The following is a 119,006-nucleotide window of genomic DNA, read 5'->3' as shown; positions in this document are numbered from 1 at the left end:
TCCTTTCCGCTTACTTAATGCCATTGTACAACAGTAATTGAATGTGGCTCCCCTTACTGATCCGCATCATGTCCATTGTCACATCTCGAAACAGTTTCTGGTTTTACAGTTTCTAGGACTGGAAGGAGTACCAAGATAATGAAATTTTTTCAATTTTTTTTTGTCTTAGGAAGTAATTTTGCCCTAGTGCCAAAGTAAAATATTTAAATTCCTATTTTGAGGTCTGCAAATCAGAAAGTAGGACAGTACTTTATTAGGTTAGGATGTTAACGCTGTGTTTGTGTTGAATGCAGAGCTTTAGAGTTGGGGTTTCTTAATATGAATTGTGAAACAGTTTCTGCACATTTTTACCCTTCCATAAAAACAAAACAAAATATTTTCAGAGGTAGTGAGGAACAGGACCAGAAGAGTTAGCAGTCAAACAGTACAGCTTCTGGAGAACTTTAAACTTGTCCTTTAAAAACTCAGCACAGTTGTAGCCTACAATTTCAGTTTAAATTTTTGTATGATGCTATGAAGTGTTTACAAGACTTTGCAGTGTTTTTCACCAAGTCTGGAAAAAATACATTAAAGTTCTTTCCAAAAGTGTTGATTATCTGGATGTAGCTCTCACGTAAGTGCCTTGAGCTTATCCCTAATAAATAATGTTTTTTAAGACAGGGGTGGCATAGATCTCTACCCACAAATGCTAGATTTTCTGCATAATTTCTGTATACTGTAGTCTGTCAGGAAAACTGTTAATAGAACTAGAGAATGTTTCTTTTTCTGCAGAGACACCTCCATTCTGGGGCAAGATTCTGTTTATCTGATTATGTACATAGAAAATATTAAATTCAATGCCTTGTGTCTTCAAATAGTTTATTGAATCAGGCTGGTATTACTTAGAGTCATTTGCTGAACCTGGGTGCTAAATTATGCAAGTCCTTGGAAGCAAGACTCATGTTCAACTACTCACTTGTTCAGGTATGTCACTAAATTATGCCTCAAAACAGGGCTGTACTGAACCTTTATAATATTTTTGTACATTTAAAAAATTTTTAAATATCTACATACAGTATCTGAATTTGATTTCAAAGGATTTGTCTGAGAAAGACAAACTGGAATGTTATTCCATTGGTTTTAGTTCTTTTTCAGAACCCATTTGAGCACTTAGAGAAGAATTTTCTATTTAATGCTACTTTTAGTAGTATTCTTCTCAGATTTTAGTACTCTTCTCATATATTCTTTCTTTGGAAAGAATATTAAAGATGGATTTGCTCTTTTCATCTTGTTTCTTCTTTTCCTCTTTACTACATTCTTACACTACAGTGTATATAATGATAAATATGAGAGTAATGCCTGGTGATTTTGACTCACTTTGGATGATAAATATGAGCAAACACTAATGATTTTGACTCACTTGTGATTTTCTTTTAGGGCTTTCTCCTTTTATTTTCAGGCTTAATCACGGCTATTTAAAAAATATTTGCTGTCTTCACAGAAGTTCCCAAAGGATTTTTGACTATGACTTGGGTGTGTCCTGTTATTCTTACATATATAATTGATCCACATATACATGTTGGTAATTAACTGCCAGTTAAATACAAATCTCCTTATTTTTTTCCAAATATAAAATACACTCTTTTCCTATCATGCTGTGCCACACTTCAAACAGTGTTTGAGGAATTAACCCCATCTTTATTTAGATGTGCTCATCCTGGTAAAAATAAAAAAATATTTTGGTAGCTAAACTTAATAGGCTTTTAATTGTTCTACTTTTACTAGATTTAGTATCACAATTTCGTGCAAGAATATAATTTTTTTTCCTGAGGTGCCCAAGATTGTCATGTTTCCAGACTGAAAGTACTTAGAAGTCCAGACTTATTTCAGCAATTTTCTGTACTCTGAATCTAGAGTGAATATTCTGTTTCCACTTTCAAATGTGAAGAAATAGTTTCTTTTTTCTTTTAAAAGTCTTTGTTTTATTTATTCCTAACAGAATATTTACTTAATCACTGGTATTTACTATGACTACTCAATAGTGTGTGTGCTTCTGCAAATTTTGCAGAAGTTGTAAGTCACTTATTTGCAGAGTAGGGGCTTACCATTAGTCTGGTTATCTTACAATTTTCTGATAATAAATGTGAGAAAAAAGTTTTTTCTGAACTGAAATTGTGGCCATTTATAACTTACTTTTGACCCATTCTAGTGTAGAAAGCAAGAAAATTTGTTTCCAATTTTTCACATATCTCATTTTCAGTTTGATTTATATTTTTCACAATTATTTTCATATGCTGTTTTCTTTTAACTGAGTTGTATTATTGCCATTTACAATATCAACCCACAAAAGAGTGAGGGATAGAGAACAGAAAGAAAAAGTAAGAATAAACAACTTATAATAATTCTTAATTAGCTGCTGCTTTAGATCCTTTAAACATGGTGATAATTAATGTGGAAAGCTCTGGAAGCCTTCATAAGCTAGCTTGATCATCTGAAGAATGCCGGTACATATTAGGGAAAGTTCATGATTCATATACAAGGATTAAGCCAAGAGAATCTTGTGACCTAAGCAGCCTGGCTCTCCAGTGGTAAAAATCGGATTTTCTTATCTTATGAAAAACAGTAATTGTGACAGACAGCAGGGATGGAAGCAGACAGGACACGTTTGGTTTTGGAGCGAGCAACACGTGGGGTGTGGGGACATCGCTGTTTTGGCACATTGCTGGTACCATGATAGAAATACACTTAAACTGCAGCACACAAAGTGTTCCACAGGGATGAATCAGAACATTCCTGAGAAATGGTAGTGAGGACAATTGTAACATGAAATGTGAGGGAGTTTTATGTTCAACATCTGAGTTATCCTTAAGAAATTTTTAGTCATTTGCCTGATTGCTCTTCCCTGGGTGCTAAGCACTTAAACCCAAACACATGAATATGTGTCACAGTGTGGTAGGTGGACAATACTGGATGTAAGATTTGGAGGGATGACATGAAATCTAATCCTATTTCTAATAGTAAATATTGACTTGACAGAGTCAGTCAGCTTCAATACTTCAATTTCCACAACTGCGTTAATAATTAAACTTTTGATCTGTATGTTTAGAGCCTTGAAAAGAAAAGGCATTTGAGATATGAACAATAAGGGATGCACAGCATAAGTGAGCATTGCAAACCAACTCCCTGAGAGAGTCACATAAACACACTATCCTTTTGCAGAGCTCATTGATATAAACAATCTTGGTTATATTTAGATGCCTTGCCACCTCTATTCTTCCCTCCTTTCTTTAGTGCTCTATCTCACTGTATTTGAAAAATTGGAGGGGAAAATGAAAGTACAAAAGCTGTAACCATCATCACTTTTTAACAGGAATCTGCATTCACAAGCATGAGAGAAGTAAAACACATATTGCTTTCATTTCCTTCTAAGAGTGGATGAATATCAGCAGGCAAAAATGTAACCACTGTATATAACTGATGATCCTCTTGGCTTCTTTAAAAGCCATGCTGGCAAATTCCTTAGCCTTCCCAATGCTGAGATTTCTGGTAGGCATTGAGGGTTTCAGTGGTAGCTTTTTTGGGAACTGCAGAGGTGGGGTCACAGCAAACTCCTTTTTGTACAGTCTTGTATCGTACAAAGCAGTTATAAGGAATGATGCTGTAAGGGACATACACAGGCAAGCCACTCACTTTAATATTACATCGGGGGTTGGTTTGAGTTCTGTGGAGGAAATACATTTAAAGCTTCTTGCAAAGAGATGATTTCTAGGAAAAATTTCCCATCATTACACTCTTGTGCTTTGTCGTGACCCCTCACATTTATGTGTATTCACACCTTCCTTTGCCATCCTGTTGAGTTGTGGTTGAAATAAAAAAGTCATACAATGAAAAAGTATAATCCATAGCAGTACATACAGTAAATTCCATTACTACTATAAATGATATCTTTGCTACTATTAGCTAGAGATGTCTTATTTACTAGCATTTTTTTCCTATAATCATTGTATGTGTGAGAAGGTGTCTGCCACAGACAAAAGTGGGCCCTAGGGCATTTGTGAGGATTATATAGTCTTTCAAAAATCTATACAGTTTTTATTGGGAAAAGTATTTCGTTCATGTTTTATTCTCATTCCAAAGTTATGCTCATTGTGAATATCTAAATATACATAATATACATGATCTCACACTTGCACGGACACAAATTACCTCAGTTTTCAACATAGCTTTAAATAACAGAATATTTTTCCCTTAGGAAAGGAATAAGCAAAACAAGGATTATGACAAAATTTAGATATTTTCATTTTCCCATAAACATTGTAAAACAAAAGCAAAATATACTTTTATTTATTTTCTGTTGAGTCAAAAGAATAAAAATTCTTCAGTTCTCCATGGCATTGCATCCAAGCAGTCCGGTTCCTCTGTGGAGTTCCATCATTGAATTATATTCGGTGAAGATTACAGAGCTTCTTGCAAAAGCAGAGCTTGCCCAGGGAAGAATATCGCATTTATATATCACAAATAAAAAACTACTGCTAGAATGTTATAAAGATTTAGGATTTAGATTTTGGAGCCAAAGACACGTCTATACTTATTGTCTTCTTCTTTATGACTATTGCCACTATCCATAATTCAAAATTATAAAGGATTTCTTCATAATAGGAAATGGGCTGAACAACTCAATTTTAGAAATACCTGGAAAACAGAGATTATTGGAAAAACAATGCTGCATTTTGCTGAGTTTTAACTTGCAGTATTTATTTTGACAACCTTTAAGAATTTCATGTAAGTAACAGAAACTCAGTCTTTTCAACATTTTCAGAATATGGTGTATGGACTCTGTAAATTCCACCAATGCCCTTAAATTCCACAAACAGAGTGGGGCTCCCCACAGAGTGCTCTGCAGCAAGCTTGTATCAGAGAACAGCTATTTGCTAAATCTTTCTAAAAATAAGTAACTTGGGCATTTTTGTTAACAGTAGTTAATTTGAACAACCTCATTGTAATGTGTCTTAATTAAGAGATACCTGTTTTTCCCAACTATAAGCCATTTTTAGATATCAAACCAATCCAGGTTTACAAAGCTCTGATGTAAGGCTGAAATGCATTTTTTCAAATGGAGCAGATTTCATTACTAAATCAAACCTTCCCACAAACAGAACAGATAGCAGAAACTCTAATAACACATCCATAAGTCTTTCATTAAAAGCTGACATAGATATAGCAAAGATAACTAAAGTCATGTGGTTATTTAAATAGATTTTTCAGAGTATAAATATTTTTCACAGTGAAATTATAGTAAAGTCTCTCAGAAAATTGTTGCAAAGCTGATTTTCTTGTAAAAGTGAGAGAGATTTCTGCAGTATTTATATACTCCTACACATGATAAATGGTGTCAGTGCTGTCTTTTTTATTAGCATGTCTTTCCTACAGTATTTATGACTTAAGAGGATTAATAGTATTGGCTGCAGTCAAATTGAGTGCAGAGAGCACTGTGAAGGCTTCTCCTATGTATTTTAGCTAAACTATTGCATTTTAGGAGAAACTCTTAGGCTAACAACAGAGTTTGCCTTTTCCAGTAAATCCTTAAAAGATTTTCTATTGCAATTTTTCCATGCTTCAAATGTGCTTTTTACATTATTCACTATAGTCAAGCACTTGCTTTGAGGATAAACCTTATGCTACATTCTACGATGGGGAGTAAGAGTTACATTAATAATGGGTGTTAAGAAGAGTGTAAATATTGAGTGAAAATGTATATGTGTATAATTGAAATATGGAATCAATTATTTGTTGTGCAAAGTGTGAAATAACACCTACAAGCAATACATCTGAACATAAGTTTTAAGGACAAAATGTAGTTTTCCTAGATGATTTCTGGATTATGCTCCTCATTTGATAGTGGTCTGCAGCTCAAAGCAAGTACCTGAGATGTGTCTCATCATCACAACAGCTCTTTATTTGGTGTAACTACTGGAACAATGTAAAATAACATAGTTATCAGGCAACATGCTTTTTTATAACAAAGTCAAGCAGTCTCCTTCTTGCCTGAGGTCACAGCCCGGCCCAGACAGTGTTTGGTGTGAAGGGACGTACAGATACACAGCCGTGGGACACTTCGCCCTCACACACACAAATTCTCATTACAGTGGCAACTCCCACTGCAGAAAGGAGCCTGTTTAGATGCAGAATTAAGTGTAGGATTTATGGTTAATTTGTTGTGCCCTCTCCTGCTAAACCAACAGGAGTATTCCAGAGGAATGAGTACAAAGAAATTGCCAATAGTAATATCTAGAAGGTCATCGTCCTTATTTATTCAGTGTGTTAATCCAGCTATCAGTCTATGTTCCATGGAGAACCTCCTCTGGGACAGGCACCAGCCGTTTTTAACAACCAGCATTTACAGTCTCCAATATTTTATCACTCTGCATTTAATAGGAGAGGGAACCTTCCTTGTTCAGCACAGTTTTACAAATTGGGATCTTAGTTTTATAAATACAGCAAAAACTTTTCACTTTGGTAAATAATTAGGCATGAAAATTTTAGCATGGATAATTCCTTCACTTTTGTACTGGTTTCACATACTTCAGACTTACTAATTCTCCAGATTCCAAATGAATCACGGCCAAAATCTCTCAAGTTTCATGTTATTACCTGTCACCAGTACTATTTGCTGTGTTGAAATGAAACCAAAATCAGCTCAGGCACACTGAATGTGTTAAAGGGAATTTGATCCAGGTTTCTAGTTGATTTAAAAGCAAAACAGCCTGTTCAAATCAAGACTCTTCATAAAGTGAGATTTGGTTTTCAACTCACACCAATCTATGTAACATTCATAATTTATAAAAGTGATTTTTAGGGTGAAATATAGAAACAGGGACTTAGAATAAAATGTTCTGTCAAAAGAATGTTTTGACGTATTTCATTAGAAGCAAAATGGTTTTTTACAAATCTATTTATTTGAAGGTATGCTAAACTTATGGTTGTGCAGATCAGCTTCTGATTTCAAAGCCTTGTAGAGATGTCAGGTAATAGAGACACCTGTTTCTGCTGTTCTTGATTTTCAGTAGGGATTCTCTAATTAAAGAAATTTGATAGTTTCATTATAATTTATACCACAGGGATTTTTACAACAAAATGTTTAGTGTACACTCTTATACTGTAGAAAGTTTTATCAATATGACAATAATGACATAAAAATCTTACTGCCAGTAATTTTACAGAGGCAATTACTAACTGTTTTGTCATTTAGACTTTATCTTTGATCATGTAACTTCTTGTGAGTCAAATGTCTAGTTGCTTTATTTATTATGTGATATTAGCCTTGTCTAGTACAATTTAGAATGTGTTTACAGGTGGAAATTATTTCTGCATGATAAACACATTATATTTTCTATATTCATGCTCAATTTTCTGTTGTCATATAGAGTATCTGTAGGTTGCAGGAATAGATTTGTGCAGTTTTTAAGTTGGTGTCATAAATAGAGTAGGCAGCAACAATGACACAATAATAGAATACTCCATTTTTTTCAGGATTTCTTCTGATCTTGTATGTAAGAAAAATAATATGCTGACGTTTCATTTTTTAATCCTCTAAGGAACATAGTGACTTTAAGGATAATTAATCCCTCCTTACTTTGGGTGTCTAAAATCTAGGGACCATGATGAACAAGAAGACTGTTTATCAGTGAAGAGTAATGAATACTGTCAAAGAGTGATTCATCCTCTCACATGATAAGCATCTAAGGTAGGTAGGACTCAAAGAGGAATTTGCTGAGTTTTGAGAGATTCTACTCTGAATCTGGATTTACCTACAAAACCAGACACCATCTTTAGGGGGGTTAAGCTGTTAGGTAACCCTACAATCATTGAAATGTGGGTTTTATAGAAAGGGGGTATTTCCTTTCCATCTACTAAAGCAAACCATAAGTGTGTATATATAGCTATATATATCTAAATATGTACTGGTTAGGTCTTGCTCCTTAAATGATCATTTTAATCACTTAAATTTGACCTTGGCTAAAAACAATCAATATGGCTGTAAATCTAAAAAGTAAGTAGAAATAGATACTTCATTTATAGGAGTACAGATAAGGTATTTCCCATATTATCAAAAATCATTTAATAAAGATTTATTAAATTTTTAAATTTTGTTACTTCACTAAGAACTAAACTAGTCATGCTCTGTAGGAATACTTTCTAATACTGTACTCAGTTTATACTCCTCTGTAAAGACCTTACCATTCAGCTCTGTAGTATTTTTTTTTCTATAGAGGAGGACTATAGTCTTTCAATTCCCTTCATCTTGACATTCCATTTGCTGCTTTACTAGGATTAACAAAGCATTCCAAGTATTTTAACAGGAAAGTAATACATTCACAAAAATTCTCATTAAATCCTTATCTTCAAGTTACAAAAGACTGCACTTTTTAATGATTAAAAACCACATACTGAAGCAGCACATACTTAGAGAATGATTCTGACAGTACTTTGGTTGGACAGATTTGGGAAGATCCCTCTCTTCGCTACCACATTCTTGTGTCTTGGAGTTCTTTTACTGCCGCAATAAAGACTGAATTATTACTCAGGGATATAATATGTGTTTATCAAAGCCTAATGAACACATCTGTTATTAAAACAATTCCAATATGGAAATGTGCAGTTTTAAATTTAGAGGATCAAATGATATTTGTGTTTGTACGAGGTAAGGCTACAAATACAGCTAAATAGCACCTTTGCATCAAAGGTTTATTGCCTTGCAAGATTTATGTCTGTTTCATTAAAATCTGTAAGGATTCTTAATTCATACTATATTATTTTTAAAATTCAGAAGAAACTCTATGTAATTCTAATCAGTACTGGAATACATGATGTAAGAGCAGACAAGGTGCATTATCTGAGCAGAGATAAACACCAGAACTTGTTGGGATGAATTCCTGTGCAGTACTCCTGGTGCACCACCTCAGAGCCATTACTTCAGAACAGTTTCTTTACCTCCAAATAAACAGAATTCCCTACAACACATTCTGAAATGAGGAGTTTCAGAATCAGGGCCTGCTCACAATATGTATCCTCCAAAAAAACCACCAAAAAACTGCTGGCCTATTGTTTTAGATGAAGGGGCCCTTGAAGTGCCTTTGTAGATTACTTTTGCAATGATGTGTGACACCCAACCTAACCTAATAAAACCTGATTTTAAAAGTTTAAAAAATCTGTTTTAGGCAAGAAGAAGAGTCTAAAGTGCTACATCAGTGATCTTTTATGATATATGAGCTTTATTTTACCTTAAACATTAAATCTGTCAGACCCAATTTAAGACAATATTATCAAACAATATTCTCTTCCATTTTATCTTAGTTTTGTTAGCTCCTTACAGCACAAACTGTGCAAAATATTCTTAAACCTCAGAAGACAAATGCTATCTGTCTGTTTTCTGTGCTCGCCATATGTGATCTATTCATCTTAGGAAATACCCTCAGCTAAGTTGTTGGTGTGAATTTGAAAGACAGTTGATTCTTTAAGCAGTGTGATGCTCCTGTAGGCAGCCAGTCAGTTCATCTGGGACATTTCTCGTTGTTCCTGCATTCTCACAGGTTACTATTTATGATACGAGCTTGCATAAATTCCCTTGATCCACTGGTAAAAAGCCAATGGAATGATGATCCATTAGTATCCTGCTTTCTTCATGCCACAGGGAAGGTACAGTAGTTTCATAAGATGTGCTACCTGCTGATTATCACAATATAGACTATGACAAAACAGATATCTGCTGATTATCACAATACAAAGGCCTGCTGCTGTGAAATACCACACAGCTGGGAGGAATTTCATTGCACTGCAAGAAGATTTTAACTTCACATAAGGCTTAAATTGAAATGTACACCTTAGAGACCATCCTCCCAGACTGCTCCCATTCTGAATCTTTTAGAGCTACTCTTAGCACCAGTTGCTTAATAGTGGAACTGTCTCCTGTATCAAGAGACCTCTAATTTTAGTGTCCTTTTTCATGAAGGCTGTATCCCACACCTGAATTTACACATACATGTCACTGTCTGGTCTGATGTCTAATTTTTAATATTCTGGATTGGATAATCAGAAGAATCCAGAATAAGCAACTAAATATGTGAATTTAATAAATAACTGATTGAAAAATAATCTAATAAATTATTGAACTTATTTAATTAATTGAAAATATCTAGCATACCAATAGCAATACTTCTGTGCAATTAGCCTCAGAGCAGTTCAATTTAAAAAAATAATAACCCCTAGTTGACTAATATTAATATGGTGAATAAATATGCTACCAAGAAAACTGTTTATCCTTTCAAGGAAGCCAAGAATCTGCACACAAACAATTTCTGTCTTGTAGAAGAATGTGTCTGAAAATACAGAGGAAAAAAAGCCCGTGCTCTTTCTCCTTCAAAACAGACAGGAGTGTGTTTATTTTCACCAAATATACACGCGTGACACTCTTATGAGTATTCAGTTGCTGTAAGAGCAAAACTTTTTTATTCTTTTCCATAAACATCCTGCACATGCATCTCCCATGACTGTGCCCTCAATAAAGGAGGCAGGAAGTCATGACTGTCAGTGTATTCAGTTGCGAGCTCGCAGTGGGAAGCCAAGGCAAAGGACACAATTCTTACACAATGGGCAAAGGTACCTACATTCCACAGTGCCAAGCAACCATCAGTTCCAGAAGTTCCTAGTCCTTACCCTTGCCTTACTTCGGGCATCTGGGAATCATTGAAATCTTGCAAATAACTGAAAGAATTACCTGACTTGTCACTGACCACATCTTGCTAAAGTGTACATTTGATCTTATCCTAATTTTCTTCTCCCTTTTACCCCATATTGTGAGACAGGATACTAAAATAAGCTCTTCTTATGCCTTTGACAAAGTGTAACAACATTTGCCAGACAAAATGTTGGAATTTTCTCCTAAATGTGTTATTATTATTTCTCTAGAGCCATAAAAATTGGCATACCACAAATGACAGGGGTGCCTTAAAGTCTGTCTTAGTGGGGGAAAGGGATTATAGAATAGTATGGTTACTTTTGTAAGGAAAAAAAAAAATTTCTAAAATAATTGTTCAATAAAATAAATGATACAAAAAAAGTCATTACAGTGTAGGATATGTCTCTTCCTGCAATCTAGGAAGACCTTTTTCCTTATGTTTTTATCATCTGTGATTAATATACTCACATCCAGGTTTTGCCAGTAAACTCTGATCCTACATCACTGCCTTATCTCTTTGTTTTTCCTTGTTTATATTATACTGCACAGCCTTACAAAAAGGAAACTAAAAGTGACATTTGGGATGTATGGCAGGATTTTTAATATTTACTTTGGCAGATCTTGGTTAAAATACAGATTTGGTGACAATATCAAGAGTCAAACACTATCAATGTAAGGCATGTAGGCCTTACAGAAAAATAATCAGGCAAAAATTTAATTAGGCAAGTGCTAAATCAAGGGATACTTAAATGCACCATATTTAGTTTTCAATAACTACAACAGACAAAACCATGAAAACAAGATCTCAACATCTACAGCAGAACAGTTTTTGGCATTGACCAGTTATTTTTCATTTTTCAGCAGCACATCAGAACTTTCTACCACATTTATCTCTTGCTCAAATGAACTAATAAACTCCTGATACAACTCTTAATACCCCTTATCAACTTGTCACGCATGGCAGTGTTTGTTAACTTGCAACAAGTAAATGTTTATCTTTTTGCTACAGTCAAAGCAAGCAGCAGAACTGAAAGTTGATGTAAGAAGCAGCTGGTAAGTGGCTGCAGTCTGGAGACTTTGCTTTACTCTTCTACTTCTTGTTCCCATGCCTTTTCTCAGCCCAAATTTTTCTGTATTCCTGATGCTGAAGATTGGCATTAATGATTTACAGCCTAAAAAATATTCCAAAATCAGGTACAGCACCTTGAATTTATTATTTTTTCTTTCCAACCTCTTAACACCTGAGTGTTAAACACATACATCAGGACTGGGAGATGCAGAATCATCACACAGAACAGAAACAAAGTCCCTGTCTCCCAAATATGTTTAAAACTCCACGTTTCTGCTGTAACACTGCCATAGTCTGGTGCGTTAACATAAAATACTGAATTATTTTTAAATGTTCTGTCGGTAGAATAGGAAAACACATTTTTCTGTTCTCTGTAAAAAGATGAAAAAATATAAAAATGTCAATACCACCCCATATTGTGCTTCATTAGAAATGTTACATTTTTTTTGTGCAATGAGATAAACTTGCTGTTAGAGGAATTGTAATATACTCTGCAGATTTGCTGTTCGAGGGTACTGCTCTGCTCGTATTCCTAGTGAAATCAGTTAAAACTGTTGCTAAAGCCTGACTGTTTTGTTTGCCAACCAGAGTTGTAGGCAGCTTTTCAGTTCCATTATTAACAGTGATAAAGGAAATTGTCTGAGGGAGCTGGGTGAGATGAAACTCAAGATGCAGCAGTTCACCATCTCTTGCTATCTTGTGGGTGACATCTGAGAAAAAGTCAGTGAAACCATAAAATAGCAATAATAAAAGTGCAGTGGGCTGTGCTTGCTGAGCAGCCGCAGCTGCAGCACAAAGGACAGAGGCACAGGGCGCCCTGCAGGAGGGAATGGTGTCCCCCAAGTCCCGCCAGGTGCCGGGGGGGCTGCCAGGCACGGCTCCAGCCCCGCCACCGTCTCTTGGGGTGTGGTGGGACAGCCTGGCAAAGGTGGCCTTTGGGACACTGCCTCCACACCTGGCACGGCCAGGTCCTGCTTTACACGAAAACCCAGAGGCTTGAGTTGCCTAATTGGTGTAATTTTTCCACTCACACAACCCCCTCCGGGATGTTTGCAAGAGGTGTTATCAGGAAATTGCAGCTGTGGCTCCGTCTTTACTTCCTGGCAGGAGGAGTTACCTTTGGCTTTGGGTGGGTTTCTTTGACTTCTTGGAACTTTCTGTTTATTAACTGGATAATCTGGAAAGGAGGAGGTAGGAATGGAGCTGGTACAGAAAGATACTGTGTTTAAGGCCAGAGCTGACTATTCCAGATCAAAACTCATTCTGGAATGAGGTCACAGCTGTATTTGCTCCCTCTGACAGGTGAAGTGCTGGCACATGCACCACCTGAGGTCACTTAGGTTCTGGTCAGGACATCTGGCACTCCCCCCTCACTGGCCAAAGGACAAATCAGGGCCTAGACGTCGAATCCAGAACCTCCTGCTGCAACATCCATCTCCTGATGCTCAGACTGGAACCAGAACTCTATAGCTTTCACTTCAGATATGTTCTAAGAAGAGGGGTTGTTTCCTTTAGTTTTTAAGGCCCAGAGTCTTAAAAGAATAAAACTGTGACATTCCAGCATAAGTTAGAATAACTATAAGATGATTTTATACAAATTATCAAGGTACCAAATCTAGATTATTTGAATATGAGCTCAGATTATATCACAAAGTCTATGTTTGATTCAGACTACAGTCTGGGGACTTTGTGGGCTCACTCAGTTCTCCATATTGCCAACTGCCGTCATGGGATAATTTTGTTATGGATTAGTTCAGCACTCCAAAAATGACTAGCACAGATTCCCTGGCTTCATACAGGAATATCTTATTGCTTCCTCTGAATCAAAATTAACCTGCTGCAATTCTGTTTGGTATTTACTCTGTTCTCACAGCTGAGATCTCCAAAAGCCTCAGACAGCAGTCATAGCAAGGCTGTAGATTTTGCTTTTAAAGGAATATACAAAATACAATTTATCTGTGGAAAAGCGAGGAAAATTTTGAAGTAGATTTTCCTTAAAAAAAAAACCAAACCAACAACCCAAGCCCCAGTAGCCAACAACAAAAAATAATTTTAGTTAAGAATTCCAGTTTCTCAGTTGATTATTTATTGGGTAATATCACCTGTTAAGTCTAACTACTGAATAAATTAATCATCTTCAAATATTTCAGCTCCTATTTTAATTTCTGAAATATAAAATAGGTCATCTTGATGAAAGCTGATTATAAAATATGTGGTTTCTTTTAATGATTTTTATTCACTTTCATTGATTCCTTGTATTGCTACAGTGTATGCACACAGTTTACTTCCAGCTATAGCCGAAATTATGTCAGCCATGGACTTCATAACTGACATTTGTACTTGTTGATAATACAATGATAAAGATCCACTTTAGTCAGAACCTTGGTACTAATGATTTAAAAATGGGAATAAAATTGTTTGCATACATTCAAAAGTTAACGAAAAATAAAACCATTTACACATCTTTAATCAGCTGTAAATGGCAACAAATTAACAAAATCTGAAACAGTTTAATATAATTGAGAAATGTAGTAGTGGCCATTTATTGATGGAGTCTATGTTTGCATTCACTTCTGCTCCCATAAGTAAGCATTCAGTGAAAAGATCCATTGCAGGCTGTGATGAATCCTTCCTTCACCTTTCCTCCTGGCCACATTCTGGTGCTTTATTCTATAGACTTATTTACAGCATCTGGTTTCTCTCTTGCAGTTGCTACTCCTCTTGCTTTAGCTCTTTTCCACCTCTTTCTCTAGGCCAGTATGGAATTATTTGAGCTTTCCTGAGCAGCCTCCTTGTGCCACAGCCCAGTGCTGCTGCCTGTGCTCAAAGCCTGGCTCTGGAGTCACCTCCCTACAGATAACAGCACAGGAGCTGCACAAGGACCCCTCAGAATGGGCTGGAGCAGAATTGACAGTCTCTTAATTCAGAAAGAAACTGGATCTAACATACTGGAAGTGAAATAATATAGCAAGTAAATAAATAAACACTATTAAAATGGATCAGCCAAGTTCTGTGTTCTGAATAACATTTTAAATAGTGTACACACAGTTGAGGCAGTGTTCAAAACTTGAGATAAAAATGGGCTTATTCAATACATAAATGAGATTAGTGTCTCTTATTCAGCCTATTTAATAACTGCATGACTTTTCTTCTATTTTTGTTTATCTAATATGAGACTGTTGGTAATGACAAGAATTTAATATATCAGAAAAAACTAAAATGCTGTTAATGCTCTTCCATTTTGTAAAAGAATCACAGAATTCTCATATTACTCATTTCTTGGCACATAAAAAATATTTAATATCTTTTCCACTGTAGAAATTCTACTTGAAAAATTACCTAGTTGCTACTGTTCTAACTTTTAGAGCAATTTGTTGATTCATGTTAATGTCTCTCGGCCCTATAATTAAAAGAAATCAAAATCCCTAAGAAGAGGCCAATAGAGATCTGTGCTTTGCTCATATTTAAGAAAACAATCAGAGAGAAAAAAAAAATCTTTTACAAAATGTTTGATACTGAAATCTACTCACAGCCATTCCCAGAGTGCTGTTAGCTTCAGTGGACAGTTTTACAGATGAGTTTTGCAGTTTTTCCTCTTGGGCTGTATCAGAGCCAAAGATTTTTGTGACATACTATTTCATACCAAAATTATTTGAAGACTTAAACAATTTGAAGCAAGTATTTGAATTCAGAAGTTTAAGCATGCATCTCAAACCATGTGCTTGACCCTCATTTTCTAATGCTTATTCTTCAGTGATAAAAATGTGTAAAAAAGATGACAGTTGTATGTCAGGTGATTCCTAGTAGATATAAAAGGGACTGGAATATCATGTTACTTGTTTTGATCCTGTTCCTTGAATTTAATCTCGGGGTTGCTGGCTGTAAACATATATTTTTCTTGAAAGTAGTGTCCTACAATAAATGTATTCTTACATACTTACAGAGCACACATTCAGAAGGAATCTAACTTTTGCTACAACCTCTATATATATAAGCAGGTATATATGCAAGAATGAGCTCTTCAATCAACAAGTTATTCATGCAAGAAATTATATGAATGATTGCTTACGCTAGGAAAAAAAATAATTCTGATATCCTTGAAAGATTAAATATAAAATGGTAACATAGGACAAATAGAAAATTAGATCAGTTGTAATGCTCAAATCTATTACAGTATTCTTTACATAGTACTGTGACTAGCATAGCCTTCAAAAGACTTTTATGGAAATCTCCACTCTGATCATATTAAGTCTTCTGCATAAAGGTGATATAATTTGTAGTTCACTGGTCCTTAATACTGCAGAACTCCAGAGAATATTTGCTGTTGCATGCTTTTTCTTCTAAGCATTTTCAATTAGATGCAGAGTCTTTACCTAGGAGTGTCACTTGGAAATAAAAAGAATGCTGAACATACACCTTGGCATGTTTAGAATAAAAACATGCAAAAAACCTTTATGAATAATATTAATAGCTCAATTAATTTCATACCTTGTAAGTAACTGTAATTATAAGGCAGCTGGATAAGCCTCAAGCCAGTCTGTGTTATACCTTCCATTTATGTCAGAAGTTACTAGGGATCATCTTGTGATCAGTAGTCCAAATAGGAACACTGAAATATTGATATGAATATTTCAAATTAATGTAATGACTGTGTTTTCTACTCTCTGTCTATACATGAATTTGAAATGCTGTTGCATGTTGCAGTGTTTTGTGTTGAAGGACATATGCCAGCATGTTTTGACCTGTGAATACAATATTGTTCAACACTGCTCATTCTGTCCTTCTAGAAAGGAATTTTCTTGTTACTGTCGTATTTCTCTGGCAGCAAAAGTTCTGAGCCTCAGTCGTATCAGCAAGCCTACTTTGTGACCTGTAGGACGTGGCTTGACCTGTAAGATTTTTGCTGCATGAAAAATGAAACACACTCCTATAGCAGAATGAAGAAGAACATCTCTCTGGAGATTAAACTTAAATATAAAAGTGGTTTGGTGAATCCACCCAGTTAGTTTCTTTCCTAGGTCACCAAATATTTTGAAGGCTATTTAAAGATATTAGTAGACACTGTCAGAGGGACCATGCGACACCATCTATAATTCCTTTTAAGCGAGTCAGTGAAATCAAGAGTACATTTAACACAAAGCAGTGACAGTACTGTGTGTGTCCCACACTCAGCTACTGAAATAAATGTTACCAGCACTGCACATGTCAAACTGATGATGTATTGCTCTGCAAGACCGAGACAACAAACCATGTTTACATGTGTATTTTCTGCCTTCTCCTTCCAGAACTGGAAGACTGCAGGCTCCAGGGGAACCTGCCACCTAGCAGGAATAAACTGTGCCTGCGAGATCCCTGGCCATCTCTCCCATCATGGGAGGAGCCATAGAGCAAGACTGCATTCCCAATGGACTGTGCCATCCTGCCTTCCTCAGAAGCCTCAGCAAGAGGTATGGCCACACATAGACCTTTTGAGTTGAGTAAGCATAGTATAGCTGACAACCCACAATATCTTCTTCAAGTTTAATCATAATTTTATTTTGAGACTGTATAAAAACAAGATTTGAATATTTTGGTGCATTCAATTTAAATAAATGTACTGGAGAGATATGTGCCTTTGATAAATGGCCTGATGTGTATTTCCAAAAGCAGTAAATATTCTATGTGAAGCTCACTACGGGAGTCAATCAAGTTAGCTTGCAAAACATCTGTCATATTTTCAGAGACATAAATGCTAAATTCTTATGTAAAAAAATCAAGTTAATTGCACCAAAAAATGAAACTGTCTTAAGCCAAAACAGATCCCTCTTCATAATCCCATGTAGTTATCAGCATGTCCCTTGGATTTATGACTTATGACATTTATTTACCAACAGGTGGTTGTGTATCTTGCCATTTATATTTTAAGCAACAGTAAACACAACTAAAAATAATGTAAGACAAACAAATAAAACTCAGTGGTGTTTTTAAAGTGTTTTTAGAGAAAAGCTGTATTTATAAGCTAGGTCTTCAAGTAGTTCTCACCACGCCCAGCAACACAGAAGAATACTGCAAGAGCAATAAGGATTTTTAGGGGCATTATGATAGTGTAATGGAAACACATCTGCCCCCAAAAGTCCCTCATTTTCCCTGCTGTTAAGAGCCATGCAGGAAGTGGTGAATGCTGTGGAACATCAAGAATGAAACTATAAAGAAAAGATTTTTAAGTTAGAACAACTTTCCAACAGTACTTCAGCATTTCATAATTTTCTGTTAGTCCACTGGACAGGAAAACTGTAGTTTTTCAAGGATCCTCTAATTCATTTGCTTTGGATGTATGAAATGGTTCTGTCCATGCAATAAAGTGAATTCTGAGGCAGCTACCTTAGAAATACTATTAATATTGGGAAGCAAAAAACATTTTGCATGAAGCCCAGACAATACAGGACAATTTTTCTTCTTTCAGCTCTCAAAAAAACCCCCACCAAAAGCCACAAAAAAATCAAAACAGAAAAACAGGATAATCATCATTAACTGTTGACCTGCATTTCTCATTTTTAAGGATGCTTCAGTGATAGAGTGAACATTAGTTTATAGAAGAAAATTATACATAATAGAATTATAGAACATTTTTCATTTTAAAGAATTTTAAAATGTTTTCCAGTGAACTGTCTGGGCAGTTTTCCATACATACAGAAGGACCAGACAGAGTAAAAATACAAAAAGAATCCAAATTTTGTAGGCTGAATTATCCATACTTATAAACATCCTTAGTAAAACAAGTAGCACATTTGAACTTTAAGTTATGCCCATTCAATTGACATGCCAATCAAAAGTCACTATTTTAAAATAATCCACACTGAATAGCACTTAACAGGCATATTCTTCACAGATTCTTGTAGCACAAAGCATAAAATATAATAATATTGTTGAAAAAAAGCAATGCTCAATTCCTCACGTGAATTAATATTAGATTCTGTGTAATACATTTGCCCTTTGTTCGTGTTAAAATATAAAAAATTAACTCAATTATTTTCTCAGATTCCAGAAATTTTAACATGATCTCACTTCCATTTTTTATGGATGTAGGTCCAGTGAATTCAGTGGACATACTTCAGTCTTATACCAGCATCCAGGCACCTTCTGACAGAGGTGTGTGTGCTTTGTGTGATTTGAAATAACACTTTGATTACAAAAGAAAGCTTTAATACAAACAGCAGCAGCATCAAAGCAGAAACCAAGATTTTGCTGACCATATAGAAATTTTTAACAGCAGCAATGTATAACAACTAGAAATGCCCCTTCAGTAAAATTACTGCATTCACTTATTTCTCCTGACGCATGCGGGCCAGTTCTGAAACATTCTGAAATGATTTTTCTCACCTTGTCCTACAACCCTTTATATGTGTCTTGTTGTGGATGATAGAACACATTTTATATTTTTTTCGTGTGTGTGTGTGTTTTGTTTTAATTCTTGTCCTGACCTACAAAAAATTGAAAAGCTTTACTTAAAAATTAATGTCTAGATACTCTTTTTTATTGGTTCATTTAGAAAGGCCATGATTGCAGTAAAAGGATTTGGATTATCTGACTGAAGCTGAGAAACTTAAAATAGCAAAAATGCATCAATACTACTGTTGAACTGTAGTCTCCCCCATTAACAGCTAAATTAAAATTAACAGTATTAACTGAAAAGATCAAAATAGTTTTGTTTAAACGTTTTTCATGTATATCAACAATTTAAGTATTCAGTATATTAGGAAATCAGATAGGACTCATTTTTAAGACTTCTTTTGGGCTCAGCTAGGAGCAGGTATGCTCCAAACAAGAAAAGAAAAAAACCCTGGAGCCTATCTGTAGAGAATTATGATTCCAATATAAAAAAAAAAAAAAAAAAAGTTGGTAATTAAAGAGCCTTATATCCAACAGGGAGTCAGAGATCAGGGGTAACCTTCTGAAACCAGCTGCTAACGTGTAGTCCTGTCAGCTACCTCACAAAACCAGTTACCTCAGCAATGTGTGGGGCTTTATTTCTGTTGGTATTATCTTTATTTACTCTGTAGGTGTTATAAGAAAGGTCCTGAAAAAAATTCACAAGCTGAATAAGGCCTATCCATTCACACTTGAATACAGAATTATTGCCCTTGCACCCAAACCTTGTAAACAGGAATTATTTGGGCATTTTCACAGCAGGCAAAACCCCCTGATTCTTTGTTTCTTTTTCCCATGTTTATACCTTTACCAAATTCTCTACATGTTTGCACTGTTTGACTGAGAAAAGCATATGGCATTGCAGCAAGAGATTAGTGTAGTTATTAACTGATGTGCACTGTGAACTGGGCAAATGAGGCTTTAAATTCATTAATTTTACCAGAAGCTTCATAGTCTCAAGCCACATGGTCTGAACCACTTTTCTACCACATCTTCCATTACAGGTGCAGCTTCCAGGCGATAGCAGTGTTTTTCCACTAATATTTTAAATCCATTTTAAAAAATCCACTTCTTTGTTTTGTTTTTGCTTCCTACACTTCTAAATACAATTTTCAAGGCAGGTAAAATGATCTTTTGAGTGATGTCTTTTAAAAATATGCCCGAACATACTGGTTTGTGTTTGCATAGACTTTCCTTGTGGCATGAGGTCCAGGTTTTACACAGGGAAGCAGTGCTGGTGTGTAACACTGCAACAGGGAGCAAAAAAAAAGGCACAGTTTAAAAATCAGACCTTGGGTGTCTGTGTTCTTGCCCTGGAAAAACTCTGGATAGCTTCCTAGGAAAGGACAACTGATTCTGTAGCCTTTAGTAAGGCAAAATTTTCAGTTGTTCCAGGTCATGAGTTTCCAAACTTGAGGTCGTTACCTCTCTCTCTCTTATTCTATGGCTGGATCAGAGGGGAGTCACTAAACTTTTCTGTTCCAACATGGGGTCAGGAAGTGTCAAAGGTTGAGGCCTTGCTTTAGAAAATGCAGGCCCCAGACCAATCTCCAAACCATGCTACAGAATTCTGGTGGAGATCCTAATCTTTTCACTGCTTTCAATAAAATTTGAAAAGTAAACAGATTAGGCCATTTGATAATTCTCCGCTGATTCAGTGTGTTCATAAGCTGTTTTTTTAAAGGTTTGCTTAAAAATGCAGAAAAGTAATTCTAAAAATGTAGTTTTAAATTTATTCTAAATAGAAAGATAGCTAGTGGGACTTTCCATTTTATAAATTATAAATGCAATAAATAATTGGGGTTGATATTTCTAAATATTATTTTTTAAATAATTAATGACATTTTTTATCTGAAGAAAAATTACTTTTTATTACAAACATACCACCTACTTTTTATCTTCTGTAAATGCCTTTTTTCATATCAAATAGCAAGATAGACTGATCCCAGGTATTTAATTATTAATGCTCTGGATACACAGTGCACTTCAGGAGTCTCAGCTCTGAGGCCAGCACCCCAAGCTGCACGCAAACCTGCTGGGAAAACCAGTGTGAAGGAAAGAGATCAAATTTTTATAACACAGATGTTTAGGAAATCTATCACTGTTTTGTCTAATCATTAATTTAAGTAACACATACAAAATGAACACATTTACACTTTAAAATATGTGGATGATATCTATAGCAGCAGAAAACTGTCTGTTCTACTGCACGCCAGAGACAAACAGGAGCTCTTTTTGTAAGCTTATTAATGGGAAAATATGTGAATAAAAATATTGTATGAGGAAAACCTACAGAAGTGTAACTGTGTTCATTTAAATAGTGTATCAATTCTATAGCTAGGTTATTGGTGCTAGAAGGAATGCAAGTGAATTTTATATCTCTTCAATAGAGAGTCAGATAGAATCTATTTTAAAAGATAATCTGAAAATGGCTGATTAACAAAGCGTGATACGTAAAGCACATCTTACTGGAAGGAGCTGTACAAAATTACATTTTAATTTAAGAGCTTTAAAGTAACAGTTGGTAAGAAGCTACTGTGGTATTTCAGCAGAGCAGAGCTGATCTTCACTGCTGTTTGGATATAAGTGTTTCTCTTTCCCCTTAAAGCAAGATCCTCACATTCATGCACTTCCTAATCTCTGATTCCCTGCTCTTACATTCTCAGAATACTAGAGAAGAAACCACAGGAGTTAAACCAATCCAAATCTGACAACTAGGAAGATTGGACAGGTCTGGAATGTATTCACAAATACACAAAAAAAGTACTATAATTCAAAACCAAAAAATTTCTGCAGTTAAGTTTTTAACTTAATTGGTTTATGACAATTTAACCTTTCATAAATGCTGCTTCTGAACAGCATTATTTCACGGAAAATAGTAGCTAAAAGGCATATTAGTATCACAGTTCTGACCTAAGCTCCTCCAAATCAGATTTCAGTCTTAAAGAAGTGAGGAATTTGTTGCACTGAGGTTTGAATATGTCCTATTTCACTTGTGTTGCGATTATATTGCTGTAAAATGTCAGAATTCTATAGAAAACTCTTGATAATTCATCCTGGTATTCACTTGCATAAATGTATAGATCCTGCATATAGTCACATGATAAATCACATACCAACAAGTTTGCTTTAACAGTGTATCACTGTCTCACTTCAGCTGAATTTCCAGGCCTTTTTGAAATACTCAAATTGATTCAGTCTGTGTAGGTCGACATTTAAATTAACCTGACTGCAATGACAATGTGACCACAATGTGAATGTCTGGATGTTTATGTGTAGCTTAAGCAGGCGATTAGCTGGCATTAAATGTCAAAACTATGACAGATACGTTTACACCAACTGAGAGAATGCTCCTGCATGTATGCTGTGTGAATATGCTGTATATATGAAACATTCTATAAATTACATTGCGTGAGTATCATGTGTTCATTCAGTGTTAAATATCTGTGCAGTGTATTTGGAACCACGAGAAAGTTCAGTGCATCTAGCAGCGTTTTCAACACTTTCTAGAATCCCATGAGGAAAATACAGCTATGTAACTTTTAAGTAAAAATAGTACTTCCATTCTTTAGGATATTGATACCAAAATGTAAATAGTAACATGAACTTAAACTGCTCTACCAAGCTCAGGTTTACACTGCCTTACTCATAAAAATATATTCTACAACTTTTACCAGTACACAAATTAGCAGTCTTTAAACTGAATCATGGAATCAACTGAATACAGACCGTACACATGTAGACACACACACAGACACTCATGAAGGAGCAGCTCGTTCAAGAGATACATTGCAACTGAATACTTCATGAGCAAAAAAAATGAGGGGGGGATTGACAATACAAATGCTACCCGTGTTTTAAAGATTTTTTCAAGGTTTAAACTGTCTCTCTTTTCTAGTTACTGTCCTTTCTCCCAAATCACCTATATTGAGTAACCACCCTTTGAAAGGTGACTTTTTCTTCAGCTTTTGCTGGCTTTTTAACAGAAAACCACCACCAACAGTTAGAAAACTTTTATGTTTAACTTTCAGAATTACTGTATTTTCTATCCACTTTTTATTGCTGAAGAAAACATTAAAGTTAGAACATGATTATTATAAAGTGTATAGTAGCCCTTTACTAAGTGCAGCAGTAGTTTACTACTAAGTTTACTGTCCAATGTAAGAGCCATAATGTGCTGTTTTCTTTTGCAGAACAAAGTGACCACCAAAAGCGGGACTTTGTGGGCCAGTTGGATAAAACATAAGCTCATCTCGCCCCCAAAACCCCGACTCTGGAACCACAGCCTTCCAAGATTCAATTTGTAAGTAAAAAGTATCTTTGTAAGATATGCCGAATCAACTGAGAGTGGGTAATTTCCAGACTAATCAAAAGAGAATCTTATAGCCCAGTTGCAATACACCCTCCTTCACTTTCTGGACAGCAGGAATTGCTAACAGATAGTAATTGGTTTTACTCATATTTTATGATCTATTTATCAAGCAGGTAAGAAGTACCTTTTCTAAGAGTCTATAAAATGACACAGAATAACAGTTATTAGACCCAGCACTCCAAATATCTATTAAGATTTCTTCTCAAAGTATGTAACAAGTTCTTTATCTATTCTACTGTATTTCAGACTAAAATTGACACATTATAGAGAAATGTCTGTAATTATTCTAAAATTGTTATTTGTACAATAAACTAGAAATAATTTTCACTTTACTTGAAAATAGGTCTCTCCTTACTAACAATGATAGTCTCAAGTATTCAGCTGTACGTCATCATCTTAACTACCCTCAATATTATGTTTCGTAAGAACTTATTTCAAAGACGAAAGGACAAGTAAAAATTCACGGACAAAAGGAACATATAGTCTAAATCTTCACTTTATAATTCCAAAAGACCTTCTAAATAAAATCCAAGTTTAAAAGCATTATAGTTTACACTTGGATGGCTGAAGTAGGTTAATGCTGTCAGTTACTTTAAAAGAAACTAATTACTCTGCTTGAAAAGCCACTGTTACATTCATTCTGCTTTTGACAATCAAAATGCAGAGCCAAAGAATGCTGTCCTAGCTGAACTGCTTTATAATCATCAAATACATCCTGAAAGGAAAATACAGAGGAGTTGATAGAAATTCTGGCTAAGTGGAAATGTTTAAATAATTCCTCTTCCTACAGACCATACATTTTAAATGATTTATTTATGGCTGTGATGATTTAAGAGATTTTTCTGGCCATGCTTTCACACGAGCTGATCAGACGGTGCGTATCGACACCCCTCCGCACGCGCATTTGTAGTTATTTGTGCCTGGCGAAAGTCGCCGCAGAAGACATGCGGAGGCAGCGGGACGGGACCGGTGGCCGGACGCCGTGGGGAGCGGACACCGTGGGGAGCGGACACCTGTAGCTCCCGAGGGTGCTGGCACGGCGGCGATCCGCCCCTTCCCCGCGGGGCGCGGCGGGCCCGGCCCCTCGCCCGGCGCGCCCCCTCCGCGGCCTGCGGCAGGTGGGCGCGGGGCTGCGCCGGGAGCCGCCCGGGGCCGCGCGCCCGGCGATGCGCGGCCCCGCGGCGCCGCCGCTCCCGGGGCGCCTTTCCGCGGCCGCGCTGCCTCGGCCGCGCCCGCACGCCCGGGTGCCCGCCCGCCGCGGAGCCGCCCCATCCCCGCGCAGGGCGCGGCCCCGGCTGCCCGCAGAAGGGGGCGCGGGGCGGCGGCCGCACCTGCGGCCTCGGCGGGGACGTCGCGGGGCCGCGCTGCTCCCCGCGGGCGGGCGGGCGTGCGGCGCGGAGCGGAGCGGGGGCGCGGAGGGAGATCACAACTCACCACTTGTCAGTGCCCCCGGCGATGCCCCCGCGAGCCGGGAACGGATCAGCGCCCGCAGCGAGCGGGGATCCCGAGCACAGGGAGCCGCTCGCCGGCCAGGTCCCCGTTCTTGAAAGGAGACAGCCCTCCGATCCTCGCTCCGAGCCGGCTCCTTCCGTTGGCAAAATCCTGACTCATTACATAAAAAGATCACCCTGCCAGGCGCCCTGAAACATTTCTTCATCACGGTCACGCCACAAGCTAAACAAGAGGCCACATCAAGGGGAGGGGGAGAGGGGGAAGCGGAGAGAAAAAAAAAAAAATACAGAGGTTTTTTTTTTTTCATTAAGATCCTCTTCCTTGAAAAGGTGGGGGGGAAAAAGTGCAGGGAGAAAAAAAAAAAAAAAAAGAGCAGCCACTAGGAAAAAAACTAGAGAAGATTCACTCATTGTTGCCACAAAGACACCTCTCCCCTTCCCACTCCTTCTCCATGCTCATTCCTCCAACAGTGCTACAAAGACGTGCAGTCTGCGCCGGGAGTTGTGAGCCCGAGCCGTGAGCTCCTCAACTCCGCGGGGGCCGTGCCAGGAGACCCGGGGCGCACAGTCCTCCGAGAGGAGGTGTGGTGAGTCCAAGACCGTCCGAAAATTATTTTTTTTCCTAGAAACTACCACCAAATATAGTAACAGGGAAGGGGTATTCCTAGAAATTCGGGAGACGTCAGAAAGGGAAGATTTGTGAAATTCAGCTTCACTTCCTGCAGAGGGCTCCTAGCACAGGGATAAAAAAAAAAAGGCAATAAAGTGCTTTTCATGCTTCTCTGATCACATAATGGTTAAAAAAAAGAATGGTAAAACACTTAACTCACATTTCTCCGATACAATCTAGTAGTTTCATAAGGGAAGAATGCTAATCAGTAACCTCCTTTCCTCATTTTCTACTAATGTTTATTAGATGTCTATCTCCTGTATTTATTTTCCCCACATCCTCATATCAGACCTATGCATGCAGCAAATAAAAGGAATATGCATATGAGGGAAAAATGGGCCAAATGATAACCCTCCTACATATCACAGAAACACTGAGTGTTTGTGTGTTATTTTAAACAGGCTTTGCCGTTTGCATCTTTCGTGCTACACTGATGTGAATAATTCATGTCCCCACTGTAGATGTGTGCAATATTGTTACTCGCATGAATGGGAATTTGTAGGTTGCCTTTTATTTAAGGGCTTCAACACTGAGTACTACTGAGCACTGTCAGTCCCCATGGACTTAATGGTATCTTAGGCTCTTAATTAATTCAGTTCAGCAATTCACAGGATCAGGCCCTGACCGACAAACGCAGACCCGCACGCTGTCAGGAGCCACATTATTCCTCATGTGTCTCCTAAATCTGTGTTTGCTTTGTGCTAGTGTCTAACACCCAACCTTTCCTGACTCACATCTTCTTAAAAAACACTGATACCTTCCATAGGAAGCAGAATTGAATGTTTGCAAAGCAGAGACGAATGAAGATGTTATTATAGGCTGTTAATTATATAGAGATGTCAGTGCATTTGTAATAAAGCATTATTTATCCAGGAACAGCAAAGCTTCCTGTAAAAACCACAAAGCCAGCTTTTGGGGGAAGATAATAGATTTCAATGTATGCAACTCTTGCAGGTTAATTGGATTTCCTTAATGAAATTCCCCTCAGCCACATGAAATCCTTGGGTTTGTTCTTTGAATTTCATTATGACTTGCAGAGTCTTCTCTGCCCCCAAATCAAATGCAATAAAAACACTGGAGCTGGCTTCACTTCCGTGTTTTGTGAACACTCATATTTAATCAAAACTTGGTTACAGACACCTTGTCTGTCTGCAGTTTTGAAGGGGAATTAGCAGAGTTCACCTGACACTCCTGAGTGTGCTTTGACTCCTAAGTGTGTTTAACTGTTACTGCAGTGCTCAGTAAACAATTGCATCAAAATACAGACCCAGGTTTCAGAGAGGTGCACCCACAGTGTTTCATTAGCAATAATGCCTGGTTAGAAGTAGATTTACTTTAAGTAATCTCCTGGAATTCAAAACAGCTCTAGTTAATTGCGAAAAGGCCTTTTTAATCTGTCTGGCTTACTTACGGCACACTGCTCCACTCTGCCTGTCACTCTCATTTCCTGAGTGAAAAAGTGAATGGCAGCTTCAAGCTCAGGATCTTTTAATCATTAAAAGAAATGGATGTGCTGTCCTCTGTTGGTCATACTGGTTGTCACAAGTGAAATTCAATTAAAAAGGCAGCAAGAGCCTGTTATAGTGACAAAAAAAAAAAGAATATGAAACTAAACTACATTTGCTTCACCTTCTGCTTTCACCAATAACACTGCACAGTGGAAGGGGTTGTTTTTTTTTGGTTTTTTGTTTTGTTTTTTTTTTTTTTTAATGATGCAATGATAGAAACTGGATTATGGAGAGGACTCGACTGTAGTACAGATTCTGCCTTGGGATTCCCCGGACCCTGGCTGCTGGTTTACCCTCTGTCCCTGGCATGTGGGTGCCACAGGGAGCTGCAGGCACCCTCCGGAGCCAGGGCTGCAGGGGGCTGCAGTGCTGCCAGCCACGTGGTGAGAGAGGAAGTTTCGGGTTTAAATTTCACATCACACGGTCTGGTCTGGGGACAGGGCTGTGTGTGCCAGTTGGTGCTCAGTGTAGTGACCCGTGTAGTGTGGTGCCATGGCAGATGGGCAGCCTCTCGGGGCGATGGCAGCCCGGCCTGTGCTGGGGGTGTGTAACGCAAATTCCCACTTGGCCTCTCCCGGGGTCCTTCCATGAGCCCTGATGTGCGGAAATGCCCTGCTCTGCAGAAATGCCCTACTCTGCACTCTGCTGCTAAGCAGTGGTGTGGCCTTGCTGGGTGCTCAGTTCAAGAATATGTAGCATCTGGAGAGGATCTGGAGAATTATAGCAAGGATGATTAGAGGTGTAGAAAACCTGGCCTAAAATGAGAGATTTTAAAATTTGGGCCTTTTGTTGTCTAGAAAAAGAAAGCTGAAGGCAAATAGAGCAACACTTTCAAAAAAGGTTTAACATCATGTAAATGAATCTGTTGTGGCAGTAGACCCATGTGATATGTTAATTATTTCTACCTCTTAACTGCTGCTAGAGTTACCATTTCTGGGCTGCACTACTTTCTCCTGTGAGTACACAGATAGTTTTCTAATTACAAAATTAATTTCAAGTAAATAACCACAAGACATATCTTAAAATGTTACTTAGCAATATTGTGATCATGCTAATAGATTAGCAATGTTATTAAACAAAATATAAGTTCTGTCTGCAAACTGTGGTAAAACAGGCTCTGTGTTATCTGATGTCTGTGTTACCTAACAGACTCACAGGCCTCGAACCATTGTTAAGAGGGTGAGACAGCCATAGCACTTGTGCATACCTGGCTTTGTCCTATAAATACATTATTTCTAAAAGACAAGCAAGAATTTATGAAAGTTTTACTCATCAGTGGCAAGGTGGCTCATCTCCACCCTCCCCGTGAGGATTATCCCTGTGGCTGTAGTAAGCAGAAAGAAGTATTTATCAGTTATATGTTTTGTCCTTGAGTTTGATTTTTGCATTTAGTTTTTACAACCCTCCTATGAAAGTAGTTTCAGGGATATGGATGTACCTCATTGTCCTTTGTATCTATAAGTAAAAATATCTAAGAATATTTACAAAATCCAGTGTAAATAGTTAAGGACGTTTATTTCTGTCTAAACAACAAATGCACAATTTATATTCTTGACTACAGTGGTGCAGAATATGAGGGGTAGATTTGTCAGGAAGATAACAAAGTTGATTGTGTGGACAGAATGGTCAGTAAAATTTCAAATGGTAAGTAAATATGAAACATGAATCAATAAAGATTTCCTTCAATTAGTAATGCTGTTACTATTTACACTGTTAGGATAGCTTTAAGTGCTGTCCAAGCCTTAATTGTGTGTGTGGGTTTGGTGCCTGGTCCCATCAGTGTCACTGAGTTGGACCTCCTGGCTACTTGTGGTCCTGTTGGGTCAGCTGTGTCCGAAGCGCCCAGTGTTGTTTCACCTGGAGAAGGGGAGCACTGCTCCGCTCCAGTGAGCGTAACCACCGCACCCCTTCCTTACCCGTTTTCAGTGTCACAGGGAGTTTTTGCTATTAAAAAATAGAAAATGTAAAGTACACACTAATCAGATTGCAAATAATCTAAGTGGTTAGTGATACAGATGAAGAAACCTCATGGTTCACTAATCAGAAGACAGAACCAAATTAATAAATACTTAATTATATGGTGGCAGGGTGGGGGTGAACCAGTGAAGGGGACCTGGGGGATTATAGGATGGTCTTGGTAACCGCAGCCTGTGGAGAAGGCTCTCTTCAAACAAGAGTTTGAAGCAGCTGCAGGCTGTCTTCAAACAACACTCCGCAGAGGCTCCACTTGGTCCTCCCAGGAATGACTCAATGTCGAGGTGGGCACCAGCATTTGCCTCAAGGGTGATGTGTAGAAAAGGGGTGTGACACGACTTCCACTCAGCCTCAGCAGTCACCTTGGCCTTACACATTTCAAAGTACTTTTTGTTTCTTCAGGATGAGCTCAGGGTCTCTTGAAAACAAGATCAGTCTCCAAGAAAAAACGAAGAAAAAAGTTTCTCTTGCTGCAGATGTGAGGAGGGAGGGCGTGCAGCCGCTGAGGGATGCAGCAGGAGTGACCAAGGTCAAGGCAGGAGTGGCAGGATATTCACCAGAACCCCTTGTTGGGGCCGGAAGAGCCGCTGCCGCCGGTGCGAGACCCTCCGCTGCGTACCTGCTCTCGGAGGCCAAGCAGGGACCCGCCCCGGGGGATCGGCTCTGCCGTCGTCGGGTGCGCTCCGGATTTCTGCGGGCCTCGGGGGCACCATCCCCGCTACCAGGCGGGTCGGGGGCTCCGCGGAGGGTCTCAGCTGCGGTCGCCGGGACGGGGCGGAGCTCCGCCTTCCCCTAAAAAGGAGGGGGACAGCTCCCGCCAGCGCGCACCCACCGAGGCACGGACGGGGTTCGAACCCGTGATCTTCGGTTTACGAGACCGACGCCTTACCACTTGGCCACCGCGCCTGCGTTAAGGCCGTCTCCTGACGCCCTTCTATCGCTGGCGCCACTCCCGCGTGCCCGCCCACATCCCGCCCTCGCAGGCGCCTGCGCCGCCACCTGCCGGGGGCGCGCGGTGCTGGGGCACTGAGGGCGCGGGGGGGGCTGAAGGGGCGGAACGGGAGGGAGGGGCGGGGACTGCTGCCGGTCCCCCTCCTCGTCTCGTTTCGGCTCTCGCTGCCGCTGCCCGCTCTCGCTCTCTCTTCGTCTCCCGCTCTTGGAGCTGCCAGGAGGTTCCCCTCCAGCTGCGGCGGCGTCCTGAGGGCAGCGCCTTCTGCCCGCGTCGGGCCCAGGTCTGTGAGGGTGCGGTGCCCGGCGATGGCACTCGAAGCGCTGCTTCACACCGGCAGAACGGCTTAGAGAGGGGGGAAAAAAGCGGGATTAAAACTTTACTCCTCCGAGAAGAGAAGCAGAAATGCAAAACGTTGGGATAATTAAATGGTAAATACTAAATTAAACACGCTTGCTGCCTGGTAGCTGTTCCCTCAAAACACTCAACTGTTGTTAAACGCAGAAAAGATACTAAAATATGTATTATTTTCCAGACTGGGTCTCCTAGATTTTTACAAGTGTGACCTGAAAATAAAGCTTTTAGTTTTTCATTTAATGTGCGTTGTGGAGGTCTGTTTAAATTCTCCAAGAAACTGCTGCTGGACACCCAAGTTCTATGTTCCTTTTGGTTTGGTTTTGGTTTCCTTGTGGAAGAAGCATGTGAACATACTAGAGGTACATTTGTAAAGGCTGAGATCAGAGTTACTGATTTGGTAGTGCTGTAATGCAGGTGCATTAAAAAGTTGATACAGAACGAAAATAGCTTGGCTTGGAAGAGACCTTCAAAAGTTATCTAGTTGAAGCACCCTGCTACGAGCTGGGAAATAATTATGTATTGTTTTGGGATATTCTTTGAACTCTCATTATGGAAAGTCATGCTTGATGGCTTGACTGTATGAAAAAAAATTTTAGTTCTTTAAAAGTTATGATTTGTTAGTTTGTGTGTGATAACTCTATGCCTGCCTGTGTTTAAACAGAATGATCTGAATTAGCTTGACCTGCAGTGGAAAGTGTGTAATTTAAATTACCTTACTGGATAGTCAGCCCTTGCTAAGTGTGTTTGCTGCTACCTTGGAAAAGCTGCCCCAAAGATGATCTGATTTTCCACTCCCTGTGGGCATAACTGATGGCCTGGCCAACCCGAATGCTTGCTGGAATTTATGTGCTAGTCTTGTTCATCATATGCCCTCATCTGGGCTATGGAAAGCTGGGCAGTGAGAATAGCACTGTTGTATTCTGCTTTTGTCTTGTCAGTGTAATCACTGCAGCATTTCAAAGTATGATGATATGTAGGAGTGGAAGCCACCTCCCTCAGCTCTCACACCTGTAATGTTTATGAAAGGTGTGACCTCAGAGGGCCACTTAGCTCCCCTGGCAGAAGGAGTTACTCTTAGTATTGCCAAGCTGGCAGCTGGAAGGAGTTCAATTTTAATCAGTCATGTTTGATGATATGCCATTTCTGGCCTACTTGCCTATTACAAAATATGCTCTTTTATGTGCCATACTTGCCAGTTTTAACTTGTCATCACAGTTCCTGTGCAGCTTACATCTGTGTTTATTAATGTTTTTGGATCCTTGTGAGCTGAGAGGTAATTTTGTGGTGAGAGAGAGGGCTGTTTGAATTGTTGGTGGAATTCATATGAGTTTTATGTCTTCAAATATGTTACATTTTAATAAATGTATTTGCTTGGCATCAGGAATAGTATTTAATGGCATATCAACTTCTATTGATCAAGTTCTTCCTTAACTGTATGGGGAGATGGAAACTTCAATTTGAATTCATAAAGATCTTCTAACTAGATTAAGAAGAAATATTTGATTTGGTTTAAAAAATTTGTCTACTCTAACTTCCTCAGTGTGTCTGGAAAAACTGCTTCTGTCTAAACAAAGCGCTGTTTAATGGTGAACTGATTTATCATGATAGTTTTTATAACTAAAAATGTAAACTTGATTTTAAAAAGTGTAATTGCCCTTTTGGTGTCTGGGTACTTTTGTTTGGGAGTGTCTTTTATGCTGGCCCTTACCCTTGTTTGAGCTCCATGTGAAAGCCCTTCCTCTTCACGCTGAATCCTCCTCGTGCACTGTTCTCTTCTGACACAAGCTTCTTTTAAACACAACGTGGCTTTTCTAAAGGGAAGTCTTTAGAGGACTCCATTGCTGAAAAGATATTGTTGGAGATTTTGTTGGATGGATAAATAATCACCAGTTGGTTTTTTTTTTTTTCTTTCTTTCATTAGCCTCACACATATGAGATGGAGGTGTTGCTTTAGGAGAGGCTTTGGTGTCTCTTTTCATGTGCAAAACCAGGCCTTTCAACTTTCCCTGACTTTTCTGAGATACAGGGGAGCAATCATATATATGCAGATTTGGTGCAACAGAGTTTTATAAAGACTTGCTGTGGGGTAGCTGGAATGCTCCTCATTTGCAGTTATTTGAGCTTTGACTTTGTCTTGGCTGTATGAAAGAATGTTTCTGTTCACTATTTTAACTTCTAATCCACAGCACTTGTCTTGGGGGGGGTTCAAGAATGATGCAGTGGATGGCAGAGTGGCCCTGTAGTCCTTTTTCTGCAGAGAAGACTGGAGACTCAACTTCGGGTAATTTTTTTACATGAAAGGAAGTATTTATCTTAGAGTTACTCGTTACATTTATGGATAAACACGTGAAGGAAAAAATGCCAAGCCCTGGCTGTTGGGTCTCAGAAGCTTTAATTCATTACTTTGATTTTGCGTTAGGAATGTCTTGGTAAGGTTGCAGACTATACTTCAGGGTGTGGGGAAATCCATGCAACTTCTTTGCCATCAAAGAAATATCTCCTGCTTGAGACTGTACAAATATTCTAAGAAATAATGTTTCTCGCAACATCTGTACAATATACAACAAGCCAATAAGCAGGAGCAAATGGCATTGAATGTGCTACAGAGTAAAGACAAATGTGCTCGTGGCCATCTGTAGAACATGTTTGAATAAACTGAGGTTTTATTGAAAATCAGGGTTTAGCCTGTGGAAAAAGTTCACTCAGCGTAATCTCAAATTTTATCAAGCCTTGTTTTGTGTTTACATCATAATAGTAATATGAACATAGCTTGTGAGGGAGGGTTATGTGTTTATGTTCTTTGTAATTGTAAAACAATCAAACCCCCAGATTGCCAGTTGGTACCAAAACAAGTGCTTTATCTCTGTTATACTCCAGCTGTAATTCCTGTAATGCACAAGTACATGGTCAAAAAGTGCTGCACTTATTTTGCAATATTTGTGTGTGGTGTGTAATAGCTGAAGGTAAGTTTGTGGCACATATAGCCTACAAACTTTTACAATGGTTAAAGTTCACAGAGAAGAGGAATTTTATGAAATTTAGAGTGTTTATTAGTAATTTTTAATTTGTTCAGTTTTACTTAATTGCTACCTACTACTTTATGGGGTTTTTAATATTTGGCCAAGTTCTGATGTCATCAGTGTAGAACAGACTTTAATGAGGAAACGGTGGGTGATTAGTACAGGTCTGCCTTCACAAGGGGAAGTGTAACACTAAGTATTTAAATGAACAGCTTCATCCTTAAAAGAAGCTTGTGCAAACAGCTCATAGCTCATTCTCCTGAAGAAATGCATTCTTCAGGTGTTCTAGCAGCTGAGCAGAATGCAAATTGCAAATACAAAATCTCACAACCCAACACATCTTGAAAACCTTGGAAGAATTTGGGAAAGTCATGTATTAAAGTGCATTACAAGAGGTATGTAGTAAGAGGACAAGGGGGAACAGATTAAAAATGAAATTGGGTATTATTAGGAGGAAGTTCTTCACTGTGAGGGTGGTGAGATACTGGAGTGAGTCACCCAGAGAAGCTGTGGCTGCCCCATCCCTGGCCATGTCCAACGCCACGTTGGAAGGGGCTTGGAGCAACCTGGGATAGTGGAAGGTGCCCCTGCCCATAGCAGGGAACAAGACAAGCTTTAAGGTCCCTTTCAACCCAGGCCATTCTATGAGTAAATGACTCTCTACAAAAAAATTGCTTAAAAAAATTAAAGTCCAAACCTAAACTCTGAGGGTTCAGGAAATCTCTCTTCTTACAGATTTTGGCCCCGATTTTGATGACAAATCATTATTGTTTTGGAGTTTGTCTAAGTGCAGATTCATTCTTACTCCTTTTCGTGAGAAAGGTACCTAGAACATAGGCCAAATGTTTCAGACTCATAAAGGTCAAAATGATATTTTTCACTTTTAAGTAGTAACCACGGACAAATGAACACAGTTTTCCTTTTTTATTTGAGACACTTAGCAAAAATGCTGAATATCAAACATTTCCTCAGTAGCTACAATATTGCCACTATGTACAAAATATTTGATAAATGTAGTACACATATAAAAATACAGTATGCATTACATATATACAGTACAATGTGCAAAACATATGGCATTCAAACATACGGAATTGATTTTAGGGGTGCAAACAGCAAATACAAAGGCATCATGGTTTCTTCTAGAAAGGCAATACATAAACTGACGCCCTGATTGCCATAATTTGCATTTAGTAAAGTAGTGCTTAAATGAAGAGGGCCCCAGAGATAGGTGTTTATCTTCCTCTTTTCACAAAATGAGATGCTAAGACATAATTATGACTATGAAAATAAGAAGAGAAACACCTACTAGGGTTAGCGTTATTTCTACTGCAAGCAGTACTGTGAAGAAAATCCTATCTGGAAAAAAAGCCTGTGCTATTACTTACTACAAATTTCTCAAACAACAAAAAACAAATCTGTACTGTTAAACATCAAAAACAGCTTTGAAAATATCTACATCCTTAATTTTAAAAAAGTATGGATAACACTTCTGGGGACTTAATTTCCTATGTTTTAAAATACAAAGTGCCTCCTTTGGCAATATAAATGGCAATGCTTTGGTTCCTATTTAAATTTTTATATTATTATAATTTATTTTAGGCTGTCTTTTGAATATCTGAGCTGTATATTTTTATAAAAATAGTGTGATTATATAGTTATTAACCATTCCCTGCTTTTTTTGAGAATTTGCTCTCATAGCTAGAATGGCTTTTTTTGGCTAGATTTCTACAAATACATTTATGCACTTTTAACTTAAAAAGACTTTCTATTCAGTATTGGACACTACAGAATGATGTAGGTGTCACTTTTTTGCACTTTATTCCTAGCAAACTGGTATAAAAGGAATATTTAAGATTATTTCAGGTTTTAATGGATGCTCTTTATTGGCCATGTATACTATATGTAACTCAATTCCACGGATCTCACATAAAATACCTTCTGGAGGATGGTCTAGAAGTCACTGAAAGGTGATTTCATAGACCACAATACAAAGAGTTTAAACAGAACACTTACTAGAGATAAGTGGAAGATTTTTTTTCCAGTTTTAATAGAGTTTGCTTTAAGTTTATAATATACTTAAGATGCCATCCAAATAATAATTGTTTACATCAGTGAGCTCTCCTGTGTTTTGATTACATAATGCCCTTCCAGTTCAATGTATTCTGTAATTGCATTTTCTCTGCCTTGAAAATAGTTCAGCAGCTTGTGCTTGGGTTCCAATTATGGTGCCTACACTTTTGAGGCATCTGAGTGTTTGAGATTATGTAACAGAAAAGTTTAATATTGACACTTCTGTTTTGACCACCATCTTCTCTGAACATGACTCCTGCTGGTGAATTCAGAAATACCTGGGAAATAAATGTCACTATTAAGTAGTCATTATTTCTAAAAGCCGTGGCCTCAGCTTTTTAAAGAGGTCTGATTCTGCAAGCGCACATTGCTGGATTACACTTAAAATTTCTGTGGAAAACAACTGCCATAAATTAATTTTATTCTCAGAGAGTATGACTATGCTTTTTAACTATTTCTAATGTTAAACAAAATTTTGCCTGTAAACTTCCTTGCTGTAACTGATGCTGAATGGCACTAAAAGTGCACAAAAAATTCCATTTCTCTACTGAACACAGGATGTGACTCCTCTTGAGTAATATGAGCCTTGTAAAACTTGTCTGAGCTCTCTCTGTGTCTAGATGTGTAAACAACCAACTTTTGATTTTCACACTGATTAAAAGGTATTCTTAATTACTTTGAAGGACCTACTAACACCACATTTGATAGGATGCATTCTGTTAGTATGCTGCAGCCATTAAATGGCAAATTTAGTGCCGGTGCATTCCTTTGCAACTGTTCTCTTAATGAGAAAGATTCAGTTCTGTGCAGTCAAACTGCACAGTCATCATTAAAATTCTAAGATGTATTGTATTTGTGCTACAAAAATTTTCACGTAAAACATGCACACACAGAAGTCTAAGCAAAACCTGTTTCTGCCATAAACAGGCATATACAACTATGGCAAACATATCACATTTCAGAACAAAGTCTAAAGCAAACCATTTTATATAAGGTTTAATACACAATTCTGAAATGTACAAAAAAGTAATCACACATTCCCTACACTAGAATATTTGTACTTCAGAAACTAAAATGATCCCTTAATTTTTTTTTTTTTTTCAAATAGACGTTCAGAGTAGAAAGCTATACTGTACTGATAACAAGACATCTCAACTGTTTGGGTTTATTTCTGCACATTGATTCCTATGGGTTAATTAACATTCTACACTGCCAATAAGGATAATTTTGTAGCAAGATGACTTTGCCAGTTTCAAGCTCTATTTACATGCACATCAAAAATGACAGTACAGTTGCTCTAGGTTAATTTGTCCTCTAACAATTAATTTACTTGCCTCTCATTTAATCAGGAGGCAGGGTCAAAAGGGATAACTCTAATCACACATATGTTGTATGATGTCTGGTGTATCACACATAATAAACCAACAGTACTGCAGAACACTAAATTTCATTCAGTCATTCTTATCAGACCAAGACTCCTTAATTCTTATTCTCGTAACAGCCGAGGGCACTTAGTATCTCAGAGTATTAGCTCCCAAGATAGAATGATGAACAGGAATGCAAAAAGTTGAATGTAAGTGTTCAGTGTTATTGAAAAATCCTATACCATCAAAGCTTAAGGCAGACAGTCCACATGTAATATTGTACTCAAGTATTGTAGGCACAGCAAGAAGGAGTAAGGAATTGTGTCTTTCAACTGTGTGTAACGAAAATCTCCAAAGATTGTTTTCTTGCACTTAGTTTCATATTACAGTAATTCTTGGCCAGTAAAACTAGTGAAGATACATAATGATTTAAAGCGCTATAATTGATATGATGCTAACATATGGTATCAGTTTAAACCCTGAATCAATGATGTAATCCATTATTTTATCTGAAGCCAATGGAGTTCTGTAGTATCAGTAAACCAGACTGCATTATATGTGGAGATGCAAATTTGCAGTTAATTCCATAACATTTTCTGACAGAAGTATTTGTTTGGTGTTAACATGATTGTGTTGTGTTTTCCTTTTTGAAGAATGTGGTAAAGGTTGCTAAGTGGTTAACAGCTATTCACTGTTTTCAGTATTTCTTTGATACATATAGTAGGCAAAAGCTTCGGGGCATTTTTTCATTCATTCCTACAAAACTTTATTTTTGAAACTTTTTGGTGAGGAAAGAATAGTTTTCATACTAGAAAACATACCACGTTTCCCTGTTTCAGGAAATGGGGGACTGTTTCCTTTTATCTTAATTTAGGAATTCCCTAAAAGGAAATTCCAGTTTTGTGTTTGATTATCAGCCTCCATCATCTATGGCAACATTTAACAGCTATTACCTGAGAGACAACCATAGAATGTCAAAATACATTAATTCTACTTGAATTTTTTGTTTTTCTAACTGCTTTCATAATAGACTCTGAAAACAACAACTAAGGGTTTTAAAACAAAAAAAATATTCACATGCTGTGCTGTGAGGTAAGAGTGTAATTTTTGCTATTATGTTTCAGATATGCAATATACCTTCTTATCACAAAACAGTACATTCTGATACTGGTGTTTAGGATTCTCACTGAGCAGCTTCTCTGTTGGCTTCCCTGATGTTATGTAGTGGTAGACAAAGCTGTTCAATAGACAAAGTATTCATTAAGAAATGATGGCTGTCCTGTCAGTACTGTCCCCTGCAACTTGATCTCATCCTACAAACATCATGAGAGCACTGGGACTATTCTTGCATAGATGCTTGCAGGATTGTAGTGTACAACACTATTAATTAAACTTTTCTACTCCCTCAAACTGTTCTAATATGCTGAGATACTGGAGTCAATGATCTAACAAATGTCCTCAAACACAAAGCAAAATAGGGTATTTACTTCCATTATAGTAATCTCTTGTTTGAAGACCACTGTGTTCCCCTCTGTTCACAAAAATAAGCTATATAAAGTTAAAAGAGTATACAAATAACTGTCTGATATACACATTAAAACCTAGCTATTAAATCCAGAGCATTGCTATAGAAAATTCAGTGTTCTCAATATTACCTGGCATAGCTACAGTGGATTTCTTGCAGTTACACTTAATATCCCTTTGGATGCAGTTAAATTCCTCCCTCATGATTAAAGAATGGGGGAAGTGTTTTAAAATCCACAAAAGCAAAATATAAAAACAACTTGAACAAATTAAGAGCCTAGATATATGAAATTTCACTGAACCAGCCAGTGCTTCTACTTGCCTTTGCCCTCACAATTAGTTCTGAACCTGGCTCAGGCTTTCCACAGGAACAATGAAGTGCAGTGATACCTCCCCTCCCCCAGACATTTGCTCACTGGGTCAATACAGAGAACTGACATCTCACTCTAAGTTTAGTCACGTGTTGCTCATTTAAGCATTACAAAGTCAGAGACATAACTTCTTTCTTAAATATTTTTGATACATTTACCTTGGGGTACTTTTAATCACTAAGTACAATCATCCTTTCTTGATTTGTGAAATACAGCTTTCAGAGGGCCCTGATCTGCATTACTGATAGGTGCATAAAGTGATTGATTCACTGTTGTAAACTTGAAAATCAATAAGGAATTAGCTTCAAGCATTTGTTCTTCCAAACATTACTGTCTTAATTTATGTTAACTGCAATCAGAATGGTGTAATAATGGACCTCTGCTGTAAAAAGACTTGCAGGTCATGTTCTCATTGGCTATAGCTTAATCCCAGTGCAACTGTAGATCTTGTGGATCTAGAAAGTCAGTGGAAAACACGCTCGGGGCAGCAGAACTGAGAGGGGTGAGTCCAGATGAGGAGCTGGGCATTGTAATGTCCAGCCATTCCATATTGTCCAAATTTGTATCAGGAAGGTCAAGAGACAGACAAGAATTATTAGTAGTAAACTGTGGGTCAGATGTTTCCATGGGTGAATGAGAGTGATCTAAAATGCTGGAGTGATTAAGCAGATCATTCTGGAGGTCTTCAATTAAAGAAAATGACTCTCTGTCCTCATTACTGCTTGTCAGTTGAGGAATTTCATTACCTGATGGTAAAGTTCCATCCAAGAGGGCTTCAAGTTGGTTTTCCAAACTTATAGACAAGCTGGTTGTTGGTTCTAAGGACACAGAAGGAGGGGCCATTTGGATCTGTGGAGGTGGACGGGATATCACTGTATTCACTGGCATTGTAGTGATGTTGGCTGTTACTGGTCTCATTTTAGATATGGGAGATGGTTCTTCTTTTATTGGAAGGGAAATCTCTGTAATAAAAAAACCCCACTGTTGAATTCAAAAAGATAATGACATAATATCCTCACGCTTAGAACTTCCAGCCCTTCTTTGCCCACTCTGAGATCCATCCACAGTGAATTCAGTGGAGTAACAGTCACTTTGCTGCTCTACTCACACACTTGCATACATCAGACTCTGGCAAGGCCTCCATGAACAACGAAGTATTTTAAAACAAGTTCCAGAGTTCTGCTTTCAGTGATAGTTCAGCCAAGTACTATGAGTATTGATGAAAAAAGGAGCATATTTCTAGACGTTAGCTTTACCTCCTTCATGTTTATAGGTCTTCTCAGTAACTAGAGTAATTATGGAACCAACACACTTCCTTGTCTAGAGAAGAGTACCCAAACGAATTTTCAGTTTCATCCCTGTTTAGTACTGCCCATATTGGTTAATTAAGAGTCCATGAGATGAACTGATGTGATTAAGAAGCATTTATTCCCAATTCTAGAATCTAAAACTACACTTCTGTCAAGAAGTTCCATATAAGATATTGGCAGTAACAATAAAGGGAACTAAAGCCTAACTTCCAATTTATTCTTAGATGTGAATGAAGCCCAAAAATAAGACAGACAAATATGCAAATAAATCCTCTACCACAAGTGATGTTCCTACCAGCAAAAATATACCCAACAACATATTTTGTGCTCGTTTTCCAAGCAAAAACCCACATCCTTCTCACTCTCCTGAAGTACATTAGTAAACTAAACATTTTTCAGCACAGAGCTTACTTACATTAAGTGCAAGAGCTCTGAACGCTTTACTTTGTTTTTTTTCATAAAGATGATCATTAATTTAGCTTGAGTTCTTGACTACACCAGTTACTTATCTCAGATTGTCACTGTCTACTCACATTTTCTGCAGCTGACCTTGCAATTTGCTTTGAGAAAGGAAAAAATACTCTGATGTATAGAATAAGGCTAAAGTCTTCCAGCAGCCTACAACCAGTCACTTCTGCACTGGCATTCACTACTGTCAAGATCCTTATATGACAGTAGTTACAAACCATTCTGTTAATTGAATTGCTTGGCACCAGAACCTTTCCCAGTATTGTAATGGCTTCTTAGTCTACTAAGCCTCATTATGCCTGAAAGCCTCCTTCTTTTACTGCTGAGCTACTCTGTGTATTACTTTAGTTATTTCAGTGCCTTTCTGATAGCTCCCTTATTTTAGCTGACATAAAGTTGTTATTCATTAATGTCTCTATGTAGCTCATACATACTTTTCCCAGTAATGTATCTTTGATGTTTATGGTTGATAACACATGGTTATATTTAATGAAACTTTAGTATCAACATGCTTTAACTCTTACCTTATTATGTTCTTTGTATAATTTCAATAAACATTATATGGACTTGCTCAACTTTTCCAATTTCGATAAAGTATGTCTGTGCTAACCTAAGGTGTTATTTTAATCATTTGAATGCTGTAGAGATTATTGCAAAGGTCTGCCTGAGCTAATTTGCAAGCAGTGAAGTTCCACAGCAGGTTGACTGTATGTGTTTTTGGTAAATATTTTCTTTAATAAGGAACTATGCAAACTTTCAGATATTTAGCTTCATTCAGGCTGGATAGCTTCTAACTGTTCCTAAAAGAATTCTCATTTGATTATAGCAGTGAGTTTTTATTACCAGGTTTTAAATCTCTACATCACACAGCTGTCAATGAGCTTACCTCCACTCTTGATGAGAATATCAAAAAGATCATCCATCTGCTGACTGTGTGCGCTGGAAATCTGTAGTGCAGGAGAACAGGGTTATTCTCTTTCATGTAGTATTTTTTCCTATGCTCATTGTTTCTAATTTCTCTCAACGGTATGTACTAACCTATGATCAAGATTAAAATGCTTAATATGAAATAGTCTATCTATAAAACAGATACTCTGGAGAGACATTTGCAATCCCTGTGGTTGTTTTCAGTACAAAGGAATAGGGAGAAAGCATGACAAAGATTTCATGGAGGTAACCTAGGAGAGAGGTGCAGAAAGCTTGGGATCAGAAGGGGAGTTACTGGCCCCGTTTTGTATGGGTAATAGTAACTGCAGCACTTCGGTGGTTGCAAACCCTGCTCTACTTTCTCTCAGAGATAGCCTGTGAATGGCCATCATGTAAGATGCATTTTATTAGGTATCTTTGGCGTTTTTTCCCAATTTGTAGATTGATGTTCTTTTATTTTTTAAAGGGGGTAAGCTTTCAGGAACTGTTTGTCTCTGTTTTAAATGGCCATCCCCTAAATATCTGAACCTTAAGCAAAAGGTAACACCCCCCCCCCCCCAACCTACTCATTCAAAAACAAGTCTAGAAAAAGTGGAGACTTTCATGAAGGTCTCAAGAAGTGTTTTAAACCATCGCTTATACTCCAGAGATGGGAAGTGATTTTTCATCAGGAGATCTAATGGGGAGCCCCTGTCTAACTGGTAGTGATAGAGTGACCTAAGACAAATCTGTGTGCCTTCACTGTGGGGATGTCCCACACACGCCAAGAACACGGGAAATGGCATCAGACAGCCATAGCTCTGCCTGAGATCTGCCACCACAAAAACCCAACCAACACTAGGGGCTATAAGGTTTTATCTTTTGGGATAGTTCTGAAGTGCATGAAGTTAGGGATACTCATTAGTTTTGTTTACAAATTTCTTCCGATACAAAGAACTTTTACCCTTACCAAGGTAAACTGGCAAAGCACTACACAGGATTACTCACCAAGATCACTAAATACAGATTCTTTTCAAGCAAGCACCTATGCTCATGTTTCCCAGCGTGTATAAACACGTTCACACACATTCTCCTCAAGTTTACTCACTTTGGAATATATAAACATATTTCCTCTCTTAAGTGTGAGGTTTGGGTATCACACATCCTCAAAACAAGTCAGCTGAAGGCTAGTTATGGTTAAGTAGCAATGGCAGCATTATTGCAATTATATGTATCACCAACTGGGAATTTTAAGACTTATTTACATATATGCTGCTTTAATAAAAGAATAATGAAACAGGAGTCCTGTAGTTAAACACAATTATGAAGCTAGTAACAGGGTATGTTAGAAAATCTTGACACCAAACAAAAAAAAAGCCTAAAAAAAGCAATGGTTTTGGTAATTGCAGAGAAAAGCTCTCTTCTTAACAGACTAAAGAAGAAAAAACAACTACCTCATGGTGTGATGGCTGAATATTGCGGGTCTGTTTTATGGCCTCTTCGTAACGAGGAGGATCTTTTGTCTTGGACACTGTGTTGTTGAAGAGGGGTTGCTGAACAATGTAAGGCTGGGCTTGAGATGGAGACCCAGGCTGTGTGAAATAGCAAAATAATTACTAAATAATGCGATTTAGTGAATTCAAGATGTATCAAGCTCTACAGATTCTATTTTGTCCCATCAATCTATGTATTAGTGTAATCAGAGGGATAAAATAAGTTTCTTTCTCCCCTTCTCACACATATGCATATGCAAGCATCATTAAAATCTACAAAACATTCTTCCTTGAGTGAACTGCCGTATATAAATAGTCACATGTTATATAAGAATAATAATATAAACCTGAACTTTATGGAACATTGTTGGGCTATCCTTACCTTGTTGGGAGCAGCAGGTCCATTCTGCACAGAGGGGACCTGACTACCACCAGGGTGAATGTTAGAGTTTGATGTTTTATTAATAAAAGATTGTGAAGGTGTTGTAACTGGTGCAGTCTGATAGGAAAATACTGCATTTGATGTGGCAGGTGGAAAAACCTGTAAAGGATTAACAGATCGGTCTTAGATTGTGGGTTTTTTATTTAAAAAAAAAAAAAAAAAGGTAACATTGGGTAAATTACATTAATAAAACTGAAGACTTTTTTCCTAAAATACTTGCTTAAATTCCCTATTAAGTGAATGTTATTTATACTGATTTTTCCTTTCAGTGGAATAATTTGTAAATCCAGAACAGTTAGTCTCTGAAAGAAACTTTGTGCTCTGACATGCTTTCATTCATCACTCATTACTAAAAACATTTTCCTGCAATTTTCCAGGAAGCGTAAGGAAAGTGTACTGAACAGTTCAATAGCATATCCATGATTTCCCCACCTAGCGGACAGTTAATAACATGAACTGATTTCTGACTTGATACAAACTGTACCTATATTCACACTTGCCCTCTCCTGCCGTTTTTAAGACAGAACGGTTTGGTCTATGCCATATAATTCTAATTTCTTTTGGAAAGTAACTACAGGTATCTATGAGGACTGAGGGAGAGGCAAAAGATAAAACTGATGAACACGGGTATCAACTATAAATTTGGTTACTGGTATTTAAACTTTTTATTTCTTCAACTGATAGTCCACATACTCATTGCAAATGATTCCTAGCAGTATCCTACTTCTCATACTTTTGAGTTAAAGGGAGATGAAGAGAAGGGCATAAGGCTGTTCTTTTAAATTCAGTATCACTCCCAGATATCTTTACGACAAAGGTACAAATCTTAGGCCATGGATGGAGAGAGGTAGATCTAATGCTGAATGTATGAGGGGTGTCCTGATCTGTTATATCACATCAGTATTTTCATTTTGATGTAAAAACCAGTGCAGTTATGCTGCCCTGTTTCCTCTGTAAAAGAGGGCAAGAAAGCTGGGAGAAAACCAGCTGGGATAGGCAGGCTGCAAACTGTGCTGGGAACTGTGTGGTCTTCATGACATCTGATCTGAATAGTGGGAAGGACAGGAGGTACAGATCTTGGTTACGTCCTGCAGACATTTCAAGGAACTTGTAGGCAGCAATGGCAGCAATCTGCCAGTCTCTGGCACAAGTACATGCCTCAGAATGACTAGAAAATTTCTCTATAGGACCTGTTGAATTAACAAGGTAAGATTAGCCCCTCACCAAATCCCAGAGAACCTGCATAAAATCTGCTTTTGGACCTGTGTCAGTTTTAACTTCTGGAGGATAACCTCAATGTCCATGAAATTAAACAGATTGAAGAAGCAGTCTAAAGAGTATGGATGCTCCTTTAGCTGTGTTCCTCTTTATTAGCCAGCTCGCTAGAGAATGGCAAGGCACAATCATACATCTTCTAAGGTAAGTTCTCATCTGGAACAAGAGCCCCAGCAGAGCAGATTAGGTGATACTGCTCAGGTACAATCCCCAAATCCCAACAGAACATGGGGTTCATGATGCACTTTAGTAAACTGAAATAAGAACTTTGAAGGTTGAGATATTTTATAACAGTTACATAATATACTGTAAAAATTACCCTCTTCATCTTGGAATTTCAGGTGTTTCTGAATCATCTGTCCCTAGGGGCAGGCTGAAAAACCTTGCTGTCCTAAATAATAGGAGGCCTACAGTCAATAGCACTGATAAGGAAGCAATAAAGGTCCAAAACTAATCGCCAGGTTCCTGATAATAGAGGTCAGTCTGGAAGAGGCTCAGAGGAGGAGAAAACCTTTTCTTTTGTGATGACTGGTGTTGATGGGTTGATATCAGTTCCCATATGAACATGACTAGATTGGCAGTCACAACTGTACATCCAGTGCTGATGAACATCTGTTGGAATAGGACATTACAGACCTGATTGTTTTTGGTAGAGAGGAAGATAAGGATCTCTCTCTGAATCATACCCTGCATTCCTTAGGAAGAGGTATGGTAGGGTTTTGACTCATTGGAATTACCATCCTCAGGGTCTGAGTCCATAGCTTTCTTCATAAGGAGGGATGAAATCAACACGGGAAGTAAGAAAACCAAAATTAACTTCTATAAAAGAATAAATCTCTGAAGTCATAGGTAAAAACTTTCTCTTAAGAACTGCCTACAACAATCTTCCATTTCGAGTCAGTGGCAAACAAGAGAAACTGACTGGAATACACTTGGTACACACCACTTGTGCCAAGTGTGAGGAAGGATGTAGTAAGAGTCATGCCCCATCATTAAGATAGAAAGTCTTTAGACAAAGTATTTATTTACAACTGAAAACTAAAGTCCTGCACAGACTAAAATTTTGGAAAAAGAAGGAGTTACAAGCCCATTGTATCACACAGAAAAACATGGTACAGATGTTAGGTGACTTGATAATTTATATATAACAAAGATGACACATAAAAGATTCTAAAAGGACTGCCTAGAACTAGATTATACAACTATTTATCTTAATGTTTATTGCTATCCACAAACCTTTCTGATTTGTTGGGTCTGACCAAGTGCATGCTGCGTGATGGTATTTTGTTTTGATTGTGGAGTATGCATCTGAGGTGCTGTTTGCACCAGGCCAGAGGAAGAAATAGGAGCAGGTATTTGTGATGGGGTCTGTATTCCAGCTTGTGATTGAGCCTAAAGGATGAAGATAAAATATTTGCATTATTTGTATCTCAAGGTAAGTTACATCATGTAAAAACCTATTGCACACCTTATGCAGAATAGCAGTAACGTATTCTGGGAGGGATGAGTGTGAGCGGTACAGGAAACCAAACTGTTACTGTGTTTGGTATTGGGGAATTCCCAGCTAAAAGGTGATGGTTCTTCTGCCAACAAAGTTTAAGAAAAAGACAAACTGGAGAGAGCCCAGTAGATACTGATGAAAATAACAGGGCACAGAGAGAGCACAAATCAGTAAGAAAGGACTGTAAGAACTGGTTTGAGTAACCAGAAAACAAAACTGATGATGCAAGAAAGAGGTTGCTTTTAAGACCATGGTAGTTTTTAAGGGCCAGTGCAGAGCAAGAAGTGTGTCCAACCTCATGAAAAGCAATTTCACATAGTAGTGGAAAACTTTCTGGAGTATCGGTGAAGTAAAATACCAGGACAAACTGCTGTTACAGAATTCTAGCAGGGTTTTAGAACAATTCAGGTGGAGATCTGGGTGTATAGCTCCTAGGAATAGTTCTTGCACTGCAGACTAGGGCCCATCCTCAACAGAATTTTCCACCCTTCATAAGGATTGCTAAATGTACTGCCGCACAGGCTTGCAGCAAGCCTAGGCCCACAGCATGCACAACAGCCAAGGACACACTACAGCTGGAAGAATACTTTGCTGCCATGATAGGGGGCAGGAGATGTTCCAACAATGCCACTGGAAAGTGCATTACTGCTTAATTCTACCTCAGACCAACAGGTTACACTGATTCAGCTTGGTCAGATTACTCTTATACCGCTGCATTTATAGCCTGTCTTGGTTTATGCTGTATTTATTCACTGTGATACTAGCTATAATCAGGCTAGAAATAGTATTTGCATAACCATGGTTTATTTTTCTAAGTCCACAGGAAAGTTCTACCACCAGGCATTCACATTTTTAAATATAATGAGACACCGCCACACAAGAAAGTTCATGTCTTGCAAACAGGGCTATCTCAAAATAAAGTACTGAGACTGTAGCTCTCTATTACTGTTTGCAGTTAACAAAATGGTGATATATGCTAGTATTAATCAAATTGTGCATGGAGGCAGCACATGGTGAGACAATTGCTTTTCAGGAAAGAGTATCTGGGAACAAAAGTTGCAAAGAAACAAGTATTAGAAGCAGGTATTATGAGATTGGCTCTTAAGCTTTTCTACTGTTTCCCTTAAGCAAAAACAGGCTAAGCCTGATTTTTAAATTAATCTTACAAGCAGCACATTTACCTATTTACAATAAGTTATGAAATACTGCCATGCAGTTTACACGATAAAAAAATAGAAACAACCTTACCTGCAACTTGATATTTCCGACTGGTAACTGCACTGCAGTAGCAGCATTCGGTCCCTGGATAGACAGTGGGAGGAGCAGCTGGGCAGTTCCTTGGGTAGTTAATAAAGCTTGAGGCTGGGCAACAACTGCAGTTTGTGGCTGCCTCTGTGGACTAACATAAAACTGAGAAATGGCATTCTGAGGTTCAGCTTTGGCCACGGGTATCTCCTGCTTGATAACAACTGCCTTTTTGGCAACTGGATTCTGGCCACTGGTGTACACTGACTGTCCTAAGGAATGGCTGGCTACAGGTACAGGTTGACTTGTACTTGAGCAGTCAGCAGGAGCAGTTTCATCTTTGACAGCAGCACTGAATTGCTTCTGTTCCAAAGCAGCTGAGTTACCAAAAGTCTGAGACTGTTGCTGTTGTCCCCTTTTTTCAACCTCAAGCTGCATTTTCAATACTTCCACAAGTTTTTGCTCTTGTTCCAGTTTTCTTTTGAGCTCTTCAATCTGCTTTTCTTTTTCTTGAAGCTTGCGGTCCTTTTCTGCTACATCAAACTCCATGGTTGAGATGCTTCCACTGCTGCGATTCTGATTATCCTCGTTTGTGTTTGCTCTCAGTGGTGAAGTACTTAGGAACTGGGACGGTGACATCATGGTCATTTCTGGGAAAGTATCTGCCATACTCGTATCATCTGTGCTTAGACTTGACTGTTCAGAAGGAGAGGGAGATATAGGCAAAGGAGAGCTAATATTTTCAGTATTTACTGCTTTGCTGCCAGGTCCAGTAGATGTTTTTTCTGGAGGGAAGCTGGATATTGTATTAACCACTGGTTTATTGAGTGTTGCAACAGGAAATGCCACAGTCACTTCCCCAGTGTTACCTGTGGCCCCACTAGAAGTGGTCACTGTCACACAGGTACTTGTAGCAACCCCATTGTTGTTAAGATCTTGATATGTTTTCAGACGCTCGATAAGATCTGTTTTTGTTCCAGACACTGGTAATCCCCTCAGTTTCAACTCCATTTTAAGTTCTGCTACCTGAAATAAAATAAAATAAAATACTATAATAAAAAAGGAAAATTTAAAACTTACTGGTATACATTCTTATTACATCTTAAAAATTATTTGCATTAGCATATTTGCTAGTTATTACACCTCTGGGTTCTGATAGCATGATGATCCATTAACATATTTCCATGACCTCCTACTTACTTCAGTGCTTAAGTGGCCAAAACCTTAGTAGTTTTCAGTTGTACAGTGAATAGTAGCAAACTGATGATGTTTGATCATAAATATTCAACATGGAAAAATGCACCTACAGCTCCAGTTCTGAGCTAAAATCCTCTGAAGCAAACCAGCAGACAATGGCAGCAGTGAAGATAAAAGCAGTGAACAGCAGCACCCTGAACCCCTTTGTTACACCATCAGGACAGACAGATCTGTTTCTGAGAAACTTTATCAGGTCAGTTGATGATTCAATAGACTCATCAAACAAAAAAGCCTCTCTTGCTAATTAGCAACCAAACAGTTACTCTATGTGCCATCTGGGTTTCTTTTACATAGACAGTAAAAGCAGTCAAAATTACTTTCTAACAGAAAAATGTTCTCAGTTTTTTCCAATAAGCTTACAAAGTAAAGAGCAAATGTGTTGAGTGTAAATTAATTCTCTGCTTCAAAATATCAGTTAAAGAAAAACAGTCACGAAGAATGGCTTATGTTTATCATAAACATGCACCACAGCTAACTGCACAGTTTGGGCTCTATGCATGTTAGATCTACCTCTAACAGAACAAAAGGTAGTGACCTCAGTAGCATTTCAGTACTCAGCCAGTCTAGAATTTAAGTTGGAGGTCTTTGTGATTTGGAAATGATGAAAAGTCACAGCAATACATTTTACATCTCTAAAAACCACAGCAATTTTATGTTAAATAACTCCCTAGCCAATACCAGACTTTCCCCCAGTCTGGTACCCTCTACACTTGAGAGCGTGTTCTAATTCTTCTGGTTTTTAACAATTCATTTCTGAACTCTTAATCAGAACTGATTTAGCTGATTCAGTGGTAAAACCACCACCACCAGGTCTGCAAGGAAGGCTGATGTTAGTGTTGCCACACCAGCAGGAATACCAATAAATTGTGCAGAAATAGGTACGTGAATCGCTTTAATCGCTGCAAAGCACAATTTCAGGTAATAACTTAAATATCTTTAGAAGGTTTTAGTTAAAAATTTAAAGATTGAAAAACTTATTTCAAATGCTGTTGTTTGAATTGCATTTTATAGACTTATTTCATATGAAAAAGATTGGCTTTACTTAGGACAATACATTACTGTCTTGAGAATCTGATCTTCCAAAATGTCTTCTTTTTATCCCTTCAAGTTTAAAAAAATCCTCCCTCCCAGCCCTCACAAACCTTGGTAAAGGCAGAGAGAAAGGAATGAATTGCCCACTAGATGTCCCTACCCTGCTGCTCAGGTTTGGCACATTCCTGCAGCTACTGAATCCTAAACCCCCACAAGCTCCTTCAGATTTGTAATTAGGTCCCTCAGTCTTTATTCCTGCTAATGTATTGCAGAAGGAAGAAGATCCTATGCAATGCCCTCATAGTGCAACCTGAACAGTCTACACAGTTAATTATAACTTCAGGAAACTTCTACAAAATTTGGTGCTCATTTTCAGATTATGTGTTGAACTCTGGTAAGATCTTTTCTGTTCTCTTTTTACAGTCTTAAACTTTCTGTTTCTATTTATGCCAGCGACCTCTGATTATGTTTTTATTAGGGCATCTTTTACTTTATATTACTTAACTAAACCTCTTCACTGATACACTGAAATTGTGATGAGGAAATACTGCTCCAGTGTTTAAATCTACTGAGCTGAAATTTCACATGAAGTGAACCTCACAGTTTACCAAGGTGTCATAGTGAGGGACCTATAAAATGTGTCTGAAATTCTTCCTCTTCTAATTCTTTGAGAAAGAAATGTTATTTCTGGAACATATGCATATGAGGAGTCAAATATTTCAGTCCAGAGGAGTTGTGTATGAAAACTTTGACAATCTTATTCTAACCAATTAGGAGGAAAGTACAGTTTTCATTGGTATAAATTACCAGGCATATTCTTGACAGTAACAGTCCACATGCTATGAATTACAGTAGTGCACAGGAATGGACAAATCCCTCTTATGTTTTACCTTCAAGTCATCCAAGCTTGAAGGTAGAGGTCCTGGTTTCCTGCTAGGAACATTACTGTTCTGTCTTGGTGAGCTGGCAGCTGATGTTGGTGTACTGTTGTTCAAAGTATTCAGTGGTGAATTCCCATTGTTGCTCTGTTTGTCATTCAGTGGCCTTCACGTAATAGGAAAAAGGGACAAGAATGTCAATGCTAAATGTAGTACGTTTTCAATCAAGAGGCTGTGATTCTGAATCTCGTGTCTGTGAAGCTAATGAACAAATTTAACTTTTTTAACAAGTAACAAATACATGCTTAACCTAACACGGTACCATTAAGTATTTTCAGTAAAACAAAACAGACAAGAAAAAGAGAGCAGTATGTTGCTATTTTGGTTTGGTTTTGCAGTTAAGCATACCAACTTAACGCTTCATAGTTTTGATTCTTGTCAAGGTATCTCTGAAGAACACTATGGACTGCAAACTCAGTTTATAAAAATTAATCATCAGCCAGGGTAATTAGTTAGTTTTTTGTCTGGCATCAATAACCACCCCCCAGCACTGAACTCTGTGTATCAACCCTTCCATAGATGTCTAATGTTCACACATAGTACACACTGACATAAACCAGCTCACTTTGAAGATGATGCATTTTTATTAGCTGCACTCAAGAATCTCATGCAAGGATTTCGAAGTAATCATAAAAGATTCAAAATGCCACCATTTCCACTAGGTACATAAGTCAGCTCTTTCTTTCAGCTGATTTATGAAGAAATGTTTCTGAAATGTCAGTAAATGGAACATAAGAAGCGTGGGCAAGCAGGCAGAAACATCGCCAGTCCAAATGTTAGGACACATGATAATTATAAATACAACCACAGATGGTAGATTTAACTTTTCTAGCCTCACTTGCTGAGGAAAAAGAACTCAGTGAAAACTAATTTAAACAGCTGAAAGTCAATTTGAATTTAGGGTTGTGTGACTGTGGCATGTTACACGTTAAGCACTTCTAGGAAAAGATTGGTCTTAGATGATGAGACCAAAACTCTGCAGATAGTCAGCTTCTTGTTTTGTTATGGGGTGCTGGTAACTCCTGAAACATTTGTTTTTCTGACTGCTTCTACCTATAAACCAGTGAGTGTACTTCTCACTGTTAAAAGTGCTAAAGATCAGTACTAATGAGGAACTCATATAAACATTAGAGATGAGGCTATAAACAACAGACAGATCTTAACAAATTTAAAATTACTATTTTGTCTTTATTTGTAAACTGCAAAAATGTGGTTTGGGAATCTGATGTAAAAAAAAATAAACCCACAAGAATAGTGTATGTCTTTGTAAAAGACATGGTCTGTAAGCTTCTCTTCTGCTCTGCCTACCCATGTAATATTTGAGTGAAAATGGTGTCAAAACTTTCTTGATTTTGCACAAATGCTTTTGAGTTTCAAATATGCATTTGGTCAGAAAAAACGCATCTGACCCATTAGATGTTCTGTTTCCATGTCACATAAAAATAACTAGGACGACTTCAAGGCTTATCAGACTTCAGGACTATTTTAACAAGATTAACAATCTCATCACCTTGTTAAATAAGGCAAATAATACCCACAGTGATGCACAATGCCATTTAAAGTTTTCTTGGGTTCCAACTGTCTCTATAACGTTTGCAAACCACGTTTACTTCTAAAGCCCCAAGCCTGTAACTGATGTATATGTCTTTTCTTTAAAGGACACAAATAATGCTTCACATACTTCAGTGGTGCAGGTAGAATTGTCTGGTAGTTGTAGTGTTGTTGCTGTTGGCTCAGGATCTGCAGCTGCAAAAACAGTTGCTGCTGTTGTAGCAGACGAGCATAGTTGGAGTCCATCTGTGGCTCATTTTTCTCACCTTTCTGATCAGGTGGAATATATTGATGATACTTCAATTTTTTCACCCTTGGCTTAGGTTCTTTACATTTCTTGCTCCGATGCTTATCATTTGGGTTCTTTGGGTGGCTTTGCTGTTTATGGATGGAAAAGATTGAAACAAAACCACAACAGATGTCATTTAAAGCAGTTATGCATGGCACAGAGATGCAGCCTACCAGAGTACTTTTACTGTAGAGAGCTGCTGAAAACAATTGTCCCTGAAAACATCCCCAAATGAACCATCCTTGGAAGGTTAACATACTGCAGCTGGCTTATCCCCTGCAAAAGTAGAGGTCATCAAATCACAGTTTGTGAAGGGTTTTTTAAAGACGGCACAGCTAAGGGATTCTACTAGTCATGACCTGTCATTGCAAAGAGGCATTCTTCTTAAACAGGTAAGTTCAAAGCCACTTAGCAGTCTGTGGAAGCAAAAGCCAGTATCCTAAATTCCATCTGTAAACATTCGAGGTACTTAGAGGTCTAGACTAAAAGCATGGACAGACACTCCTATAAATTAGAGGCAGCAGTATCTTCATTAGCAATACCTGCTCAAGTAGTAAAACTCTTCCTTTACAAGCTCTTTGAAATTATTTTGAGTGAAAAATTGAAGGCAGTTACCTATCATACAGCAGGTATCAAAACAGAAATGCTGTGTTGATCCATGCACATTTCCTACACAGATAGCCTCTTTTAGGGCATATCTGAATTTGTCTTTAAGGTCCTGCATAAAGCTGGTAGAAGTCCAGTGATTTCAAAGCATATAGCCAAATTTATATTAGAAATTGACTGCCAGAGGTCATCCTTGTACACGTGAGTTAATTTCATGTAGTTAAGTAGAAGTCTGCATACATATATTCATTAACACAGCAGACAGGGAAGTTACTGAAATGAAACATTACAGACATCTAACACAAATCCCTCTTTAACTGTATTTGAAAGGGTTTTCAGTGCTGCTGACTAGGTCAGTGCAGAAAAGAGAACTGAGCACGTTCTTCAGATATTCAACAACAAGGACACAGTAACTTCTCCCTCACAATGCATTCTGCTTATACATTAAATCAACTAAGAAAATAGTTGTGGAAAAGGAGCAGTGCTGTTCACCACTTTGGTTACAGGTAGGCTATGAATGCAGTGACTCTTTCTATTCAATTATCCTCCATACAAAACTAGATTAGAAGATAGATAGAAAAAGAAAGTAGAAACTCTGTATTGCAAAAATCTATTGTCCTTACTTCTTAAATCCTCCATAGCAATGTAATGCACAATTCTGCCTGACAACTTTTGTCAACTGTACTGTAAGGACCTCTTGGAATAATGAGCTGGTCCCTACAAGTGATACTGGCTGACCTTAGCACACAAAAGCTTTGAGTCACCAGCCCAATATGCTCCTTTGAACAGTAGCAGAAGTTGTTCTTAGCTACAGGCACTGTAAGGTTACTTGGGTAGTTTTCCATTACACACAGCACTGGAAAAGGACACAGATGAAGAATGTTGTCCTCAGGGGCCACAGTTCCAGGTACCCACCTTCACTAACGTTGGCCCAGGCTTTGCTGCAGATACAGTGGTTGTGGTCAGGGTGGTTGCAGCAGTGGAACGTGTCACGTGCTGTTCGATTGTAGAGGGAGTTTTGAGGAATTCAGGAACTGGAGAGGTTAAAGGTGGATACTAGTATTAAAAAAATATAAGGAAAAAGAGAAACATTAAAAACATCGACCGCCTGAGTATCTGGAAAAAATGTGAAAAAGTTAAGACAATTTACTCTCATGTCAAATTCACACAGTATTTTTCAGAGGAATGGTGAAAACAGAACTCCTGTACATGTGTACGAGTATTCTAATAAGGGCACATGTTGGCACACTTCAAATACAGCAAATAAAATAAAATGGTTTCTTACCTTGACTTCTTAGTTAGCTAAGAAAACACTGCTTTATTACTCTAAAATTGAGGCCTTCAGTATTTTTTGTCTGTGGAGTCAGAATTTTGTGTTCACAAGGAGACTCTTACCATCCAAACAAGTACTGTCAGAAAAGCATTGCTTTCATAAAGGTCAAACATCAACACAGGCAAACAAACTTCTTGTTTCAGAATGATCACGCAGCAGGACAGCAGGTATATTTTGAAGACACCCTTCCTATGGTATTTTTACAGAATCCCACCTCTGACTGTGCCAGGAGGTGCATTTCTTCTGTATCTGATGTCAGCAGAAGTGTAAACCCAAACTTCACTCAGCTTGTCATACCAATTTTTATTGTACTGAAATTGGTTTGTGATTTTAAGTCTTAAAGAAACCTTTTGATTTCCTTCTGTGGTGAATATCCCTCTGATGGAATACAGGCTCTACATAAACAGATCTCAGTCCTTGTGTTCCTAGATACACAAAGAAATTTTTACTCTTTTCTCACAAACATATTTTTCATTCTCTGATTATCCTTACCTGTTACAGGTAACTGTGTTAACAGTTTTCATTCGTCTTTCTTGGATATAAGTAACTGAAAATGTACAAGATACTCCATGTAGGGTCTCACTGGATCCTTATGGTGGCATTAGCACTTCTACTGGCATCATCTCTTCTGACAAACTTGCAATTTTACAGAGGATGTCCACAGTAGCTCCCTGACTCCACTGCTGAACGCTGTACCTCAGCTCTCTTCATCCCCAGTTTTCTCTTGAGACAAGAGTCCCCAGGTTTCCACATTTCTTTCTCATGGGAAGGAGGGGCATTGTGTATTTTTCTTTCCAAGAACTATTCATTCTATTGGAATTGCATTTCTCTCCTAAAAGCCAAATCAACCAGTTCTTTTTGCATAATGACAATCCAACTGTGTGCTAACTATGCCTTCCTGCTTTTGTTAGGTGAGCCATTCTTACGTCAAGGTTGTTAACGGTAACATGAAGCCAGAATGTCCCAAATCAACTCCCACAGAGCACTGGTACCAGCTTCCTTTCAGCCCAGGACTTCCCTCCTTCTGTCTCATTTCTGGTAATCTCCATCCTCATTTTGCTAGTGTTTAATATCATCCAGTAAAAAATCCAGCCAGATGACATCAGTTGCACTTCCATTGTTTAAGAAAGCAATTAGATCACCTAGTACAATGTTCCTTTTATAAAAGCCCCTTCTTTATATTCCTATCAGTAAACATCCTTTTACTTCCAAATTAATTCCAAGACTTGGATTCTAATTAAGTCCCACAGGTACTTCTTTCTGTTTCATTTCTTCCCGTACCTTTCCCTTATTCTTCCATGAGATAACTTAAATCAGTTTGCTAAAAACACTTGGTACACATTTTGCAACTCTATGTCCTACTTCTTTTGTATTTCTGGGATAGCAGTTCCCAAGCTGCCAGTCTGCATGCACAAGCTCTCTGACTTTTGCTTACAGTTAATTTGTAATAAATTTCCATTTTATCATTGTGTTTCATTTAGACATTTTGCTGTGTTCCCAACCATCAGCTGCCAAGAGGCAACTATAGCTGCCTTCCCATAACCCAGCAAAACTGAATAGTGGGTTTGATCCTTCTGCCCTGAAGCCACACAGAGGAACAGCTCCTGCTGAGTGCTTTAGTAAATGGCAGGATTTACCCGGCCCTCCCTACTCACTGAAACATTGTACACATGCCTGTCCTGGGCTCCTGTCAGTTGATGGTGGCAGGCTGAAGATACAAATGTCTCTATTTTTATACCCAAGTTTCAGAGTGTTTGTTCTGGAAAGCATCTGATATCTGCACAGTGTTACTTGCTGGACTTTCACAAGAATTGGGAGGGGACATTAGAGGGACTTAGCCTTTGAAAAAAGGTTCTGGATGCTGTATTCCAACATATTGCACCCCTGTTGCTATCCAGTTTAAAAGGCTTATTCTAGTTACGCCAGTAAAATTTTAAAAAGCACTTAGTTTGTCTTTGAATCAAAGTGTCAAGTACCATATTACCATAAGACACAGAAGAATTAAAATGACCTCATGATTTTCACTATTTCTTAATTTCTTTTTATCATGAAGTCCCAACTAAACACCATTTTAAATGTTTGCTACTTCACTTATTCATTACATAATCTTTTACTATTCTGATCCTTCTTGAACCCAAACAATTTGACTTCAAACATACTATTTAGTAACCCTTTATAGGCCAGGAAAACAAATTCATGATCATAGCACAGCAAAGCTCTTCAAAATGGGGAAGTTAGTAAATTTTTTAAAAAGCGCAAACAAAACCAAGACAACAAAAAAAGCACCACCAAACCCCCAAATTACTCTTTAATTCACATTGTGTGAAAATCATGGTGTTAAACATTTTCCTATTAACAGAGAGTAAATTACTTTTTCCTTACAATAGACTTTTTCCTTACAATAGTCTTTTTCCTAACCTACACGCAAAGCTTTTTACAGACTTCCCAATTCTACCTGCAAGTGTTAGATGAGGCAATGAGCCATGTACATCATTTACTTTACATATTTTTAAATTCAAAAAACTGGATTTAACAGGTATTGACTTCTTAACTTGATTACTTCATAAACTAGTAATTATTTAATATGAATAGATCCCTATTTCCAAATAATATGACTTCTGCACCTTTTCTGCTAGATTCCAACAAGAATCTAGCAGGTCAACAAGCTACAGTGAATATATTAAGAAAACAGTTATTCTGTGCCATCAAGCAAAATTCTTCAGCTGTTTTGAAGATAACTGTTTAATATCTTCTGAATGTGAATACCCCAATTTGATCTGTTTAGAGTATGACTAAAACGCCTAATCCTTACCAGATGCAAATACACTGGGTTAAAGCAAGCTTTAGGTCATCAGTCAACAAGACCTGAAGGTTCTCAAAATTATGTTACATCCTCTGAAGTCTGGAAATGTGCGGAGGAGGAAGCCTTGAAAAGAACTCTGGCTGCACTCTGCTTTATTCAAAACATTCTTTGTATTTTTTTGTAGTAATAAAATTTAAAATTTATCAGAGGAAATTAAAAGAATAAAGGAGCCATTCCCAGACACGTCTCCTGTAGAGACCTGCTGTGCTGTTATTCTTTAATTCAAAAGGAACAATAAGGTAAGCATCTGTTTTATTCTGCAGAAGAGCAACTTCTCATTTTAAATGTGGGCACAGAAGTGGCTGTAATATGATATGAAATCCATAAGCAAAGGCTCGAAGTTCTTTCTATCTGAAGTGCTTTTTCCATCAAGTTCAAGTGCCTTACTTTTTGTTTCTGCAATCACAGATCTCTCTTATGCTTCCTACTTGGAAGGCTTTTGGCATGTCTTGCTTTGAGCATTTTTATTTAACTCTCCATTAGGAACCTAATTTCTTACTCAGGAATCTAATTTCATGTGGTTTGTTTTCAATTTATTCAACACAAATTACGTTCTCTCAACGTGAAACCCAATTCACATCATAATCTGTGTGTTAGGGAACAATGAAATAAAATGGATGTGCCGTACTTTGTGTCCAGCATTGTTTCTGAATATGATCTTTGCAATGGTGTTTCTATCTACTGTGGTAATATGAAACCCAAGGAGAGTAATTCCAGATCCTGAACCACTCAGTTGTCAAGTGTCCACGGTCATCAAGACAATATAGTCTTTGGAGCATTAACAAGAGCTATCTCTTTTTTACTTATTTAACAGTTCAATTTTACATTACTTTCTGCAGTAAGGAGCAAATCCACAGCTCTCTAAATCCTCACACATTTAAATGCTCTGTTATAAAGGTAACATTTTATCTGCCATGACACAGTTACTTTCCTTTCTTTGTAAGTACCTTGAGAAAATACTAAAAGCCTCATAAAAAAATCAACATAAATGTTATTTTGATTTCTTAAATAGTAAATTCCTTAGGCAGTATTTTAAAACTATAGTAAAGAGTATTTAAATTATGTGGGAAACCTTTTTTTTTAATGGACTCTTCTGAAGATAATGGAACTGATGTCAACTGTTGTTGTTTCAGCTAAGTGTAATTCTAAATGAGTTCAAGACCTTGCCCAGAAGGAAGACAGACATTAAGTAATCAATAACAGCTGGAGTAAACCATTGCCATGACCTTTTAAACAACTTCTGGGAAAGCTGCAGATCTTCTATGGGTCATAATGAATTTCAGGGAATTTATGGCTTCACTGCAGCCTATGGGAATTTCATCACTGCCACCAGCTAAGCCAGGGTTCTACAGTATGCACTCCCAACTAGAAAAGAGAATCCCAGATATCCCTTCGTAGCAGCAGATATATTCATTCCATGTGAAACACGCCCCATTTCTACAGTGCCAGACCAAAAAACATACTGTGAAGATTTTAACATTTAAAAACTGTACCTGTGTTGATGTAGCAGCATTTGGGGTTATAGGTGAGGGTGAGTCACTTGTTTTTGGCTCACCAGGGGAAGCTGCTGAACCCTGGGATTCTTGGCTGGCTGGTTGATCTGGTGATAAAGCATCACTGCTGTCTTCATCAAATGAGAAATCATCCAAAGCTTGAGGGTAATTCTCTTGTCCAACTGCTAAAATGTTTACATAGAAAGAAACAATGTTTTTTTTAATTGCACAAATTTAATTTAGACATTCATGGCAGAATTAGCTAATTGCTGGAAAATGACCAGTTTTCAGCAGTCTAAACATATGGTACCTAATTTATTGTGTTTGTAATGTAAGCGCCATATTAAATCACATTCAAGGAATCAATAAAACCAAGTGTGGAGCAGAAGTAGTTTTAGTAAGAGATTAAAAGGTACATTCAACAGATGTGGAGTGTACACAGACACCTATGGCAGGCTGAGAAATGGCCACAGATGTTTGATTACTTTGTAATAATTTTTATTAAAAAACAAGTACTTTCAAAATTTCATATAAAAATAGGATTACTTTATTTAAATGATAACGGAGTTTAGGTCTCAGAAGCTGAAAGAGTTAAGTAGTAATAAACTTAGCATATGTTATCTTCTAGTGAACTTAACCCTCAGGAATTAAATTTTTATTTTCCACAGTGCCATGTAGATCACAGACAGAGCTGTGAGACTTCTACTTGCCTATAATGGCTTCTTTAACACTGGAGTCTACAGGAAGAATATTTTTTTCTACCAGTTCCATAGGGCCAGGTCTCTGAGCAATCTTCTCATTCAGATCATCTGCCAACCGAGCTCTCTTCAGTTTCATCTGAGTGGCTTGTAGTGAAGGCTCTGCAAAGGTCTCTAAAAGAATATATTGATTTAAATATTCTGTTCCAACTTTCCCCCGATTTCATGACAAACAACATCGTCTTGTCTTTGCAATAACCATTCCACCTTTATCAAAGCCGTCAAGTACAACTCTGAAAATTCTCAAATTAATAAGCAGAAATATGACCATGTTTTTCAAGAAATCTAATCTCCTTTATAACAGCAATAAGAAAAGGCTTTCATAAACATCTCTATAATGTCCAACAATAAAGCAGTGAATATATAATAACAAATACCAGTTACAATCTAGAGCATTTGCTGCTCTAACGGTTTTCCAATGTGAGCTATGGTAAAGGTTTAATTAGTCCATTGATTTTTGGGCTCTCTCTTCACAAATATCTTTTAAGTTTACCTTAAAAATATCTTCTAGCAAAAATCGGAGTCTTTAGAATTGCTTTTCAATAAAATTGTGGAGATTGTCAATATGGATGTGATCTATCAGTAATCAGGCTCCTACCAGGATTTAGTATTCAAATACCTGTTTGGAAAACTAATGGCTATTGAGTTTTCTTGGATTATGGTTATTTGGTGATTTCTGTCCTTGAAAAGCTCATGGTGAAACACAGTAATCCAGCCCCATCCATCAAGAGACTTGTTTCCAATCACTTGAGCAACAAGGAAAATAATGAGGCAGGGTAACAGTCACACTTACTAAAGGTTCTTCAGGGCTGGGGGGGAGCACAAGGCTGTCAGGTCATTTTACGGCATGAGTAGAAATTGAAGCAATATAAACACTCCATGCACACACACCATGCTATAATTACCATTATAGAAAAAGAACAATATGCAACAGCAAACAAACACACTGCTGAGAATACCTACACTGCCACAGATGTATCTATTACTATAGAGATTTAGAATACAGACTACCACAGACACTGCAGAGGCAGAGAAATAGAGCATATAAACCTTTAGAAATAATTCACATCAAAGTGTAATTCAGCGAGACAACTGAGAGCACAACCAAGTCCCTGCTGTGAGCAGCTCCTAAGGCCCAGAGCTGGCACGTACCTTCCAGGATGTGCATTCTGACCAGCTCCGAGCGGTCCGGCCTGCTGCGGATCTTGTGCTTCAAGAAATTTTCAGTCTTAAAAGAAATGAGGAAACAGCATTAGCTACTGTTCACTTAAAAACTCAAAGCAGTTTGATAAATCGCCTGCATCCAATCAATGAAGAGCTGCAGTTTCATTCTGATGGGTGGTTATCACTGTCAGAACACGGGCAGTAGAGGGGTTCCTTTTTTTGTTCCATTTTCCTAGCAGTTAAGCAGGGCTGATGGATTTCCAGCTTCCCCAAACAAGATGGGAATGTTTCTGGATTTGATCCCACACCACCACATAACCACAATAGTATAGATTTTCTACAGAAATACTGCACAAGCATCATCTACCCAAGTATCCAATCCTTAACTGGAGGTAGCTATGTGTTAACCCCCCGTAAATTTAAACCCCTACACTGATCTCTGAAGGCTTAGAAAAGTTCCTCTCAGATTTGACACCCATATTTTATTTTAATGAATTCTCCCAAAATAAAAGCACACATTATTACTGTAATGGTAAGAATTTTTCCATGTACTCAGAGAATTTAGTATCGCAAAAAAACGACTATCCATTTCCAGATGTTAATCACAAGTTTACACGAAGTGGTTTACCCTGGCTCGTTCCAGGCTCTTTATCTGCTCATGGAATGCAGCTGGACTTTTCAAGGCTGTGAAGGGAGAGTAAGAGTTAAACTGACAGGAAGTGATTTTCCAAAGAAATATGCTAACCAGAATGTCTGTATGGGTGTTTAACACCACCTCAGAGTCGTGTTTGCATCTGACCAGGCTTACATTTGATTCCTGCTAGTTGTATTCACCTATATTTAGCATAGATGAGCAATACTCCTATATAGAATACTTGGAATATTTGATTTTAACAGATTATTACTATGTAATGGTTAACTTTTTTGCTATGTACAAAGGTGTTTGTTTATTAATCAAAACTGTCCCACAGTAGAAATTTTATGGGGTAAGGTTTAGAATGCCAAAATGACATTTAACTTATTTGACTGAGTTGTCTGGCTGTCCATACCTCATACTTGCTGTTATTAGAGAGAGCTGGACCTTCCCTTAAGAACTATGTGTTGATTTAAAAAAAAAATAGAAAACTGTAGAGGCCTTTAATGTTCAGCTGAGAAAAAAGAATGATAGTTAGCTGCTAAATAGCCAAAAAGAGTAAAAAAACCACTACTCGCCTTGAAATACCATAAATTGTAGAGCACTCCATCTCAATGCTGTCCACTTACAGATTCTCCATGTTTTCTGTGCACCCCTCATTTGTCGGACAACCCTTGTCATTATATGCTTTAAAAACTGCTGTCTTTGTTATTAATGTCCACTCATTTAAGTAATTCAGTTTATTTAGTAAATTATTCATAATTATTTAAATAGAGAAAATAAGAGCAGAATCAGACTATGTTTACAAATCCTTGCATTTTCATCATGATGGCTGTTTTCACTGAAACATGATGTAAGCATGGTGAATTTACTACAGGCTCACTTCAGTTATCAAAAGGATCCCACAAGTCTTTTCAAATGCTAGTTACTTTTAATGATCTCACAGAAACGCTCATCTTCATTATCTTATATATTCAATTCATAATTAATACCATAAAAATACAAATTACTAGAAGTAAGTCTTACGTGGCATGATGCCCTGGTCCACCAGTTGTTCTCGTGTCCGTCTCTGTTGCAGCCTCAGCTGAAGTACTGACAAAAGAAAACATTCATTTCTGTGTAAACAGTCTCCTCACAAAGTGCAAAACCCCATTCAAATGATACCAAGTATTGCAACTTTAGAAATACTGTTTGCTGTGTGTATTCAGATCCAACAGTAACCCCTAAGACCCATCCTAGGCAAGAGCTGCTAACACAGTTCCCAGAGATTACTTCCATCCCCTCTTTCATTGGAGTTTGCTGCTTCTCAGTCACATATGATGCTAGGACTGTATTTCCCACATGCAACCACTTTTCCTATCAGCCAGGCCTCAAAAGGGGTGTTAAGCTTACATCGAGAAAACAGTGAGGTAAAAAGATTTTAAACCATAAACTGGAACACATAATAATTATAGAGCCTTATTGTATGTCCTAAGCCAATCTTACATGACTTCACTGTGGTGAAATAGAAATGATGTTTGCAGACCATTTTAGAAGAAAAGCTCTATGTGTTTAGTTGATTATTTCATCTTAAGGGCTTTTTTTTTTTAATATAAAGCCTGATTGTACATTTAAATAAACCTTGCTGAAACACAAGAAACTGAAGAGAAGCGGGATTTTATCTGCCTTACTTAAAAACAACTAAAAGGTGTTACAATCAGGAACAGACCTTATTCTCTCTCTCAACATCAGAAAATGTTGGTTTTTTGATTGAGATATGTATTATGATAATTATTTAAAGGACAAAATAAATCCAATACCGTCAAATGTGAAAAACCTGTTTATAAAGCTTCAGAGGTAATTTCTTATGTTTCATTACATTTAATATAAAGTTTCTTATCATTACCACATGAGTAACCAATGTGACGTACATTAAATACAACACCAGAAACCACAAAACTTGGGGGAAGATGTAGACATAAAAGCTTTATACTTTCAAAGATTATGGCTTTTTGTTCCCAGGGGAAAAAAAAAAAAAAGTAAAAAAAAAAAAAGTTGTTTCTTTCTTCTACTGTTCCCTTCCCCTTGTTTCTATGTCAGTTTATCATAGTGCTTCATTATCTCTTTGACACATATAGCTACTATCCCGAAGTGAAATTTCATCTTCTGAACAAGGGATGGTCAAGAGAAAAAATACATTAAAGATGTAATATTTACATGCTGAAATGCAGACTTGAGAGTTTATTATGGGTGTATGATTATAGTATGCTGTTCCTATTGTATTTCACAAGGAAGCAAAACAAGCTAATGCATTGTCCAAAACATCAAAATGAATGTAATTTCTAAAAAATTAAGCTAAGGACAAAGTTCATTGTTTCCAGAATTTAAAAGGAACCAGCTTATTTCCTGTTCTGCAGTACAGGAAGGATATTCCTCTGGCTAAAGCATTAAGACCGGGAATAGCAAGTCCTGAAAACAAGGACATTATTTTCTTGTGTCACACAAACATTGAGAGTTCAAATACAAACATTTCAGGGCTGTGGAACAGCAGATCTGTTCAGACTTTACAATATTGTTACACAAGAATCACAAAGGACAGAGATGGGAGAATGCAAAAGAACAACACTAAAATATAAACTGACGAAAAGTCATTCAAACGGTATTGAGTTCCTCTGGAAACTTGAAAATACCTGCTTTAAGTAGGGCAATGTATTTTCCAAGTAATATTAACTGTAAAAAGTTAACTGAAGAATTACTTTAGAATAGTTTGGTTTTGTGTTCCTTAGTTTCCTGTGGCTCCAGGTAAGCCATGACCTCTTGTTAAGGTATCTCTCACCAGGAGGTGCAAACTTGTACTGCCTGGAGTCCTGCACCAGCTTTACTAAATAAGTGTGCATTAAAAAAAAAATCATTTCAATGGAAATGCATTTCAGGCATACAGTATAATGTTGTGATGTTAAGTTTCTAATCCTGGGGTACATCACGAGCACAACGCATGGAGAAACTCACTGACTGCTGTGGTGTTCACAGGAAAGCAAAAGAACTCTGATAAGTTCTTGTTTGGGGTTCCTTGCTTCCAAGTAGAAAGGTAAGAAAGCTCAGAGTCAGCCTTAAAACTGTATGTGCAATCCCTTTAAAAAATCTTAAGTAAGTTTTATCCGCCCAAATGATGTGAAAGACAATTTATAAGCAGGTTGGCAAGACTACTGTATTCCAGTATTTTTAGTCCTGAGTAGATTAAAACTTGTCTTTCTTCTGTTCTTTGCTTAAACTATGCTTTCTTTTACATCACTAGGAGACTGTGACAAGGCTTGAAAATCATGTCCTGCTCTGGGCAGGAAGCTCATCCATGCTAACACCTCTATTTGGTTCTAATTCACACCGTACTTAAATCTGGCTTGCTTGGAACACTAAGCGAATGACAGATGCACCTACCAAATCTTTTACCTAGTTACAGGTCAGTTTTAAACACATGCCTCTGTATTTCAGGCCCAAGATCTTCAAGCAAAATTATCTGCTCCAACATCAGTGATGCCCATAGTAGAGCTGATATATGTCAGACACAGTAAGTAAACCAGAATTAGTATTTCTTTTTCAGTTCCATTACCTGAAACACAGTAGGTCAACAAGTGAAGGCTGGCAATATCACAGCAGGTGCAGGAATGTTAATACTGCTGTGACTCATATACCAAAATATCATAGGCAGGTATCTATTACGAAATAATGCATTTATGGTGATATTCCTGATTTCTAATCTGTTTTTTTATCCAGACTTTCTTTTTCACTTTCACAGCTTTCCCATAAAGCCCATTTTGTAGGTGTAGCTGGTTCAGCTATAACTACCTAAGGATTGCTAGAACTGTGCTTTCAATATTAGTAATCACAAGTGGGAAAGAACATTATTATTGAATATATCATACTGAACATTATTTCTAAATATAGAAATATTTAAACTGCTGTGTAGTTTAGGAATGTATTGACTTGTGGCTTCAACTATGGTCAGATATTTCGCTTAAGCTTTGCAGAAAGAGTAAAAACTGACCCATATCCTAAATGTTCAGTGTAACAAGAGAATATGCAGACGACTACAGCAAAAGGGAGAGAGGAACAATAAGAATGAACCTGCACATAAACGTTATGTGCTCACGTGTGAAGCTTTAGCATTTTTTAACAAAAACATATAACAAACCATTCTTGTCTCTCATAACATTACTTGTCTGCCCATCATCTGTTAATATAAACTGGGCATTACAAAGCAATAACAGAGGATTTTGAAGTTGTCCCATCTGTATCTGGACAAGTCATAAAAACAGTGGGAAAACTGAGAAAACTAGAGATACAGAAGATACAGAACATGTAGTTATTCACTACTAAATAAGTATCATGAACTTATATATTACATAATAAGGAAAGGACAGCCTGTAGCATGACTAATAGGGAAGCACTGCAGGGGGAATGCTAAAGAAGAGATGACTCATAGTTAGAAAGATGGTATAAGATAATAACTGAAGATTTTGACTTGACCAGAGCAAGGAGGTTAAACAGAAACAGAGCTGGATGAAAACCAGATGTTTGCTTTTGCAATCAACTCCAAAACTAATGTTGAAAATCAGTTTCTTGTCTGAACTTTTTGAGCAGCTGAATGCATTATTAAAGAAAAGAAAATTTTCAAATAGAAAGCAATTGTGAATAACAACTCTAAATATATTATTTTTAGAAGTTGGGAAGCTAAAAAGGTTTTGCTTTTCAGCCTCTACAGTGACACAAAATAAAAAGCAGAGCTGTTTCTAAGGAAGAAATAGTAACACCCATCTGTGAGTTGCATAGCTTCATGTAGTCAGAGCACACCTGGGTTACAGGTCTGGGTGTCAGATCAGGTGGTCACGCTACAGGTCAGGCATGACCCTTCCATTGTCTCTAGTTACAGACAGATGCATATCTTTATACTGGAGGTGAACCTGAAGTGGGTTTAAAGGAAGGGAACGGGAATGAGGTTTGTGAAAAGCTCAGAAGGAAATGGAGACTCACAAGAAGCAGCTCAAAGAACAGCCAGCCAGATAGGCTGGGAGTCATGGAAACTAAATCACACGTTTTCAATAAGGAAAATATGATGAAATTATCTTCAGAGACAAGGATGAACCATCTGATAATTGCACTTATGGCAAAGAATTGCTCATTTATTTCTGTGAGAACAGAATGCAGGTTGGTTTAAATCTAATGTAATTAAAGCTAATACAGACTTTGCTTATCATATATATGGAAATCCATAGAGCAAGAGGTTTCTGGAACAGTCAGTGACACACAAGGTGTGGATAAAAGGACACAGCCTAAAAAAATTTTTTTTAAAAATCTAAAAACCACTGAAGCATTACCCTAATATTATATATATTTATATTTTACTACTTGCTCTAGTGTAGGTTGGGGTTTGGATTTTTTTTCCTTCTTTTGTTTTTCCCCCCTCCCCTTTATTTCAAAGAACCATTTACAGACAAGTCATCATGGAATCTGGGGAAGGGAGAATTTGAAAGACAGAAGCTGCAGGTACTACAAAGCATTCCCCTTGGAATGGTACTTACTCAAACATTGTGTTTAACAGATGGTTCTTATCAGAGTAAATCCATTCAGCTTGTTGCCAGATAGCTTACCTTTCACTTTTACACTTTTAAAATCAGGCAGCTACCTATGTAACATCTAAAATCATAGACGATCTCCAAATTAAAGGCACAGAATTAACAAATATTTAGATACGTTAATACACTATTAATGTTGTTAATACTGTTCCTCCTATTTAAAGTACATGTGCAAAAGAAGGGCTATGTTAACACCACGGAGCAAATGTAGTTGCTAAAAGAGAGTACAAATATTTTGCACTTCACATTATCTAGCAGGAATCCTCCTTCACACCACTGCAACTCTAAAAATTGTCTGTGAACTGCTTCTGAATAAAAGCCATGCACAGAGAGGTCAGTCAGATTCTTGCTTTGACTGAGGGAGAAGGGAGGATATTCTCTTTTGTTTTCAACTAAGCATACAATTTTAACACTTGAACACCAGGTGGAGAGATTCCAAAATTTCCATGTGTTTTCTTAAGTCAATAAAATGATCATTAAAGCTTGGATAGCTTATTTAATGCTTACTGACAAAACAAAAAAGCATAATCCCTCCTCACACTAAGAACATCTGGTTATCTGACTCTCATAGTCAGAAGAAGTCTTGTGACTGCACTGGAGGTAGAGATTTTTCGCCAGCTGAAAAGCTGAGTGCCAGAGGCTGGTGCTCCCACTCTTAAACACTCTGGTGTTAGCACACCAGGGAATCAACACTTCTCTAAGCCAGGGAATGGAGATGATGGGTGCAGAAGGGGGAGGTCATCTGTTAACCAATGCACTTGATTATGTGGAAGTGTATTTCTGTAAAGCAGTAACTTTTATAAAGCCAATAGCTCTGTTCTCACAATGTGAGTCCTGCTCAGGTTCACACACACTGTGCCCTAAAGGGGCAGGGATTGAGGATAACCAGAACCAGCAGCTCCTCAGTCTCCTGCTGAAGCGCTCTAAGGGGGTGACTGCAGGAGAAGTGCCACAACCAGGCACTTGAGGAGACACAGCACGTTTTGTATAAACCCTTGGAAAGGCAGCAAACAGAGCGGTCTGAGCATGTCTTACTCGCTGTGAGCGGCAGAATGAGTGAAATAAAGTGTATTATTAAGTCACCTAGAACAAACAGCTTTTATCAGAGCTGAGCAAGTGATTCCTGTTACGAATCTGTAATGTGTATCCTATAGAAGAGCAGCCTCAAAGTAGTACTACATAATCACAAGCACTGGAATGTAAAGAGGCCAAAAATAAATTGATAGTTGTCCTGCAGGAACAATGCTATCTACACTGATTGACAAGCTTTCACCACTGCTTCTTGCCTTGAAAAAAAACAGAACACATACTGTGCACAGTTCCAGTACTAACAACTCCACATCTAACACAGTTTATTACAGAGCCTATTAATTTAAGATCAAATTTTATCTTTTTATAGAAGGTACTAAGAAACAGCAAATAGTTGTTGCCATTTCCCAATTACACAGCTGAAACAAACATTTCACCATGGACAAGGGGTCCAGCAGATACCACACAGTCCTTTCAAACTGCAGCAAGAAGAAAAACAATGCATCAAGATTTTTTTAATGTTCTGTATGTAATAATCTCATTCTTTCTCTCAAAGTTAAAATCCAATGGATATTACCTATTTAAACCTTTAAAACTGCAAGTAAAAATGAGAAAATGTAATGTCCAACATTCCGGCATACCCCCTTGGAAATTTCCAAGAGCAGCAGAAACTCCAGCGCAGGCTGCTAGGCTGGCTGCTATGGAAACAGACAGTGCTGGAAACACGGCTGTTTCCTTTAAATGAAAAGCTGTTAAACTGAAAGCCTCCATTTCTTTCTGCCAGCTTCCAACAGCTTTTCTGCAGCTGGTGCCCCTCGGACACTGAGGCCAAAGCACAGCGGGTAGAGGCTCCCGGCAGGTGCTGCAGTAGCACCGTGGCACCGGGCACAACAGATGGACACAGAACTGTCCCCTGGGCTGAAGAACTTGTACCCTGAACGCGAGTGTGTGAGCAGCAGGGTGGCGGCGAATAGAGCAGAGAATTCATCAGGTGCAGGTGAACTACAGGAGTGATCCGAGCATCAGCTTTGTCCTGGAATTGTGGCCCAGCTTCACAGGGCAGCAGTTACAGAACTGCAGAACCTAAGTACCAAGAACTCTCTGTGCATCCTGCACTTGTTACCCTGCACCCCAAACCCCACCTGCTCGCACCCAAAAGTTTGCATTTCCTAAACACCATAATTTTAGGTTAATCTTCCAGAGATAGGTTTTGCTTTCTCCTGAGCTGTGATTATTTCTCCCTCAACTCTATGATGAGGTATTGTACTCTATTTACAAAAAAATAGTTAATCTTTCCCACTAGTATTTGTTCTGCGAATAATAAAAAAAAATAGTAGAAAGTATATTTTGTATAGTAAGTAAAAGAGCGGGTGATATGCAAGGTACATACTTCAGGAAGGTTATGGAATATGGTAGTTTGCACATGGTATTACACATTCCATCAGAATCAAAGTCAAAAATTCGTTAATATAATGTTCACTTCATTTATATGGCATGTCAAAGAAGGAGAGGAGGGAAAACCATGAAAATAGCTACCTGTAATTTGTTGGAAGTGATTTTAAGTAAGTTGTACAGCATTTTAAAGATAAAATGCATTTAAAATTGGGGTACTCATTCCCCATCAGCCTGAAGATGGTAATACAGTATGTTAAATACTCTCAATTTTAAAACAAAAATAAGTCATCACCAATTCATCTTGTAAAAAATACCAGAGATAATCTAATCATGGGTGAATATGTTATGCTGGGTTCGGTCTTCCAAACTTCCATGTACGCCAGGATATAATTTTTAAAAGGAAGTATTTTACTTAGTTTAACTTGTTTTTGTTTAAAAAAACCCCTTAATTACTTGTTATATAATTTTAATGTTCTTTTTTCCATTATTGTATAAACGATTTTTCTGCTAAGATTATATTTAAAATAATAAAGAAAAGTAAAACAGCTCTTTTCCATACTCATTTTAAGCAGTTGTTCAGACATACTTCCATTTCATCTTAGAAATGTACTGTGTAAGTGTAAAGTATGTGAGAGGAGACTACTGAGGGCCATTTCAGATAATCTCTCCAGAATTCTGGAGAGAAGCCCTGCAGGACCTCCAGATCTCTTAAATGACACCACTGTGAGTTAAAGCTTTTGTAGCCAGTGCTGATGCTCAAGTAAACGCTTCCAGCATCCACTGAAAGCAGAAAATGAAAACCTGGATGGCAAAGAGAGCTCCATGTAAACTTAACATTTGAAACAAACATATGAACTATAACAATATCATTAGCTGAGAGGCTTAAATGACTAGGATATAGGACAATCTGTATTGTATCCTATTGCTATGGAACATGTTGCTTAGAAACAAGCCAGAACATACACAAGCCTCCAAACAAATTACTGGGATGTCTGCTGGGATGAATATATATATATGCATGGATATGTAAAAAGCAAAATCTATACTTTTCACAATTGTTTACATCTCTAAAATGAGAAAAATCATGACCATCTTGGGTGAAAAGTCTCAATAAACTAAAGCTTATATTTCCAATTTCTTTAAAATTGCATAACTTAAGTATATTAACAATAACATTTTCTAATCTGCAAGTACTATTCTGCTTAGTACAGTCTTCTGATTTTTTAAAAAATAATCTGCATTTCCTCAAATACTACTATTAGCCAAAAAATGTACTTTCAAGGGACTCATGAAACTTGAGCTTAAATTCTACATCTACTACAATTTCCTTTGTGATAATTTGGAGTGTATTAAATTGAATGATGACAAATGATTTCCAGCCAAGCCCCCTCCATTGTCCATGCTATTCCTAGGCACAGCGAACAAAATGCACACCCAAGCAGATTCTCCAACTCAGGAGACTACACATTAATTCAAAACAGAGGAAGGTGGATTGCCACTGAGCTGCCTGATTGCAGACGGGGATGTGAGCAATGATACTGAGTCAACTCTGCTACACAGGCAGCACCAGACTCTGCAGATGCTCAGTGGGTGAGTCCAGCTGATCACAGAGATGGGGAAGTTGCTGCATTGGGGAGGACCCTGCATTACAGGCTGAGGCTCAAACACGTTGTGTTGGATGTGACAGGAAAGAAGAATCCCCCAGCAGAGCAGCAAAGCGGACAGTGGTTTCAGAGTGTGGTTTCCTAACTCAGTATGACCTAACACAGGATTACTGATGGAAAGCCAATGGTCTGCGCCTTCCTCCAACCCCAGCTGCTTCTGCTGCTTCCACCCTGGCAGAGATGCCTCCTGTCAGGTCTGTGCTCTGCCCTGGATGCAAACCAGCACCATTAAATAAGTGCTCTTCAGTAATACCTGGTCACTGATCCCACTCGCTTCGGGCTGCGTAACTCCCTAATGCCAACATGAGAAAGAAGCTGGCAGTAAGCAGGGTAGGGCTGGGGCATTTCCTCCAATGCTACAGGATGCTATAATGTGTATCAATAGCCTAAGCTAACAGTTGGGCTGGATGGGAATACACCTGCTCTTGGCAGCAGCAGTCTTAATCCTAACCTTTTATAAAACTTCAAGAAATCTTATAGTTGCCAGAGCAAGTTTTTTATAAGCTCTTGGTTAGCCACCATCATCTTCTAATTGTATATAGATTACATACAAAATCAAATTAGTACATTGTAGTCTTGGGTTTATTGAAGTAGTTAAGCATGTGTTTATTATAATGGTATTACAATATATTTATTATTCATTTAAGTGCTACACTGAAGAAGAAAATTCTGTGGAATAAGTGCTGATTTATTTTTACGACATACAATTATCCCACTGACATTTAAGAGACTGTTTATGGTAGAGTTTAACACAGCCCCTCAGGATCAGTACACGGAATTTACAGTGCTTCCTTTATTAACAAAGCAATAACATTTTTTTCGCCAGTATTTTTCTCATTATCTGTGTCTCAAGAAACCTGATGGACTACCTCTGATAAGGAGTCATAAAACCACCTCTAAACACCAGAAAGCACAACTTAGAGGTTTTCTTAACAAAAAACCCCAACCCAACCAACCAACCCCAACAAACCAACAGCGGAATCTTTATCATGCCAGCGCAGGAGAGCAGAAGAGGTCAAGAGTATCACCAATACTCAATATGCCAGCAATAGCAGGAAGTCTATTGAATAAACAATTCTCATGCAACATGGATTTGATTGCAAGGGATGAGGGGAAGAAATCCTTCCTGACTACACCTGGTAATCTGTTACTCAGACAGCACAAAGACAATTCCAGTGCACACCTGAGAAATCCACTCATTTTACCCTTATCCTGTTTCCAGCACTTGCCAGTCTCCAGTTCCTCACAAACCAGTAAATTTAAAATTCAAAACAAATCCAGGAAAGAAATTATGTTTCAAGGTGGAAAGAAAATTTCCTTCCTGGCTAGTTTTTTTTTTTATTTAGAGTAGTCTGCAGGCAACTGGTAACTTTGAAACTCAGATTATCATATGAAAAATATGGTGCAAACAAACTGGGATCCAACCTCCTTTTAAATTCCACCAAAGACAGCACCGAACTGATCTGTTTCACCAATTCAATACTGTGTCTTCAAGAGTTCTGCATGCTCATACAGCTCATCTGTCTTTATACTGAACAATTCAGGGTACAAAGCAAGACTTCCTCAACTCTCTCCAGTGCTGTTAGAAACCTTTCAATCTGCAGTCCAGATATATTCCCAGTTCCTAATACATGCACTGTTTGATGACACTGAATCTTCCTTAGTGACTGTATGTACATTTAAGGCTTTTCACTTGAATTTTCCAAATGTTTTGGTTGCTTACTTGACAGAGCTACAAGATGTTGCAGGAGGTACAGTCAATGGTATAGGAATTTCTGATAAAGCTGTTTAATTAGCACTGTGTGGTTGGCCTCAGAGACAGAAAATATCTTTGTTCCTTGCTTGTACAAAAGGTAATTTTGATTAGACAGATAAAAGTAAGAGCTGTTTTCACAAAAAAGGCAATATGCAACAATAATATCTGAGCTGTTTACAAGAAAGTAGGGTAATTAAGAGGACTTCCTCCAATGCTACAGGATGCTATAATGTGTATCAATAGCCTAAGCAAAGAAAAAACTTCAGCTTTGCAATCTAAATTGCTCATGTCCTTAGTATTAATTTGCTGAAGACAGTGCTGGGGTTTTTGTTTCCATCAAAAGTCTCTTACCTTATAAAGAAATACTAAGCAAAAAAAAGAACTGCACCTCATAATTCTCTTAAGGTTAATTGCTCTCTCTAATTGCTAAAATAAGCACTGTACTATCTCAGGATTTTTAGATTTATCAAACCTGTGCAAAGCAGATTATGAAACAAAGGCACCTTTTGAATTACTGGATCTCTACTTACTTCATCTAGGTTTGCCAATACATTTTTAATTTTTGCAGCTCTTACAATTCACATACTGTATTTCTAAGTATTTTTGTGTCCTAAGGAAGAAACGTTCGAGAATTCACGTGGCAAAACCAGCCACATTATTTTAAGGAAAAAGAAAGGAGGAGAAAAGAGGAAGGGAAGAAAAAGAGACAGAATGGCACAAGTTAATTTAGAAGATACTGTTCTGTAAAATAAATTGTCTTACAATTTATGTTTTTAAAAAAGTAAAATATGTTCTCTGTATTTAAATAGGATTAAACTAACAACTGCAACTGAATTTTTAAAAATCTATAAAATATCTGAACTACATATTTCATACCATTATAAACTGGAAATGTGAAGCTCTGTTTTAGTCTCTCTAGATGTAAATCAAGCAGATTTGGAGTGTTTTCAATAATTCATTCTATACACCACAAGAAAGAAAATGATTGTTTTTCTAAGCTTTGGAAGGAAGAAAGGTTGGAAGAGGAGATCCTGTAGTCACTCAAACTCTCAAGAAGAGGTTCACTATTTTAATCATTACATTGCCAAACTTGGGAGAGATAAAAGGATAAGCAACATTCACTGGGGAAAAGTGAAAATGGAGAACAGGTACTAAAACAGAAAAGGAAGCAAAGAGAGTGATTATGGAAAACAATTATATATTCTTTTATGCATTGAATAATTTAAGCTCTAAATTAAGCTCTAAAATATTCATGAATTTTGACTGGCAGAGTGTCCCATAATTGCAGGTTTTTTGCTACTCTGACAGACCATCATTACTGTAATGTACATTCTTTCATCCACTTTCTACATAACTGACATGCTTGAAGAGGCCTGCAGATGATCATTACCGTGGTTACTCATTAGCCCACCTACACTACCCACCGTGCTGGGTTTTGCCATGTTTTTCTCTCCTTTATTTCTTGGTTGCTTACCCCAGATAGGTTTTGTTTCTCTACAGCACTGCCCGCTCCTCTGTCCCTCTGAACTTCCTCGCTTCCTTCTCTCTCACTATTATCCCCAGAGCCTCAGCACCAGCAGGGGCAGCTTTAACTGGGCCTGTTCCGAGTTGTGAGGCAAAAACACCCCGGGAAGGAGGCCACTGCTGGCCCTTTCTTTCAGTCACTGTCTCCCAGTCAGTACTTTCCTGCCACTAAGGAAGCAGAACTGTTCTGCTCTCAGCCACTGCCACATGCAGCAACACTCAACCTCCTACTACCCTTCTAATCAATAATAGACCTTTGGTATCAGTACAGTACATAAAAATCGGTGTTTTCTCTAGCTCTAACTTAAAGCTAAGTAATGGGGTTTTTAAACTAACCTGTCAGGTACTGAATTTGATAATGAATATGGGCTACCTTTTTGCCATTTTAAACATTATTAAGGTCCAAATTTAAAAACAATGAACAAAACCCCCAAACAAACCCAGCATTTAAATTCTGAGAAAGGCAAGATCTCATGTAGAAGTCTTGCCACCACACCAAGAGAGAAATCTCCGAATCACCAGACAATCCAGAGATACCTGAAGGAAAAGCTAAGGCAGAGTGCTGTAAAAGGAAAGCAGGAATTTTGTCTACTACAAATACAGTTTGTGTCTGATTGATTAAGAAGCTGGAGTTGAGCCCAGAGCTGCAAGAGCCCGGTGTGTTAACTCACACCAGTATCAGACCACTCTGGGCAGGCTGGCAGCCGACCTCCAGAGGTCTCTTCCTTCTCCTCCTTCCCCCAGGCCAGCTGGAAGAATCCTGCCTGCCAGGAGTAAGACAGCATCTTTGTTAGGTCTCAGCAGCATTACTGCCTCAGCCTAGCAAAGATTACTTTAAATTAATCTCGTATAGTTCTATTAGTCAGCTTTAAACGATGTTCCAAATATTCTCAGACTATTGCTATTTTACAAACTAATGCCTGTGCATTTTATCAATTTAATGCCCAGTCTAAATCAAATAATTTAAAAAAGATATAATGTGGTCTGAAAAGCACATGTCTCAAAACCAGAATCAAATGTAATTTAAAGTATGAGGGGAGGAGGGAATTCCAAAGAAAGACAAGAGCTGAGAAAAGCACTATTGAAACTGAGGTAGCAATATGTCTAATACTAAAGGTTTGTGGGGTTTTATTTTGACATGCCATATTTAATGATGTTTATTTCATTAAATTTATTTCAATAGTGACATTTTGAAGCACTTTGTGCAATATTTACAGGACAATTTCAGAGTCCTTCATTAATTCAAGACTAAATGATACTCTGAAGAGACTACTTGATTGCTCATTTTTCTTCATACTACCATTTCTATCAGGCTATCATCATCGTTATTTTACTAGTCTCAGGTAAAATTTAAATTCAGCTTTTAGAGGTTTTTTCTTCAGAGGGAAAACAATACCTCATTTAATGTACAAAAACTCTTCCTGACCTGCAGCATTACACCAGACATGCTGGTGAACTGAATGTGCCCAGGACTTCTGCATTCTCTGTCCCCCAACCAGCAAGTGACTGACCTTCCTTGAGACTTTTCTGGCTGTTCACCTCAAGGCATTCCTTCTCCTTCAGTGGCTTAAGATCCCCTGCAGGCAAGATCTCGGAAAAGCCCTGCTGCTGTTTCTTGGAGCTATCGATCATGGTGGGAATCCTTTAGAATGGCAATATCCACCAGAGAAAAAACGCAGGCCGTAGTGGGCAGCGGTGCAGTGCGGTCCGCACAGGGCCCGGTGCGGTGTCCTACGGCAGCAGCCCCGGCGCCGCCGCGCCGCCCATGGCGCTGCCCCTGCCCGCCCGCCCCGGCTCGGCTCGGCTCGGCTCGGCTCGGCTCGGCTCGGCTCGGCTCGGCTCGGCTCGGCTCGCTGTGCCCGCTCCCAGCCTGCTGCCGCTCTCACGGCGGCCACCGAGCATGTGAAGCACAACTCCCAAACCCCGCCTCTCTTCCCAGACAGACACTCCCCCTTTCCCTTTAGTTACGCTCGCTTCCTCCGCACATTGGTGTTTCAGTATGCAGTTCGGTGGTCAATCATCTGACAAAGAATGAGTCAAGCGGTTAAAAATAAATCCAGCAGTTGCTGGAGCAGCATTCGCTGATACCTAAGAAAACTACTGCTGAGGGCTCTCTCCCTTTCCCCCCTTCCTTCTCCCTGCCCCCACCTCAGCAACACTGCTGCAGGCAGCAGAAATACTTCATCTTTGCCTGACCGGCACATTCATTACTCATTAAATTTCACCAGTAAACAAAGCTGCACAGTGGCATTTCAAAAAGTTATGTTAAGGAACCTTTCCACCCACTCCAACCCCAGGTCTAGTTTCAGAGACATTTATCTGTCAGAGGTAACTGGGAAAACCAGAGATTATTTCCATGCCTTTCCTTGCAGTATGGGAGATTCTGTTCCTTGTTGTAAATATCTAAGCCCCGAGTATTTTATTATTTTCCTTTTTGCATTAGTTACACATCTCATTATTCCCAGCAGTTTCATGAATATTTCCTCCCACAGTTTCTGATCTGCCATTCTCTGCTGCACATCCCATTTATCTTACATGAGTCATCAACTTCATTGTCAACCTGGAAGATTTCAGGGAAATGGATCTCCTCTAATTATCTGCCATTGGCCATGAGGGAACAGCAGACAAGTCTGCATTTAATTTCCTGTACTTAAAGAAAATAAACTATACATAATGTTAAGTAGTCTCTACATGTCAACCAGTAACTCTGGCAGGTGTATTTTCCCTTCCCTTTGGCCTAAAAATGCTATAATTGCACACATTTTCCATACCTCTACTATGTATTTTAAATCTTTCAGCCTGAAATTATAAAGGACATCTCCATTCAGAAAAAACTTGTTTCACTTCCACAGAATCCGATTTAGAAAGATCTATATACAATCACAAACACCTGATACAGAATTTTTTGAAGCGGAAACTTGAAAAAAAATGTAACCATCTTTTCCTCTTTGAATCTCTCTACAAGACAATCATTCAGCACCGACTCTTCACCTTTACAGTGCACTACCGGGGCAAGTGATACCACGGGGTGTGAAGCTGCCTGACCCAGCCAGCAGGATTTGGAAGCCTCTCCCTGTTTGCCTGCTGCTGGAAGAAGCGAGACCTAGATCTGCTCAGAACTGCAGCCTCAAAGGAGGCATGAGCTCACCAGGCTTTAGCAACTTCTTGACATGTAACGAGCTGACAATACAGGCAAAAAACTCTTTGCAGCATGAATGATTTGAGGCCACTCTCCCAACCTAAAAATCAGTTGTTTGCACATCATTTGCACAAAAATTATCAGCTTAAATTATGTTTTGCTTAAATACAAGCTACAGACTATTCCAATACATTTGCTTTTGCAGTGATTTTTACTGAACAGAAGAAAAAAAATACTGTGGAAAAGCTCCTTCATAAATCAAACTAACTTCCTCACTGCCTGCAGCTGAACACTTACTGTGCATAAGAAACAAAGTTACTGTTGAGAAACTCCACACATTCAGAAAATAAGAACTCACGCAGAATACAAACACATACTGCTTAAACACACACTAAACTGACACAGTCAAAACAGAATCTTACACACTTACAGATATAACAGATTATAACTCCACATTTTCATTGTGCCAAGAGAGAAGTTAAAAGTTTGGATGGATTAATTATATTCTAACAGTATAACAATACATAACAGCAGAATTTTTTTCAAGGGAAGGGTACAGTGCACTTCGCACGCTCTGATTTCCCAATGATTCAGAAAACAGAATACTTTGAAATTTTAAAAATTCCATGCTGTAATGAGGAAGCGTGTAATTCAAGAAACCAGAGTAAGACATTTTCCTTCAAACATCGTATTTCTGAAGGAAGATCTATCCATTCCTATCTGTTTATAGTGCTTTATATAAACTGCGAGTGCCCAGTGCTCATGTGAAAGCTGGTCACAGTAACAGCAGTGGGGTGGGAGTGGTTCAAGCCTTCAGGAGCATTTCTCTTGTTCAGAAAAATGAGTTTAGCCAGGAGTTCGTGCTATCCACTCCTCCCCCTTTCCAAGGGTACCCACTCAGAGCAGATCAATGTGCTTCAGCTCCTTGGAGTTATGCCTAATATTCGGCTTTAAGTTCACCTCTTAGATCAAGCTTAGCACAGAGATGAATATTTTAAAAGACCTTCAAGAAGTCTGATCAAAATCTCAACAGTAAAAACAGCAAAAAACTTTAGTAAGAAAAGCAGGAATCACAGAATTTATGTAAAATAAGAATGAGGAAATTCTTGTACAGACTAGGAGAGATGAATGGTCAAAACGATGCTGTGTATTTTTCATGTAACCAAATATTGTTGTTGCCAATAAATGCTATACAATATTGGATAGTTGGATGGGGGCAGACATAACAAATGAAGACAAAGACGTAACAAATGAAGACAAAGAAAAGATGCCTTTGAAGAAGAAAATAGTTCTGCTCTGGATTCAGTTATACTGTGAATATTGAGAATATCTGGATATTCTGCTCAAGGAAAAGTTTCTCTTAAATCCCTGCATGAAGAATAACATTTATCTCCCACATCGTGAAAAAATATTCCTATTCCAACAACCTCTTGTTTTCCCAGCAGTCTTGAATATACATTAATCCAAGCTCAATTGATAACTTGGTTTTACTGGTTACTTGAATGAGCAACAATATAGTTCTTGTATTTTTAGTAATAAGGCTTCAAAGAAAAACTAATCATCATCTCAACACGTCTGCTGGAAAAGTCTCAAGCTCTGAGACAGTTTCACAGGCACCTGGGGGCATCTCACAGCTCCCAGCTCCATAGCACTGGAACATGGAAAAGCGGATGTTCTTATAAAGGACTTTGTCAACATTCCTAAGAGCTGTATTAGAAGGAACAGAAACACTGTTAGCACGTTCCAGTACTAAATTCACCTGCTCACTACCAATAGCCAGTGTTCAAAGGTATCCTGTGCAGGTCCCATGTGAATCAAGGCAAAGAGCCACCTGTGATCCCCATTGCTGACCCACCTGCCATTTAAGGGCTCCCTCTTCCCTGCCCAATGAAATAAATTTGTAACTCCCCTAGAATGGTTCACATATATTCTTACCTTTGCATGCTAAAGCACCACAGTGACTCCTCAGATTTACTTACGCACTTTCAAATCTGATGGTAATTTTTTAAGCTCTTATGAAGTAAAAGATACACAACAAGCTCTTGGTTTCAATGAAAATTAAATCTGTTAGAATTTGCATTATCTTCAGAGGGCAGAAGTACCGCTCATTTGAATTTCAATTTAAGTTGAATATATTGCATAAGAGTGGGTGAAATGAAGAAAAAAGGCCTCAGAATGGAACGTCTCTGTCAGTTCCATAAACCAGAATCCAGTAACATCTCATTTAATAGCAATGTATTGCACAAGTTTTTCATAAACGTTTGCTCTACATCTAAGGTCATCAGCGTTTGCTCCTTCTATTCTTCTGCAACACAGATTTCCAAGTGTTCTGCCAACCTTCAGCCTATGGAAAAAGTGTTATCTAAAAAGTGGAAGTGTCTAGTAGATACTAACCAAAATTCCAAAGCACAGGAGGAAGCAATGCAGCCCCACGGTACCTCCCCAGTGCCTGCTTGTCTGCCTCTCACAACAGACCCTTATCTGGGTGAAGTATCAGTGATCTGCCGAGTGACATCACTGACTGGGAGCCACTGCACAACCTAATTAAACATCAAGTAACTAAGCAACAATTGCTTTAACAGTACATTCCAACTCTTCACATCATATGGAACTCATTCCTTTGCAATCCCATAAAAAAGAAAAACAAAACCAAACCAAATGCCCTCGGGTATTTAAACTCTTTCACTACCACAATAACATTTTTAAGTGGGGAAAAAAGCCTAATTACTCAAATATCTATTTCACCTTGGCTTTACATACACCTTGATGAATATCTTGGTGCTTTATATTGTGTTAGGATAATCTAGTTCTTGATCATGGTGTAGTAATTTCTTCACATAGGAAAATAGTGCTCTGACTACACAAACTAAAGCATTAGTTTACATAACCCCTATTATAATTAATTCTATTACTCCTATAAACATTAAGAACATTACTTCCAATTGTTAATTAAGGGGTTTTGTTTTTTTTGGGGGGGGGGTCTGTTCTGCCTATATTCTCTACCATTGTGGCAACAAAGACCCAAACAACACAAATAATGGTCACCATCTACCTCAGTCACTCTTCTCAGAAAAATACCAAACACTTACAGTGATGTCAAATTTGTAAGTCTGCATGTTCTGCTTCTCTTCTCCCACTAAAACCCACACAAATTCCTTTTAAGGGAGGACATATGTTGGCAGTATTCACTGCTTAAATGAAAACTACCTTCCATTTGGTCTTGTCCATATACACAGCTAAATTAATAAATATTTTTAAAGTGTGTATATAAAGTACATAAAAATACGCATTTTTGTATATGTTTAACTATACACATCTACATTTGACTGCATACATATAAATCCTTTAGAGGACAATATTTAGTCACCCATTGTGCTACCTATGATTTGCAAAAGATGCCTACAATAAGTGCTGCACACCAATTACCAGTTCTGTTTGCTCCGTGTTACTTTCTTGTAGTGGCCCTGTCACAAGGTGACACTTCAATGATAACATTTGCAGTTAGGATTTAGTTCTAACAACTTAAAACAATTATACAATGGAATTTAAAATTAACTCAACATTCTTGTCAAGCTGTGCATTTAGTTATGCACAAAGAATTTCAAGAAAAAAGGTCAGAATAAGACAGTTTGATCAAGCAATCTCTTTAAAGGAAAACATGCTTTCTGTATCTCCTGTAATCACTCAAACGCCAAGCCCTCAAACAAGATTTCATATATACCAGATGCCTTGAATTGAGTCAGTCACAGGTCATGTCTCCTGTGTTAATCTCTTCACAATAAGCAGATAATTAAAAAAAATAATATCTATAAATCAAACTAAAATGATGGAATGTTTGTTTAGAAGTTTACCAAATGGAATGACCCTGCTGGAATTCTTTCATGTAGCCTGTGAAAATGTCAGAATATATTCCATTTAAGAGGTCACAGTCCCTAGAGATCTCTGAGTTTTGGCTTGTGTGTCTTTTCACATGCTTTAATATTTGAAAATTGTTCCTTGTAGACACTGACTGATGGCCTGGGAATGCTAGGATTGTGGGAACTGGCGGTACCAATGACAAAGACAGACTTACTGGGAAATCAGTACCTACTCAGTTTGCGCTCTCATCTCGGAACAGATAGGACAGCATTCAAATATTTACAGGGAGACCAATGGACATTTGTTTTTTCTACTGACGTTAAAAACCAAACAAAACCCCAAAAACACGCCCCCAAAAAACAGAGCACTCCCAAAAAAACCCAAAGCATAGAGACAAATATATATTAATTACAATATGCTGTGTGTTTTTACCAAAGATGATTTAGTAGAATATTTGCATGGGATGTTCCATGGGCTATTAAAATCTTAATGCAAAGACAAACCCCAGAATCACGGAGGCTGGCAGCAGCCTCTTGAGATCACCTGGCCCAAGCCCTGCTGGAGCAGGGTCAGCTGCAACAGGCTGCCCAGGACAGTGACCAGTCTGATTTTTAGTATCTCCATGGGTGGAGATTCCACAGCCTCTCTGGGCAACCACTGTACACACACACATTATTTATGCACTACACTAAAAATGCACACACACATTTCTACTGTAAACTTACACAAACTGTCCACTTCTTTATCTAGATAGGTCTGTCAGGATACACTTCCCCTGAAGTCTGGTTTTGTGGGGGGTTTTTATGTTTGTTTTGCTGATGTTGTTGGGGGGTGGTGCTGTTAATCAGAGTATCTGCATGCTGTTTTCCAGATCTCACTGCTTTCAGCTTAGTGATTATGAAACTGCTGAATTTAAGATGACATTTTCAATTACTTTCTGTGCCAAGCTATTACTTTAATCAGAACTAAGTTTTCCATTTTTTGTTCTCTAGACTTTCCACTAGCCATTTTTCTACACTGTGTCTCTCCCAGCTCTCTCAAGAAAATAAATTCTAAGCACAGTGACCTACCTATGTATCATTACAAGAGGAAAAAACACACCTAATCACTGATGTTAGAGGAGTGGAGAAAAACCTGTCATATACAGATGCAAGGAGAATGTCCTGAATGTCACCTGATTCCCTAACATCAAATTTGGAGTTCAAATCTATTCATTGCACAGAGGATTGAGGATTTGTTCAGAAGCCATAAAACTATGCCAAGAATGTATGTTACCAGTGCTACATACTGAGGGAGTGCAAGATAAGAGATAACAGGCAAACTAATATACCACAACTCTTTTAGATGCCAGAAAAATTCCCTTGGATCATCAAATTTATTTAAGTAATACCATTAGGTTAAGTGGGATGTGGATTTCATTCAGTTATTTTAAGAACTGTGTCTCCCAGCTGACTTGACTGGTCCCTTAGGAGGACTCAATATACACCATTTGGAGTATTTGTTTTTGTTTGGGTTTGTGTTGGGTTTTTGTGTGTATGTGTGTTCCACCTTCCCCTGAATTCCCCACAGTTCCCCACGAGCTCTCCAGCACCAAAGGAAGCTGCAATTCTCACTTGACCTTCGGTGCGTCTGGGTCTCCGCTCCTGAGTGTCCCTGTTCTTACGCAGCCAGGGGCATTGCTTTCTTTGGGCTGATTTATGCTTATTGAGATTTTACCAGTCTTGCTTTAAGATGTTCACTGTCCCAAGGCTTTTTTCCTATAAAACATCCAAGACTTGGTTCTTCTCTCAATTAGCCCAATTCGGCAGGAGAACAGTTGCTGCCAGCCATGGGAGGCACAGCACCACCTTCTCTACTCTCCTCCAGTTCATGATACACAACCCCAAAGAGAAGCAGAAGCAATCCCGTTCCTACACTGACTCTGAGTTTGGAGGAGCAGACACCTCACAGCCCCCACCACCTTGAACAGAACTGCTTCTCTACCACGAAGAGGGCAGGGAACGGGCACACTCCCCTTCTGACAGGATTTATGGCCAGATGCAGAGCTGAAGGGCAGTCAGTGGCCTGGACAGGAGCCAGCCACTTATCCACCCATTTTTCAAGGACATAACCAGGCTCCCACCTGTGGATGACAACTGCACAAGAGCAACTTACATGTCTCTTTTTCAGAAATTAGTAGCCACTGTGACAAGAAGATTTTGGCACAAGGAGATAGTCAAGGAAGCCACTGCAGAGCCAAGAGAGATTGCTGTAAAACACAAGCTCAGAGCCTTCTATTTTACGTGTACCTTGAAATAATGATTGCATGGCTCCTCATACCCTGACCTTCACAGCTCCCTCTACCAGCCAAAGTGGTATGCTCATCAATTCTGGAAAAGTACTAATTCAGCATGCAAAAAAACTCTGGTCATGCACTGCTTCCTTTTTTTGATGGTATCTACATGTGCAATCTCTTCCCATCATTTGGCTCTGAAACAGCAGGTTGGAAAGCTGCAGGCAGCATCATTCCCATCCACCCTCCTGCTGTCAGCAGCAGACAGCCTATCCTTGCCTCCCTTGCCACCTCCTGGCTCTCAGACAGAAGCTCGTGAAACTGTGGTACAGTGTGTGGGCAGCACATTGTTCTGACTGGTACTTGGGCTGTGCCACACTGCTGCTACTCTCATCAGCCTTCCTCCACTGCAGCCCAACTCAGCACCCAGTCATCAGTCTTCTCCCTCCTGCTTCCAATGAGCCTCCTCCATGGCACTCTTCCCTTCCCCCAAGCTGTCCTTCCTAAGGACACAGCATCTTGCCTAAAAAACACATACACTGGACCCAACCTGGCATCCTTCAGGCAGGGATGCAAACCCAGAGCCTGTTTACCAAACTCCTTTTTTGTGAGCAGCCCCACTGCTCATGACAGGGACTGTGCACCCGTGGTTGTCATGAGACTGCCAGAATCACAGACACATCTTCGTCATCACTCAGGAGGTGACAAGTGTGAAAAGCAGAACCAATGAAATGGTAACTTTTGCTGCTTTTTAGCAAGTGGAACAAGAGTTGGCCTCCAGAGAAACAGGCACGATAAGACACTGCAATATACAGGGCACAGGTTTACATGATCGATGTGCTGTATGTGCTGCCTAATTATCCAGAAAGATACAGACTAACGAGAACCTGAAATTAGTTTCATTAACAATCCAGTATTGCCCACAGCCATGAACTTGAAAACAGCTCAAATGAAATAGGAGAACCTTAAAATTGTGACAGTCCAGGAGACCAATATACAACATCCACCTCTCAAAATTATCCATTTGTCTTTATTCAGGGAGTAAATACCTGCATGTAGTAAGTGACTGGAAAAGCTTAAGCTCCTAATGCATTCCAACTGTTTTATTATTGATCTTCTGCTGGAAGTTAAAACCTCTTCAACAGAGTTGGCACAGCATATAAATGTTCCTTTGTAAACTCAAGGGACAATAATTCCACTGCAGCTTAAACTAACCATGAGAATTTGCAGCAAACCCACTGAGCTGTGCCCACCCAAACTCTTACACCTGCTTTGCTCTGTGACTGGGATCTCTGGGGCAGAGGGCAGGGGAGAGAAGGAAAATGTGAAAAAGGAGAAGGTAATAACAGCTCCAGTGACTGCTGGCTCACCAGGCATGCTGTGATTACCTCCATGGTAAACAAAACCAATCCAGAGCAGAAGCCTCCTACCCTTGCAGTGACACTGGAAAAGCTGGAAACACGGTTTCTGTACTAACTTGTGCAAGTCAGCTTAACAACACTGCAGAACAACACTAGAACAGTTCAGCCTTCTACTGGACTACTGCCAAAAGACTAATTCAAGTAAACAAAGATTTAAAGGATCACTACCAAAGCTCACAGTAAGCATAATGCTTCCTGCATAAAAATATCCAACCAAAAAATACTCTGAAACACTTCAGAATTTTTTTAAGTGCCACCGTATTTCTGTGAACTGCAATCTCTTATGCTTATTCACTTTATAATGTAGTCACATGCTAAAATACTCTTGCAAATATCCAGTGTTTGGTAAAAAGTAACAACAAAGACCAAATATTAAAACTACTTTTAATTTGAACCCATCAAGTTCAACATTCACTTTTACAAATCTTCTTCTGACTTTCATCATTTCTACAAAAAAAAGTGTTTCTAACCAAATTAACCAAAATTACTAAATCTGAACTTATAGCTAAGCAATAGTTTGGCTGCTCTGGAGGTTTGACATGACACAGATCAATGACACCACATCCATTTCAGTTTTACAGGAAATTAAGAAAAAAACGATTTTTCCAGAAGTGTACTAATATTGAATTAAACTTTCTGGGATAGAATGTGAAACATTAATTATGTATTATTTTGCAGAAAAAAACCCCTGTTCTTGAAAATTATCTCTTTTTTTCTGATAATAATACAACTCTCAAAAACATTTCATAAATACTTGTAGTATACACCAGCTGTAGTTTTAAAACTACTTAAAAATCTACACAACTCCACTGTAGGCCCCAGAGTGTGCCCGCTGGTTCTCCAAGAGCTCTCCTGGCGGGTGAAGCTCCCGGGACAGACTTCCCAACCCCTGGCACACCTGGACGTGGCAAGAGCAGGCGAGGAGAGTCCCTCGCGGTTAGGGCGCGGCCCATCCCCGTGACCCCGCGCAGCCCGGGCACTCACCATTCTTGCGCTCGGTGAGGGGCGGCAGGCAGGGGCTGGGCTGCAGCGACAGCCCCCGCAGCTCGTGCGCCACGGCCTCGCTGTGCGGGCTGGGCGCCAGCCGCGCCGGGGGCCCGGGCTCGTCCTCGCCGTCCGCCGGCCCCGCGGGCTCCATCCCGGGCACGCCTCGGCGCTCTGCGGAAACAAGGCGGCTCTGGTCACACTCTGCTCCAGCAACACCGAGAAACGCTTCAGACACTGCTTTGCCTACACATTTGGGGTATGGTCAGTTCCTTCGCACGCAGAACTCAACTTCAGAATTACACAGGCATTACCTACTGATTTCCCACAAATACTACGGGTTGGAAAAAATATAGTCAGGGAATGGATGTAGAGGCAATTTAACAGAGAAGCAGGACAGTTTCTCTGCTCACTGACAAAAATCAGCCAGTATTAACCCTCACGATGGATGTTCAGAAGCTCCCGTGCCCCACCCTGTGCCCCCACCCGCGTATCAGCACAACATCCCCTGTTTTCAGTAGCTTCTATTAGAGAATGCTGAATAAATATATTGTACTAACATACAAATGGCTTTTAGTATTTTGAAGCTCTGCACAACTCTCCTTCAGATCTCAAATCAACGTTAGTATTAACACAGGACTTCACCAAAGGACTGTGTGAGAACTAGTTAATCCTCAGTCTCACCAGCAAGGAAGACATTTGGCCATGAATATTTTAAAATTAATTTTACTGCGCACTAGTTACTTATTGTTAAAATACTTTACAGAGTTAAATAAAAGTCCCAATTCATTATTTCCTTCCTTTCTATCATTAGTGTGGTACTTAATCTACAATAAGGAGAGACAGAAATATGAATTACTGGTACTGCCTTTTTATAACTTAGAGAACTATCAAGTCATTAAAATTCCAATAAATCAATATGGACTTCAATGAAGTCCTGTCCCTGGATTCTCAGAAACTTGAATTATATGAAATATTAACAATTCCAAAAGATCCATAAAAACGAAGAAATGCCTTATTGTGAGATTAAAAAAAAAATAATTCCTAAGAAACACAACTGCTTGCCATAGTCAACCTTAAATTTCAAACTTCAAATATTCTGAATATAAACACCACATGTGGTGGTGTGTGTATTCAAAGGTTTTTAAAATGCAATATATGTTTCAATGATTAATCCCAAAATATTTCAGATGTTAACATGATATTTAAAAAACCAAGATGACAAAAAATTATCATGACCACCAAAGAATGGCCTACACTACAAAAGGGTAGAGAATCATGTTCTGAAAGTGTGAATTGAAAAATAAGAAATACAAGCAAGTACTGCTTGATATACACCTAAATAGAACAATTATCATGGTTAAGTGCATATTTTTCATTATTTTCCCTAGTTACAAACTGGTGCTTTCACATTAAATGAAGACACATTAACTTACCGTTATGCAAGATTTTTTTCTTTGTTCTTAGCTTTTAGAAGCATAATTTACTCAGCTCTCACTCGATTTCCTGACATTACACTCTCCTCAAACTCCCACTCACCCATACAAATTAAGTACATTATTAACCAAGCAGGTCTCTTCAGAGCAGAATTTAAGTGAAAATGTAGCTGCTTATCTGCTCATATTCACAGCATTTTATCCACAATTTACTAGATATGAATTGTCTTGGAGAGACTTTTCAAAGAGATTAAGCCACATGAGCTGTATTCATGCTTTCAAACCCAGATGAAATTAATAGAAACACCTTCTTGTACTAAAGGTTTAGCATGTGTTGTTCTGCAGGTCAGCTTTGACTAATTCTTTTCCCCATGATAGATAACTAAACATCATGCTTTGAACGAAACCAGCTTGACTTTCATCACTTCTACAATGCACTGCGGAATTGGTAACGTGTCCATCTCTTAATTTTTGTTTCAGGAATGTACAGAAATGTGGGTTTATTGTCCAGATCCAACTGAGAACACAGCATGCAATAATTAAATTATGTTGACTGCAGCACAGCAGCACAACTCAAAAGTAGTTTGACTTCCCACACAAAATGTGCTTGATCTATGGTTTGAGCAATTATAAAATAGGTTGGAAGGGACCTTCTGGAGGTCATCTTGTCCATCCCCCCGTCCCATGGGATTACCAGATCTCAGGAATTTGTCTTGTCTGAAAATCTCCAAAGCAGGTGATTTCATCATCTCTGGGTAACCTCACTATGAATGCTTTGCCCACTCCTTTCACACAATTCTTCCTGCTGATAATGACTCTCAGTTCACTGTGGTTTCATACAGTACATGAATTTCGTCATTAGGAAACCTCTAAATCCAGAGTTCTCCAGTGCAGAACTCTAACCCTAACTTTAAACTTTCCAATTCACAGTAAAGTAACAGGCATTGCATTTCCCTTCTAAAGGCTGCTAAAAACCTAGGTATTTCCTCAAATGATCCTTTAACACTAGAACAACCCTATTGCTATGTTGCTACATAATGTTCGAACAAAAGACACTCTAGAATTCCCAGAAAGTCTAAATTCCTCAAATTCTTTACTCATATCTCAAATCACATTTTGCTCTCATTTCTTTTAATTATTACTTATGAAGTGCTGCTGTATCAGACTGCAGAAATATTTCTGAGCTAAGAACAACAAATTCTCTTAACCCTCCCCAAAAAGGAAAACACACATCCCCACCCAACATTTATAGGGGTTTTTTGTACAGGGGAAAAAAGTCAGTGACCTACATCATCAACATCTAGCTTAGATACACTAGGATCCTTACAGCTCCTTGCTGAATCAATGAACAGAACTTCTAAAAAATATTATAAAGATGACAAACTGAAAACTTGCAATAGAAATATATAAATAATTAATGTGATTCTTAGCTCTTGTTCTATTAGAATCTAAAGAATTCAGCTGTTCAGCTTTCTGAAGACAACTCCTAAAGTTGGCATCCATGAAATTACTAGTTTGTTTTTGGCATAAGGTTTTCCTTATCAATTGACAAACTAATCTGGAAACTTAAAAATTACTTCCATAAATACCTTTCCAAACAAATAAACAAAAAAGAAATAAATGAGGAAAAAAGACATTTCTTTGTAAACATCTTTTTACACTGCTGCACGTATGAGATAATAAACCATTACCATTTTCTAGCACACTCATTTTAACTGCTCCAGATGAATACAACAGGCTACAGCCAGCAGCATTTACTTCACATGAAACTCAACTAAAGATATGCAGAATGTCTCCCATCTATTTTCAGACTTCAAAAGCCATTTCATTCTCATGTTTCTAATATAACTTGTTTGTACATTAACAATTCAAACACAAAAACGAGTAGTAGAAAACATTAGTTCACCTTGTTTAAAATCAAACCCTGTACAATAAACACTTTATCCAGCAACCATATGCAAAACTGAGAAACCTGATTTAGAATGTAAAGCACATGATACTCTCATATTTTATATTAGATAACAATTTGCCTCCTCTTTCTCATTTCTTTGAAGCCTCTTCAATCTTGAAGAATTATTTCATGTTTGCCATCTGCATTTACAGATGGTAACCATTATCTGTGTAACCCCTGACTTGAAGCAGACCTATACACAAAGTATATTAATAACATAACTGAAACTCAACAGTAAAAAAACATGTACAGGAAAAACAGAATTTAAAAAACCCCATACTAATACAAGTTTCAGTATCCTACTTCGCATAATCCAAGAAAGCACCTTTTATACCAGGCTGATCTTACAGAAATCAGTTGTCACTTCAGGGGTTTCGGCTCCCTTCCTTGAAATTAAGAAACCTAAAGTTGTGTGAGCCATCACTCTGCTAGGTATGAAAACCATTTCTCCTTATGAACTGTAGGAAAGCATAATACCAATTTATTTCTGGCAACTAAAAATGCATTTACTCAATTGTTCTAATAGTCCAAAATTATTTCAGGTGGTTGTTTTTTGGTTTTTCATTTTAACATAGAATTCAGCAAAATGTTTAAGAGTAGTAAAGTGAAAACTAGAAAAAAGGTATTTTCCTACTTAGTCTTTAGAATACATTATCAAAATACAATCTGCACCAGCACTGCTAGGAAGGCTTCGGTTCGCATTTCCCCGACAAGTACACAGGAACAGTGTTCCAGTACTGGCAAACCAGAACTCCTGTACAATGTATGATCCTTATGTAAGTGTTCTCACAGATTGTAGGTGGTTGCTATCTTCTTAACTGCTGAAGACAAATGCTCTTTTTATTTTTAAACATTTTATCTTCAAAAGACAAAATGTATTTCCTTGGAAAAATCATATAAGGAGGGAAATACATATTTCCCTGCTACTTGAGACACCAGAACTGGTATTTTATTTGGCACAAACTGTGAAATCTGGATGACACTTTGGTAGTAAATCAGCTTTTATTTTAGCAATCTGCTGGAAAATAACAGTTCAAGAATCATAGTACATTCAAGCTTTGGCCAAGTCAACTGGCTGACATTAACACTGCTCAACCACTCACACTTGCAAGGAACCTGGGTCACTATATACATTGCAATATTGAATTGAATTAATAGTCACAAGATATTAGTAATACCAGTTCCAGGATTTACAGAATCATGGAATGGACATGAGCATTCAGTTTCTCCATTTATAAAACTCAGTAAAATTTAAAACCAGCAGTTTGTAATACACCAGAATCTTCAGTGGGGAGGATACTAGAACTGTAAAATGTTGGGTTTGTTTTTGTTTTTCTTACTTCTTTCTTCAGTGTATCAGAAAACACTAAAAAAGACCCTTAAGAAGTGTAAGATCCAGCAGGTTAACTAACAGCTGCCAAGGAAGGCCATTGCATTAAGCTCTCTAGTCTCCCTCTCAGTGCCTGGAAAGACTTGGAGATCTGTGCAGTGAGAAGAGTGATTTCTGACACTGAGGCCAATAAGCACATTGGGGGCTGTTATAGTTTCAAATATTCCTTCCATTTGAGCACTGGGCATTAATGATTTGTACCTGAGAGAATGTGAGAAGTCACAGTCTGACTTGGCAATTCCCATCACCTCTCATGAAGAAGGACAAGGACTGTGCTTTCAGAATGCAGCAGACCCCTACCAGTGCCTACACAAGCCTACAGCAAACCTCCTTCCTTGGCTGCAAATTAGTCCAGTCCCAGTCCAGACCCTTGGAATGCTCAGTATCTCCTTTCTTCCAAGGATCAACACACATCGGACTTGAACATAAACAAAGTAGTCGGGAACATTCAGCTCACTGAACAATCTGGGAACTGGAAGCTACGGGAGTCACTTCCCGGAGACAAGCCTGGGGATGAAACACCCACTCCAAGGAGAGGGAGAGATGCAGAGTTTTAAAGGATGGCTCCTCTTGGCATGCTGCCTTATCAGCAAGGGGTAAAGTGAAAATAAAGAAACAAATCATGGTCTTGGCTGCAGTCTCTATCTCCATCTGTTCCTGGAGCAACACCAAAGGGAGGCTGTGCTACAAAGAGGGTACCGCTCCTCAGCCCAGCCACAGCGGCTGCCCGGAGCTCAGGAACGCCGTGAAGGCTGTGCTGGCACGAGCCCGATCGGACGGGCACAGCTTCACCTCTGCTGTCCTGACACCCATCGTGCAGACACCATCTTAGTGCAGCAGGTGAACTTTGACATGAAAATTGACATTGAATTATTATATTGAAAGAGAAACTGCAATCCTACAGTGTCGATAAACTTAATTAATTAAGTTTTGTGGTCAAATACAGGGCAACAAGGATTTAAATCATACAGCTATTTTTATGAAGGTAATTATACAAAAGCAGAAAAAGATGAGAAATAGCAGCAGCTGACTAACCATGAGTAATCATCTTGGATTATGCATTATTAAAAACTCACTATTACTATTCATTTCTTTAAAAAACAGTGAGCAGAAGTATTTGACAAAACTGAGGTCCTGTCACGCTTCTCACCATACCAGTACCTGGAATAACATGTTTCTTCCAGGAGCACAGAATCCTCCTGGACTGGGCTGGTCAATACTGCAGAAAAATGTCCACTTCTATTAAATAACTGAGATTAAATTTTTGTAACTGTCTGCTCTAGCTAAATTAATACCACTGAACACACACCAAAAGACCTCCAGAAACTCATTTAACACTTCTGCATATTTTGATGACAATGCTACATTGAGATTCTCTTTACTAGTTCTTCAAAGGAAATCTTTATATCTTTGGACTGATCAAAAAATTAAAAATAAATAAGCTACTGGCAAATGGACATTGGACACTAGGTAATGTATAGTAAATTACTTGTATCTGGACAGAGGCTGGGGATGAGTCAGGAGAATCCTTGATGATACAGTCCCTCCAGTGCTGCCTGCAGGCAGGAAAAAAAAAGATCACAGTAATTGGTAACGGGAGCTGTGCCCTGCTAAGTGCAAATGAATTACCCGACAGTGTGGGGCTGTGAGGAATAAAGGCAGCCTCCCACAGCTCCATTAAAGCGTGGGGAAACTAAAGCCTACCCTGTCACTGTGTAGGGCCATAGAGATGATTTATCTATTCTTTTCTCACATTACTGCCTTCTCAAACTAACCTGTTCAAACAAGAGTTGGTGAAGTCTTCTGGGCTACACATAAACCTTCACTGGAAAGAATCTACCTCATAGCAATGTTGAGAAGTTTAGCGTTTAAATACCGTAAGGTCTCATACAAATGTTTTAAGTAGTTGTAAATATTACAACTATCTTCTGTATTCACATTTCAAGGGCTTTAAAATGATAATAAGAGAATTTATTCAAAATGCTAAACTTCTTACAAATATTTTAAGTAAAGCAAGCAAAGGTTCAATATGCACAATATTAATGACTGAAACAAAACTCATACCTTCAGATGAAAGTGATGTTTAAATTGTTAAATCTTCCTTTAAGAAACAGTTGTGAAACTCTGCAGTGTGCACAAAAATCAATAAATCGGTCTGAGGAACCAAACAAAAAGTAAAGTCTAAAATTAGCTGCCTCTTAAAGGTAATACACAGTCAACAATCTCCATCTTCAAGGAGAAGTCTGAACTACTCTGCTATTTCACCCTGTGAGAGAGAGATGCTCACCTAGGGAGCTGTTTAAGACCAAGCATGGAAGCAAACATCCATTAACCCATCCAGATAACTCAGGACAGCTTTTAATTTACCTTTTACCAATAATACTTTTACCAATAATACAATACTTACTAAGCAGAAGCTAAGTTGTGCTAACTTTCTGTGTTTGTAGCAGAGTTCATACAGATTTGTGCTGAAAACTCTGAATCGTGAGAGGACGATGAATTATTTCATCTACAGCTGAGTCCATCTTTTCTAAGAGCTGCTGTCTGAGCACTCAGCAGCAACCAGAATTCTGACACAATACTTGGAAGTGTAAAACACATTGTCCCATGACTTGTAAGTGAAAGACTTCAGACACAGTCCTCAACTACTTTTTACTTTTAATCACCTTATGAGCAGACATAATTTGATTTAATCTCATCTTTTCTGTGGATATTCGTAATAAACAATGCTCCTATGAAGGCAACATTAATTGGTTCAGCTGTATCAATGTGATTAAATAAATACAAAGCTGTCATAGCACATATCCTCACTAGTTCTATTAAAATAAAGAGCGTCATAAAAATACTTAAAACTAGATAGGCAAAACGTGAAGTAGTATCTTGTTTAGATGTTACACACACTATATATGGAAATATGTTGTGTGCAAATGCTCAGAAAAATCTAAACATGACATTCCTATTTTTCAGTCTGTGAAGATGATGTTGATTGTCAATATTCTACATTTGCTTTAATACTCTTATTTAAAAAGCTGATATTAATACTGGCAAGAAGTACATTTAGACTCAGTTTACAAAGCAACACTAGATCAGTGTTTCTTTGCCTTGCTAAATTTAGGTGTAAAAAAGAAACCAACCCAACAACAACAACAAAAAGCTATCTGCATTAGTGTGGTGTGCAAACATGATGCTTCTAGTTTCTAACCCTCATAAATGTCTACATATTTAAATTAGATTCATTTTTTACAATGAAACATAGTGACATATGATTTCAGAAGCAACTTATTTGAGCTCCAATTAGCAAAAAATCCGAAGTTCTTAATTTCAGTTTTAATACAAAGTGCTTTGCAGTAGTGTTTGAATAATTGTGAGATCAACTCAGATTAACCTGCCCAAAAGCAAGTTCAGTTCTTCTGGTCTATGACAGAACTTTGTGGAAGGAAATAGTAAGATCCTATGTGCTCCATGATTTTCTGTGGCCAGCAAACATAAGGTGTAGCCAGAAGAATCTATTTGTGTAATTGAAGTTGCCAACATATGAAAAAATCAAAACCCGAGTGTTTGCTTTGGTATTATAAATGCACATGATAGCTCAGTCAATAATTAGTAACTTTTATCAATGAATTGAATCATAATCTTTCACAATTCCTCTGTGTGTTCAGATACCTTTGATAGCCAAAATAGTGATCTATCTTAACAATGAATGATGGTAGAGCTCTTAAGGCATTTCAGGAAAGGTTAGATGACTCCATGATTTCATTTGTTTGCTTGGATACTGTGAGATGTTCCCATTTATGACTAAGCTGCAGGTGCTATTATGTTTATTTTACTGCCTGTAAACCAAGCCCTTGAACTGAACAAAGCAAGGAAAGCACAAGGATTCAAGTCAAAAAGGAAAGAACTACAGGACTGCTTCCCATTGAACGTGCTGTTTTCTACCTCCCATCCTAAGTGTGACTGAACATTGCACAATCATTTCTATTAGATGAAATTTCTTGAAAAATCTATACTTTGCTTCTTTTTATATCTACACACTGTTACAGAGATTAGCAAAATTTTATTAATGTAATATTTGGTATTCTCTTAAAAAATACAATCAACTCCTATTGGACAGAATTTAACATACTATTCACATTCAGCAATAAACTAAGTGCTAATTAGACATTTCAAAATAATGTAAACATAATTAGAGATTACAAGCAATGACAGTTTAGAGGATCTTGCAAAAATCAGAATGATTATGTCTGAGCTGAAATTCAGTGACATGTGCAGAAGGTCCTCAATTAAGCAGTACCTACTCACAACCTTAGGACAACTAAGAAAACCTCTCTTTCACAAACCTTTTGCTGCATATTGACTTGGACCAGCACAGCTACTGTAAGGTATTAACAATGCAAACAATAACTTGAATTAGCTCCCATGGAAACCAGTAACTTGTTGCTCCCAACTTCTGAAAATAAAACTTTTCGTATTTAACCTGCTAATGGACAAAAGAAAAACTTAGAAGGTGACAGATTAATGTTTAATTAAAAAAAAGATAAAAATCAACTTGCAGTACATCTTAAGCAGTAGCTATTTACTGTGCATTCTTTACCTGATTTGCACCAAGTGCTAAGAGTTCATCTACAATATTCTTTCCAGTTTCTTACTTCTGATCATGTAACCACCATGTAAAATCATGGCAGAGCCTTACCACATGTATTTAACTGTCTCAAATTACTGGTTTTACTTTAAAGTTATTAGAAATATTTAATCTTCTCCTCTATTCTATTTCCTTTAACTAGAAAGAAAACAGAGGCCTGGTAGCACACAATTGATGTGTCTGGTTTACAAGTTCATGGGACAATCTCTTCAGCCATTTAGCCGACATGCAGTGACAAATTTTGAACAGCAACAAAAGCACAATTAAGGGCTAATTAAAGGTGGTGGTGAAAGTATTAAGATTATTTTTTTATAGTACTGCTGTCCTGCTTAGACAAAACCATTTTTGGTGAGCTACAACCTTAGATTCTGAAGGCACTCCTGGAGTTCCCAAAGGTATCTCACAATTAGCTACACACATTAAAGACACATGTTCCTCCCATACCTGCTGGGTGGGTATGAATGCTCATCTTCCTCAACTAAACAGAGGCAGAGACACAACATTTTGGCAATCCCACAATACCACTTCGTGCTATTGCCAGCTCTTCTACTCAATATGTATAAATTATTCTCTCCTGTATTTTTCATTGTTCTGGAGTCACAATGAGGCCCACCCTTACAGCCAAAGCTGCCTCTGGAACAGGGCAAATATGTTTATTTTCTTGGCTTAAAAGCATTACTTTCTATTACAAATTCTAAAAAGGACTTTGAAGGGAAAGAGCAGTTTTTTCATCTCTTATACGAGCTATCATTTAGATTCATGGCTCCAGGAGGATGATCCCCTTCCTCCCCAGTTTCAGCTTTCTCCAAGTTAGACCTGCTGATACAGCAGGGATAAAGAAGTTTTTCCACCTTACTGGGAGGCAGAACAGTGTCACACTGCACTGATCACCTGCTCAGATTCCACATCGTGTTAAGTGGCCACAGTTTTTATACAGCAGTGACAAAAGGTCACAGTGTGAATACAATGATATCACTTGTAATAGATTTACACTTTACAGCATCTTTCCAAGAATTAAAGTGGGTTTAACAGAAGCAACAAGGATGCATACTGAAAGAATGCTAAATTCCATGCAGTTAAGCAGACTTCCAGGAAGAAAAATCCCACAACAAACCACAAAATCCCCGCCCTGAGATTCCTAAACACTGGTAATTAAGCATGAAGAGATACCACAGACATTGAATTATCACTAACAGAAAAATAAATAAATTTGTTAAAGACAAAATTACACTCTTCACTAAAAAAAAGCCAAATTTTTACTTTTCAAATCAAACACATTCCTTCTAATAAGGACAATCCTCTCTGTGAACAGGGTAAAGGAATATCACTTATTGCTTCTTTATAAATACAGATTCAAGATTATGAGTGATATAGCTTAATCTCCAGATCAACACCCATATTCTAAAATAATCATAAAAAGTATGTTATTAGTATGGTGCCTGAAAATTCTGATGTTCTAAACAGTTTAATGCTATAATCCATAGTCCCTGCCCTCAGTGCTTTAAGAACCAAATTCTCACGATCTCCAAAGCTAAAATGAACTTGAATTCCATTTTCCCTACTGAAATTAGCTAAAGACTAATAGGGCAGAAACTCTGGGTCAGGAGAGTTTATGTTGCCTGAGGCCGGTTTCAAAGAAGACTTATCTGTTAAACTATTGTGTTCCAGTGTTTCATTCCATGCAAAGCTGCTTGTTTAAAAATATATAAGAAAGAGATGGTAACATAAAATTCTTTACAGTAGATTACAAATTTCTGCACTTAGCAGCTGTCACACATCTACTTTCTGTAGTTCTGGTAGTTTGAGCAGCACTCAAAATATTTAAAAAAGATACTACAAAGCTTTATTAGAAACTCCATTGGAAAATACTGACTATCTGATGAAAAAAAGATATTCATTAAATATCATCTGGTCAGATATAAATACTGTAGCCATGTGGTTTCTTCTCTTAGTTTATTTTCATTGGGTTTTTTTCTAGCATCAGACAATAGTTATTTTTTCCCCAGATCACGTCAGTACCCACTTTCCTGATTCCTATTCCTGAATTTTTAATTTTTTCTATCCTCCATGTATCACTAAATCACCTCAACTCAGCTTTACCCATCAAAAATGCTTCCTCGATAGCCTTTTCTTGACCATGCTCCTCAGCCAGCCACCACAAGGCTTGGCTTAGGCTTTCCAAAGTCTACTACAGATGGCAAGAACCCACAGGCAGATGGGAGACGCTATGGAATTCTATCCTCTGCACCACCTTCAGGCCCCAACTGCTCCAGGTATTTGAGGAGCAGTAGATGTAGAACTGTGTCTGTGTCTAGGGGTCTCCTGTGAGTGTGGTTTACTCTGCAGCAAAGGGAAGCACGTCCCAGTGTTTTATCCAGCCCCTGTGTCTGACGGCTGGGCTGGCTCCACACTCCCCACAGCATTCCCAGGGCAGCAAAGATGAACTATGGGCAGGAGTAGGTTCTCACCACCTGCATTTCACCCTTTCCAAGAGACTCCACTTTTCTCTTTTCCCAATTCTGCAGGACAAGTTTTTAAAATTAGGCTTATGATGCAGGACCTGGCAAAAGAGCCATCAAATGGTTTAACTGGCAGAACAGAGGAAGGGTGGAACATCTGGCAGAGGAAGGAGGATCTGATTCCAGAAGAAATCACAAATTACACTCTGTTATTCATAGAAGCAAAAAAAGTTGGTTAAAACTGTCTACAGACATAGAGAGAATTATTTAGGGCTTGATTCACACTGAAAGACTTACAATTCCCATAACCATAAAGATGGCTTATATTTTGCAAAAACTGTCAGCATTTGCTCAGTACTTTGTATTTGAGTGCTGCTGTATTATTTGACATTAACATAAAGAAGCATTATTATAATTAACCCAAATTCAGAAATAATAAAGACTGCAAAATAAAGCGGTAACTTCTCTTGAATTAAGTATTTACTAGAAACACTCTAAGTGAGCTCTACCCTCATAAACTGGGTATTAAAAACCTTCTGCTGTACAGACACTCCAAGTGAAATTAGTGTTGAAAACGGTGATGTTTCCAGTTGTTTCTATAAATTCCTAATTCACACAGGTTACAAGTCCTTAACAAAAACCTTATAAACACACTAAATATAAAGAGTATAGCTGTGCTAAGAGTACAAGTTACATACTGAAAAACATTAGCAAAACATTAAGGCATTTCTTTTTTCATACCTTAGTTGTACTGTCCATGGAAAAATATGTTTAAAATTTTATTTTTAAAGAGAAAATCCTAAAAAAATAGCATACCAAGTGATATGTAATGAAAAAACACACTCAAAAGTAGTTCAGAGAGATTTATTAGTCCATTCAAAAACTCCTAAAATAACACACAAATGGTACCATTCAGATCAACCATAATGAACACGGAGATCCCATTAGTTTCTGTACAGCCATCTCAGTATATTCAGCAAGCTCCATTTTCAGAATACACCAATCCTGAGACCCTCACCTGCCTGAGCACCAAGGAAAATTATAAAAGTACAAAACACTTCCTTGCATTCCCACTTCCAGTCGCTCATGTACAAAGGAATGTGCCAAGATGGCCAATTCACAATGTACAAAAAGACTGGTAACACACCTTATGCAGCATTTTAAAACACAACGTGAGATTAACGGTGACATCGGGTGCTCTCTCAACACCCAAGTACAAACACCAAACCCCTAATCCCCATCTTACACCGAACCCCTGCCAATGTACACAGGTACAATGTACCTGTACACAGAATTGCACCTGTAGCACTGTGAGGAGGAGACAGCCACCACAGACACATTCACATGCACACTGCTTTCCCTGGTCACATTACTTTCCTAAAGCTTTACTACCATGTGGTTCTAAATCCTGAAAAGCTTTAAGCGTTGTGTTCAACTTTGTGCAACCCATTTAGTGCCAGAAATGCATGCTTAAAGCTTTGCTGGATTGCAACTTTACCAAGCTATATATTTTCAATTTTAAAAATATGGGGAACAAAATTAAGCATTGCAGCAATGTATTAGACAGAATTTCAGTAGCTGGAATTCTATGTCTCATCTACCTTTTTTGTGTAGGAAATACTGAGAAGTTTGCCACTACTTGAGATGCAAGAACCATTTTGGGTATTAACTGAACTTTACTGAATACACTAACAATCTGAACTAATTTTAATGAGTTTCTCTGCTGAATTTTTATGAGATACCTCTTTTACATTTAAAGAATTACTAGCAAACTGATTTAAATGTCTCTAGAATCTGTAAACAAGTTTCCAGCAACTGTTCCCTAGCCTTCCAGCAGGCTTCTAGCATTAGACACAAAACGTGGAAATAAGAACACAACTGCATGTCCTTCTCAGGTATGTAACTAGGACTCATTATGTCATAAATCCAATTAGAAGGGTAGAAAAACAGTGGGTTTCCTTTTTGTCTTTATTTTTTGTTTTGTTCATTTGTGTTTCATTAGTTGGTGTGAAGATCAAAAATTAGTGTAACTACGACTTCTCTCTCACTTTGTTGCTTTTGGCACCATGCCCAGATAAAAGCCCCTTTTCAAACATAAAATTAATGGCTTAAGCCAAGTACCAAATATGAAATCTTAAAATACTCTCTACTGAGTCAACAATCGCAGACATGCAGTTCATTGCACAAGTGCAAAACTGTTACGTGAACATCTGGATTTAATAACAGTAACCCGAACACTTCAATAAATTCTGTAATGTGCATTTGCTTTGGAGTTTCAGGATATGGGAGATTTTTGTGGTATACATCAATCTTTCACAGAAGGAAAGTTTGAAAAAAGTTGTATTCCGTAACTAACACTGTGCAATTTTAGCTCTTGAACTTCAGGTGCTAAAGAGGTTTAAAAACAATGCCAGGAATACTGGTTCCCTGTCCTCAGCACAGCACGGAATAATTTCATTTGAAGAAGCAAACATGAAACATTCATGGCTGTAAAGTGCAAATAGTCTTAATCTCAGTTGTTCATCTTTTTTTTTTGGACATGCAGCTAAAAAAGCAGCATATTTATTCACAGTAATAATCAAAGGTTGCAGATTTACCAAAGGAGGACACAAAGTGAACTGGTTTGCCAAGTCTAATCAAACCTGCTCTTCATGGAGCCTGCACACAACCCTAAAATACACCTTGCCTTCAGGTTAGGGGAAGCTCCCCTACCTTTAAGTGTTTCCAGTTGGGATTTTTTGCCTAACACAGTTCTGGGGTTTGTTGGAATACATCAATGCTACAGATACATACCCCCTTCTGTGTATATCCAGTTCTGTACGTGTTGTTCTTCCAGTCTCTGGAGAAGCTCTTAGCCATGAAAGTTGTGTGCAGTGTCTGCTTTTTCTGTAGAGCTGGAACCAATGTTCTGGTTCATCTAGGAGGGCTCAGTGGAAACTATCAAGAGGCTTTAAGATTGATGCTCTGTCTTGGTTATCCTGAAAATCAGGCAACCTGTTCCACCCCCCTTTTTCCCATAAAAAAGATAAGGAGGGAGGGGCAGGATCAGAATTTTCACAATTTAGGGACCAGCTAAACACCAGAAGCACACAGTTCCAGAACCGAGAATGCGCTAGTCAATATAACCCAAATTCCTTGTTTTACTAAGCTGCTCGACTTCCCAACACCACCTGAAACAGCACTATCAGCATCCATTCTTGGTTACTCCCTTTGAGACAGAAGTTTCCTCATCTAATAACTGGATTGATTTAACCAAACCACATGGGGTCTGGGTGCCCTCAGGAAGTGCTGTGCTGGTACAAGCCTGAGTCACTGCAGAAAAACTGATAAAAATAAACAAAATGCTCTCAGGCCAAAGTATTAGTACCAAAACTATTCCCATTTGGAAAAAGTCTAACATCTGTGAAGGCTTGTAAGCATGACAGTCCTTTAAAAAGAGAAAATATTGTTTAATCAGCATATGAATATTTAAGTCATAATCTTAAGAGATGATTAAAACCCACTCATATCAAAGGCCAAAGCATAAAATCACAGTAACTTGCTCTTAAGTTTATGTAATACAAGTATTACATATGACCAAATTTCTGTTTGTATAGGAACAAATCTCTTGGAAAACCTTCCATTTTAACAGGATTATAAAACCAGCACAATTTAAGGGGATACACTGCTCACTAAAAAAAAAGCACAGCAGCTTTATTAAAAAAATGTATTTAGAAAGTTTAAAATTTTTAAGACACAGCACTTACCTTGTATCTCTAGCACCCTTCTAAAGTGTCTGTTTCAGCACATTCCTGGATGGTTGGAAAGTAAAAAGGAAAAACAAAAATCACAAAGATGTCTCAATGATTCTTTATTTTAAAAGTTACGTAATTTGTTCAACCTGAGAAATTAAAGCCTTAAGAATACTAGTTCAGCTTTCTCAGTTTCTGCAGTTTTAGGATGTTAAAATGTGTTACTGGGTTGAAATCCTGAGAGTAAAATGATTTCAATATATTCTTTGTGCATCTTTTAGCACCTTTCATATTCCTACTCAAATACCAAGATGGTATTTGTCTTTCCAGTTACCTCTGGCAAGAACAGCAGCACCAGAGGTGCATCACCTGCTCCTTTTAACTCAACTAAAGTACACAAACCCAGCCCTAGTTCTTTCTTCACATTTGGAAGTGCCAATTATACAACAGAAATATATTTTAGTTTTCTATAGATTCCAATACAATGGAACCTTTACAAAAAAAAGAAATGTGTTCACACCCACATTTTGTCTTTTTGCTATGTCACCAGCTCAAATGGATTTGTTCCAACACTTCATTTATTAAAATATTTTAGAGTATGTGTGTACATATACAGACACATATGATTAAGTCAATAGAAACCTACTGCACACTATATGTAGAAAAGTTTAAAAAGTCAGTTATTTTTAAGTCTGGCATTTATCAAATGCTGTTTCATACAGTAACACTAATGGGGTTTTCCAGTTTTGGCTTTGAACCCACAGGTATCAGACTTAAAACATCCCATACATTGCTCAGCCACACAATTTTACTTTTGATCCCAGAGATGAATCCGAACAGATTATTTTTAATTCTTTTAAAGGCTGAAGCTGGTGTTATGGTTTCTGTACGCATCAGTGACAGAGGGTAAAAGCTGAACATGTAAAAAACCAAACCAAAACACACAAGACAAAGAGGTTACAAGATGGAAATGCCAAAAAGGCCCACAAAAATAAATGGCCTATGATAAAATATATTCCCTCTTCCTTCCAATAATCATTTCTTCAGTAATCTAAACACTGTTTAAAAAACCCCGATCCACAACTAAGTATATTCCCTATCCAATATTATATTCATCCATCGTGTCATCAATTATCTAATTTCATTGCTAGGATAACAAGCAAAAGTTCCAATTTTTAAAATATTTTAAGCGTATAAACCACTAAATTTGTCTCAATACCTGTGTATTAACCCTCACTATTAAAGCTTTTTTGTAATACCTCATTCAACAGAATCTGACAAATAGAAAAGGTAAATATTAAGGTGATTTCCATGTTATTGTATGACTGCTTCTAAAAACTCATTTGCATCATTAAGTTCAGTTTTCTACACTTCTCCAAATACTGCCAAATCCTGAAAGATGTTCTGCACTTCCAATAATGTGATGAGGATCTTCAGCTTCCAGATGTTTTTACTTGCTTCATAACTGGTGCCATTACCAGACAGCAATCTTGTCTAGTTTTAAATGCAAGTTATATCGCAAAGTCACATCTGCCCTAAGTAATTACACAGGAAAGAAAGCTTCAGGAAGGAACAAGATAAAATGTCACACATTAAGAGAATAATTTTATGAAATGCCAGCTGTGCCCTTTTTGAGAGCTTTAAAACCTCAATTAATTCAAAACCTGGGCGTTTTTTATCATAAAGGAAAAGATGCAGCGTGAGGAAGACATGTGAACAACTCCCCATAAACAAGAACTTGAGAACATGCTGCACCCACAGGACAGTGTAAGCTTGGCTTTTTTCTTAAGAGGCGAGTGATGTTTAAGTTTTAAGTATTTTAGACATATTGGCATACCAGATTTCACGGTAGTGTTTTTGAAACATTCATGAAAAGATAATTTTTCTGATACTTACTTCATAACTAGACAAGTTATTCACTTTAAGTCCTGTAGTCTTTATTTCAGCTAATTGCCTGCTGCAGCCAGAAGTCCTGGTATTATCTCTCGACTGCACTGAGACTGACTAACAGCAGTTTTCTGCACTGCACACTTGCACGCCAATACAAGACTCACATAAATGGAACAAAGGCAAATGTATTTGCTGGCAGAAATGCACGGCACGGCAGCACAGCTCTCCACCTGGCTCCCCGCGTCCCAAAGAATGTCACTGCCGCAAGCGTCAGTCAAGTGACCTGCACCCGGGATGGGGGTCTGTGCATACAGGTGCTGTGCATACACTTGTTTACAAAGCTGATTCTAGAATCGTGGAATCGTCGAGCTTGAAAGAGACCTTTAATATTGTCCAGTCCAACCATCAAACCAGCACTACCACCGAAACCTCCAAACTGTATCACCCAGCGCCACATCCAGTCCTTAAAACGCCTTACGGATGGTGACTCCCCCACCTTCTTGGGCAACCTATTCCAATGCCTGACCACCCTAAAATGGATTAACCAAGTGCCACCTAAAATCCACGTAACGTCGCAGAAAACAAGTCGAACTCGTTAACAGTCCCTGGTCTAAGGGTCGCTCTTCTCACAGCTCAGTGAGCTCCGCTGCAGCTGCACGACTGGGGTCACGGAGGACTCACGTCTCCCCTCCGCGGCTCCGGGCGAGGCGCTCCCATCTCAACGCCCGCAGGCTTCGGGCCGGGCCCGCAGTGCCTCCCTCCTGCTCACAGCCCTGCACTTCACCCGGGAGCGAGCGTTCCTTACTAACAAATAGTAACACGGGATACATCCACCAGCGGCCGCACGGCAGGGGCCGGGCCGGTGCGAGCCGCGTCCCAGGACGCAGTGCGGGCACCGGCACCTCCACCTGCTCGGGACCCAGAGCGGCCCGGCGAAGCTGGGGGGCCGCCCCCCACCGTGTCCCCTGCTGCAGCCCCGCGGGAATCCTGCCCGCCCCCGGCAGGGAGGGGGTGGCCGCCACTCTCGGCACTCCCGCCCGCCCCAACCTCCTTCAGAAGGCTCTGCGGGCGGGGCGGCGCGCAGCCCACCCCGGGGCCGGGCGGCGGCGGCTGCCGGCGGTGCCACTCCCGCTCAGCGGCGTGGCCCGGCCCGGCCCGGCCCGGCCCGTTCCAGCGCGCGGCAGCGCGGCCGACTCGTGAGGCCCGGACCCCGTGAGGCGGCGCCCGACCGCGCGCGCCCCGCGCCCCCCGCCCGCGCTGTCCCGCTCACCCCGGCCCGCCGCGGCCATGTTCCTCTCGCGAGCTCTGCGCCCGGGACCGCCCTCCCCGGGCGCGCGCCCCGGCGGTTGGCCCGCGGGCGGGGGCGGGGGAGCCGCGCGCCCTGGCGCCGCGCACGTGCGGGAGGCGGAGCGGCACATCCGGGCACTCCTGCCCTCAGAGAGCGGGCATGGGGGGAGTTGTTACCGGCTGCCCCCGGAACGGAGTCACTGAACCAAGGAGGTTGGAAAAGAGCTCTGAGATCATCGAGTTCAACCTATGACCGAGCACCACCGTGTCAACCAGAGCATGGCACTAAGGGCCACGTCCAGCCTGTCCCTTAACACCTCAAGGGATGGTGACTCCACCACCTCCCTGGGCAGCCCGTTCCAATGTCTAATCACCCTTTCTGGGAAGAAATTCCTTCTGTGTCCTACGTAAGCCTCCACTGGCGCGGCTTAATACTGTGTCCTCTCTTCCTGTCGCTGGTTGCCTGGGAGAAGAGACCGACCCCTACTGCTACAACCTCCTTTCAGGTACTTGAAGAGCAATAAGGTCTCCCCTGAGCCTACTTTTCTCCCGGCTGAGCCCCTTCAGCTGCTCCTCATAGGAGCTGTGCTTCAGACCCTTCCCCAGCTTCGTTGCCTTTCTCTGGACACACACCAATCCCTCAATGTCCTTCCTGAATTGAGGGATCCAGGAACTGGACGCAGCTCTCGAGGAGTGCCCTCACCAGGGCCGAGTGCGGGACAGTCACTTCCCCAGTCCTGCTGGCCACACTATTCCTGGTGCAGGCATTTTTGAAAGTTCTCTGGGGTCACTCCCCAGGCCCAGGAAAATCACCCCGTCCCTCACACCCGTGCCTCGGCCGAGGCGGCCCCGCCGCTCCCTGGGGGCGCCGAGCAGTGGCGGGAGGGCCGGACCGACCCGTGCCCGGGGCTTTGTCCTGGGGCGGGCGGAGGCTGTGACTGGTGAGCAGAGCTCGGTCCCTCAGCGCTCTCCTCCGGGTGCTGCAGTCGCTTGGATTTGAAATTCGAAGCAAAACTCAGGGCATGGCTTCAAATGTTGGCTGTGCAAACAGTCACAAACAAGATGGGACTCATACCTCGTGTATTTCACCTTCAGGCTTAGCTGTCAGTGTCTGAGGTGACTGAACTTGATTCAACATCAAGCCAATCACGAGGAAAAAAAATTCTTCAAAGAAGTTTTGGAAACCTGATGATTTATGCTTGAGAATGTGCAATAGAGAGCACAGGCATTTATTCTGTGAGCAGAATATGATCATGCATGCACACAATAATTTATTGCACACATTGTGCAACACTGTGCTCACAGTGAATACCTAACAAGTTGACTTTTACTAATACTGAGCCAGTCCTGTTCTGTAAGTACATACTGCATCAGGCCCAGTATTATGCAACCCCGCTTTTGGGTTGTACTTCTTTTAGCTCACAGATTAAGGACTAAGCTGCCACTTGGTGCAATGGTCTAATACAGGGTTTTTATTATTTGCAAGTTGCTGATGTCCAGGAGCTTGCTAAGAGACTGCATCGAGCTTACCTACGTGCTGACCAAGCAAAACATGGTTCCCTGCACCAAAAGAGTTTTTCAGTGCTCTTGTTCAGCAGTGATACTGCAGGTATAAAAAAAGAGACAGTTTTTATTTCCTTATAATTTTAAGATGACATTCCAATATGCCTCACTATAAATTAATGCTTTGACATTTAAAGAATTACTTGTGGAATTTGTTTTAGATGGATAGGAAGGTTATTTTTTTGTTAGGCTTTGTAAAACAGGGTAAATTTCTCTTATGTTTCTCTAGATTACAGTTATCTAATCAGATTTGGTCCAATTCCAGAAGCAAACTAAAACCAACAATGACATGGAAACTTAGCAATGAACTATGTAAAGATCTCAAAAACTGTAATTTGGTCCAGATTTACTTCAGTCCCTCTTCAAATGAAATAGTTCATTCAGATGTAGTCTGCCTTTAAAACCAGAATGCAAACAACTACAAAGAAGTTCTCAATCTACTGTTAGCATCTAATCAATCAAATTAGGATTACAAAGCAGTTAAGGTGTCTTGCTGTGCAATTACATTTTTTGAACAAGGTCCGAAAACTTTGGAAACTAAGGTGGCGAAAGGATACGAATTCAGTGGATGTCTGTTTGCAAATCATTACCTAAGACCAAGCAGTTATTGGTGCTAACAGCAGGAAAAGGTGACAGAGATGTGTGTAACTGGGAAGTAGGTGAGACTCATACAGTTAAAAAGAACTGTGGAATAACTATTGGAATGCCTTTAGTTGGATGCCTTTTAGCATGGACAAGTGCATTTAAGATGGTCAGGAATTTGTAGAGAATGAAGACATTTATAAACAAATTCTTACTCAACAGTAGTTGTGTTTTAACAGAAATCAAGGATTCAATCAAACTTTGCTACATCTGTTTTTCACATTTAGTCTTGAACAAGTCAGGGAGGCTTCATCCCAATGGCCATGTCTAGAAAATGTATATTGTCCTTCAAAATTACTGAATGTTTGGTGCTGCCCTTTTTTATGAAATATTCTAATTTTTTAATATTTCTGGAGTAAAACATTGGTCTAGAAAGTTCTAGGAAAAATAATAATTGAACAGCAACACAAAAGCCTCACCTACAAATTCAATGGCGCACACAAATCCAAAAGTAATTAGGGAAAAACAGACTAATGTAAATACTACCAGAGAATTTGGAGTGTGAATGCTACTGAAGATGAGATGTCAGATAATTATGACAAAGAAATTATGTTAGGATTTTAAAATTTTTCTCAAATGCACAAGATAAAAGGAATAGTTGCTATATGACTCCGTCTTTGAATTGTTTATATTTGCAAAGAATTCTTTATTTTCAATGTTCCTAAAAGCACAAGATATCCCTTTGCTAGCAAGAGATTATGTTGATGAAGTTCTGTCTGCCTCTTCACCTTTTTTTTCCTTTAAGTTAGCCAAAACATTGAAAACCCAGAAACATAAAAAGATTAGCTGTGATTTTAGGTGATGGCAACATATAAATCAAGTTTCTCTCTTTATGTAAGAATTGAACTTACATAGTTGTTACAGAAATGCAGATCACCTCTGTGGAGAGTGCATGAAATATGAAGCAATAAGTATGAATAAGAGCATTGTGCAAGAAGTGTGAATCTCTTTAATGTTACAGTGCAGCCTAGATCATTGTAGTTATTCCAATGGCTGCATTAATGCCCATTCATTGATTAGAAGGGTATAGACAGGGTTCATATTGCAGAACACATGGAGTTTTCCTTGATGAAAAATACTATAGAACTTGAAAAGCCTGGGAAAAAGATGTCTGAGACAAAGGGTTAAGGGTTTGGCATTAAACATAGATGGTGCTCATTTCTTGAAGTAATTTGTGTTTTATGAAACAACATGGTGATAGGAGTCAATGAAAAAGACACATTTAAAGCAGCAAATAACTACTTAAAAACAGTTTCTTCCATAAAATCACTCTATGGAAATTGTCCAGCTCCGCACAATTGTTCTTGACTTTTAAGCACCACCTTTCCTGTCTTGGGTATGGACATGTACAACGCTTCCTTCGTCTTGCAGAATAGTTCAACAAGAGCTCTGGGCATTTGCATCCAAGAGTAATAACGGACTCTATATTCCCTTTTTTACAACATAAAAAGGATAAGAAGCAGTGGTACAATGGTTGAAGCTGTGAGAGCAGTGCTATGCTCTGCAATGAAAGGATGAACCCAACTCTCCTCCTCTTGCTTTCAAACCAATGTTCTGCTGTTAGAAACTGCTGAACATGAAAAGCAGATAAATGACACAATATCAGTATTTTAATATTCCAATTAATGCACAGATAAAAATATTTGTTGTGCTTTATAGTGAATATGTATTTAATCATGCAATTGTAAGCTGTATATTTTAGGGAAGGATTGTTTATTTAGTGAAGAAATGCAAACATATTTTAGGAATTATTCAGAAATTAGCTATGCTTTTCAGTTCTAGTACAGGCTTTATATAAAGAATTTGTTTATTCTAGAGATGTAAACACTGTGTTCAGATTTGTTAATAAAGACAATTAATTTAATTATGCAATAATTAAATTTAATTTATTTAAAATATGCAATAATATATTCTGTAGTAGTGTCAACTACATATTCGATGGGGGTATTAAATTTCTAGATAAAATTCATTGAGTAAAGACCACAATTTTCCCATCTAACTTTGAGGATTGCAGAATAGTAGTGCAATTCGTTTACAGTTAAGCAAGCTACTTTGAAACTAGGGCAAGAACTACTACAGCTTCTCCTTGTGTCATATAATTTGTAATTATTATGTTTCAATATATTCCTTAAAGGCCTGAGATCAAAAGATTGACAAAACACGTTATGCGAGGAAGAAGGAACTACTTTATCCACAGAGCATTCTTCAAAGAGCTTTAGCTGAGGGGAAATGGATGAGTTATTGTTACAATGTTATTTGGATTTGTATAAGCTTTTAACACTAGTTACAAAATGGCAGCATAGTTAACAAGGGGTGGTTCTCTCACAGGGGAACAACCCCTTGAGTTCAATAGAAAACAAAGGACAGGAATGTCTTTGTGAAGTATCCTGTTGTGGCTGCTCTTCAAGGGAGCATGCTGGACTAGATGGACTTTTAGTGTAAACCACAGAACCAGTTCTTATTTGACGAGGAAATTGAAAAAAGGAAAAGACAGCATTTATCAGCCTAATAGATAAGAACAAAAGCAAAAAAATATGAAAACCTATCACCAGATTACTGGTTAAATTAGTAGGTTAAATAAGTAGTATAAATCATTATGAAATTGAAACAGCCATGTTACAGAAACATTAGGCTGACCTTATCCCTGAAATAATGTTTTTGAGAAACTTGCAAACTGAACTCACTGATTCTGCAGAAGGGATTCAATGTCTGGGAGCAGCGATCCTGCAGTTTTGGTCTCCATTGCCAACTGTAGTCATGCTGACCTTACTGGATGGAGCTCACTGGAGGTCATCAGGGGCTTCTCATAAAAGAAAACCAGATTGCACTTCAGGTTACATCTGAGACAATAATATAACTGATCACCATTGGCTGTTATTACATTAGGTTTTAACACTGCCAAACAGTGGTTATTCATATTAATTGTAAATTTAGTCTTGCACTGAAGCTTTAATAGTCTGTCACAAGGAATGGATATTTATTAATGGCATTTAAGTTATATTTTTTCATTTTCGTTTGATCTTTCCATTGGTTTCTTTCCTTTAATCCTCCTAATAACTTCTCTTTTCTTTATTATTTTCTCCTATGGTGTACCTGTATCCCCTCTATCAGCCCATTTTGCCCACGAGACCTTTCTGCCTGCTTTTCCTCTCATGTAGAGGCAGCCTCACCTTTGAATACGTGTGTATTCCATCTCTGCAGTCTCCTCATGCCTCTTTTCTCCTCATTTGCCTGTTCCTTTAAGCAACAGGACACATGCCAGAGACTGCTGTTCTTTCATGTCTCAGCCATAGTCCTGCAGTTTTGCAGAAATTGGAGGCTTGCAGGGAGGAGATTGAGTTGGCAACAGGAGTCTGCCTATCTGCCCCTAGGCTGCAGATTTTGTACCTGCTCCCTGTCCTTTTACTTAACAGCTGGTAGAGACAAAAAGAGGTGAACAAAGATAAAAAACCCGACTCTCTGTTTCTCTTTCCTCCAGATATACCAAAAAGAGTGAGGAAAAGGTCACTGTCGACTGGTGCTAGTGCAAAAAATTTGGCTTTGAACATATCCTTGTGTAGATGTAAAGTAAGGCAGTAGGTGAATATAAATGCCCAGGTTACTACAGCTATTATATATATATACAGCTATATATATAATTAAAATATTCTGCTAATATTTTAATTTATATGCAGCAAGAATCTTCTTCAATAAACAATACTCCTTGTCAAAACAGTGGTGGCCTAAACAGTGGCAGAACAGTGCAGCTGCTCCAAGTTTGGGGTGTATAACTAGGGGTGGCGCCAGGTAGAATTGTTGCTTTGGTGAGTGCTGAGGCATCTGGAAGGATATGAAAAGTCATAGACTAATGTGTGTGGATTTGGGCCAGTGCCTGTGTGAGAAGCATTTGTTAGCTGTGGGGCTCTAAAGGCTGCTACAGTTAGCCAAAGAGACTTGGGAAGCTTTTGGGATATCCCTTTGGGAAATGTTTTTCTAGAGAGCTGAGGGTACATGCTTTGGTTTGGCAGAGGACTCCAGGATCTCCAGTCTCTTGCTAATGGTTAAAAAACCTTAACAAACAAGAAGCCTGAATGATGGTAACTATAGTCTTATTTACTGCTGTCCTGTAGAAAGGCCAGCAAGAAAAGACACAATTTATCACCTTGGTGCTGGTTTAGCAAGAACCTTCTGTGTTTTCTGTAGAAATGTAGGGAAAGACCTGCTGTAGTATCAAGTGTGTCTTTTCTCTCACTGGAAGGAAGGCATCTTCTGCTTCAGGCCACATACTCCCCAGGATCAACAATGTTATTCAGCTTTATGATTTGTTCATTTCCTGCATATTGAATATGGAGATGATGGTCATTTTACACTTTAAAATGATTGCTCATTTTGTTTAACTGAGCTACCAGTGTAGAGCGGTTAAACTGCAAGCACAAGTGTGAGGAATTAACTGCCCACAGCTGGTGAAAGATCCTGAACTCTTTGTCACTTGCTTATCTTGATCTTCAAGAACGAGGATTTCTGAAATTTCTGGCAGTGAATCAAAGCTTTTGTGGAGAGGATTTTTGCAGTGGGGATGTTTGGTATTAGTTTTAGAACACTGGCAGCCAGCCCTTTACTTCTAATTAATGAGAGAGAGATTTTCTAACAGAGAGAGGTCCTTGATTTAATTTTAATTTTTGTCAGAATGTCCAGAGCATTGAATGGGTGTCTGATCATTGGAACAACATCCTTAGCACAGATCGAAAGAATTAATACAATTAATTTACTACCACCACAGGAAAAATTCTAAGATTTCGTTTATACAGATTGAGACTGATAATGAATATGCAAACCCAAATGTACAATACTCTTGCCTTTTCTATGATGCAAGTTCAATTTCTCATGTAAAGCTGAGGGCTGAGAGGCAGAAAGCAATTCCTTTGGTACATGTGAGATGGAGGCTTTTCTAATTCCTATTCCGTGACTGGAGAGTCCATGGGCTACTTATCTCAGGTAGTAACTGAAACCTTTTCCCAATGATTGCAGCTATCTTAGTGCTGATCTTATTTTGTTTTAGAGCATTTTGAAATATAGTTATAATGCAAGCTTGGCAAAAGAACAGTGTAAAATGGAAAAATAGAAAAATGTGCGGAGACTGCTGTTCATTTTGTGAGGCAAAGCTTGTGACTTAAGAATGCTGCTTAGCAACAGATGGGGAAAATCTGAAGGTGATCACATCATCTTGCAGTCCCTGAAAATTAATTATTCATGTTCATTCTGCCTTTTAAGTCCCATCCTTTTCATGCTTGTGTTCTGCTTGTTCCTTGGGATGAGGAGTGTGAGATGGCTCAGCCATGTAACCCAGTTTTGTTATCCCCCATTCTCATGCTGATGCAGCGGTGATGCAACTGCAGAGCTCTAGCTCAGGGTGCTCCAGTTCTCTGTCCCACTATGCTGTACACAATGCCTATTGATCCCTAGGGAATAGGACCCAGAGGTGTCTGGGAAGGAGGGAAGGACTGGCACCCCAGACCGTGCAGCTTCTGTGGATGACTGTGTCACTAGGCACACAAGTCTGTCTCTATTAGCACCATTCAGCACCAACCCTTGGTGCAACTCCTCCTCTGCAACTTCTCACACCTTGTTCTCCAACAGTTTGACTTCATATATCTTTTTCATACTTTCAAAGAGCACAGGGTGGCTTTTCTTTCCTAAGTTTGATTTCCTTAGGAAATGACCCAGATTCCAGATTGAAAAATTTATTTTATGGTATTGCTAATGAAATTGGCAGATTGTGGAATTTGGGAAGCTGTAAAGTCCCCATTTGATTCATGTGCCACCACCATCATTCAGCATGCACAGAGTAGAAGCATAAATACAATATTATAAATTGGCAAGTAGTGTTTAATTTATTTATCTGCAGATGCCTTCCCTGTAAACCAAGGCTTATGTTGACCAAGTCATTAATCAACTTCTCAGGCTTAAAGTATAAACATTTCATATCCAGCTGAAATATTCATTTGCATAAATAGTTAAGGAAGCAATGATTTGCATTGATATTTAACTGGTATATGCCACCAGGGATGTTTTTACTTTTCCCTGGGGGAACTTCAACTTTTCAAATGCAGTTATGACACAACATAGCATGTGAATTACCCAGAACAGTTACTGCTTTTTTGTTGTTTCTTATTAGCCCAAAAGCAAGGCACCTTCAAGGAAACATAATGGTTTTCTCTACATAGAGCATTGAGAAAACTTTGGGGTGAATTCTTCAAGATATTGCTTAGGGATAAACCTGCAGACTATAAGAAGTTTTTTGTGTAAAAAATGTCACCATATATTAATTATGCTTACTACTTAATAAAACCACATTCAAAGACTTGATCATATGCCTAGATCCTCTAGCTGGCATCTACACAGAACTGGGGAAAAAATCTACCATCATATAGCTGCTAATTTGAGCTTCTAAATTGAAGGTTTCAATGTTCAGTTAAGGTGCAATTAGTTGAAAATGAGGTATTATGTACCAAAATCCCCATGTCAGCTTTGAAACTTAAGCTTATGATGAAGTAAGACATTCCAAAATTGAAGTTATGGCTGCATTCTCTCTTCCTCTCTATGCCAAACATGTGTTCATAATCCTTTCTACTTACTCATTATTTCTTAACACAAAACAGCAAATTAGGTCCATATGAGACTTTTAGATAAATAAAACCAGATCATAACTGATTTGGCCCTCAGCCTATTTTGGTATCTGCCAGTCTAAGCAGTGTGACCCTAAAAAATAAGGGTCAAGCTAATTGCAGTTGCTCAGAAATCCAGATTTTCCAGGTCTGAACTGGGTCCTGCCTGCCAGCCCGAATTTCTTGGTAGTATTTAAAACTCAGAAAAAGGATTTGAACTGAGAAAGTCTAGCAGCAAACTGTAACTTCTTAGTTCTTGACTCCATGCTACCACTTAATCATCAGCTTTCCTGTCTTACAGGGTAGTGAGAGACACTCTAGAAGGTAAGATTGAACTGGCTTCTAGACAGGTTTTTTGGTGAGTTTGTACCACGGGATAAGTGTCATATTTGGTCCCAAAGCTACACTGGAGGTGGCAGAATGTTTTTGCCTGTGACTTAGGATGAATCAGTGCATCACTGCTAGGAATCAAGAGAAACCTCAGTGTAAGCTGCTCAGAGTATCACTAGACTCTTACTGAAATAAAGACTTTCGTCTTAAACTGATAATAAGCAACAGCATATGAGAGCTGAAAAAGCATATGGAAATATATGAAAGATATTATTTTAAAGTTTAAACTAACCTATGAGTCAGTGGTGAGTTTCAATTTCATCATGGACTTGCTTTATCAACTTGAGCATAACCCTTTGCCTTTAGTTTTTCTGGCTCTCTATTTGTGAGATAAAAGGAATACCTCACCAAGTGCATGACTAAGTAAGTTCTTAATTTTATAACCTAGCAAAGAGACACAGTACTCTTCTCACAGGGTCTGGTTGGTATTTGTCTAGAGCTTGTATTCTTTCAACCACAGTAGGTCAAGTTAAATGAGTTCTACTTATGTCCATAGTCATTAAAAAGGACAGTTACTGTATTAGTATTAGAAATCTTCAAGTCCATGAGCAAGCCTACTCTGTTACTGGACAGTCATTTCACTGCACTCTGAACTTTGTATGTTACTTTGTACCTCATCTCTGCTAGTGCACTGCTGGTACATCAGAACAAAGGAAAATACAAGAGAAGGTATTATTTTTCTTTTAAATTATTATAAAAGCTTTATAACCTATTACAAATAAAAAGTTAAGGAAAATTTTGAAAAAGGAATTACTGTATTTGTTTAAGTCTTTTTTAAAATCTTCTTTTCTGAGATAAGATTTGTAGTTAAGTTCCTTGTTTCTAACTGTTATTAAGCAAGGTAAATAAAGTCTATACAATACATTGGAAAAACTCTGGTGGAAGTATTCCCTACTGACTGGGAGTACAGGAAATATTTTGTTTTGGTTGGTTGTTGTTGTTTCTTTCTTTCTTTCTTTCTTTCTTTCTTTTTTTTTTTTTTTATTTTTTTTTTATTTTTTTTTTTATGGAGGAAACTTCATCTCCAATCTGGTTAGAATCCTTGATCCAGTTTTAGAATTTGAGCTTTTAACTATTTTTGTATTCAGTAAACAAACACTGCAAAATCTCACCCGTGCAGAATGCTTCATGCTTGAAATGTTGTACTGTTCCTACAGTTGCATTTAGATAAAGCTGTTCACCTTCAGATAATGAAACTGTTAAAAACACCAAAATCCAGAAAACCCAAAGAAAGGAGAGGAGAGAGTTCTGACTTGTGGAAACAATCTGAGCTGGCTGTTCTGGGAATGATCTTCAGAATTAGCTCATTATTTATTCTTGGTGCACTCCACCAATTAAACAGTTTTAAATATAGAACCAGGGATGGACTTAGCTGGCTTTTTCAGGGTCGTTCCAGAGACACAGCCACTGAAGATGTGCAGGCTCGTGTCACCCACCCTGCAGGTATTCTGTGTGTGTGTGCACGTGCAGGTGCTGATGTGGGACAGCACAGGCTGAAAGCTGGTAATGGCCCAAGGGAAGTCAGACATTCTTGGTGGACACCAGTTGAAATTCCTCTGTTTGGGTAATGACACAGGAGTTATTCAAACCACTAGAAATATGTCAGGGATCCCTAAGGAGCTGGTGGGGCTGACCAAAAAAACCCAAACCACTGCATTTTAATACCAATAGCACTTTGTGGAAAAGAACTCAGACAACTTAGTATGTGATTCAAACCTATCAAGTAAATATTAAAATGAAAAACTTGATTATGACTTCTGTCAGCTAGTGATGTGCAGTATAATGCAAATATTTAAGAAAACACAAACTTACTATAATAGCTATATGAACTGTAGTACAGCAGATTTGTTGTTGAAGTTCAAGGCTTGGCTGACACATCTTCACTATCTGAAAGACTGTCTGTATAGATAGTACCTCATCCACCAAGATTTGCACAGGACATGTCTTGAAGATTTTAGGTATTTTTCATATTTGGTATGGGCAGGACTTTCCTTGAAGGATCTCTAGACTTTTGCTGTTGTGCTATAGCTGCAGGTGATCTGAACATTTGCATCCTGGCCAGCTTTTGTTAGGAGTGTCTGCCCCCCTTACTGTCACAATGCAAGTGTTGGAAAGACGTTTTGTAAGCTGTAGAGAAAGTGGATTGATACACTTCCAAATGCATCTGTGACAAATGAAACGAGGATTACAGAGACTTCAGAATCGTGATAGTTTAACACAAATATATGTTGATTTTAAAGACCATAGTTCTTCCCAACACTTAACACTCAGAGATTTAGGATGAAGCAGAAACAAAGCATATTTTGACAATGGAAAGAGTTAGAGAGGAGGATTTCAATAAAGAAAAATTAGACAGAAGTAGGAGACATGGAGTTAATATTTTTGCTGTTGCAGATCTCCCACATCGTAATGTAAGTGCTTAAGCATGGAAAAAGAGTTTTTGCAGGATCTGAGAACTTGCCAGTTGTAGTACTGCAATATGTAAAAATGGTCGTGAGATATAAATGCCACAAGAAAGTTTGCAACTTCTGCTATCTATGTGTAAGATTCCAAGAATTTTGTGACACATAAAAAGTACTTTGAAATTTTTCCAGGGTGGGAAAAATTTATAAAATCAACTGATTATGATTTTATTGTGTCTGTTATTTGGACTGCTTTTAATCTGTTTAAAAAGAAATCTAAGACAAAACGGAGAATTAAATGTTGCAAGAACTGCCAACCTGCTGCTCTCTTTTCTCTGAGTGTCAGCTTTCCAAGTGTGCCACGCCTCAAGTCTGGGACCAAAATGAAAACTAAGTACAATACTTTTTTTATGTAAGTCCCTGGATATTAAATACTGGACAAGGCTCCAGTACAGCCAGTCTTGCAAAGAATTCAGTGTTATTTTTGCTCAACAGACATCACAAATTGCAACAATATTTAAGCAGCATTCTTGAAGGGAAACAAAAGGACAAGAATACAGACAGTCATGATTAGGATAAGAGATGTGAAAAAGAAATAAATCAGAAAATTCCAGAGGAAAACCAGAAGAAAGATAAAAGATGAATAGAGAATCTGAGAATAATGTAAATTCACAAGAATTTACATTTTCACAACAAAAAAGTGATGAAGAAACTGTAAGATGTTACTTAATTCAGTGCTAAATGATGCTGTGAGTATAGGACACACGGATCTCCACTACACAGCTGCACAGCTGGGACATTGCTGGGACATTGCATTCACTGAAGAGGATGTTCAGAGGAGGGATAATGCACGTGTCCCGCTGTGTATCCTCATGGAACTGCAGGGCTCTATGCAAAAAGCTCAAATTAGAACTATGCTGCCTATTTTTAGGGGAGCTGAAATGCAGCCTTGTCAAGTTTAGGCTTCATGTGCCAATTTCACTGGGAAAACTCCTGAGCTTTGAATCACTTTGGAGATGGTTTTGTATGTGCTTGAAATTTGAAGGTTAGCATATTTCTGTGGACAACAGGTAATAGCCACTAAGGAGAGAGAAACGAGAGCTATTGCACTGGATTTATAGGTGGGAATTTGTTTCTCTTCTTGCTAATTCAATTATGTAAAGTTCCAAGTTTTCTGAGTTCAGGGGGATGAAATTTGAATTCATTGAACTATTTATCAAAGTGAAGCTAAAGATATGAATGGTGATTTTAAAATAAAACCCTTAATAAATTTATTGTACATATGTGGTCAATTTAGTAGTGATTCTGAAAATTCTACCCTCAAAATTATAAACTTACTCTCTGGCTCCTGGCTAAAATCCTTTACTCAGTAGTCCCACCTTAACAGTTTCTGAAACTGTATGTAGTTTTCTTTGGACCTAGCTCATGGTAAACCTTAGCATCTCATAAACAGGAAGACTTATGTGTGGTTTTTTGACTATTGATTGTGATCTGAACTTACCCGAGAAAGGTTACAGTAAAAAAGGCAAGTCAGTTCCAAAAACTTTTGCCACGTAGCTGCTGTGTTTTCACAAACAAAAAAGAATAAAAATGAGAATCGTCTAAGTGCCATTCTGAGAGCTGAGGAAGAAGCTGAGAGTCCAAGAACAAGTTTGCACTGCTGACTAATAATACCAGCTTGGAAACAATGCCAGCTGTTTAATAACTCTGAGCTCCTTCTCTTTGATAGGAGATGATCAAGATGAAAGAAAAAAGAAGTAACACTGAGGAACAGAGGACCCTAGAAATGAAAACTATGCTTTTATTTATAGAGGGAAGCTCTCACAGACAGAACTGGGGTAAAACGCAAGCTGAGAAAATGGTATCTGTTTAGCCCTGATTTAATATTCCTAGGAAGGCTGTCTTATAGCAGTTGTGGATTAAGGCAATTTTGCCATGTTTTTTAAAAAAAGACACTAAAATTAATACATACACAGGCCTATTTTGATATATTGCAGCAACATGTTCTGTTTAGACAACAAATCACCATAGCAGCGTAGCAGCCCTGGTTACTCTCACTAACTTCAGTAAGAATTCACCTCTAAGCTAAGTATTGGCTAACCAAGCTACTGAACAGTTCTTCCCCATTTTCAAGATTGTGACTGAGGATATTTCTTCCTTCTAAATTATTGAGGAGAAGCTTTCAAAATCTAGATCAAAATTCAAATGAAAAAATGGCCAGCCTATTTGTATTGAAAAGTCTGGGAGATGAACTCCTAACATTTTGTACTCAAAATAAAAAATGGCACCGAAACTTTAAAACACTTGAATATTTCCTTGTACAACCTTATCAAAACATGCAAATTAAGAAAGTGCAAATACTATTGGTAAGTGTATTTTCAATGCAAGAAGGTACCTAACAGTTAACAAGATATTAAAGACTTCATATGAAGCACATAAAAGGGTTTATTCTTAGTTTAATTCTGCAAATATCCAAAATTCTTGCTATTACATGAAGAGTGAACATATGAAATAAGTTATAATGACAAAGTATTACAAAATGCTGGAGCA

At 38.4% G+C, this 119,006-nt stretch overlaps 1 protein-coding gene and 1 non-coding gene across 5 annotated transcripts; both read right to left on the bottom strand.

Annotated features, from left to right (window-relative positions):
• Positions 1-29,999: 29,999 nt before the first annotated feature.
• On the bottom strand, positions 30,000-30,071 carry TRNAT-CGU. The gene has a single exon. It is a non-coding gene; the product is annotated as a tRNA-Thr (tRNA).
• Positions 30,072-34,400: 4,329 nt separating this feature from the next.
• On the bottom strand, positions 34,401-104,856 carry MRTFB (myocardin related transcription factor B). Of its 4 annotated transcripts, none has more exons than XM_048320415.1 (17): positions 104,799-104,856; positions 101,654-101,698; positions 86,033-86,206; positions 62,408-62,473; positions 61,376-61,431; positions 60,736-60,811; positions 59,536-59,697; positions 58,826-59,010; positions 54,052-54,192; positions 52,372-52,619; positions 50,643-50,796; positions 47,467-48,489; positions 45,954-46,109; positions 43,383-43,541; positions 42,962-43,099; positions 41,488-41,548; positions 34,401-39,785 (listed from the first exon to the last, which is right to left on the bottom strand). In XM_048320415.1, the coding sequence occupies exons 3-17, from the start codon at positions 86,184-86,186 to the stop codon at positions 39,247-39,249; spliced, it is 3,318 nt and encodes a 1,105-aa protein (XP_048176372.1). In that variant the 5' UTR covers positions 86,187-86,206; positions 101,654-101,698; positions 104,799-104,856; the 3' UTR covers positions 34,401-39,246. The 4 variants fall into 4 exon arrangements, with proteins under 4 accessions (XP_048176372.1, XP_048176373.1, XP_048176375.1 ...); XM_048320416.1 differs by lacking the exon at positions 104,799-104,856 and adding an exon at positions 103,535-104,411; XM_048320418.1 differs by lacking the exon at positions 45,954-46,109 and having other exon boundaries at positions 104,799-104,855.
• Between the last annotated feature and the right edge of the window lie 14,150 nt (positions 104,857-119,006).

Source organism: Corvus hawaiiensis, chromosome 16, assembly GCF_020740725.1.
Source record: "Corvus hawaiiensis isolate bCorHaw1 chromosome 16, bCorHaw1.pri.cur, whole genome shotgun sequence".
Taxonomy (NCBI): Eukaryota; Metazoa; Chordata; class Aves; order Passeriformes; family Corvidae; genus Corvus; species Corvus hawaiiensis.
This window is presented reverse-complemented; position numbering and strand designations above follow the sequence as displayed.

Bases quoted from the DNA above. Each gene is read 5' to 3' on its own strand.
- MRTFB (XM_048320415.1), bottom strand. From the start codon at position 86,186: ATGGAGCCCGCGGGGCCGGCGGACGGCGAGGACGAGCCCGGGCCCCCG. The intron at 59,011-59,535 runs GCAAGTAGAAGT...TAAACATTTTAG, and splicing joins TGTTAAAGAAGCCATTATAG to CAGTTGGACAAGAGAATTAC. The intron at 46,110-47,466 runs GTAAGGTTGTTT...TTCATCCTTTAG, and splicing joins TCGGAAATATCAAGTTGCAG to GCTCAATCACAAGCTGGAAT.